The following is a 140,570-nucleotide window of genomic DNA, read 5'->3' on the forward strand; positions in this document are numbered from 1 at the left end:
ACAGCACTCTGTACACAGCGGGGGATTTACTTTTCCAACAATATTTTCATTCAAGTATACTATACATGCAGAGGCACTCAGGTCCTAAGCCTATGTATGGCTTGATGCGTTTCCACACACTGAGCACGGCAAGGTACCAGCAACCTAATCAAGAAGGAGCAGGGCCAGCTTCCCAAAACTCACGGTGGGAGCCTTCTAAGTGCCTGTTGCTTGACTCTCAAGCAAGGAGAGGGAGGAGGAGAGGGGCCCAGAGAGGAGCGAGTCTGGGGCTTTCAGACCTCTGCTTATCGCCCCTGTGGGGTCTGGGCCTCCCCAGTTTGGCCTGAGGAGCTTTACTGCTCTTTGGACCCCGGCCCTCTCCCTGGGGCCTCTGCCAGCAAGTTGTCATTGTCTCTCCCCTCCAGTGCCCCATCGGCCAGGCCCTTGCAGGGCTTTCTTCTTGGGCAGCAGGCCCACGGCTTACTCTTGCCTGCCCACCTCAGCTGCCAGAAGCTGCCTAGGGTTCTGTGTAAATCAGCCACTGGGCAAGTTTGCTTTTCTTCCTCACTCCTGGAGGGGGGTGCGGAGGACTGCTGTGAGAAGGCATGGCTTCAGGAGGGGACATCTCCCAGCCCCCTGGCCGGGCCAATCATACCTGCAGAATAGGAACAAAGCAGGGAGAAAATGAAGCCCACCCCAATGTCTTGGGTCTGTGAACACCAAGGGCATGTGTGGGCAGAGACCTGCACCCCGAGAACCCCTCTCTTGGGGCACAGCTGGTGTGACTGAGTGGGACAGTTATCAACCCCTGGTGTGGCTGGGCCAGTCTGTGTGACTGGCCACGGTCAGGGCACGGTTTCCTCCAGCTGTGGAGATGGCATGGAGGCCACATGACACCGTGTGTCTGTCACAGGGCTCCGTGTGACTGGCAGTGCGGGGGGCACGGAGGGTAGATGCCTGAGCTGTTGCACGTGTGGGGCTGCGTGTGTGGGGCTGTGAGAAAGAGTGCTGGCCGTGTGTATGCTGGACAGCCCGCGAGGATGGCAGACGTCCGTGGGTTAGCGGACAGTGTGACAGACTCACAGCTCTGGCTGTGTTTGCTCCCTGCCATCGGGAGATTACCAGTTACTGGGGGGATATCCAGTATTGCTGGGGAGGGGTCAGTGTGAAGAGGGAGAAGGGACCAGGGGCTTCTGGATGGGCTGTGCCTTACCCCTAGGGTCTGGCCCCTCCTCTTGGCCCCCAGCTCTGAGCGTCAGGCACCCTGCCTACTGCCTGCAGAGATGGGCGAGGTGGAGCCCCGGCTGGGGCCCAGATGCTGAGGTGGCAGGCCCAGGAGGAGGGCTGGGGCGGAGACATGCCGGAGCGGCAGCCGGGAGCCCAGGGCACCCTGCCCTGTGCTGAGTTGGCAGCTGGCTCTGGGAGCATGTGGGGCCCCACCCGAGCAGGCTGAGGCAGGCCGGGCGGGGTCTCTCCCTGGCCAGGGACAGGAGAGAGAGCTAATGGGGCAAGCCCGGGCCTTGTTTTGCCAAGAGAGAAGGAGGAGGGACAGTGGTCTCTGCTGGGGGAGCTCTTTTTGTGATGGGGGTGGTGTGTGTGCACACACCCGTGCTCCTACTGTTGTGTGTCTGACTGGCGTGTGTCTTTGTAGTTTCCTCTTGGTGGAGGCACGTATCCATGGGTCTGCATGAGGGCCGCAGTGGTGGTAGTGGTGGTGGTGGTGGTGGTGGTGGTGGTGTGTGTGTGTGTGTGTGTGTGTGTGTCTGGCACCCGGGCACGTTTGTGGAAGTGTGTGCCCACACGACTGCCGTGTGTGCGCCCTTGTTGTGAAGGCCTGCCTGGCTTCTGTGTGTCGTGTTTGTGGAACATCGGTGTGAACTTTCTCTGAGGCCTGTGTGTGTGTGCACATGTGTTTCTTTGTGTACATGATTCATTCAGGTTCTAGGTGCAGAGGGCAGAGGGGTCGTGGTGGGCAGTGGCCTGTTGGGGGTGGGGGGGAATGGGTACGGGGGTGGAGGGCACCTGGCTTCCTGGCTTGGGGTCTGGCCAGGCCCTGGAACCAATTCATTTCCACGACAAATCTACATGCCCTTCCTGTTCCCCTATCACCCCCTTTGTGGGGGTCTGGAACAATGTGTATGCGCGATGACCTACAAACTATTTACCGCTGTGTGTAACCATGCCATTCCCCTAAACACCATGTGTGCAGCACATGAAATATGCAGGTATAGGGTGACATGGACTCCTGTGCGTCTATGTGCCCAACCCCCACCAGGCATTAGGTATGTGCATTTGTGTGTGTGTGGTTTCATGATCACTGTGCGAGTGTGTGTGTGTGTGTGTGTGTGTGTGTGTCCCACAAAGTTTATAGATCTAGCTGACAGTGTCCCTCTCAGCCCTCTCCCTGCTGGGGATCTGGCATGTACATTCTGTTACCTCCAAAGCCCGTATGTCCTGACACTCAGCATCTCTCTGTTCCCCTCCCGGGTCCCCACCCTACTCCTTCCCACAGCCACCAAGAATCCTCCCCTGGGACAGGAAATCCTGCATAAAGTTGAGAATTGGGCCTTTCTGTGGAGTCAGTGGTTTTCCCCAAGGTTGCTGTGGTACCAAGTGGCCAAGAGGAGGCTTCCACCAGCTAGGGGTTGTGGCGGGGGTTGGGAGGGCAGCTCCGGCCAGGGGCAAAAGCATAGGTTTTGAAGCTAGACAGACCTGCAGTCAAATTCAGATTCTGACAAGCTACACATGTGTAACCTACATGCTTCGGTGTCTCCTCTGCTGATTTTTGGAGTTGCTAGGAGAAGGAATGGAAGAGATGAACATAAAGCTTCTGGCATAGGGCTTGGCACCCAGGGGTCTTCTGACATGGGTCCTTTTCTGCTCAAGGGATGGCTTTAAGATCACTGTGAGCTGCTGCATCTAAGGCTCAGGGCTTGGATGGGTGCTTTGCGCCTGATGCGCAGGGGAGCATCTGGTTTCTGACCTTCGGCGGCTCTGCAGTGTGGACATGGGCAGAGTCCGGACTCTGGTCCACACACAGGCGTGGGCCTCCCTGAGCTCAGGCCTAGAATCCCTTCGAGAAAGAGGCGTGGGTGTGGTGTCCAGGACGTGTTTGGAGGGCATGGAGTGGGGTGGGCAGTGCAGAGATGATCTTGAAATGGTGGTCGCGGAAGGACACCCTAAATGAACCAACGTGCAGACTCCAAAAGATAACCAAAGTGCCATCAGCTGGACGCGCAAAAATCCAGAAGAGGGAGGAAAAGAGACACTTCCAGAAGGACAGGCAGGGCTTCCCACTTCAGAGGGACAGAAGTCCCCACCACCCCAAGGACAGACACTCAAATCCCCCGAAAAAAAGGGACACCTGACCGTACCCCCTAGAGAGCCCCCTGCCTCCTGCCCGCGCCTCTCCCTCCCGCCCTGCTCTCCCTGCTGAGTCAGGCCGTCCCAGCTTAGCGGGGCGGGTCTTGGCTGGAAGCAACTGGGCATTCGTCCAACTCCAGGGTGGTGGTGGGGGGAGGGTGAGTCACCGACAGGGGCACAGCCTGGAGTCGCCCTGGGCCCACGGGCCGCCGCCGTGGGAGCGCTGGGGCCCAGCCAATCGGCGGCTGCCACCTGGCCTGTCGCTCTGGCCCCGCCCCCGCCACGGACCGTGGGCTTCCCAGTTCCCAGGGCCCTTTGCCGCTGAAGGGACCCTTGACCCGGTGGCACCCAGCCTGATCCCGTGGTCTGTGCTTCCGGAGGGAGGCTGTGGGAGACAGATATCCGCACTGGGCTTTCAGGGAAGAGAGCTCCCAGCCAGAGTCAGCTCCTCCCAGGGGCCCCCTTGCTGTCCCATTGACTGGTTAGGGGCAGGGGTGGCCTCCCAGGTGACAGGGGGGACTGCCCCCTTCTTGCTGTCCTCTGAGTCCTTCCCAGGTTGTCTCTGCAGGGCACTCAGCCTCTGTGGGAAGGGGACAGACTGCGCTGGTTTCCCAAGCTAAGGGCGTGGGCAGGCCACCCACTGTCTGTCCTCTAACAGTCTCTGTGGCCAAAGTTCCTGGTCCTCCGGCCGGCACACCGAACATTGTTGCCAAGGCTCTGGTGACACCAGCTACTGAGCCTGGCGGGGCCAGGGTCTGGCCCTTGACATTGACACTGGTGCAGAGATACAGAGACTCATCTGAGCAGGTAAAAGACCGTGCAGATGCATGGACCCATACAGGCAGGCCGGCCAGTGTCTTATCCAGATTTTCACATATATATGAGAACACACACACACACCCACACACACACACAAACCCACACACACACACACAAACCCACACACATGTCAGTGTGAGAGGCAAGTGTCCCAGCTTGATCGCTTACTAGTTACCTGACTCTGGGTGGGTTATCAAATCTGTTTCCCTCTCTGTAAGACAGAGATAGCTAGGATAACTTCCTTAAGGGTTGTTGGGAGAATTAAAGGCAATAACAGCTGGAAAGCGCCTGGTACACTGTAATAATTCGTAAATGGCAGCTGTGATGATCACCCAGACCCACGTGGATGTAGCCACACAAACACACTCACGGACTCCTATCATGGCACTTGGACACACCAAAACTCAGACGGCCGTATACGTGAAGGGACCGGGTGTGTTTGCACATAGATACACAGACACAAGCAGCACCCCCAAGGAAAATAGCCACCCCCACAATAACCATACAAGCAGGTTTTACTGCTCTGGGTGTGATGGGAACAGCAAGCCCAGCTGGGTGGGGGGGGCGGAGGCCTCCGCGTCGGGCGGTGCCCGCTGTGCTCCCGCTCCCACTCAGCCCCAGGGAGAGGACGCTTTCATTCTTCCAACACGCCCCTCTTTGTCCCCCTATAGCAGTCACCCCATCCCTTCTCCATTGTTGTCTGCCATCAAACCCCACCTTTTCCTCACAGCCTGAGTCCCGGGGTGGGGCCCCCAAGGATTTGGGCTCTTTGTGGTTGGTGGCCAGGCACAATGGTCTGGCTTTCTGCGGGAGGGCTTGGGAGTCATCCTGGGGGATGCTGTCCCCACCACTTCTCTGGGCTGGTGGATTCTGGAGGGTTGGGGTGGTGAGGATTTGGTTGCTGAGCCCTGAAAGGAGCCAGTGGGAATACCCCTGTGGGCTCAGATCCCCCTGGGCATCTGGACAGGATTCAGACAGCTTCTCTCTACTTTTTATTTTATTTTTATTGTGGTAAAAACTCTCACCATGAGATCTACCTTGTTCAATTTTATATGTCCCATATAGTTTTGCTAACTACAGGCCGAATGGTGTGCAGCAGCTCTCTAGAACTTTCTCTCTGGCACAATGGAGCCACCCTCTGTTTTGTCTTGTGCCCCCCATCCCCAGCTCTTGTCTGACCCCCCAGCCCTTCCCAGGGATGGGGACATTGGAAAATGGGTCTTTAGTCTCAGGGAAAGCTAGAAGGACTCCCTGTCCCTCAGCTTGGGAGTGAGAGTCCTTTCCTGTCGGGCCATGGCCACACCAGCCCGGTATCCCCTTAGCGCTTTGCCATTTGCCTTAAAGTCCTCTCTCCTCATTCACACATTAGGATACTGGATAATTCCAGTACCATAGGCTGTCAGAGCTGGAAGGAACCCCTAGAGTTACATGAAGTCAGAACCAGAGATGGAGAGTCTCATGTCTGAGTTGACAGTGATTCTGTAAGAAGTAGCAGTGGGAGCGAACTCGGGGCTCTTGCCTCCTCATCCAGAAGAGAGCCCCGTTTCTCAATGCTCTCATCTCCCCTGCCCCTCGTGTCCATTTTCACAAGGAACAGGTCTGAGCCCCTCCCGTGGCCCTCTGGTCCTAGGAGCTGGACTAGAGCAACCAGAGGACGCAGGCCCTGTGCTCTGGAGCTCCAGCCTGCTGCGGGAGGAGGGAGTCCCTGATCTAGGGAGCAGAGGCCCGAGCCACAGACGGGGCCTGAACGCACATGTCTCACGGCCTCTGGGAGGTTTATCAAGCAGTTGCCTGGAGGAGGGTTTTGAGGGAGAGGAAGGACATGGACACGTCCAGGGGGGTGGTCTCCAGACCGTGAGGCTGGAGGTCTTGAGGGAAGATGGATGAGGCTTGTTCTGTCCACTTCAAGGACTAAATGTACTGCTTCCACCCTGGGGTACTAGATTTGGGGCGTTAGCTATGAGTGACCAGGTAACTCTTTGCTTCCAATGTTTGGCACTACTAAAATGGCCAAAGACAAGCCTGTGTGTCTCGCCCAGGCCTGGACCTGGGTGTAATGCCCTACAGTGTAAACTTCTGGCCACTTTCAGGGATGGGTTTCCCTGGGGGAGCTGGGCGCCAAGAGATGACGGCTCCCCCAATGCCCTGCCAACCTCCACTCTCCTGCTCCAGAAAAAGCCAAGCCAAACTCCTCAGAGGCCAGAGAGTCCTGGAGTGTGGCCCTACCCTGCTGATGGGTCCTGAGAGGACTGTGAAAGCCTCCCAAACACCCAGGTGTTCAACAGACCCCTTCCTTTCCGGCTCTCAGGTTTCCTGCCCCCTTCTGCCCCCAGGGCCTCCATGAGCCAGAAGGGTGGGGCTCTCAGTTGGCAAGACCCTATTTTGCTGGCTGGGAGTTTTTCAGGGTGCTAATTAAAAGGAGCCACCCAGAGAGAATGACTTCACTTGTTCGCACACACACCCTTCTGCCCTGCCCTCTCTTCTGCCCCCATTCACACGCCCAGTCAAGGCAGGGGTGGTGGGCAGGGGGAGCCCCGCGGCAAAAGCCTGGGTTGTGAGCAGAGGTGGATATCAACAAGCAAAGTGCAGGCTCAGAGCATTTTTGACATTTTTTTGGAGAGTCAAATGTTGCAGTCACTGCATTTCTCCAAGGTTCCCCTCCCTGCTGAACTGAAAGGGCAGAGCTGACCTGGACGGGGAGTGATCTAGGTGTCTCCCAGAGGCCCCGAAATACCCCCGCTCCGGGGTGGGGAACCCTTCCCTGGCTCGACCCTAATCCAGCCAGCAGGGGGTGGGGGTTCCCTGGTGGCTTCCTCCCCCTGGCTGAGGCCTCTGCCCCTGCCCGGGAGACCTTGGCGGCTCTGTCTTTGGTACAAGCTGCGTGAGGTTCTCCCACTTTGTCACAAGTCTCTATGTTCCCCAAATCCTTCCATTCTGTAGCCGGGTTCCCGATCCCTTCTGTTGCCCTGGCCGCGGGATGGGGGTGTAGTGCAGAGGTGGGCACTGGTGCCGACCCAGTGGTGTCTGGGGCAGGGGGGACCTGTGTTGCCGACAGCGGCAGAGCTCCCAAATATTTCTGCTTTGGTGCTTGCCACAGCCCCCGTTGAGCCCTTGGTCTCGGTTCATCGGGGGCGGGTTTGTTTCCAGACTCTCTGAGGGTCTGATAGGGGACGACCCTCAGATTCTTTGAGGCTGCGGAGCAGCAGGACGCGGGGGAGGCAGAGAAGCTGGGCGGCTGCGCCCCACGTGGAGCGGGGAGGGGTGGGGCGGAGCGGGGCGCCCACTGTCCTCCTCCCCCTCTATTCTGGGAACGCCCTGCAGGGGTCGCCCTAAGCCAGGCTTCATGTCGGAGGTCCGCGAACCGGCCTGCTGGGGAGGCGGGGTCCTAGCTCAGCCCCCTGTCGCCAACTCGGGCTCCCATCACCCTCTAGAGTCCTACAGCCCTCGGGAGTCTAGAAATGGCCAGAGGAAGGGCCAGAGGCAACGTGGGGCCCAGAGGCTCTGAAGCGACAGGAGTGACAAGTGTCGATGGCTAGACAAAGTGCATGCAAATGACATGCAAATAAACCTGATTAGCCCGCCCTGGCCTGAACCAGAGGGAGTTTGGGCCCAGGTCCCTCTTCTCTACCCCGGGGGTGTGGAGAGAAGGTGCCGGCTGGCTTTCCACCCGTCTATGGGTGTTAGGGTCCCCTCTTTGCTGCTTGCACTCACTGTTCCAGGCACGCAGGTGCTAAGTCCTTTAGCTAGTGCACTTAATCTCTACAATAACCTTGGGGCAGGGACCATCAGCCTCCTTTACACACGGTCCCTATGGGGTAGGAATATTGGTGTCCAGTTTCTCCATTTTTTCCTCACAAATCACCAGCAACCAAACCGGGTTCTCCTGGGAGATCCCCTGAGAAAGGGGGCTCCGGCTCTCAGTTGGCTGCACAAACCACAAAGGCTTCTGGGAGAGTACTCCACTGTCCCACTGCTCTTTGACCCTGATCTTTCCCCAGTGTGGTTGGTGCAGCACTAGTCCTTTACCCTGGTAGGACCAGGCTTTCCAGGAAACTGTCAAAGGGGTTTTTGATAGACTTTTCCTACTTTCCTCTCGCAAAAGGCCTTCGTGAGGCCTGGGGAGCTTGGGGTAGCACTGGTCGCTTTCCTGGAGTAGAGTCCCAGAGAGAGGGTTGAGGGGACCTGGCGCTCTGCCTCCCTGTGTTTCCCACAAGCATTCGCAACCCCCCCTCCCCCACCTTGGTGGGGCCTGGAGAAGCTGGGAGGGGCCTGGGGTGAGGCCAGGTGAGGTGTGCTTAACCCCTCTCTCCCCACACCAAGTGCTCTGCCCCAGCCTTGCCTCAAAAAAGAACCTGTGCCAGGCTCCTTTGGCATCCCTAATCCCCATTCCTGCCCCCCACACACCCTGCCTTGCTGTCCCTCCAACTCCCAGTTCCTCTATGGCCCCCGTGGATCTCCTCTCTCTGCAATCTTTGCCAGGCAGCCCCTCCTCCTCACTGCCCCTCTGGGCACTTTGGCTGATTACTCTGGAGCCCCACGGAGTTTCTCTTCCCCACAAGCCCAGGGGCTCAGGGGCTCCTCCCTGTTCCTGGGAATGAGGCAGCTAGAGGAATGAAGACCTGGCACATTCCAGAGTCTGAAGATGCTCAGTGGCTCAGCGCTTGGGCTCCCTGCGGTCTGAGACCCCTGGCCCAGCAGGGCTCAAGAGGCAGAGAGCCCAGGCCTCCCTGGGTGTAGTGATGGTGCAGGGAGACAGGTACTTTGGGGGCTCAGCACTGGGCCCCAGTTTTTACCATCTCAGTTCCTGCTCTCTGCCACCCAACAGACAGCCATGCACTTGCCCTCCCGAGTCAGGTGTCACAGAGGCCAGAGTCCCCCTTCCCATCCCTTCTTTCCTTCACTCAAGTCTCTCCCCCTTGCTTCTTGAGTTCCGGCCATGCTCCCATCCTCCAGAAGTCTTTACCAACAGCTCCAGCCCACGATTCTCCCTAGCTCTTTCGTCTAGTCTGAGCATGTTTCTGTCTTTCTTTGGAAGAGGAAAAACAGAGGTGCCCATTCTGGCTAAGAACAGGCAGGGAGATGTAGGCATAGACCTAAGAAAGGGTCCAGACTTTACAGACAGACCTGGGTTCAAACCCTGACTCTGTCACCACTGGTTGTGTGATCTAGGACAAGTTATTTAACCTGACCGAGCCTCAGTTTCCCCCTCTATAAAATGGGGTTAATTAGAGGTACTCTATGTAAATCATCTGACATGTAGTGCTCTTGGATTAAGTGGTGATTATTGTTAATACACATAATGCTATTAACAACCGAGACGACTTCCTGGAAGAGAGGTCTTCTCTGGAACCCCTAAATGAAAGTTAGAACCCTTCTTGACACTCAGCCTCTGCATCCAAGTGGCCCTTCTTTCTGATATATCCTCCCCACCCAGCCCTCTATCATGGTTTTGCCTTATTAGGAGACGCATGGTGGGGTGGGGTGCCTGCCTCCTGGGTGGGGGTTGGTTGTGGGATCTGAAGTTGGTCCTCCCTCTCTGGCCCCCAGTTCCGCTCTGGCAGGGAGTTACTGGCTGCCCCTGGGTGAGGCCTGCCTGGACGGGTAAGCAAAGTGCTCTCACAGCATGGAGAGGGGCTGAAGCTTTCCCAGCCAATGGCTGGGAGCTAACCCAGGTTCCCTTAGAGGGGCTTGGGAAAGCAGGGGGAGCAGGGAGAGGGTAAGGACGAGTTGTGGGTCCTGTGCCACCAAGAGCCTCCCTACCCCCCTACCGCCAGGAGCATTCTCCGGGCAGGGGTTGGGGCACAGGGTGGGGACAGCTGGCATGGTTTCCTTCCTGAGTTTCGATCAGTGGGGCGGGTTTAAGGCTGGGCTCTGTTGAGCTAGCAGCTTTTCTCTAGGAAACTCAAAAGCTCTTGAAGAGAGAAAAAACATCCAGGTTCTCCCATCAGGTCAGGGGCACCGTCGCCTCAGCCTGGGGAACTTCTGTCTCGGGTAGCCCCCTCCCCGAGAGACAAGTGCCAGGGTGGGGCTGGGGGAGCGAGGACATTCACACACCACCTTCCTGTACACGCGTACTCTTAACGCATTCACAACATATACCCAGTACACATGCACACCTGGTCCCCCTGCTGGCCCCTTACACACTGATGTGCATGAGTGTCTTCTATGAGCTCCCCATCCTCACTCGCCTATATGAACTACGCTTCCATGGCCCCTACACTTGACTTGTGCACACGCATCCACACTCTGCACATCTGATGTCCGCACATTCTCACTCATGACCCCACATTCAGCTGGAAGCTTCCCACGATACACTCCCCACAGGTACCCACGTGCGTGTCCGTACTCTCTCTGTCTCCTGCCCCACTCACTCAGATGACAGGGTAGGAGTAGTCCCAGGAGAGCTGGTCTTTAGTAGGCCCGGCCTGGCTGCTGAGTAGGGACCGAGAAGTTAGTAAGAATAAGAGCCAATAGCCACTACCCTGTGTTAAGTGCTGTTCTGGGCACTATGTGTATCATCTTGCTGGAAATACACAGCAACCCTATGAAATAGGAATTATTATTCCCTTATTATAGTTGTGAACATGGAGGCTCAGAGAGGTTAGGTCACTTGCCTGAGGCCACAGAGCTTGTCTGTAGTGGAGACAGAATCTGGGAACTCAGGCAGTCTGACTCATGCTTTTAACCACCACCTATAGGTCCTCTCTCCTCTTTTCTCAGTCTCACTCTTGTGCTTTGCCCCAGGCACCCTGGGACCCCAAGAGCTAGCTTCCAGGGAATCCATGTACAGTGGATTTTCCCCGCTTGGCCTAGGGCCAGCTGGGACTTCACAACATCCAGAAAAAGGCCCAGGAATCACTGGTGGTTTACGTTCCCATTTGGGGGCCTGTTTGGGGGCTCTCGCCTTATAACCCCAACAGGTAGCAGGGAAGTGGTGGTAGGAGAGGAACTTCAGGGAGGTCCTGCTCACCCCATACTCCTGTTTCAGGAATTCCCAAAGGGCTGGTTCTGGCCTAGCTCCCAAGTCCTGTTCCAGTTGCAAGCCCTGGCTGCCTGCAGGGGGAGTCAAGAGCAGGAGAAGCTGGGCTCCTGCTCCTTCTCCTGCTTCTGCTCCTGCTAGCAAGGTAATGCCAAAAATGGGTCTGTGCCCTGGAAATCCCTGGAAAGGTATCTGGAACCAGGACTGGATTAGACTGCCCTGTCCAGTGACCTGCTGGCTGGCCCCCGTGGGAGTCAGTGGGTGCATGTGTGTTCATGTACGCATGTATATGTTTTCAGATATGTCCTCCGGGAAAGAAAGAAATCAGACGGTGGACTTGGTGAAATGCCCTGAGAATCCACGAAGAGAATATGCCGAACCATTTATAACATACCCCTTCCCTTTTAAAAAAGATCTTATTTATTTATTTGACACTGAGAGAAACTGAAAGAGGGAACACAGGCAAGGGGAGTGGGAGAGGGAGAAGCAGACTTCCTGCTGAGCAGGGAGCCCGATGTGGGGCTTGATCCCAGGGCCCTGGGGTCATGCTTGAGCCGAAGGCAGAGCCTTAATGACTGAGCCACCCAGGCACCCCTGAACCATTTACAATAATCCGATCTATACTTACTGACACTGCCAGGGCAAGACAGGGTATATAAATCCATATATGTAATCTGATCCCACTTCAGGGAGATACATATCTATATCCATAAGGAGCACCTATGCTGAAGTAGCATCTGGCACTTTGAAACACGACTATACACATATACAGTCATATAAAATCATAAAACGCAAACTCTGTAAAGGCATGGATTTTTATGTTTCATTGGCTACTTTATTCCTAGTGCTTGAATGCTACCTGGCCCAGTAAACATGGGTTGAATGGATCATGAAAGATATTTACAGGTGGAGAAGTCTGGAAGGTTTTGCACCAACTTGTTGATAGTGACAGCTTTGAAGTTGTAGTTTTTGGAAGAGGTTTATTGTTCCTAATTTTATTTTATTATCTGTGGTTCTAAATTTTTCAACAATGTATTTGTTTTCTTTGTATAAAGAAAAGGAAGTGCCACGAGCCTTAGAATCTTCTTCCTCTGCATCTTTAAGTCATTAGCCTAGACTTTAAGAAGCCAGATGGCAGGTGGGATCTGCGTTTTCTTTCCCCTCCGCTTCCCCACCCAACATCTTCCTGCTGGTCTTCTGCTCTCCCTGCCCCCTCCCTGCCCACGAGCTTCTGCTGGCACAGCTCCTGGCTCTTATGCCACCTCTTATGTCATTGTATCTGACGCACCCAGCCCAGTGCTTGGTGATGAGAAGAGCCCAGTACATGTTATGGACGCATGATAGCCTTCATGAACTTGGTGGGATGGCAGAATGGCTAGGTGGACGGGGGCTTAGAGTCCTCTTCCATGGGTCTCTATCCTAGCCTCATAGCTCCCTATGATGCAGGATGACATGAGTCCTGGCTTAGTGGGGTCTAGTCCTATTTTTGCTGTGTGCCCTGGATAGGTTGCTTTCCTTCCCTGGGCCTGTCTCTTGCGCTGTTAGATAAGGCTGCTGAACAAGATGACCTCTTGGGTCTCTCTGCTTGGACATTCTTCGTCAACTGGCAGGGGTCGTGTGGGGTCTTTTTGCCGTCGGGTCACTCTCTGGTTGTGCATTATTGTAGCCTTGACTAAAGTCTATGGTCTCCAGGGGCAGCCGCACAGTCTGACCTGGTCTGTGCAGCTCACGGAAGAGCCACCATCAGGTCTCCTGTCCTGTCTGCACTCAGCGTGCTGCTGTCTGCTCTCCCAAGCTCCACCAACCGCATTCTTCCTGGACCCAAGCAGGGGTTCCTGTCCTTGTCATTGTCATGACTCAGTGGTTCCACAGAGGAGGGGCCATGGTTCTTCCCTTTCGGGAGCCACAGCCCAGAGCATGCATCAGTGGGTTTAAGGATTAGATTAGGTATTAGGAAAATTTCCTAACCCTTAGGATAGACTGGGAGAACTCCTTACCCTCAGCTTTCCCCCTTCAAACCTGCTTTCATTCTCTCTCTCTCTCCCCGAAGAGTTTCCCAGAGGAAAGCTCTATTTTCCCATCCCCCAGTCTTGACAGCTAACACTGTTGCTGGTTCTGGTCTTGTTTCTTGGGTTTGTATGTGTTCAAGAGTGGGGCCACTTCTTCTATTGGAGGGTTCCTTCCTTCCTTCCTTCCTTCCTTCCTTTCTTTCCTTCTTTCTCTTTCTTTCTAAAAGATTTTATTTATTTGACAGACAGAGATCACAAGCAGGCAGAGAGGGAAGCAGAGAGAGAGAGAGAGAGAGAGAGAGAAAGAGAAAGGGAAGCAGGCTCTCCACTGAGCAGAGAGCCTGACACAGGGCTCCATCCCAGAACCCAGGAATCATGACCTGAACCAAAGGCAGAGGCTTTAACCCACTAAGCCACCCAGGTGCCCCTATTGGAGGGTTTCTTAAACTTTTTTGGACACTGATTCCTACGAAGAAATTCATTTCTTTTTTTTTTTTTTTAAGATTTGATTTTTAAGTAAACTCTATACCCAGTGTGGGGCTCGAACTTACAACCCCAAGATTAAGAGTCGATTCTTCCATCAACTGAGCCATCTGGGTGCCCAAGAAATTCATTGTCTATCACAGTTCTGTACACACTTACACAAGCACATACATATGGAATAGAATTTTGTGGTGCAGGGGTAGGCCGTCTTACTCCCGGGGATACACGCTGATAATGCTGGTTGAAACTCATTCAGCTGGGCGCTTGAGTGACTCAGTCAGTTAAGCGCCTGCCTTCTGCTCAGGTCATGATCCTGGGGTCCTGGGATTGAGCCCAGCACCTTCCTGCTCTGCAGGAAGTCTGCTTCTCCCTCTCCCTTTGCTCCTCCTCCAGCTTGTGTGCTCTCTTACTTGCTCACTCAGTCTCTCAAATAAATAAATAAAATATTAGGGGCACCTGGGTGGCTCAGTGGGTTAAATAAAGCCTCTGCCTTCGGCTCAGGTCATGATCCCAGGGTCCTGGGATCAAGCCCCGCATCCGGCTCTCTGCTCAGCAGGGAGCCTGCTTCCTCCTCTCTCTCTGCTTGCCTCTCTGCCTACCTGTGATCTCTGTCTGTCAAATAAATAAATAAAATCTTAAAAAAAATAAATAAAATATTAAAAAAAAAAAAAGAAAACCATTCAGCTGATTTCACAACTTGCTGCTGGGCTGTAACAGAACAGACAGAAGTCCCTCGGGAATGGGAGCAGAAGGGTCAACCCCCGCACCCCCAGGTTACTGGCCCCAGGCCCCGGGCACAGCTCTTCAGATGGCCCTAGAAGGGATGCTTGTCAGAGGAGATGAAGGTCAGGGAGCTCATCCAGGTGACCCCCCCCCACCTCACCTCCCAGTCCGGCAGCTCCTGTGGGGACTTACTTTCCCAGCGTTGTGGGAATCCTGGGAACTTTCCCCTAGAAATTGCCCCATGGGCCTTCCACCCTCTGGGGTGTTGGGAAGCTGTCCTTAGCAACGCATTTCCCAAATATTTGCCACATCAGGAGCTGTTGTTAGCAACGGGGGCACACAACTGGCTGAACCTGATTGGGTCAGAGTGGCTACACTGCGTGCTGGGCCCTGGCTGAACAAGTCTGGACTTTTAGCTCCGGATTTCTGGTCTGAACACTTCCCTCTTCCCTTAGCCAGCCCCACTGCCTTCTCCCAGGCACCACTGGTTTGCTCCCAGAACTGTGCTCCCGGCTGCCACAGGCAGGGAGGGTCTCTTTCCCCAGAAAGGCCTCCACTGTCTTCACCTCCAGCTGGTGGCGGCATGCCAGTGTCTGCCGGGACAGACTGGGAGGGGCGTGGGTGGGTGGCACACGGTGTCCACCTTGTCCCCGCTCCGCAGTCACTGGCCATGCCCTGGCCACTTGCAACCAGCTGTGGCCGAAGTATTTATACCCCAGAAAATGGCCAGTGGTACAGAGCTGTGTTCTAGCAACCTGCAGAGTGTGCATGGTCCCACAGCTGGGCATAACTGCCCGCCCCTGAGCCCAGTGAGTCCCTTCCTGGCTTCTGGTGCTCTGCCAAGTAAGGAAACATGCACCACGCATACTGCTCCAAGGAGTCTCAAGGGTGCGGCGGTGCCCCCTGGGCAGACCCCTTTCTCAGCCTGACTTGGGCTCTCACTGTCTTTGAGATCCCGGGTGTTTGCTTCCGTTTCTGTGCCTGTAGCAAGAGAGACAGTAATACCCGCTTCTCAGATGGGTATGAGTAGATGAAGGATCAACCGGACCTTGGAGACAGACATTTAAATTTGGAACTCCTAGGCAAAGCTTTGTAAATCTCTGCTCTCTAAGGCCTCTATGTGGGAATGGCTCTCCCTGTGGGTTTTGGGGGCTCATTACCTGTGGAGGCAGTGGCAGGGCCCACCCTTTCTTGTTGCAATGAGCCCGTTCACCCCATCTCTGGCTGGGTGCCACCTTCCTCTGCTGCCAGTGCAGGGAGAACAGGGCTACCTGTCCCAGCCCAGTGGGCAGGAAGGTGCTGGGGCAGGGAACACTGGCATGTGTTCTGTGTGGCCTGGGGCTCCACGAGGGGCCACTTTCATCTCCTCCTCCTTCTTTCCTGCCCCACAGGCTAAAAGAGATGTAGTTATAGAAATTGGCCACATTGGAAAGATGCTGCTCCCTCCTTGTCCTCACTGGCTTTGGGACAGCTTCAGGCCTTCCTGCTTGGATGCAGGAAGCAGCCCCGGGTTGACCCGTGTTTCTGAGATGATGCTGTGTAGGCCCTTAGCACGTGGATGAACGTTTAACATTCTAACAGCCATGTCTTACTTGAATATGAATTAGAAAAATTAGAACTAGCACACCAAGGCCATGATTTCAAGGACATTACTGCCTAGGGGCAGGATAAGAATAAAGTAAATTGATTTTAGAAAATTATCATTGGGACACCTGGGTAGCTCCGTTGGTTAAGCGTCCAACTCTTGATTTCACCTTGGGTCATGACCACAGGGTCGTGAGATCCAGGCCCGGATCTGGCTCCGTGCTCAGCGCCGAGGCTGCTAGTAACTCTCCCTTTACTCCTCCCCCTCTTCTCTCTCTAATAAATAAATAACATCCTTAAAAAAAATAAAGTAATCTATTAAGCACATGATGATATCCACGGGTATTCCTCCATGATGGTGAGGGTCGAATGGATGAATGACTGGTGTTTGGGATGTTCTGGGTTAGAATTTGGCACATATTTCTCAGCTGTGAAGGCCTAACTGAGGGAAAGTTCTGTGATTAGAGCAGGGATGGTCCGTGGTTGGGGTGGGGATGCAGGCTGAAGACAGGTGAGGGACACTTTTGTGTCCGGTTCCCCTCAAACAACGGGACAGTAACCAAGCCCTTCATTGCCCTATAAAAACCAGGAAAATGGAACAAGTGTGGGCAGCACAGCCTCACCCTGATCCCAGGAGATGACTTTCCTTTTTTCTGAGCATGCCAAGAATAAGAACACCTGCTCCTGCTTCTAGAAGGTCCTCAGGCTCCCATGGTACCCTGTACGTGGCACCTTCAACACTTTCATTGCACTTACTGTTTTTTGCATAGGTTTCCCCCTAGACTACAAGTTCCACCAAGACAGGGATTTTTATTGTCCTTTGTGTACCCTGGGCTAGCATGGTACCCTCTCTAGCACCTGGTAGTGCCTCGTTGGTGTTGATAAGGATGCAGTTCGAGAAAAGAGTTTCACTTTTGGATCTGCTGTATGACCTTGGGCAAGTTGCTTTACCTATCTGGGTTTTAGGTAGTTATGTTGTCCTTCAACACTGATATTTCCAGGTTTCTGAAAGGAGCACTGTGTGGTGATGAAGGGCAGACTGCAGTGCCCAGTGACGCAGTGACATGTGTTCGATTTCCTGCTCTGTAGCATACTAGCTGCATGACCTGAAGGAAATTCTTTGTTCTCCCAGCACCTCGGTTCCCTTTTCTTTTCTTTTAAATTATATATTTATGTATTTATTTATTTTAGAGAGAGAGAGAGAGGGAGAGAACATGAGAGAGGTCAGTGGGAGAAGAAGACTCCCTGTAGAGCAGGGAGCCTGGTATGGGATTCGATCCTGGGACTCTGGGATCATGACCTGAGCTGAAGGCAGCCGCCCCACCAACTGAGCCACCCAGGTGCCCTCGGTTCCCTTTTCTATAAATTGGTGATACTAATAATACCCATTTCACAGAGTTGTTAGAATTACATGCTTAATACATGTAAAATTCTTAGAATGGGGCTGACATGTAGGCCATTTATTTGTTCTTATTTCTTTGTTGTTGGATAAAATAATTCACTGGCAGTATTATCTTAATAGTTTTATAGGTCAGACAGAGACTATCTGGGATAGTCTCTGAGATATTTGGTACATGAGATATTTGGTACATTTCTGAGGTTCTTGCGGAAAGACAGGAACATGGGGTGAGGGTACAATGGATGCAGGGGAGTGGGAGATACAGGCTTCCACTTATGGAATCCTCCACTTACGGAGTTCCACTTACGGAATGGATGAGGTCTGGGAATGAAAGGCATAGCATAGGGAATGTGGTCAATGGTAAGGTCATAGTGTTGTTGGGTGACAGATGGGAGCTACACCGGCCAGTGAGCACAGCACAGTGTATAGACTTGTCCAATCACTATGTGTGCCCTTGAAACTCATGTAACATTGTGTGTCAATTCTGTTTCAGTGAAGGAATTGGATGCTGAATTAAAAAAAACAAAAAAGAGGCTCCTGGGTGGGTCATTCATTACGCGTCTGCCTTTGGCTCAGGTCATGGTCCCAGGGTCCTGGGATGGAGCCCCGCATCAGGCTGTCTGCTCAGCAGGGAGTCTGCTTCTCTTTCCCCCACTCCCCCTGCTCATGCTCTCTCTCACCCTAATAAATAAATCAATAAAATTTTAAAAAAATGGGGTCTGAAAAAGTACAACTGTGTAGATTTCCAAAGAGCTGAGCATAGGCTCCACAGGACCTAGGCTGGGAGGATGTAAATCTGTAGAGGAAGGGTCTTCTGGGGGTGGGCCACAGGAGTCTGTCCTGTCTCCTCCAAGACCACAGCAGTGGGTCAATGTTCCTCCAAAAGAGGAATCCCCCACTATACGGCAACATGCAAACTTGTGAACCGGGGCAGTCCCTTTCAGGCTGCCCCCCGCTTCTGTATTCCTGTATTTTGTATTCTGTATGTGTAGCCTCCCTGGGACTCTATATTCCTTCAGAGTGGGGATGGGCCCTTATCCATCGTGTATGTCCTGTATCGCTTAGCTCAGCGCTCAGCCCACAGGAGGAGTTCAATACACACACACATATACACGTGTGCGTGCACACACACACACACTCACACACATCCATATTTTTCTAATGCATGCATGCTTCCCACCTGGAGAAGGTGGATGGAGATTTGCTAACACTTCAGAGAATAGAGTTTAGAGTCAGAAGGACCTCCAGAGACTGAAAGATGGAAGGAAACCAACAAGATGAAACTGACTGGGGATTCATGCACTCAAAAGATACTTATTGCTCACGTCCTGCCTGCCAGGCACAGATCTAAGCGCAGAGGATACACAAGGGAGCAAGGGGACCCCATGTCTGCCCTCATGGGGCTCACATTCTCCTGCAGGAAGACTGATGAGTGAAATGAGGGAGTGAAATACACGCTGTTTTAGGCAGGGCAGGCCCTAAGCTGAGAGAAAGAGATGAAAAGTGTTGGAGGAGGGATGACCCCAGGGTTGCAATTTTGGTTTTAGCCCTGTGGGTAACTGGGGAGGAGCATTCCTGGAAGAGGGAACAGCACGTGCAAAGGCTCCGAGGTGGGAGTGTTCCTGGCACGTTCGAGAATAAATTAGGGGGTAAGCCCTATACTTTCCTCTCCTTGTTGTAATTGCAGTGAAATACTTGTCTAATGTCCTGTTCCGTGTCTCTTTCTCCACAGGACTCTGAGTTCTCTTGGTGCAGCAGCTGGGCTTGCCCTAGGCTAAATTCTTGGTTCTCAGCGCAGGTCCCGGCACATAGTGGGTGTCTGATCACATTTTGGTGAAAAAATAATGAATAAATGTGAGTAAATGGCATTTGGGTCGAAAAAGAGACTGTGCAGGGACACCTGGGTGGCTCGGTGGGTTAGTCCTCTGCCTTCGGCTCAGGTCATGATCTCGGGGTCCTGGGATGGAGCCCCGCGTTGGGCTCTCTGCTCAGTTGGGCTCTCTCTTTCCCCTGTCTTTCTGCCTGCCTCTCTGCCTGCTTGTGGTCTCTCTGTCTGTCGAGCAAATAAATAAAATCTTCAACAACAACAACAAAAATAGACTGCACAGACAGGACAGGCTTGATGGAAAGAGGTTGGGGAATCATAGCTGCTGGTGGGGGGAGGGAGGATTTAGGGTGAGGCAGGACGGGAAGGAGTGAGGCAGGGAGGGAACGGGCTGCAGGGGAGCCATAAGAAGCCATGCCAGCCCAGCGCTTTCCCCAAGGTGGGCGCAGGTGGCCAGGGCCTGCCGAGAATGATGTGTGGCTGAGGATGGTTAACCGGGAGCCCTGAACATAGCCCGTCAGAGCCTTCCCACTGCCAGTTTTCACGTGAAGTCCTGATTCCAGCCATCGGCACTTTGGCCACTGCATGAGTGGAGATGGTTTTTTTGTGCACCTCTGTGTACCGGACAAGTCAGTCCATCAGCGGGGGTCTAGCATTCAAATCCCCAAACTGTTTCAGCCTTCTCTCCATCACTGCGTGATTATTTATTTATGAATCATTCATTTCTTTTTAATTAAATTAGTCAATTTATTAATTTATGTACTTATTTACTTAAAAGACCACAGAATCATCATATTTATTTGTTTGAAATGTCATAGAATCGTTTTCTTCCTTCCTTCCTTCCTTCTTTCCTTTCTTTCTTTCTTCCAGTAAGCTCTCTGCCCAGCATGGGGCTCAAACTCTCTCGACCCCGAGATCAAGATTCTCACGCCCTACTGACTGAGCCAGCCAGGAGCCCCTGACTTATTTATTTATTTATTTTTAATACAAGGAAACATGTTATAGCAGCATTTGAGAACCTGGTACTTTAAGAAGTTCCCTGGGTCTGACTGTCGTGGGTAAGAATTCATTTCTGAAAACAAGTATCTATTGATGTTTGGTGTGTGTCAGACCCTGAGCTGGAGACTGTAGTGGACAAGTTATAAACAAGGGCTTAGCTGGTGGGTCTGTGGGGCAGGGGTTGGATCTGGGTTGTGGTCCTGGCTCCAGCCTGATCTGCTGGGTGGGTGGCCTCGAGCAAGTCACTCAGATTACAGGCTCAGAGGTCACCTGGTGCAATGCTTAGGTTACCCAGGGGTGCACAGTTTCAATACACTGCCTAACCCCCTATGGGGGCTCAAAGTCCTTAAGTGCAAAATGGGGCATTGGACAGATGACCTTGGAGCTTGCTCCAACTTTAATATTCTGCAACACTACAGAGATGAGGAAGTTCCAGGTAGGTGGGTTTGGTGCCATCCCACCTGTGATCTCTGTTCTCCACCCTTAATACTGGGGGGAGGAGCAATGGAGTCCAGTCCCCAGAAATGTTTCTCAAACAGACGCATGGAAGGAAGGAAGGTTACCTGGGCTTCCTTGATGCTACGAAGTGATCCCCAGGGGCATGGTTTGGTGGTGGGCCCTCAGTGGGATCCAACCCATTTCCCAGATTTTCTTTCTAGACACTGGGGCCACTCCAGGCTGCTTCTGTCTCCTTGGTGCACTCCGGTCTCCTGTTTGGATCTTTTCTTTCTTCTTCCTCACCTGGCCCCTCAGTCCCTTGATCTCTTCTATTCTTCTGGTGGAAGGCCTGACCTCTTCTTCCTCTTGAGGCCATCTGTCATTTAGCTTTGTTCAGGGGTGTGCCATGTGGGGCTGGAAGAAGGAGGAAGGGGCTTCTAATCCTCCGGAGGGAGGGGAGGCTTGCTCACCGTTGTCTGGCCTGTGGGAGCATTGTTAGGACCAACTTCCTCATAGCATGTCTCTTGAGTGTTCATGACGTTGAGTCCCTGTTTATTCTTGCTTTGTGTTGCGTTAGTAAAGGCCCAGTCTCCTGGTTCTAAGAACTAGGTTGGGAGGCAGGGAGAAATAACCCTCCCACCATGTGAAGAAGGAATTTTAGGAATTTCTAAAAAGCAGAGCTACCCCACCCTGCTTGCTAGTAGTGGGAGAGTTTCAGTGGTGGCAGCTGCACGCCTCTCCCTGAGGGTCCTGTACTGGGTGGGGGGCTCATGGACTACCAGGGGGCAGAGACAGAATCTATCCCAGGGGACATCCCAAAGTTCCTGTGTCTGCTCCCAGAACCTCAAGGCAGTTTTTGGTACTTTGATTTGTAACCGAACATAGGCAGTGCATGACCCGAGAGGAAGGGCCTGGCACTGCATGTCTGGGGAAGGAGCAGGGACACGGGCTGGGCTTGGAAACATGCCACTTGCCCAGATCCTGGATGGAGATGCCTGGTTGGAGTGGGGTGGTGCCTGGTGGATGATTGCTGGGTTGAGCAAGAGAAGGGACTTGGACACCCTGTTTTTTGGTTTCATTTCCAAATCCCAGAGTGTCTTTTAACCAACGACGACAATAACACCTTTATTAACCTTGTGGCTTCACCTAAGCTGCCCAGCGCCTTCCTTCTCTGGTTACCGTAGGTAGATTCTTTCTTGAGAAGTTTCACACTCCTCTGTCCAGCATGGAAAGCATGGATGGAAAGGGCCCTCACGTGCTCCCCTGAACCCCCTCTCTTCTTCCCCATCCCCCCATCTCCTTCTCTGGGAAGCCTTCCTTGACTTACTCTCAGTGGTGGTTCAGGGCCATCCCTCCCTACCCCCAGCACCTGGAGTCCAGGTCTCTGGCTGCTTCCTCCTCTTTGGGACATGCCCAGATCTCCTGCTGGCCTGCGAGCTCTGAGGGCAAGGTCTGGGCTTCCTCTCCCTCGGGCTCCACACGTGTTGGGCCCCTGTCCTCCAGGCGTGTCAGAATAGGTCAGCCGGAGCCAGTGACAGACACAGTCAGGCCTAGAGCATCTTGCTCCCCAAGGCCCAGCCCAAGCACGGGAGGGGATAAAAGTCTCGTGCTGAGGCCTTGGGGCAGGAACTCACAAACCTGGATTATCCTCCGTCTGTCTGTAGCTGTGTGACCTTCCGTCTCTACCATGTCTCGCTCAACATGCCAGGCCCGGAGGGGCTTCGGTGCTCGCTCTGCCTGTTCTGCACCTCCAGGGGGCCGTGGCAGCCGGAGCAGCTTCAGCAGCAGAAGCCTCATTTCCTTTGGGGGGTGTAGAGGATCCTCTCGTGGGAGGGCTTGGGGATCAGGGAGAGGACCAGGGGTATGGTTTGGGGAGGGCCGTGGTGCGCCCGGGCTTTCCTTGTGCCCTCCGGGGGGCATCCGGGAAGTGACCATTGACAGAAGTTTGCTGACCCCACTGAAGATGGAGATTGACCCCCAGTTCCAGGTGGTGAGGACTCAGGAGACCCAAGAGATCAGAACCCTCAACAACCAGTTTGCTTCCTTCATTGACAAGGTGAGGGTCCACTCAGGTAAGCCCCTCTCCTTGCCTGCCTCAGAAGAACCATTCTCGATGGATTTGGGAATGGGGAGGTCTGCTCTGCTACCACTTTTTTAGTGCTTCTGCAGCAAAGAAGTCCTTCCTGGTCTAACTGCAGGCTCTCTGATTATGCGGAGCCCCTGCTCTTCTATGGTTGGGGCTCAGGAACAGAGAACAGTCGTTCAGTAGTGAACCCTCCCCCGTTAGCCAATCCCCATTATTTTGATGTGTTCAGAGTCTCCTGGGAGGGCACAAGGCTGCCTCTGCTCAGGCTGGATTGGGAGGGAGAGGAAAGGTAGACTGAGGGTCTGTGAGGTTTTCCTTGCCAGATCCTGTGGCCAGGGAGTCCCCCAGGAGCCTCAGGGAGCCTCGTGCTTGGGTCTCAGGTGCGCTTCCTGGAGCAGCAGAACAAGGTCCTGGAGACCAAGTGGGAGCTGCTGCAGCGGCTGGGCGTGAGTGACAGCCCCCCGGACCTGGAGTCTTTCTTTGAGGGCTACCTGGCCCGGCTCCGGTGGCAACTGGAACAGCTCCAGAGGGAGCGAAGGGCTGTGGACGCCGAGCTGAAGTCCTGCCAGGACCAGGAGGAGGAGTATAAGGCCAAGTAGGCAAACCCTGGGGTCTGGGAGGGCTTGGATCCGCAGTTGGAGGGCTTCCCCCATGCTGAGCTCCCAGAGACACAGGACGGTCCTCCCTTCTGCATCCCATTCCCTCTGATTCTCAGGGCTCCCCCAACGCCTCACCATGGTAGGTAAGGAGGCCCCCCAGTTCCTGATGCCCGGATCTGGAGAGCCTCAGTGCCAACAGACCCAGCTCTGAGGGCCATGATTTGGGTCAGGCCTGGGAGGGGCTTCTTTAAACAATGCCTCCCTGGGTTTTTCCTCAATAAATTCCTGTTGAGCAGGCTGTGGGCTGAGGTGACTCAGATGTTCTCTGGTCCTGGTGGTGGAAGGGAATCCATTTAGTGGGACCATCCCCTAGTGTCTGGCATGATTCACAGCAGGGCTGTGTTTCCGGGTTCCCCACCTAGGTCACCTGGTGGTGTGGAGGGAGCCCTGGACCAACAGGAGGCTTGGGTTTGGCGACTGTGAGCCAAGGGTAGCTGGGCGGCCTTTTGTCTTTGCCAACCTCAGTTTCCCATCTGTAAGATGGCATGGGAGGTGGAGCGTGTCATGGAAAGAGGCCAGGAGACTTGGTTTTAGATCTGCTTGGGTGACCTAATTATTGATGACTTGGGCAAACCATGAATCTCTCTGACAAAAGCCAAAATGCCTGCTTTACTTGATGATTGTGAGCAGAGAGTGTGAAAATGTGTTGGAATGTGCCTGATAGACGTGATGGCAAGTGGCCTCATGTGGCTAAGTGAGCCTGAGATGAAGGAGTGGAGATGGATGTAGCCAGGACGTGGCAATGACTTCCTGATGGGAAGGGCAGAGGGTTGGGCTGGTTATGTGTCCTGCTTGGGAGCGTCTAGGGGCAAGGGGTGCTCTTTCAGGGAGACTGTGCTCAGAGGAGGGCCATGGGCTCTGATCTCGCCGCCTCAGGCAGCATCCTTCTGTACTTATTTGACAGGTATGAGGAAGAGTCCCGCAAGCATGCCACGGCTGAGAATGACTTTGTGGTCCTAAAAAAGGTGAGGGTAGGAGTTAGCTGCTTCACTGGGACCCTGAGCCCCCACCATGCACAAAGCCCAGTCCTGGGCTGGGACTGGAGATCCTAAGGCAGGTCAGGATCCTAATGCAGCACACGATCTCACATCGCCTCCAGAGGGCCCCCAGGGAAATGGGACACCTAAGTAGACACAGGGGCCCCAGAATAAGATCTGATGGAAGGACCACAGGATGAGCTCTGGGAGTCACTATGGGAGAAGCTGGGGAGGGAGTGGAAGATGCAGAACTGGTTGAGAGTAATCAGGGAAGGCTTCCTGAAGGCGGTGTGTGTCAGTGTCAGGCAAAAGGGAGAGCAGGGTGAGGGGGGCTGGAGGAGGAATGAATGGGTCTCTGGGGACAGCCGTGGGTGAGCACTGGGCAGTGTGCAAACAGAACTCCTGAGCCAGAGTGGGAGCCACAAACAGGAGGTGGGAGGACACGGTTTTTGTCTTCCTGTCCCCAGGATGTGGATGGAGTTTTCCTGAGCAAGATGGAGCTGGAAGGCAAGCTGGCATCTCTTCGAGAGTACCTCTGCTTCTTGAGGCAACTCAATGAAGAAGTGAGGATCTACCAAGGGTTGGCAGGAGTGGGGGTGGGGCAGGGCAAGCAGGCTTCCTGGCTATAGTGGAGTGGCCAGGAGGCGACACCTGGTTAGGGTGACTTAATTCCAGTCGTTCTGTCATTTGACAAACAAATACTGAGAATGTACCATGTGCATTGGTAGGTATTGGAGATACACTAGTGAATAACCAGACAAAAATCATGATGCTTGCTTTCTGTTGGGAGAGGGACGGTCAATTATAGACCTAGTAAAGGAGTAAATTTTATAATATGTCAGAAGGTGATCAATGCTATGGAAAACAGGGACAGGAGGCTTAGGAATGTGGGGGGAGGTAGGGCAGGTGGTAATTTCAAATAGGGTGGTCAGAGTGGCCTTTATTTAGAAGATAAAGCTTGAGTAAAAATTGGAAGGAAGTGAGGAAGTTAATCAGGCAGGTAGAACCAGAGATTCCGGGCAGAGGGAGGGGCCCCCAATGGTGAGTTGGTGGTGAGTTCGTATCCTTGTGGAAGCAAGGAGGCCATGGGGCTCAGAGTAGAAGGAGGAGAGGGAGGGGCGGTGACAAGCAGTCAGAGGAATGATGGGGACCGGGTGATTTCCAGCTTGCAGGACATTTACTTTTTTTTTTTTTTTTTTAAAGATTTTATTTATTTATTGACAGAGAGAAATCACAAGTAGATGGAGAGGCAGGCAGAGAGAGAGAGAGAGAGGGAAGCAGGCTCCTTGCTGAGCAGAGAGCCCGATGCGGGACTCGATCCCAGGACCCTGAGATCATGACCTGAGCCGAAGGCAGCGGCTTAACCCACTGAGCCACCCAGGCGCCCAGGACATTTACTTTTAATGTCCAAACTGCAATGGCATTAGACACCACCTCCTATAACCCTCATTTTCATATGAGGAGACAATAGGGGACAGGACATGTCCAAACACCCAGTGGGATGAGGGCTGCCCCCTGATGGAGTTCATGGGCAGGAAGTCAGGCACCCTGCCCTACTGCCTGGGGCTTCGGGGGAAAGGGAGTGGAGGTAGGTGGACACTGAGTCAGTCTTTCTTGCAGGAACTGGGCCAGCTCCAGACCCAGGCCAGTGACATGTCTGTGGTGCTGTCCATGGACAACAACCGAGGCTTGGACTTCAGTGACATCATTGCGGAGGTCCGCGCCCGGTACGAGGAGATTGCCCAGAGCAGCAAAGCTGAGGTGGAGATGCTGTACCAGACCAAGGTGCCGGAGCTGGGTGGGAAGGATGGTGGGGGTAAGCACTGGGCAGGAAAAGGCTGGGTCTCCCTGCCCACATCCCAGATGTGGTTGTCCAACTTGGTCCCACAACCATCCCAATGGTTGTCCAACTCGGTCCTCTTGGGGGACCAGAGCTCCGGGGCTGGGTGGCATGGCCCACTTCCCATCTCTAGTAGGGGGACAGTGCAGGGAAACCGTGCGAGACCAGCCTGGACTGTTGCAAGCTCATCCCACTGTACCCCTGCTTCAGCATTTAACCTGCATTCTGAGTGAGGGCTTGGAGAGGCACAGAGCTGGGGACATGGTGTTTCTCATGGTCCTGGGGTCAGAGGTGAGGGTCCTCTTAACGCGTGGTGTCATCTCTGTCCCCATCAGTACCAGGAGCTTCAGGCATCTGCCCGGCTTCATGGGGACAGCATGAAGGAAACCAAAGTCCAGATCTCTCAGCTGCAGCAGGCGAGTCAGAGGCTGCAAAGTCAGATCGAGAACCTCAAGAAGCAGGTAAGGCTCCCGGAGCTCCCCAGGACACCTTGCTTTGGACTACTTTTGTGTCAGGGTCACTGCTGGCTTGATGTGTGGAGTTGGTAACTATCTGGAGCTTTGGATACTTCGGGTGGAGAGAGGCTCAAGCCCACTTTGGAGAAATTTGGCTTCCATCCTACGACTTCAAGCCTGTGTGCATTCTGCCTTGAACAACTCCAGGGGGCTCTGCTCACCTGTCTTCCATAGACAGACATACATCTTGCTTTTGGCTCCTTGGGGGAGAGGGTCGATCCATATTTTTGACTTATTTTCTTGTCTTTCCTTACTTTTACTCCTCCAGCTCAGAAGACACTCTAGGGTCAGGGGCTGACTTTCTGGGTCTCGTGTTGGGGAGGGTGAGAGCCAGGACAGGGTGCAGGTGAGACTGGTAGGGGGAGTGAGCGCTCCTTAGGCAGATCTTTGCACGGGTTGGAGGTGATGTTGTTGGGGCCTGTGTGGGCTAGGGTGGGGAGAGGAGGAAGGAGAATATGGCAAGAGCAGGGACGGGCTTCCTTGCTCATCCTGGAGCCCTCATGTCTAGATGTGAAGGACTGCAGACTTTTTAGCTTTCAAGTCTCTTTGCACTCACTTGCCCCAAACCCAAAAAATCGGTTTTGGGATCGGGCGGTTTCTTCAAGCATTTCAGCTTGACTCCCAGGGCGCATGCACATGGCCCGTCCGCTCCCAGGCAGGATCCTCCCAGGAAACTCTCGAAGCTCAGGTCATTCGAAGACCAGACTCAGTCTCCACCCATCCCCACCTGTTTTCCTTTGGAATGTGATGTAGGACCGAGATGAAGGTGACCCGGTCCCATTATTCAGTTGGCTGCCACAGTGTTTTTGCCCATAAATTTGCATTCCTTACTTTGGAATTCCCCGGGGTGTCTGTTAAAATGCAGATAGATTCCTGGGCCGTTGTCAGACTAAGGGACTCAATCTCTAAGGGTAGCCCAGAAACCTACTTTCTGAGCTCAGTTCACCCAGTTGGGAGCATGCAGTCTCAGCCCAGCTGCCTGTACTTAGGAGGGCTACCACGTCCCCATAGCTGGGAGCTGCCGCAAGGTAGCTTTCTTGCGAGAATCCCTCTTGGGAATGCAATACCCCCCTTACTCTTCCTTTTCCTGCACAAACATGATGGACTAGTCTCCTTTGTGCCAGGTCCTGGCAGAGCCCTGCAGGCTGGGAGCAGTGGACCTGCTGTTGGTTTAGGGACGCAGCTCTGCCCCTCACTACCTTTCTGAATCTCTGTTTCTTCATCTGGAGAAGAGAGCCAATATTCCACATCCACAGGGCGCTTATGTATAGAAGAGAACAGAATAATGAGACTAGAATGGGAATAGAATAATGAGAGCCCTTAGGGAATGCCTTATTTCCTGATCCTAAGGATCAGTCAGCTGGATGGCCAGGTAGATGGGGATGTTGCTCTTGCTCTCCTTCCGCGAGTTTTCTATCAGATCAGAGAGATAAGCGCAGAGAGGGTGTTTCTCAAACCCCATACTGAGGCATATGGTTCCATATGCTTTGATAATAGGACAAAGTTTTTGAAGTGAGGTTGTTCTAAAATGAACAAGGACCTTGGCAACCCTCAAGATGGTGCTTGTCGATAATGCTCCCTGCATTGGGGCTGGAAGAACATTAAGGGTCCAGGAAGAGAGAAAGTGCCTTAAGGAATGGGCTAAGGGATGGGTTTCTGGGGCTGCTGCAACACAGCACCACAGACTTGGAGGCTTGACACACCAGACCACGTGTTCTGGAGGCCAGACCTATGGAATCAGGTGTTGGCAGGTGTACGCCCTCTGAAGGAGTGGGGGTTGGGCGGGGGAAGCAGGGAAATCCTTCCTTGCCTTACCTAGCCTCTGGTAGCCTGAGAATCCTTGACATTCCTTGTTTTTTGGCTGCATCACTCCATCCCTGCCTCCATGGTCACATGACATCATCACTCTGTATCTGTCTCTGTGTTCTGTCATCTTTTCTAGGGACACTACTCATGGAATTTAAGGCTCATTCTATATACAGTATGATAGTCATCTTGAGATCTTACATCTGCGAAGACCCTATTTCCAAATAGGTTCACAGTCTGAAGTTCTAGGTGGACATGACATTTTTGGGGACACTACTCAACCCACTTCAGGAGTTAAGGAAACAGAAGAGGCAATGCTTTCCCTTAGAATGTGAGGAACTGGGGGAAGGGGGATGGCCGTGGATAATTTTGAGCTCAAAAGATTGTGGTCTACCCTGGGCTTTAAGCTCTAGCCACAGTAGGTTCCTTGGGAGGCTGTGCTGGACTTGGAGCCACCTTCTGTCTCATCTCTACTCCCCTTACAGAATGCCGACCTGCAGGCCACTATTGCCGATGCCGAGCAGCGTGGGGAGCTGGCCCTCAAGGATGCTCAGTCCAAACTGGACGAGCTGGAGGCCGCCCTGAGAGCAGCCAAGCAGGACCTGGCCCGGATGCTGCGCGACTACCAGGAGCTCATGAGTACGAAGCTGGCCCTGGACGTGGAGATCGCCACCTACCGCAGGCTGCTGGAGGTTGAGGAGAGCAGGTGGGGACCTGGGAACATGGGAGAAATGGGAGCAGAAGATGGACCACCACTGAAGTGCTCTCCTTGCTGAAGGGGATTCTGAGACTTCCTAGCATTCTGAGACACCGAGGGCAACCTATCCTGCTAGGAAGGCTTTAAACTTGGGACTGTGGATTTGATCTGCTGAGAGGCTCAAATACCTGGGGGCATACTCTTTGCAGCCTTTCTGAGCATTTCCTCTTCTTTCTCTGCCAGAATGTCTGGGAGGTGCACCAGCCAGGTCACTATCTGTGAGTATCAGGGTGCTTGGGGAGAGTGGTCCCCATGGGGAACCAAGGACCATGCTGTGACCATGGTACATTTCTTGGCAGCTGTGGGCGGAGGCAGCATCGTTGTGTCTGGAGGAGCGGGCAGTGGCCTGGGGGCCACTTGTGGACTTGCAGACGGGAAAGGCAGCTTTGGGTCCAGCTGCTCCAGCATCGTGACCGGAGGCTCCAATGTCATCCTGGGCTCTGGGCAGGGTCCTGTTTGCGGCTCCTGCTCTGTATCATGCTCTAGCTCTGGCTCTAGCTCCGGCGGCCACACCATCCTGAAGAAGACAGTGGAGTCAAGTCTGAAGACATCTGTCACTTACTAAGTGACCTTGCAGCCACTTGTTCCTTGTGCCTTCCTGAGCCCTCTCAGCACTGCTCCCACCTCCACCACCCACCTCCCTGCACAGCCAGCTCTGTGTCCACTGCCCACAGCCTGAGGCAGCCCACAGGGGACTCTGCAAAAGTCAATAAAACCATGTTTGCCTGCTGTTCTGAGTGTGTGCCCGGTCTGGTCTGCTCCGCATAGGGGTTTGCGTTTCATTTGCCTGCTGTCTGCCCCAGGCCCAGATCCACCACGCCCTATCTTCCAGCCAACCAGCCTCATCCTCTCCTCACCGCAGCTCTCAGGTGGAGCTGGGAAACCTCTGGTGGGCTTGGCCAGCCAAGTATTGTCCTTAGTGGGGGAGGGGAGAGGCCAGACATCCAGTGATCAGAGCCTGGGGGCCAGAACCAAGGGTCACCACCCTCATCCTCCTCACCTGCCCCTGGACCTTCATCTTTCTAGTTCTTCTGTGAAATGAAGCAGCACCCATTTCTCCCTGAGTGGGGGTGTCTTCCTTTCTCTCTCCTCTCTCCCATTGTTTCCCTCCCACAAATTTGATTGAGTGCAAAGCATTCTCGAGGCATGGTGCCAGGGCTGGGTTACGCTGGCAAGCAAGATCAACCCCATCCTGCCCTCCCAATGGGGTCAGTGTCTCTCTTTTTAAAAGAGTAAGCTCCACGCCCAGTATGGGGCTCAAACTCACAACCCTGAGCTCTGGTGGACTTGGAGGTAGGAAAGATGCCCCTGGGTTCAGTCTCTCCCATCCCTTCAGTCTGCGGGTTCTCTAGCATAATGCCTCCTACCCATGAGATCCAGATCCTCCTTTTGTAGTTCGTGGTTACCAGTGCCAGAGGCCAGCCTTCTGTGGCTCATTCAGACAGCCTGTGTTGGGGGATGGGGATGTCTCAGGGGTGGTTTCTTTGTGTCCTGTCCCTTCTTCCGGTCCCTTCCCAGTGGTGTGCTGGCTCCACCCACATCCGGGGTAGCAAGCTGGGTCTTGTCATGTCAGCCTCCCCTCCTCTCTGAGCTTTAACCTGGCCCCTCTCCTGGACAGGGGTGCCCCCAAGCAGGTTAATAAGTCATCACTGATGCTAAGCAATAGTTTTAAATGCAGGTTCCAAGGGCGTTTAGAGGGGAGGCTGGAGGGCAGAGATGAAGGTTCCCTGTGGCACTGTGCAGCTTCTCTGCCACTCCTTCTGACAATTCAGCTCTGCATCAGGCTTGCATCTCACCCAGCAAAAGAGAAGCAGTGTTGCTGCCCAGCCCACTCCTCCCCGAAGGCAATTTGTGGAATGTCTATTACTGTTTAGGAATAGCCAATGGGCATCTCACCCCTGATCACAATCAGGTCGTCAGAGGGCTTCTTCCAGGCCTCCACTCTGCTCCCTGGATGTCTTCCATTTCCTCCATCTCACTGATGTTTCAGTAGCTCTTCCAGCTTGTTCCCTGGTAAAATAACTGTACTCCAGGCTGAAGATAACCGCTCATTCCTGTTCCTCCTTCTTCTCACATGTGCACCAGATTTTTCTCCTCCTGGAAACCTTCCCTAATTCCCCAAGTCTGAATGTGCCAGGTCCTTTCTCTCCCTGGCACAGTCTGGCTACACCTGTTGTTGTCCTTGTCTGGTTCTGGTCTGGGATCCAGCTTTCCTATTAGTCTGGGACCAATGGGCAGGTTGGTCTCCTGCACCCAGGATGGGGATCAGTGGCTCAGCTGATGCAGGGGGGAAGTTTGATGAGCTCTTGGGGCTGGAATTCTGCCCACCCCTTACCTCTTGGCTCTCACCCCATCACTGGGCCTGTCTGAACATGAGGCTGGAAACTTCTTCCCTCTTCTGCAGGAAGCTCTTTGGAAGCCAGGAGCATGGGCATCAGGGCCAGTTGCTAGGTGGGTGAAGAGGGTCACTTTCTCCACCCCACCCCTACCCCAGCTACCCATCAGCTCCTGCACTTGTTCTTCCCGTCTTCTCCCTCCTATGTGGCTCAACTCCAAACTCCATGGTCTAGGCCACAGGAGTTTATGTCATCCCTCCCTCATGTCCACCCTGCAATCAGCTTTAAGTGGAGGTTAGCCTTTTTCTCAGACTCAAGGATCTCTCCACCAGAAGTATCTGAGAAGGAGACTTTTTAGCTTTCTGTAAGGGAGACATGAACTGGAAAGCCTATGGCCCAGGAACCAGGATTCCTGGGCTTGTATCCCAGCTCTGCCACTTACCAATAGTGTGACTTTGACCAAGCTATGTAACCCCTCCAGTGTTCTCATCTGTGAGGAGAGATAATAATGCTGACCTCACAGGGCTGTGTGGGCATGCTGCCATTCAGGATCCCAGCAAGAGACAAAATTCACCCAAGAAAGTTCACTTAGATGGGCTTTCATGCCAGGAGCTCCTATGGAGGTGTGGGCGTGGCTGAGGGAATGCAGAAAGGATGGAGGGGCCCTGAGGTCGGCAGAGCTGGAGGGGCCAAACTCGGTTTGTCCAGGGCTGAGCTGTTTTCCAGGACGTGGGCCTTCCCGTGGAAACAGGGAGAACCAGGATGAGGAGGTCACCTGTGTAGAGCTGAAAGACAAGATGAAGAAGTGAGTGACAGATGGAAGAAGCTGTAATCATGGAGGACCGCAGGGAGGAAGCCAGGGAGAAATGCCTGCCCTTCCTTCTACCCTCCCAGATCTCCTGTCGCTGCCCCCCCCCCCCGCCCCAGCCTTGGCAGACCAGTGAAGCCAGAAAGCAAGGGAGCAGCCTACAGGGGTCTAGGAGGAGGGTGACTGATCTGGGGTGGGAAGGAGGCAGACGGAGCTCAACCAGCGTGGACGTGAGATGCATTCCCGCACCGAACGTGTCGGCCCTGTCATGAGTGTTGAGTAAAGACTGACTGTAATAGTCATCACAGTTGGCTTAGGAAGTCCTACCCCTGTAGGAGGGTGCCCAAGGGCAGCAACTCTTGTCTTCACCCCTTATCTTTGCTATGACCCCGTATCCAGCCTGACCTCAGGTGGGTGCTGTTGGGGGCTCTGCAGTCACCATTAGTCGTCTTGCCTTGTCCCTCCCACACAGCCTGATATCCCCTCGGTGCTTGTGTCCTACCGTGGGGGGACTGGGGGTGGGGGGCTAGGCAGGTGAAATTCTCCAGACACAGAAGCCCTTGGTTGAAGCAGCAGTGGAGGGGAGGAAGCTGCTCCTCTTTAGCCACAGAAAGAAGGTCTGAACTTGGGTGTCCTGCCTGAAAGCAGAGAGGGCCCGAGGAGGCACTGTGTCTCCTCCCACCCCTGCTTTGTCTGGGCTGGGACCCCGGAGCCCCTGCCTGGCTGCGAGGGAGCCTGTTTCCAAGAAGGAACTCCCAGAGTGAGCCCTGGCAATCTGTGCCACTGTCTGTCACCAGCTTGCCCACAAAGCCTGGCAGAGAGTGCCAGGTCAACATGTGGGGCTGTGGAATGTGTGGAGCCGACTCTATTCCCACCTCCCTGGCCGCCCTGACTCAGAGGGCTGACATCACTCTCTTCCCCAGAAGTCCCACTCCCGACTGTCTCCCCTTCCCACACACCAGCAGGGAGCGATAAGGGAGGCTGAGAAAGCGATCACAGCCTCAGGGACAGGAGACAAAGGTCAGTGGGAAGTGACGCTTAGTCCCAGCTCTGTCCTGGGATCGCAGGCCAATATTTTTTGAAAGGACTTCCCCTTTCATAAAGGCAGAGGAGGCCCAGAGAGGTTGCGAACAGCCCAAGGACACACAGTTCTGTGGGGATACACCTCCCAGCCTGGCTTGCCCCAATACCTTGTATCCCAGCTCCCAGCAGAAGGGAGGATCTGCTCTTGGGCATTAAGGGACTAATTCTGTGAGTGCCCCTCACCCCATTCCTCATGGGCGTTAGGTTCGACTTCTGTAGCAACTGGGAGCCACTTACAGTCTCTCATAGTGGCCCTGGAAAAGAGTCCTGCAGCCTCTTCTATGCCCAGAGGGGGTTTGCTCTCCACCTGCCTTCCTCAGACCTTGGGAGTGGGCCACTGTCCTCTCCTTCAGGACCCTGGGGCCACAAGTGGCCAGAGTTCCCGCTTGGGCTCTGGCCGACGCGGAAGGAATGTGACAAGTGCTGTTGCTGCTCCTTCCCATGTGTGAGTCTTTCACCTCTCTGGGCCCATTCTCCAGTTTTCCAGCTGAAAGCTCGAGTGAGCAAGGAAGGCCAATCTCCAAAGTCATGACTGCAACACTCCCTCAGTCCTAACATCTGATTAACATCTGACATCTCCATGTCTTCCTTTGGGGCTGTGTGGGTCCCAGGAGCCTGAGGTCAGAGGTGGGGGCACAGAGGGGACTGTGTGAGGTGATTGAGGAGCTCCTGGCCCTTATGAACCAAGCACCAGGCTCCTTGGGGACTGGGAAGATGGGAATGTTGGGGTGCTCCCTGGGGCTCTTGGGGTCTTTGTTGAACACATTCTTCTTAGACCTATACTTATATCTAATCAGAATGGGATGTGTCCTCCACCCACCTCCTCCAGAGTGGCTGGGCCCTTCTAGGGGTGTCTACTGTGGGACAGAGGGCTTGTGGGGGGCGGTTCAGGTGACAGTCTAAGTGCTCTCTTTCTCTTCAGTCCCTCAGCAAAACGTGCTTCGCCCCATGCATCTCCCTGGCCTCGGGGCAAAGCCTGAGGTGCCCAGGCCTTTCCACTTCCTCCTCTAGTGGTCCAGCCCCATGGTTGGGCCGACACCCTCTTCCTGTCCTTATACTCACTTTGCTTGGCATGGGGTCTCTGCCCCGCAGACAATCTGGCAGTGGATGATGGAAGAACAGACTGCCCCCAGCCCATTCTGTCACCTGTGTCCCCCACCCTGGACCTGTCGGGCGGCGATGAGGCCGTGGGCTGGGAGGGTGGGACTGGAGCAGGCCTGGGCACCCTCTCCACAGCCCGTTGCCCAACCCTCCCTTCCCTTACCACCTGTACAGCCCTGGGCCCTGGGGCCTTGGCTTGCGACAGGGGCCTGGGCCAAATCCCATAGAACAGAGCCCCATTGACGGTGGCCATCGGGGCTGGGTGGGAGGAGACCAAGCCAGCCACTGGGTGGTGGGGGCGGCCGTGGGAGCCTGTATCATCCCGTTCCAAGACAGGAGAGCCCCAGGGGGGAGAAGGTGGCATCCTGCCCCACACAGTCTCGGCTCAGCCCCAGCTCCAGAGCACGGATGATAACTGGGAGCAGCCCCTCCCTGCTGCTGGGGGTAAGGGGACTCCCCTGGCCCATGGGGCCCCTCCCTCTGTTCCTCGGGCAATGGGGCAGGAGTGTCTCTGGAGCCCAGGAGCCAGCCCAACTGGGAAAAGATAAAAAGCCCATTGGTGGCACAGCATTCCCATACCGCGTTCCCTCTCCGCTCTCTCAGCCTGCGCTCCTGCCCCTCTGATGGTCATGAGGTCCTCTGTGTCTCGACAGACATACTCCACCAAAGGGGGCTTTAGCTCCAACTCTGCAAGTGGAGGAGGTGGGTCCCGGGGCCACACCAGCTTCAGCTCAGTGACGGTGTCCCGGAGCAGTAGCAGTGGCGGGGGGACCCGCTGTGGCCCCAGCAGGGCTGGCTTTGGCAGCCGAAGCCTCTATAACCTGGGGGGCAGCAAGAGCATCTCAGTCAGTGTGGCTGGAGGGGCCTCATCAGGGCGGGCCCTGGGAGGCTTCGGCTTTGGCAGTGGGGCCTATGTGGGCCTGGGGGCTGGGCGGCAGGCCTTCGGGCCAGCCTGTCCCCCTGGAGGGATTCAGGAGGTCACCGTCAACCAGAGCTTGCTGACCCCTCTCAATGTGGAGATTGACCCTGAGATCCAGCGGGTGCGCACCCAGGAGCGCGAGCAGATCAAGACGCTCAACAACAAGTTTGCCTCTTTCATCGATAAGGTGAGCCGGGGTGGAAGGAAGCAGGGAGGGGCCCTTGGAGGAGAAGCAGGGCCACTAGGAGAGGGGGTGCTGGGCGGAGGCTGCACACTGCTGAGGGGCGGTTGATGGGATGACTTTGAGCTCTCTGGCCTGGTGACATCCTTCTGGGCCTCCTTGTCCTTGCTCGGGACAAGGGCTGTTGCTGAGCCCGTCTTGACTGTGTTGTGCCTTTCCTACAGTCATCGTTGACATGATCACACAGCAGCCTGTCCCACAATTAAGGAGTAGACAGTCCTCAGGGCTCCTCCTAATAGGGTGGTCCTTAGTGCCTCTGGTCAGCTGGGGAAACCAGCTCAAATGTTCAACAAGTTATGCAAGGAGCCCATCTGCTCCTCCTCTCTCAGTGTTGGAGAAGGCCTGACAAAGATGTGATCAGGACACGATTGAGGTGTTGTTCTAGAGGAAGTTACCATTTTGCTTCTCTTATTCCTCCTTGCTGTTTCTGCTGTTCCCAGAAACTCAATCTGGGATGGACAGTGAAGAGGGTGGTCGCCGGGGCACCATGACCCAGGGTATAGTTTGATCTGTCCCAGACCGGGAACATCCTGACTCCTTCCTTCCCTGGCCTCCAGACCAAATAGGTGGCTCTTGTACCTTCTGTCTGGCATTTCCAGGTCCACTCTCCTGCCTTGTCAACCTCTAACACAAGTCTCTAGGCAAGGGGACCATAATGGAGAAAGTCCTGGTGGATAGCCATATGACTTCGGGGTCCCCAAAGAACATTTATGTCCTCTTTCTCTTGGGAAGCCCACAGTGCCCCATGAGGAATCAGAATAGTGATATTTGTCCATTTAAAAAAAGAGAAAACAGAAGTCTAGAGAGGACAAGTGATTTGTACAGGATCATAGAGGCACTTGGAGGCAGAGGTAGGCCTGGAGCTCAGGTTCTTGGGCCCTATGGTCCTTGGCATTAAGAGACCTTGTTGCTGTTTGTGGTGGGTGCACCTGCTTCATGGTTCCCAGGCCATGTGACTTTGGGCCTGGGGTGCTGTGGAGGTTGGACCTGGAGAAACCGGACTGCAGAAGGTGAAGCAAGCAGTTCCGCCCACCTCCTCACCTTCTCCCCTAGTGACTTTTGGTTCTCCTGTGGGACTGTCCCAGAGGTCAAACAAGAAAAACCTTTCTCTGGCTCTCAGCATCATGTTCTAGGAGCTGGGCATCTGTGAAGTTGACCCTGTCCCATGTCTTTTGCTGGGCAGAGAACCCACCAGGGGACCTCTGAAGTCCATGCCATGAGCCCCCTTTTAAGTCTTTAGAGGCAGGGCTGAGCAGCTATATTTAAAGTCAAATTTATAGAAAAGTTGTTAGAACAGTACAATAGATTTCTCTATATTTTTCACCCAGATTCACCAAATTTTAAAATTTAACTTAATCTAAAGCAATTTTAGTTCCAAACGCAGAGTATTGTATTAGTTTCAGGCATACACCATTGCGATCCCACACTTTCATACTTGCTCATTGCGAATGCTCCCCTTCAACCCCACTGCCCATGTCCCCCATCCGCCCTCCCACGTCCCTTCCGGTAACCAGTAGTGTGTTCTCTAGAGTTAAGAGTCTGTTTCTTGGTTTGTTTCTTTCTTTCTCCCTCTCTTTTTTCCTTTGTGTATTTGTATCATTGCTTAAATTTCACGTCCGAGCGAAATCATGTCGTATTTGTCCTTCTCTGACTGATTTCACTTTAGAATCATGAATTTTTACATTTTGTCACATTTGCTTTCTCTTTCCTTGGGTGTGTGTGTACACGCACATAAGTACACACTTGTATATATACATACATATATATACATACATTCTATATGCACCTGCATTTTTAACAGTTGATTTGGGTGCAGAATTAGGGTTCAAGAACATCGGTTTACCCAGGCCAAGGGGGAAAGGGAGACCCAGAGCGAAGTGATTTGACTGTTGCCAACTAGTAAAGGGCTGAGTTGGGGCTTTTACGGTTTATTAACTCTTTAGAGTCCTTGTCATTGGATTGGACAGTCTTTCCCAGTGAAGGCTGTTCCCTGAGGAGGAGGGGCTCCTTCCCACAGCAATGCTTGAGCTGTGCACCAGCCCTGTGAGGTCCTGGATGGGGATGGTGGTGACGATGGGCCCAGTCCTGGGTCCTGTCTGGGGCCAGTGGATAGTACCAGCCCATCAACCTTCTTGTCCTGGCTCAGGTCCGGTTCCTGGAACAGCAGAATAAGGTGCTGGAGACCAAGTGGGCCCTGCTGCAGGAGCAGGGCCAGAACTCAGGTGTCACCAGGAACAACCTGGAACCCCTCTTTGAGAACTACTTGGGCAACCTGCGGAGGCAGCTGGACAACCTCCAGAGCGATCGGGGGAGGCTGGACTCAGAGCTGAGGAATGTGCAGGATGTCCTTGAGGACTTCAAGAGCAAGTGAGGAGGACTGGACAGGCTGGGGCCATGGGGGTGAGGAAGGGACAGTGTGGGAAATCTCCCCAGAGAGGGCCACCATATTCCCACGTTCCTGGTTCCCACCTGGGGGAATGCACAGACAGAGCGTCTTCCCTTGGGTGCCTCCTGGAGAACTGTCCCACTTATTTGTGTATTATTCATAATTTTAAAAACTCCAAGGTAGGGAGAATATGAAAGGAACCTCTACGTTCTTATTACTCAGCTTTAATAATTATTAACTCATAGCCAGTCTTATTCCATCTATACACCTAGTTGATTTTTCTCCTCCCTTATTGTCTTGAAACAAATCCTAGCCATCGTGTGATTTCATTCACAGATATTTACTGGCTATATTCATAAGGCTCATCAGCATAGCTTGACTTAATCAAACATAAACATAATGCCATAACCACAACTCAAATTTTTAAAACAGTAATTCCTCAATATCCTCGACTATCCATTCATTTTGAATTTTCAACTGTCCCGTAAATGTCTTAAGTTTTAAAAATATGGTTGGTTTGATTCAAGATCCAAATAAAGGTCAGAGATTATGATGAGCGATATGTATATTTATAATTTTAAGGTATAATCTTTCATAACTTTCCCAATAACTTAATACTGGCAATCTCTAACCCTTAAAATCTCAGCAAAAGCAGTTGGAGAGAAGTGAGCTGTTTTAAATGACGTCCTGCCTGTCGAAAGTGAACACAAAGATAACCACTGTTGACACAGCTTTGCCTATTCCTATAAAGCCTCCCAGGGGCTCCGATCCAAAGAGATGGCTGCTCTTGATTGCCATATTATTGTGCAAAGTCTGGGCCCGTTCCCTCAAAGCGGGTGGGCAGGAATATTTAATGGCTGTACCCCAAGTTTCTTCACTGGTGGGCTGCATTACAGAACTTCTTCTCAAAGCTGTTCTTAGATAAATGTGGGACCCAAGGGGGCATAAAGCCAAGTGGGTTAAATGCTTTAGGAGGCAGAACTAGGCTGATTCTGACCTGAGTCTTCCTATGTTACAGGTACGAGGATGAAATCAACAAGCGCACTGCAGCGGAGAATGAGTTTGTGCTGCTCAAGAAGGTGAGCAGGTGGAGGGGAGTTGGGAAGGTGGTTCGAGGGCTTGTCAGGGTGCTGTGGTGACTCAGAGGGAGGCGAGAGCCCTGGGGACTGAGGTGTCTGCCCTGCTGTCTCTCTTGCCCCCAGGATGTGGATGCTGCATACATGAGCCGAATGGATCTGACTGGCAAGGTGGGCACCTTGACTGAGGAGCTCGACTTCCTGAATCATCTCTATGAAATGGTGAGACGGCCAATGGATGGGGACAATTATATATATGTATAGCCCTGGGGATCCCCCCTGGAGGTCTGACCTGAATTCACCAGTGCAACTTAAATGATGGAAAATAGAACCTGGACCTTTTATTAACACGAGCTTCCATGCTAAGTGGTAAGGATGTGCCAGACACCCGGCCAAGTTTTACATAATCCTTTCAAGGAAGCCACAATAGAGGTACTACTATTGTCTCCATTGTATAATCAGGGACAGGGAGGCTCAGGGTAGCTTGCCCATGGTCACAGAGCTAGGTGGAGGCAGTGCTGGAATTAAAACCTGGTTCTTGGACTTCAAAGTCTGACTTGCACTCCTGTGTTAGACCTTTTCCCTTCTAGAGCAGTTTGTAATGGAGCAAGGGCCAGAGGAGCAGGATGGCAGAGAAAGGACTGAGATTTTAGGTGGGCTCAGGAGTTGAGGTGTGGGTAGTAGGTAGATTGCAGGATCCAAGAGGGGTTCCAAGGAAACAAGGAGGTTTTGAAGACCAGGGTGAGAGGGCTGAAATTAACCTGAATTGATCCTAGCATCTTGGACTTGGACTCAGTAGGGGCCTCGTGGCCCACCTTCCCTCTGTGCTGGAGTCCTTTCTCCCTCATTGCTACTAGGAGTCATGTAGCCCGGGCTTGAATCCTCCCGGTGGCAGGGAGCTCACTGTTTTTCAGGGCAGGCATTTTCACTGTTGACCAAAAAAGAAAGCTGACTTCAATCATCTTCCCATGACTTCTGCTCTTGATTGGCCCTGAGTCTGCCCTTCAGGCAACAAAGCGAGTTGTCTTTTGTGTGGCTCATTGCCTTTCCCAGGGCAGCGTGTTAGAGGTCAGGGTGCTCTGGGGACTGACATCTGTGGCATATGAGGAAGTTGAGGAAACAGTGTTCTTAGACCAGACTTTGGGAAATGGTGGGGTAGGGAGGGAGCATACAGACTTGCATTCGCGCACATAATGTTGCATTAGTTTATGTGTCATCTTTAGAAGTCATTTCACAATATTTGCTCCTTAAACACCCCCCTCCCTGGACTTTTTCACATGAATGCTTTCAAGTGAGACATGTATCCATCTGCTTCCAACTTCCTGGATTTGGGCAGTTGAATTTTTGAAACCAAATGCAAGAGTTAACGAGTCCCATTTTCCCTGTGACATGTGATTATGGTTTCATCCCGTCATCTAGATAACTGTGGGCACTTTGAAACAAATTTCCCCCATGCATATGTTGGAGATACTCCATTGGGTAATTGGATATATTCATGATGTCCCAGCCTGGGGTTCTCTGCAGACCCGATAAACTTTCAGTTCAGTGTGAATGTTCATTTCAGTGTATGTGACCAGTGAGCACATTAAAGCCAACAGGGCCAAGAACCAAGTCCTAGTGCAAGAACTAGATGTTTGGTGGTATCTTTCTCTCAGGCTGACCTCACTCCACTCATCACTAATTTGTGGTTCAAGTGCCTCAGCTACTTGAAAATCTAGTTGATATCATCATCTGGCCCACATCTTTCTGTCTTGTGTTCAAGAATACTGTGGAAGTCTGTGCTGGTCCTTTATCATTTTAGTAATACAACCATAGGAGAAAATGAAATCCGTTTGTCTTGGCCTTTCCTTAGGGAAGTCTTCCTGGCTCTATGCCTCTTACTTACATTTTGTGATTCTAGAGGTTTGTAGGAGGTTGTTGTTAGGTTTTACCTGAAGAAGTCTAATGACTGCATCATTTGCCTGTTTCCCATCTAGTCATTAAACTAGAAAGGGCAAGATGCAGGAGAAAATGGAAAGCCAAGACAGACACAGAAAGTATAAGAGGCCTTGGCCTTGTTGGGCTTCTCAAGGGTCCAGGCCAAAGGAGCATATCCTAGGGGGCCATGGGATTGCCACGGGGATGGAAACTCCTGGAGATCCATAAGAAATATAGACAGTAGGGAAGATTCCAGAGCTCCAGAAGCAGCAAATGTCTTCATTTTCAAGGGAATGATATTTAGGCTTACCTGTGCCCAGAGCTCCAGAAGCAGCAAATGTCTTTATTTTCAAGGGAATGATATTTAGGCTTACCTGTGCCTCTTTGGGGTTGAGAATGAAGGTGAGAGCAGCCGTTCCCTTGTTGCCTCCTGCATGAATCAACTGTGATGGCCAATAAAGCACTCACTAATTGATTTCATGCTCTGGTTTTGGTCAAGCCAGATCTCGGGGAAATCTGGAGGGCCACTCACCAACCCCTGGCATGTCTTACAGGGCAGAAAAGCAGCCTTGTGCCCTCCCTCTGGCCTGGATGATTCCTGTGGGATTTAGCCCCTGCTCCAGTATCAATGCTTTGGCCTCTCTGGCTCTTTCCTTCCTTGCCCAGAGGCTCTCCACGTGCTCTTCCTCTCAGGGTCGCTGGTGTCTGAGGAGACGCATATCTTTAATCTACGGAACTCTTCCTTCTCCTTCTCCACTTGTATCAGCTCTGTTTCTTTGGAAAACCTAACGCTTTTATCATCTTAGTCTATCACTCTTGGTGGGATTTGGTAGATCTCCTTGTCTTAAAAATTCCAAGTTGATGTTCCTCAGGACGACACTCTGGCTCAGGGGTGCACAGGGACCCTGAGCGGGGCAGGGTGAAAGGGTGATGCTACAAGATGATGAAGTCAGGGTTATCACCGCTGTGGCAAGATGATGTGATCTATAGCAAATAAGCCTCATGGACGTCTTGACCTACCTTCACAGAAGTGTGGGCACATAATGCATTTTACTGAGCACCCACCATAGGCCACAAACGGATCTGAATCCTTACATCAACCCCAAGAGGAAGATCACCACAGGCTCTTTATAGAAGAGGGGGCGGAGGCATCAGGAAGTTCCACCCCGGTCACAGAGCTAGTGAATGGCAGGCTGGGGACTTGAACTTCGCTTTGCCTGTCTCCAGAGCTCATGTCTTTTCACTCAACGGCAAACATTTCATGAGTTGGATGTTCGCCCCTTCCTCCCCACCCATTCCACCTCTCAAATGATAATGCAGCTTAGTAATCTAAATCTGTGTCAGTATGGATGGCTGTTCTGGATTTGGTCGTTCTCTTTCTCGGCTTCTATCTCTCTCTTAGTCATGCCACCTCAGGTTCTGGTGTCAGACTCCCAAGGTTTAAGACTGGGCTCCCCGCTTATTAGTGTGTGATTTGGGGCAGGTCACGTCAGTCTTTGTGCTATTGGAAAAGGGCTTGTAACAAGTTGGTGTCTGTTAAGTGCTTAACACAGCGCCTGCTCACAGGAAATGCTCGGTCAGTGCGCTCTAATATTCCAGCTTTATCGGTTATAATTCCACTGGCGGCAGGAAAGCTGGGGGCATGACCAGAGCATACAAGGTGTTGATTCTCAAACAGAAGATTCTCTCCCCTTTGGGAGCCACTGAGGTTTGGGCAGTTGGTCGACAGCTTAGGACAGGAAGGACCGTGGGAGAGATGGAGGCAGAGCTCAGTTGGGAGCCCATTCAAATGAACTAGTGATAGAGCTGAACTCAAAGCCAGAGCACAGAACTGCTGAAACTAAACCTGCTGCTCATGGCATCTTTAAATGCCTGTTTATATGTCAAAATCAATAGTCCTAGAAACCCAGGGAGGGTCTAAGAACATCACCATGGTCTATAAATGTCAGTATAGTCTAGAGGAAACCATCTGGGAATTTGTTGCTCAACTGATTGGTTCCAGTCTGGGCCCCAGCACTGGACTGGATGACCTTGGATCTGATGACCTTGGATGTGTCACTTCTCTTTCCCAAGCCTCTTTCCTAACCAAGGAAAGTGTCAGGACTGCTGTGAATGGTGGCGCAGGGGGTTAGCTGGCTGATTGGAGAGAGGGGTTTGAATCAGGCCTATGTTCAGTTCCTTGGATCCTACTGTCTGCCCCCCTCAGAGGGGAGACTTTTCCCAAGTTGACAAAAGTGGCCTGGCCTGCCTCCCAGGGCATTCTGAGGATGACAGGGGCTGGCACCAGGTTTGGGTGCAGTAGGTACACATTCTTTCCCCTTCTGTAATCTCTTGGAAACCTGTAAATCCACAACAAGGAATGATATTTATAAAAATGAGAGCCCATTTCCCAGCTGGAGAGAATTAGGTCTTTCCTTCTAGGCTGGAGCCTGGGGTAGAGCACAAGCCTCCTCTTGCCACCTGGGGCCCCGTCCTTCATCCCTCGGTTGTCTCCTGGGGGCCTGGATGAGGGGCACTGGTGGCAGCTATCTCTTTTTCTGTAGGAGCTGAGCCAAGTACAGACCCACGTGTCTGACACCAATGTCATCCTTTCTATGGACAACAATCGCAGACTTGACCTGGACAGCATCATTGCTGAGGTCAAGGCCCAGTATGAGCTGATTGCCCAGAGGAGCAGGGCTGAGGCTGAGGCTTGGTACCAGACCAAGGTGAGGAGAACAGCTGGTCCGGTGTGTGGGCTGGGACAGATACAGAACTTCTGACACTGTGAGAAGCCTGGGGCTAGACATGCCAGCTGATGTGGTAGGAACAGGGGTGGGGCTCTAGCAGTGAGGGTGGGCCTGGGGCAACTAGTTATCCAGGAGGGCCTGGAACTGACAGGTCACTGCCACTTTTTTGGTCTCCAGTATGAAGAGCTGCAGGTGACAGCTGGGAAGCATGGGGACAGCCTGCGGGACACTAAGAATGAGATTGCTGAGCTCACTCGCACTGTCCAGAGGCTGCAGGGCGAGGTGGATGCGGTTAAGAAGCAGGTGAGTCTTTGGTGAGGAGCCTGGGGGTCAGGTATGGGTTGGCAGAGGTGAGGACCTTCTCTATTGTCATGCTGAGGGGTGAGAACTTCTCTTTTTCTGAGGGATGGGACACGCTCAAATGAGCTGGACTGTTAAAATCAACACAGTCCTTTTATAGGGTAAGAAACTAAGGCCTGGAGGAGGATAGGAACTTGTTCAAGGTCACATAGTATTTTAGTGGTGGAGCAGGTGAGAAGATCTCCTTCAGGGAGCCTGATCCCATCTCTAGGCGATCAGAGCAAGAGGCTGACAGTTCAAGTATCCAGGTCATAGGTGCTGATTCCTTCTAGGATATGGCTAAAAGCTTGGGCTTTCCCCCAGATCGGAGTGAAGCATTTAGTTAATGGTAAGGTTATATTATTTATTCTATCTCTTTTGAGGCACTGGGCTGAGTTGCAGCCGGAGGGACTAAGATTAGACTTCAATAAGGACTTTCTCAGTAGTGCTACATGACCCTGCTTGGGTAATAGTATCTATTCTCTGAGAAGAATATTTCTGCTTTCCTTTTTTCTCAGTAAGTTGGGGTCCGGGGGGGATGGGTGGGGGAATGGTGGTATCTGGTTTGAGGGCAGAGAGATGGATGTGATGACCCTGGAGGATGTTCCCAACACCTCTCATCCGTTGGGCAGTGCCAGCAGCTGCAGGCTGCCATCGCAGAAGCAGAGCAGCGTGGGGATATGGCATTGAAGGATGCTCAGAAGAAGCTTGGGGACCTGGACATGGCCCTGCACCAGGCCAAGGAGGACCTGGCCCGGCTGCTGCGTGACTACCAGGCTCTCATGAATGTCAAACTGGCCTTGGACGTGGAGATCGCCACCTACCGCAAGCTGTTGGAGAGCGAGGAGAGCAGGTGGGGGCCCCTGCCTGCCCTGATTTGAGGGCATTATAGCTCTGCCCTGTGGGAGAGCCTGTGTCATCATTGGCTCTGTGCTAGGGGTAGGGAGAGAAGGGAGGAACCAGGAAGCTGGGCTCCTAACTCATCACCCACAGCAGACTTTCCACTTGGGTTCACTGCCTCTGCTGCACATCTCTTCAGTTGGCAGGACAATCAGTAATTCTTACAGTGGTCAGCAGCCCTACAGAAGTGAGGTTTCTTCTTCCAACACCAGATTCCACCACCTCTGAAACTTTGAAAAAAAATTTAATCATCTCTGTCCTTGGGAAGATGTGAGATGTACAGAAAGTCATTTGAGCCAGAAACCGGGAAGCTTTGTTTTGGCATGAGCTTTGTTTGCTGTCTGTGATGTGCATGCAGAAGAAGGCAGGACAGGGGAGGCTGGTGTCACTTGGCCTGTTGTGGCTCTGCTTTCTCTGTGGCACCTGCTGGAAGGGCCACAAGGCCCAGCACAGCCACATGCACCTATTTCTCATGTCTCCTGATCTTGTCTTGTGGACCCTGGCTCGAGAGTTGACTCACTGAGTTGACCTACCGTGAAGGCAGAGAGTGGGAAAGGGGAAGGAGGGAGAGGGTTTTCACCTGGGCTCTGGGGACCACTGACCCTTCTCCTGCTATTTCGGTTTCTGCAGGATGTCTGGAGAATGTCCCAGTGCCGTCAGCATTTGTGAGTATTTTGCTGCCTTCCCTGGCCTCAGGCTCAGCCCCGGTCCTCTGCTCAGTCTGCTCAATCTGTCCTTGGCCAGAAGCACATTGCCCTCCTCCTGAGCCCCTGGAGACAGGGGGCTTATTCTTTGGGGGTTCCCAAAGAATAAGTTTACTGTCCACCTTCTCCATCAGTTTCCCAGGGCTCCACTGCCTGCTTGTTCCCATCCCTCATTGGTTTCTGCAAGTCCCCCTCCCCCTTTCAGTGTGGCTTCCCTGCCTTACCCAGACCCTTTGTCTTACAGCGGTGACTGGCAACTCCACCACGGTGTGCGGAGGCGGTGCGGCCAGCTTTGGGGGTGGCATGTCCCTGGGTGGGGGTGGGGGTGCTAGCAAGGGCGGATTCAGCACTGTCAAGGGAGGGGCCGTCTCTGGGGGCACCTCCATCCTGCGGAAGACCACCACGGTCAAGACATCAAGCCGGAGGTATTAGCTTTTCAGACTTGCAAGCTGGGGCCCCTGCAGTTTCCTCCTTGCTGTACTCACCCCACCCCACCTACCTCCATAGGAACGGGAACAGCCCCAGGACCACAGGTCCGGTGTATCTGCATGCCAGACTCTTTGCATGCGATCTGCATTTTGGGAAGGTGCAAATCTACCCACGTTTTCTCCTTGCTTCTGCAATGTGATGGGAGGGGAGATTAAGGCCACCACCCTGAGCAATGTATTTGAGTGATCTGGAGGTGAACTTTTGATCACTGAGAGGAGGTTGGATTTCCCTCAGTTCCTCTGTTCTTCTGCTCTGTGTTCAGGGCAGGCTTGCGGAGGAAGGAGGGAAGTTGTGAGTGGTCCCTGAAGGCCTTTCAACCTCCCCAGTCTCCCACCAGACCCAACCCCTCTCTGAATCTATCCACGCCTGGCTCTCCTGTCTGTGCCTGTGATGTATCTCAATAAATGATGCATCTCAACTGCAGCTAGCTGTCTGGGGCTCCAGTTTGTCCTGCCCGGGGAATGAAACTGTCAACCACACACTCGCTATGCTCCATGCTACTCACCATGCTAGAAGCACACCAACTGATAACCATCAGCACTGTAGGCCTTGGCTCTTACTCTCTTCTTTGCGGAGTTCATGAGAGAAGTCTTGAAGCAATATATAAGTTGTTCAGGCAGGACCTGGTCACTGAGCAGCTGCCTATTATAGCCCATCTCCTGATGCTACTGAGTCCCCCATCCTCTGCTAACTCTGTGGGGTAGGCAGTTCATTTGTTCAATGGAGAGATCTTGGGCTTCAGAACTGGCCAGACTTGGGTTTAAATCCTAGTTTTGCCACTTACTGTGTGACCTTGGGCAAGTCACTTAACCTCTCTGAGTCCCAGTTTCCTTCTTTGTAAAAGCAAGGTGTGATGAGAACATGTGTAAAGCCCCTGGCTAACAACGGCCTTAATAGGAAACAGTGCCCTTTGCTTCCCTTCCCTCTGGCTCCTGATTTTCCACCTAACTCATCACTGAGCAGTCTGATGGCTTCTCTCTCAGCCCTCATATCTGGTCATCAATAAGAATCCACATTTTCCCAACAATAGCAGAATACATATTTTTCACAAGCACACACTGAATGTTTTCTATGGTAGATCATTTGTTAGGCCACAAAACAAGTCTTAGCAAATCCAGAAAGATTGAAATCATACCAAATCTTTTCTCTGGTCTCACTAGTATGAAGTCAGAGCTTAATAACAGGAGGAAATTGGGAAATTCATGAACACATGGAAATTAAACAGCACTTCCCTCAACAATCAATGGATCAAAAAAGAAATTAAAAGAGACATATCTTGAGACAAACAGAAATGGAAAAATAAAAAATGAACCTTATGGGAAGCCATGCAAGCAGTTCTCAGAGGGAATTTTATAGTTATGAACACTTAGAGAAAGAAAAAAGAAAGACCTCAAATAAACCACTTAATTTGACATTTTAAGGAACTAGAAGAAGAATAACAAACCAAGCTCAAATTTAGCAGAAGGAAGGAAATGATAAAGATTTGAGTGGAATTAAATGAAATAAGGAATAACAAAGATTAACCAAACTAAGAGTTGCTTTTTTGAAGAGAAAAACAAAATAGACCAACCCTTAATTAGACTCACAAAGGAAAAGAAGGAGAAGACCCAAATTAACGAAATTATAAATGAAAAAGGAGGTGCAATCACTGGTAACATAGAAATGCAAAGAAAGGATTATAAAATGCTCTTCTGAACATCTATGTGACAACCATCCAGGCATCCCACAAGAAATGGATATACTCCTAGAAACATACAACCTACTCAGACTGAATAAGAAAGAAATAGAAAATCTGAGCAGACCAATTACTGGTCAGGAGATTGAATCAGTCATCAAAAATTTCCTACAAAGAGATGTCCAGGACCAGATGGTTTCCCTTGTGAATTTTACTGAACATTTAAAAAAGAAAGAATGCAATCTTTCTCAAACTCTTCTAAAAAACAGAAGAGGAAGGGTCACTCCCGAACTCATTTTACCAGGCCAGCATACCCTGATAAAAAACCAGACAAGGACATTAAAAGAAAAGGAAAGTAGAGGCCATGTCCCTGATCAATATAGATGCAAAAATCCTGGAGAAAATACTAACAACAAGTTTTTGCTAGACATGTCTCAAAAGCAATACAAACAAAATAAAAAATGAACTATTGGGACTTCATCAAGATAAAAAGCTTTTGCACAAAGGAAACAATGGACCAAACTAAAAGGCAAGCTACAGAATGAACACATAGAGATGTTTTATTTATACCCAGTGCTCCATGCAATACATGCCCTCTTTAATACCCATGTTTTATTAGATAAATATGTTTTATTAGATAAAGAGCTAGTATCCAAAATCTATGAAGAATGTATCAAACCCCACACTCAGAAAACAAAGAATCCAGTCAAGATATGGGCAGAAGACATGAATAGACATTTCTCCAGATAAGACATACACATGAAAGAATGTTCAACATCACTTGGCATCAGGGAAATACAAATCAAAACGACAGTGAGATACCACCTCACATCAGTCAGAATGGCTAAAATTAATGAGTCAGGAAACGAAAGATGTTGGTGAGGATGTGGGGAAAGGGGAACCCTCCTACGTTGTTGGTGGGAATGCAAGCTGGTGCAGTCACTCTGGAAAACAGTATGGAGGTTCCTCAAAATTTAAAAATAGAGACCCAGCAACTCCATTGCTAGGTATTTATTCCAAGGATACAAACAATGATTCAAAGGGACACATGCACCCCAATATTTATAGCAGCAGTTTCCACAATAGCCAAAATATGGAATGAGCCAGATGTTCATTGACAGACAAAAGGATAAAGAAGATGTGGTATACATATACAGTGGAATATTACTCAGCCATCAGAAAGGATGAATACCCAATATTTGGATCAACATGGATGGAACTGGAGGAGATTACGCCAAGTGAAATAAGTCAAGCAGAGAAATTCAAGTATCATATGGTTTCACTTATTTGTGGAGCATAACAAATAACATGGAGGACATAAGGAGATGGAGAGGAGAAGGGAGTTGAGGGAAATTGGAAGGGGAGGTGAACTATGAGAGACTATGGACTCTGAAAAACAATCTGAGGGTTTTGAAGGGGCGGGGGGTGTGTAAGTTTGGGGGAGCCAGGTGGCGGGTATTGAGGGCACGTATTGCATGGAACACTGGGTGTGGTGCAAAAACAATGAATTCTGTTATGCTGAAAAGAAAAAAAAAAACAACAAATGATGTATTGTAAGGTGACTAACATAACGTAACAAAAAATTATAAAAAATAAAATAAGAAAACAGTGGAAAAAAATGAAATCTTGCCATTTGCAACGACATGGATGGAGCTAGAGGGTATGATGCTAAGTGAATTAAGTAAGAGAAAAACAAATACCATATGATTTCACTCATATGTAGAATTTAAGTAACAAAACAGATGAACATAGGGGAAGGGAAGGAAAAATAAAATAAGATGAAAGTTGAGAGGGAGGTAAACCATAAGAGATGGCAAACTCTAGGAAACAAACTGAGGGTTGCAGAAGAGAGGTGGGTGAGAGGAAGGGATAATTGGTGGGAGGGGCATTAAGGAGTGCACTCGATGTAATGACCACTGGGTGTAATATGCTACTGATGAATCATTAAATTCTACCTCTGAAATGAATAAAAAAATAAATAAATTAAAAATAAAAGCAAAAACAAAAGGAAAATACTAGCAAGTTGAATTCAGCAGCACATTAAAAAGACCATACATTGTAGTCAAGTGGGATTCATCCCTGGCATACGAGTTTGGTTCAACATATGGAAATCAATAAATGTTATATATCACATTAATATGACAAAACATAAAAATCATATGATCATCTCAATAAATTCAGAAAAAGCTTTTGAAAAAACTCAACACCATTCATGATAAAAACTATCAACAAGCATGCCCACAGCTAACATCAAACTCAGTGGTGAAAGGTTAAAAATTTTCCTCTAAGATGGGATCAAGACAAGGGTGCCTACTCTTAATCAACTGAGCCACCCAGGTGTCCCAAGGGTGCCTACTCTTATGGCTCCTTATCTAACCAAGTACTAGAAGTCCTCACCTGAGAAATCAGGCAAAAAAAAAAAAAAAAATTGAAGCCATCAGAATTGGAAAAGGAAGAAGTAAGATTGTCTCTCTTTGCAGATGATATGACTTTATATATAGAAAATCTTAAAGACACCACCAAATAACCATTAGATCTAATCAATGAATTCAGTGAAATTGTGGGATATAAAGTCAAAATACAAAAATCAGTAGTGTTCCTATACACTCACAATGAATTATCTGAAAGAAAAATTATGCAAATGGTCTCATTAGCATCAAAGCCAACAAAATACTGAGAAATAAATTTAACCAAGGAAAAGAAAGACCTGTACACTGGAAACTATAAGACATGGATGAAAGAAATTGGAGAAGATATAAATACATGGAAAGATATCTGTGTGCATGGATTGGAAAAATTAATATTGTTAAACTGGCCATACTACCTAAAACCATCTGTAGATTCAATGCAATCCCTATCAAGATTCCAATAGCCTTTTTTTTTACAGGAGTAGAAAAAGCAATAGAAAAGATTCCATGGAACCACAAAAGAATAGCCAAAGCAATTCTGAGGAAGAAGAACAAAGCTGAAGCCACCAAACTTCCAGATTTCAAACTATATTATAAGGCTATATTAATCAAAATGGCTTGGTACCAGCATGAAAAAGGACCCAGAGACCAATAGAACAGATTTAAGAGTCCAGAAATAAATTCGTTCATGCATATAGTTCATGACTATGCATATAGTCAAGTAATCTTTGACCAAGGAGCCAAGAATACTAAGTGGCGGGGGGTGGGAGTTTGGGGGAACCAGTTGGTGGGATTTAGGGAGGGCATGTATTGCATGGAGCACTGGGTGTGGTGCAAAAACAATGAATACTGTTACGTTGAAAAGAAATTTAAAAAAAAATACTCAGTGGAGAAAAGACAATCTCATCAACAAATGGTGCTGGGACAATTGGACATTCAGACATAAAAGAAGAAAACTATCTTATACTGCTCACAAAAATTAACTCTTTAATGGATGAAAGACTTAAATGTAAGACCTGAAACCATAAAACCCTTGGAAGAAAACATAGGGAAGAAGTTTCTTGACATGGGTCTTGGAAATGATCTTCTTTTTGGATATGACTCCTAAAGCATAAACAACAAAATAAAAAATAACTGGGACTATATGAAACTAAAAACCTTCCACAGGCCAAAAAAATAAACAGCAAAATGAAAAGTCCACCATGGATTGGGTGTTAATTATTCCTATTTTGATAGTCACTTTGCAAGAGACCCATACGCCAAGTCATTCTGCTATATACCTTAAACTTCTACAGTGTTGCGTGTCCGTTATATCTAAATAAAAACTGGAAAAAATGGGGTGCTTGGGTGGCTCAGTCGTTAAGCATCTGCCTTCGGCTCAGGTCAGGATCCCAGCCTCCTGGGATTGAGCCCTGTTATCAGGCTCCCTGCTCAGTGGGAAGCCTGCTTCTCTCTTTCCAGCTCCCTCTGCTTGTATTCCCTCTCTTGCGATCTCTCTCTGTCATAAATAAATAAAATCTTAAAAAAAAAAAAAACTGGAAAAAGGGGCGCCTGGGTGGCTCAGTGGGTTAAGCCGCTGCCTTCGGCTCAGGTCATGATCTCAGAGTCCTGGGATGGAGTCCCACATCGGGCTCTCTGCTCAGCAGGGAGCCTGCTTCATCCTCTCTCTGCCTGCCTCTCTGCCTACTTGTGATCTCTCTCTGTCAAATAAATAAATAAAATCTTTAAAAAAAAACTGGAAAAAAATCCACATTTTAATTGGACTCGTGGCTTATAAATATATTACACTGCTCATGACCTCAAGCAGTCTCAGAATTCAATAAGGGGGATGCATGTGATAGCCCATTTTACAGGTGAAGCAATTAAGGCTCACAGAAGTTAACTCTTAGACCAGTAGCCATATAGCTGCTTAGTGAAGTCGAGGGTTGCTGATTTCAAGCCCTATGCTCTTCCCTCTTAAGGCTGCCTCTGTCCCAACCATGCATCCCTTTCTCTCCAAATCTTCTGGTCCTTCCTCTATCATGTCTCTCTGAGTCCTCCCTTTTCCTCCTCATCTCCACAACCCCCTACTCTGAGCCTGGACCCCACACCTTATTCTATATCCAACTAGTCTATGCCCTCCACACCCTGAAACCCTGGTGCCAAATCAGTGTACCTGAGTTGAGGCTATCACTGCACCCACCCCTTCCCGGGCAACCTTAGAACTCCTGTTGGAATGAACCTTTCTTGATATTCCTTGTATTCTGAGCATGGTCACCCCATCTTCCTTGGAAGAGCCCAGACATGCCCCATGAACACTTCCTCCAGGGTTACCGGAAGGCCAGCAGAGGGATTTTGAGCCAAACCCTAAACCACAGCTTAGGAACAAAGTCTTAGCACATAGCAAAACCAGCTCCACCTTACTGACCTGAGTGGTCTAGTTTAGGAGACAGTCATACTCAAGAGTGATGCTTCTGTTCTAGGAGATGGAGTATAGATGAACCTCCCCACCCCTGCCATGTCCGACACCTTCTAGGAATGACAGCTAATGTCCACAGAGTGCTTGCTGTGGGCTGGCCCTGCTGTCAACCCTCTGACTGACTCTTCACAACAGCCTCTGATAAAAGCAATTCTTGCAGATGAGGCCATTGAGGAACAGAGTGGCTAAGTAACTCATCCAAGGTCACACCGCCAGCAAGTAGCAGAGCTGGACGTGCAACCTAATCAATCTGATTCCAGAGTCCAAGTTCATAACAACTGGGTATGCTGGTTTATAGAAAAAGAAACAGAGAAGCAGGGGGGTACTGGAGCTGGAAGTGATTTTGTATTCAATCTAGTCCATACTTTTCATTTTATAAGTGAGAAAGCAGGCTGGGAGCTGGGGGGAGCTTTTCCTGGTAGAGTAAAACAAGCAAATGGTTTCACTGAAATTACATTTAGAGCTTAAAACCCAATTGGAGACATTTGCATTATCATGCAATAAAATTCAGATTAAATCCCTTGTCAGGAAGGCCCACTGACAACGACATGTTCTTTAGTAATACTCATTGAAGACTGGGACTGGTCTGGACACAGGGGCTCCCACAAGGAGTTCCTGGAGCCTGAGGACCCCAGGGGCTGTTCAGGAATGCAGGCAGTGGGTGAGAAGCTCACAGGACCCTGGTCTGCACCAGTTGGAGCATGACTCCTTTTATCTGTTTTACAAATAGGGCTATGCATGTCTTTGATAACAAGAATGTTTTGTGGTCAAAATGTGCCAAGTAACCCCTGGTTGCTCATGCCCAGGGTGGGAAAGGGAGGACCCTGTGCACAGAACCCTCCCCCAGCCCACTGTTCTCCCTGGTCCCTTCCCGAAATGCTGACTGGCACTTTTCTACAGAGTCTCTGATCCCCAAGTTGGCTCTGACTCCCAAAAGAATGACTCAGACCCCATGGGGCAGCTGAGGCCCGGTGACAACGACAGAACGGTCAAGGGCACAGACGGGCCACGGAAGGAGCGGGCGCTTTCTGACAGCACACAGCAGGTTTGGGCTGAGTAAAAGACCGCGGGATCCCTGTAATCCCAGACTGAAAGTGAGGGCTTGTCTCCCTCACCCAGAAAGCCCAGAGCAAACACTCCCTCCTGCCCCTGCTCCACGCCCCTGTCAGCTGCTCATCCTCTTTGATAAGATCAGGAACAGCTGGTTGCCAGATGAGGAAGGGTCACGGAGGACAGTAGTGGAAGCTGTGGGGGTGGAATGAGACTGGCTTTTGGCCCTTGTGGTCTGCTAGTGTCGCCTCATCCAGTCTCCTGACTCCAGACCAGGCGGGCAGCAGGCATTTCTCCCTTTTCTCTCATGATTGCTTCTCTCACTTGAGGGCAAAATCGCTCTTGCAGACTGAACATATGTCTGCCCTCAGTTTTTCAGGCTGCTGCTGGATGGTTGTGTGAACTTCTGAAAATTCTGACTTAATAAAGCCACAGAATATGGCTCTGGTCTAGAACTTTCTTCCTGTTTGGTTTGGATTTATTGTAGAATTTGTAAGTTAAGTTAATTTTGATTTGGTTAATTGAAGGACTTAGAATTGCCCCTTGGGATGATTTCCTACCTTACTGGATACTTGCAAAGACAGGGTCACCTACACCAAGCAACCAATCATGTGACAAAAGCAAGGACAGAAGGAACAGAGACAGTTCTGCAGAATACGCAGTGGGCTGGTCAAGACCCTGTTGCTGTTCTGGTGGATCATAAGCTACGGGTCTGTAGAAGTTGCCATATGGTTTGTTGTTGTTGTTGTTTTTTCTGAAGTTACTGTGTGGGGAAGAGTTGCTAATGTAAAGCATTATAGTGTAGCCGTTAAGGTCACAAGCTTTGCAGTTAGACAGAGAGGTCTGGCTTTCCACGGTCACCACGTCCTAGCTGTGTGAGCTCAGGCAAGTTACAAAACCTCTCTGAGCCTCAGTGTCTGCAGCTCTAAACTGAGCATAGCAACACTTCTTTTGTAGGAATGTTGTGAGGAATGGAACTGTTCTAAGAACAGCATCCAGTGTCCAACACATAATGGCAGCTGTAAATGAGAGTCCCTTCTATCTAAAAAGCACTATGGCCTTTTCCTTATTTTTTATCTGAGCATGGTATGTGCCGCGATTTAGCTTTAGCTTCATGAGAAGTACCTCAGTTGAGAAATACCCATAGGCACAAAATTAGATTGATTATATATTATATATTATCCCCACTCGCCATCCCTTCCACCCCTTCCCCCTTCCTTCCTTCCTTCCTTCCTTCCCTCCTTCTTTCCTTCCTTGATTTCTTTTTTTTTTTAAAGACTTTATTTATTTATTTGCCAGAGAGCGAGAGAGCAAGAGAGCGAGCACAGGCAGGTCGAGTGGCAGCAGAGGCAGAGGGAGAAGCAGGCTCCCCGCTGAGCAAGGAGCCCGATGTGGGACTCGATCCCAGGACGCTGGGATTATGACCTGAGCCAAAGGCAGCTGCTTAACCAACTGAGCCACCCAGGCACCCCCCCATCTTTTTTTTTTTTTTTTTTTTAAGATTTAAAATTTATTTGGCAGAGAGACGGTGAGAGAGGGAACACAAGCAGGGGGAGTGGGAGAAGGAGAAACAGGACTCCTGCCGAGCAGGGAGCCTGATGCGGGGCTGGATTCCAGGATCCTGGGATCATGACCCAAGCCAAAGGCAGACTCTTAACTTACTGAGCCACCCAGGCACGCCCCCCTGTTGCTTTCTGTTTTAGGCTCCTGGCCTCTCTGCCATGACTCCTCCACCCACCCTCCATCCATTGAGAGGTCTCCTGCACATCAGAGGGTTGAGCTGAGCAGAGGCTGAGGTGGGAGGTGCGGAGGGAGGGGTGCAGACCAGAGGTAGAGGCAGGAGGGGGGCAGAGGGAGGGGGTAAGGGTTGTGGTGGGGAGAGGAGGGGGGCTCCCAGCTGGCCCAGTCTTCCCTGCAGCCCTGTCCCCAAGAACTAGATCCACTAGATCCACTCCCTCTTTGCACCCCATGGGCCCTGCCCTTTCTCTTTGCAGGGAGGCTGGTCTTTTCTGCCGTGGCCAGCTTTTAGTCAGTCAGGGTCAGCTCGGACCTGTGGGAATTACCCAGGCCCCGATCACTGCTCTTCCTCAGATTTGGAATCTTATCAGGGGGGATGACAATCTTATCAGGGCTTGAGAAGAGAGGCAGGGAAACAGATTTGTCTAATTTCTCATCCTAAGTGGTAATGGCAAAGTCTGGGCAGATAAGAATGAATGTCCACTGACCTACTGTGTGCCAGGCACTGTGGGGTCCCTTTATAGATGAGAGGATGGGTTGAATGAGTTCATCTAATTAGTGGCAACGGATGGGATTTGAAGAATTTAAGTTAGAACTTAACACTAGGATTTTGCATTTAAAAACATTGCTCTGAGAAGGAGCTCATGAGTTTCCCTATTCTGCCAAAGGGGTCCTCTACGCCAAAAGAGTTACAGACTCCTGCCCTGAATGTTGGGACCATTATAGGAAAACAGAACATGCTCTGTCCTGGTGGAGTCTAGCAAACAACTGGGCAGAAATGGAGCAGTGGGCACACCCAATAGGAACCTAGACAGGAGAACACTACACTAGAATCTACACTAGAATCCTACAAACAGACCCAAATGGGGGCTGGAGAAGGAAAGGGAGTCTTGAGAGCCTGAGGCAGAGTTGACTCTCCTCTGCCCCCAGCTCCATGGCAGGTACATAGTAGGTCCTCAACAATTGTGTCAAGTTGGGGTGAGGCTTGATCTAGGTTTGGAAGGCTCTAAGGCTGGAATATGGATTTCTTCTCTTGTAGGTGCGTGTGGGGTCGAGTGCAGATGGAGGGATTATAATGTTGGTAATAAATACAGGTTCAGCTTCTGACAGTTCACAGTGATGACCATCTCGTATCTTGAGAGGAGGTGAAGGTAAATATTTGTTTTGTCTCCAATTTCTGGGTGAAGCAACTGAGCCCCAGACGATGACCTGCTCCAGGTTTGCAGAGTGGGTAAGAGTGGGCTGTGCCCTTGAATCCAGGCCCTTGGTTTCTAAACTCTGCGGAGTGAGAGAAAGGGCAATGGGCTGGGCCATCTTATAGGGAGCTGGGGGGCCGTGGGGAGGCTGTCGAAATGGAAGTGCAGTGAGTGGCAGGCCCGAAGGGCAGGGCCTGGGCAGGGGCATGTGATTCACGAGGCCCTGGGGCACTGGTTCAAGCTCTCCCAGAGGGGAGTGTGTTGGGCTCCTGTAAACGGTGCCCTCCGAATGACATCTGTAGGTGTGTTTGTGACATACTCAGCAGGATACGAGAAGGATGGGCCTGTGCCAAAGGCCAAGCCCAGAGATGTTTCAGATTTTTCCCTTTATGCCCCTGCAACCAAGCCCTGCTGCTCTAGCACATATAAGAGACCCAGGCTAGGGCTGCAGCATTCACAGGCCTGGCCCCTCACATTTCTGACAACTCCAAGCTCGCTCTCTCCAGCCATGATCGCCAGACAACAGTGTGTCCGAGGCAGGTCCCGGGGCTTTAGCTGTGGCTCAGCCGTTGTCGGTGGGGGCAAGAGGGCTGCATTCAGCTCATTCTCCGTGTCTGGGGGCACTGGCCGCTGCTCCTCTGGTGGCTTTGGCAGCAGGAGCCTCTACAACCTTGGGGGGAGAAAAAGCATCGCCATCAGCATGGCTGGGTCCCGACAAGGTGCTGGTTTTGGGTCTGCTGGAGGTTTCGGCCCTGGCAGCTTTGGAGCTGGTTTTGGTGCTGGCAACTTTGGTAGTGGATTTGGGGGTTCCTTCAGTGGACGGGGTGGTCCTGCCTTCCCTGCCTGCCCTGCTGGTGGGATTCAGGAGGTCACCATCAACCAGAGCCTGCTGACCCCACTCCACGTGGAGATCGACCCCGAGATCCAGAAGGTCCGGACTGAGGAGCGGGAGCAGATCAAGACGCTCAACAACAAGTTTGCCTCATTCATCGACAAGGTGAGCTGTCCCCTTGGCCAGACAAGGTGGTAGAAACCAGGGCTTCTGAATCCTGGCATCTCAGAACTGAGCCTGTTGCAGCATTAAAAACCACTGAACTCAGGGCCTCTGTGTTCCAGCTGTTAAAGGGGAATTCTTCCTCTTTTGTGCTTGGCTGGTGAGACCAATGCACAGGCTGCTCAGACCAGTGCAATGTTTGGAGTCTTCCTAGATGCGCTGTGGGATACTGGGCAGATCGGTCAACTTTTCTGAATCCAGGCATCCCACCTTTTTCTCAGATTTTGGTTTCAGAAATGACATGGTTAATAATTTAATAATTAACTAAAATGAATTATAGTTAACATAATTCTTGGCACTTCTGTTGTTGGAGCTGAAGAAAGCCAGGCTGGTTTCCCAAATGAAAAGGGGATCGATGCCAATGACAGACTCTGGGTTCCAAGGTCAGCTGATGATGACCTTGGAGGGTCATCTCCTTCATCCTCCTGACCCTGGGAAAAATTGCTCATTTCCTGGATCTGTTTGAAGAGAAGAGGGATGTCTCCTTTTCTTTTTGTAATCCAACTTCTTTTTCTGTGCAGGGTCTAGAGATTCAAGTTCTTTAAGCTCAATTGCTGCCAAGTATGATGGATTATAGCAAGCAGATCAGCCCAGATTGCTGAGTCAGCCAGAGGTTAATGACTGAGGGAATGAGTATAGCCACTCAGTCAAGGTTGTCCTGGCTCTCTGTACATCCGTTTTAGTCTTCTTAGATGAATGGGGCAAGACTGATCCATCTCAAAGTAGACTGAGTGGCAGTGTTTGCTCTTCTTACTCGTTGAATAAGTCATCAGTAGCTTACAGAGGCTTTACGGTGACTCCAGAACATACAGATACAAAAGTAAGACCCAGGGTTTTGTGCTTCCTTGTCTCATCTTCCCTCATCTCACCTTTTGGGTTCAGACTGTGTTCAGTCACCCTAACCTGCTTTTCTTTCAGCTCTGAAGCACATAGTGGGAATATCATGCCAAGCTGCTACCCTGGTTTATCTGGTTAGATGTCTTTGTCGAGAGAGGGAGAGTTCCAGGAAGTCCCCTTGCAGGGTAAGCCTGGCTGAAACTCAGAATGTGTCTAGGCCTTGATCTTAACTATTCAGACTCCATTGTACACAGGTTTAAAGAGACACACTAGGTCCATTTATTTAAAAATTTGTCAGTGAATTCATCATTCCTTTGCCTTAGGTCAGGATCACTTTAAATGCAAGAGTCCCAGACTGTGGTTGTATCTCCTACTTTTGTTTATTTTATTCTTCCTAAAAGTTCAATGTTCTCTTTGGCACCTTCACCCCCAGGGCCTCTGGATCCCTGGGGTCAAGAAGTTGTACTTGCTGCATAGTCAGGCTCTGTGGCTCTGGCTGTGTTCTGTTCTCCACAATGCATGTGGCCCATTTGCTGCCATGAAGCAGGGCCACCTGCTTTGCTGCCTGAAGCAGGGTCCCAGTAGATGGTACCTGGAGTGGCAACACGGTGGCCCTACTTGCATGGCTCTCGAGTCACCTGGCTGGCCTTGGGCAGTCCTCCTGCCAAAGCTTCAGGCCCTCATCTGCTGGTTGGTGACTTTTTAAAATACAGGTGCGGTTCTTAGAGCAACAGAATAAAGTCTTGGAGACCAAGTGGAACCTCCTCCAGCAGCAGACGACCACTACATCCAGCAAAAACCTTGAGCCTCTCTTTGAGGCCTACATCAGTGCCCTGAGGAAGCAGTTGGATACCTTGGTCAATGACAAAGGACGCTTGCAGTCTGAGCTGAAGACCACGCAGGACAGCGTGGAGGACTTTAAGACCAAGTATGTGCAGAGGAAAGAAGGATGCTGCCTGAAAGAGTCCGCCCAGCCATGCCCCAGAATCTTGGGCTCCTGTCTAGTCATTTAGAATTCCAGCTGAAGAGATCCCAAAAGGGTCAGGAAGGTTCTCTAGTTTGTTCTCCTGCATCTATATGGGCCCTTTTTAATGGGGTGAGGTCTCTTAACTCTGAGTTGCCTCAAACAGAAAATGAGTGATATGTTCAGGGAGTTGGCCTTGCCATATACAAGCAAGATAAAAAACCATACAGATGAGCAGAGGTGTAGCATAGTCAGAAGAATACAGGTTATAGAGACAGATGGACCTTGTTTGAATACTGAGTCCTCTAGTTACTAGTTATGTGCTCTTAGGTAACTTGCTTAACCTCTCTGAGCCTTGTTTTTCTTCATCTCTAAAATGGTGATAATAATGTTAGCTTTTGAGAATTAATTGAAATTAAATGAGATTGAGAAATCAGATAGTATGGCACTGGATATAATGAGCATTTAGCACATAGTAGTTCTTAATATGCTCCTAGTATGACAGAGCTGAGATAATCCCAGCAGCCTCTCTCTATTCATTCTCACAACAAAGAAAGAGAACTGGTGTTGGCAACATTCCTGATAATTGAATCCACCAAATGGACAGCCCTTCTACAGAAATAAAACCAACCAGATTGTGGTTGTTTGTCCTCCTCCCACCTTGTATCTGGGAAACAGTCTTTATTAAGCTTGATTTTCACATCTTTGAATAAACTCGGGTTTAGACTGGTATCTCACACATGTAACTTGTAAATGTAGGTTGAATGGATATTTGTATGAAAATGGGAAAATGTAGACAATTACCTGGATATTTCCAAAGAGTTAGATGTTTGAAACCCAGCAGCAGAGGTCCAGGAAACATCAGCTCATTGTGGGGTTTCTGTCTTCTCCTTCCCACCTCTACTCCCAGGTATGAAGATGAGATCAACAAGCGTGCAGCTGCTGAGAATGACTTTGTGGTCCTCAAGAAGGTAAGACATGAAGGAGGGGCCAAAGAGGCTGTGAGGGTGCTTTTTCCCTTGGGAGTGCTCTTTGGCTTGAATCATGTGTCTGGTCCATCTTGGCCTCTCCTTTATCCCACTTGGTACTATCCAGATCTATGTGGTCAAAGGAGGGGGTAACCGAACCAGACCATAAGGAAGTGAAGTTGGGAAAAATGCCCATTTGGATCATTAACTTCCATTTCTGCAGTTGGATTTAGGGCAGAGGACATCAAATGATTAGTCCCTTGCCACTTTTCCTGGTGCTAAGATGTCTTTCCTAAATGCTGCTGAGAACACCTTTGTGTGTCACTTAACATCCCCTTGCCCCTATTGGAATTTCTGTACCTTGTCTCTTCCCTGCCTCCTCTGCAGGATGTGGATGCCGCCTATATGAGCAAGGTGGAGTTGGAGGCCAAGGTGGATGCTCTGAATGATGAGATCAACTTCTTGAGGGTCCTCTTCGCTGCGGTGAGGACTCCATCCCCCTGCATTTGAAGAAGGGAATCCCAAATCTGTGAGGCTGCGGTGGAAAGTCACAGTTCTTTGAAAGGATTCCAGCCCCCTTACTTGCTGAGGGTGCTCTCAGCAAGCTCAGAGATAGAGTTGAAGTGAGAGACTCAGCCAGGATGTTTTTGAAACCAGATGTTGTCTTAGAAGGGGTCATTAGATCTCAAGATTGCACGGGATAGAATTTCTTGCTGTCTAGTATTTCCCTGGTAATATGAATTCATTCCCTTCCCTTCTATTCAATGTACTGAACATCTGCTGACGTGGGGTGGCTTATGGATCCCAGAGAGCCAGTGAAGACTAGAAGCATTACTTTTCTGTCTTGAAATGTCATCAATCACTTGATTTCTACATAGAAACTTACCATTCTTCCACCTCCCTACACACTGGGATGCCAGCCATCTCTGCTTCCCTTTGAGCCTGTGGCATGGCCATTCCATGACCACAGTAGATTTCTGGTGTCAGAGATTAGGGAAGACTCCTCTGGGGGCCTGACATATGATATTTTCCCTGCAGGAGCTGTCCCAGATGCAGACTCATGTCTCAGACACATCTGTGGTCCTGTCCATGGACAACAACCGGGACCTGGACCTGGACAGCATCATTGCTGAGGTCCGTGCCCAGTATGAAGAGATTGCCCAGAAGAGCAAGGCTGAGGCTGAAGCCCTGTACCAGACCAAGGTCGGTGTCAGGAATCTCTCCCTGGGGCTTCTGAGGCTCTGCTTTTGATTTCTGTGAACAGGTGATCGAAGCTCAAGCCCAAAAGTCAGAGATGAACTAATCACCCAGGAATCTCTGATCCTCATCTGATTTGAGATTATATTACATTTTGTATTATCCTTGCCACCATTATTGTGCCTATTCTTGCTGAGTTCATTTGAGAACAGACCCTACCCAAACACCCTTGACTCCTTATTCCTGTGTTTTCCTGGATATTAGGTCCAGCAGCTCCAGATCTCGGTTGACCAACATGGTGACAATCTGAAGAATACCAAGAGTGAGATCTCAGAGCTTAACAGGTTGATCCAGAGGCTGAGGGCTGAGATTGAGAATGTTAAGAAACAGGTAAGTGTCACCATTCTCTGGTCATGGTATGATGCCAGAGGCCTAAGATGAGTGTCTCCATAGTAGACAAGAAGATCAGGCCTCAGGCCAGAAGATCCTGAGCTTGCATGAAGGGGCTTTGTGACTCATTATATAAGCCAAACCCAGGTCTTTTCAGCAATACCCTACTTAACCTGACATGACACCCTGATAAATAAGGTTTCTTGACTCTTCATTGTTTTTTTTGCTCATCTCCACCTGATCAGTCTGGTGGAGACATTGGTGGGCCTGGCTGGAGTCAATGAAATGCCTAAGAGTAGAGTAGGTGGGGAGAAGGACAAACAGAATCCTGGTATCCTAACCCAAGAAAAGCTGGCACAGGACAGAAGACAGGTGGAGAGGCCTTGACAGCAGGATGCTGATGACTGCCCCTTCATTGCCATTGTCTACAGTGCCAGACTCTGCAAGCTTCTGTGGCTGATGCTGAGCAACGTGGGGAGCTGGCCCTCAAAGATGCCTACAGCAAGTGCACAGAACTGGAGACCGCCCTGCAGAAGGCCAAGGAGGAGCTGGCCCGGATGTTGCGCGAGTACCAGGAGCTCCTGAGTGTGAAGCTGGCTCTGGATGTGGAGATTGCTACCTACCGCAAGCTGCTGGAGGGCGAGGAGTGCAGGTGGGATAGGGAAGGCAGGCCAGGAATGTGAGGGAGGGAGAGACCTCAGTACCAGGAGTTTGTACCTCTGCTGGACCACCTGCTTCATTACCGCATGGGTGCATGACAAGGCAGGGCAGTAGACAACAGGTTCACTTAGTACTTTAATCTGACTGCATAAGGATGGGATAGGTGCTTGAGACCTGTTTACTGAACTAAGCATGGTGCCGGGTTCTACTGACTCACTGATCTTTCTCTCCTTCATAGAATGTCTGGAGAACGCCAGAGTGCCATGAGCATCTGTAAGTACCTTCTGCCCCTGCTATGGCTGTTTGTTCACCCTGGTTTGGGTGGAGACCCCTGATTGACAGTATTGTTGGAATAAGCATATCCTCTGCCTCTCTCTTACAGCTGTGGTTAGTGGTGGCGCTAGCACCGGGGGCATCGGCGGAGGATTAGGAAGCTGTTCTGGATTTGGCCTGGGCAGTGGTTTTGGCTCTGGCTCCGGAAGTGGCTTTGGGTTTGGTGGTGGTGTTTGTGGCAGTTCTGGCAGCAAGATCATCTCTACCACCACTATGACCAAGAGATCCCACCGATAGAGGAGATGAGGTCCCTGCAGTCCCTGAGCCCAGCTGGGCCCAGCCCTGGTGTCTCTGTGCTTCCTTCACCCTCACCTCCACCCTCCCTCTTTGGGGCTCATCTTACCAGTGTCACCTCAGTGTGGGCTCTGCCCTCTTGTAGTTTGGTAGTTTCTTCTCGATTTGGGCCTGGTGATCCACCTGGAATGGGAAGGGTCTGACTCTTTACCTCCCATGGTCAGAGGAGAACACAATCAGGAGTTTCATCTCCAGAATCATCAAGGTCATGTATGCCCCCTCCCAACCACAGGATCCCGGATATCCCTCTACATCAGGACCAAACTCCTCTGTCACTTGGCAGCAACTGGCCCTGCAAGGTCAGGACAGGAACCCCTCAGTGTCCCATCCACCCCTTCTCCTTCCCTCTATCCATTTTTGGGTGAATCTTTAATAAAATGCTTTTATCATTCATTCTGAGCCATTGTCCTTGTTCCCTGGAGAGAAGTTTCTAGAATTCAGGTGGGAGTAGAGGAGGCTGGGGCCTGAAGTATCTGTCTGCACAGATCAAGGTCATCAACTAATTTGAGGGAGTAATGCAGTGTGTGGAGCCTGAAACCTGCCTATAGAAGAGGGTCACAGACTCAAAACAACCAACAATGACATAAAGATTATAGGCGATCAGAACAGGACCATCTCAGTGCTGAGCCTACAGTGAGGGAAGGAATTGAGGAGAGCCAGTTAGGGGGTCTCCACTGAATATGGAGTGGGGGTTAGGGAGCTGGTGGAGAGTTTATACTTAGCATCTAGCGAGGCCTCCCTATTTTCATGAGACTATGTGTGGAGGACTCAATCCTACTGGACCAGCAAGGCTTTCAAGAACTTGTTTCAAGAATCAACAAGGTCCCGATTGCTGGATGGAGGGCTGGAAGCATGTCATCCTCACAGAGATTTCATGCTATGTTCACTTTCCCATCTCAGGTGGTTATGTCTGGGGTTATGTCTATATTGCTGTCCCTGAGTGGTAGGGGTGTGGGAGAGAGGAGGCAGGTTTGCTAGAGTGATAAGAAGCTGCCAGGTGAAGCTGCCTGATTGGGACCAGCTCTGGAGATTATGATTGAAGAAATGAAGAATGGGGTGAGGATAGTCAGAGGTGAGGATCTGTGTCCGTTGTGGATACCTTGTTTCCATACTGGACCAGTTCCAAGATACCTGGAGGAACATAATTTTCCTGTACAGCTCCTCTTGTGGTCTGACCTAAATCCTTCCTACTGCAGATGCAGAATACACTCATTTCCCTGGCCACCCAATTGGTGCTTCCTACCCTGGACTGCCAGGCAATTTATTCAGATTCCAATCCCTCTAGCACAGTGCCTCTTGGGCCTTTATTCTGTGCAGACTGAAGGACACACAGTTTGCCCAAGGCCAGTCCCTGCCCATATGTCCTTCACACAGACCTGGAGGCAGGCTCAGGGCAGCAGGGGCAGAGCAACAAAGGGTTAATCTCAGGGGTTTATGCTTCCTGGGCTGGAAGGCTGGTCCTTCAGAAGCCCTGCCCTAATCTCCCTATTGTCTTGTCCTGGTGTCAGAGAAGGAAGTCTTTGACTTTTTCCCACCACAACAGCCCCTCCCCCGGAAAATGCTGAATTGGCTCTTTTCTGAGTTTCTTGAGTGGGGAGGAGGAGTCAAGGGTTGGTGCCAGTGGAGAGACTTCTGAAGTTTACCTACCAGGAAGGTGCAGGTTGTAGTGGGCCACACTGAGAAGCTGGGGACAGGTTAATGAATTTCTCATGCCCTCTGAGCAAGCCAAGTGTGGAAGTAGTCAGCTCCAGTGGGGTTGAATATAATGCTTTACATAGGAAACTCAGATCGAGTGGGTGTGTATCTTAGAATAAATGTTTTTGTAGGCAAGCGGCTACATGGGTATGTTTGTGTTTTATTTCTATAAAGAAGACTCCTGGTTTACATAAAGACAGAAAACATTCTTGTTGGTCTCTATTACCAAAACAGTCCAGGGGAGTGGATCCTGGCCATGATCCATAGGTTTGGAACTGCCTGGCTATAAAAAAGGGATTATCTGAAGGGGAAAATCCACTCTTGAGATAATAAACATGGCTCTTCTCTTAGATCCTTTGAATTGGATCCTGCCAGTTCTTCGTGTTCAAGGGAACTTTGGAGACACAGATTGCATTACCTGCCCCTTGGTAGGCCCCATAGGCTCAATCCCCTCCAAAATGCTTTACCTTGAGGCCTACTAAAATCACTTCTCACATTGTAATGGCCCAAATGTGGGTTGGCAGATCTTTAACTCAGTTTATTTGAGTCATCTGGTCTGACCCTCACTCTCCAAGCTCTTGACTTCTAGCCTTGGCTACAACCTCACAGGTGGTTTGGCTCAGGCTCCTGGCTCCCAAGCAATAGCCTCATTTGCTTAGGTCCTTTTCCCTTTACCAAGACCTTCTGCTCTGGGTCCAGCCTTCTGGCTTTGGAAAATTCTTGCCAACACTTCTGAAGTCTCTCTCCTTTGTCAGCAGTGATACTGAAGGATACAGCAAAGAGGGGTTTATTTAATGTTGCCCCATTGCAGGATTTTGATTTGGCCTACTGTTGGGACCCAGGCTTTGGATTCTAACACCAGAGGACCTCAGAATAAGGCAGATCAACTACTATATCTTGGGTGCTGGTCAAGGTTTAGTGAAATAGCTATTTAGGGAAATAACTAAGGGAGTTTTGTCCCGTCTTATTCCCCCCTAGGACAAGGTAATGGTGGGCATCTTGGGACAAAAGGAAGGAACAGGGGCAGTGGCTGGGTGGCTCAGTGGGTTAAGCCTCTGCCTTTGGCTCAGGTCATGATCTCAGGGTCCTAGGATCCGCTCAGCAGGGAGCCTGCTTCCCCCTCCGCCTCTGCTTGCCTCTTTGCCTATCTACGCTCTCTGTCAAATAAATAAATAAATAAAACATTAAAAAAAAATGGAAGGAACAGGCTGAGGGAAGAGGCCATTTTATTTTATTTTTTAAAAGATTATTTATTTATTTATTTGACAGACAGAGATAACAAGTAGGCAGAGAGGCAGGCAGAGAGAGGAAGGGAAGCAGGCTCTCTGCTGAGCAGAGAGCCCGATGCGAGGCTTGATCCCAGGGTCCTGGGATCATGACCTGAGCTGGAGGCAGAGACTTTAACCCACTGAGCCACCCAGATGCCCCATAGGAAGAGGCCATTTTAGTATCTGCTCCATTTGTTTGCTCTGTTGAAGGTAGAGACTGACTAGTTACCTCTGAATCCCATGAGGAGAAGACTGGGAGTGTAGGGCTTTGGCCATGAAGGGTCTTGGTGGGAGCCCCAGGACTCAGTCTCCTTGTTGCCCATGGTTTCTTGCGTTGACTTGGGGGTCAATGTAAAATTGTTCTGCATCTGTAGGTTTTTTACTTGAAGTGTTGTGGATTTGGTCTTCAAAAAAAAATTTTTTTTTTAAATTTCTTTTCAGTGTAACAGAATTCATTGTTTATGCACCACACCCACGGCTCCATGCAATATGTGCCCTCCATAATACCCACCACCTGGCTCCCCCAACCTCCCACCCCCCGCCCCTTAAAAACCCTCAGATTGTTTTTCAGAGTCCATAGTCTCTCATAGTTCACCTCCAATTTCCCTCAACTCCCTTCTCCTCTCCATCTCCCTATGTCCTTCATATTATTTGTTATGCCCCACAAATAAGTGAAACCATATGATACTTGACTCTTTCTGTTTGACTTATTTCACTCAGCATAATCTCTTCCAGTCCCGTCCATGTTGCTACAAAAGTTGGGTATTCATCCTTTCTGATGGAGGCATAATACTCCATAGTGTGTATGAACCACATCTTCCTTATCCATTCGTCCGTTGAAGGGCATCTTGGTTCTTTCCACAGTTTGACGACCGTGGCCATTGCTGCTATAAACATTGGGGGACAGATGGCCCTTCTTTTCACTACATCTGTATCTTTGGGGTAAATACTCAGTAGTGCAATTGCAAGGTCATAGGGAAGCTCTATTTTTAATTTCTTAAGGAATCTCCACACTGTTCTCCAAAGTGGCTGCACCAACTTGCATTCCCACCAACAGTGGAAGAGGGTTCCCCTTTCTCCACATCCTCTCCAACACAAGTTGTTTCCTGTCTTGCTAATTTTGGCCATTCTAACTGGTGTAAGGTGGTATCTCAATGTGGTTTTAATTTGAATCTCCCTGAGGGCTAGTGATGATGAACATTTTTTCATGTGCCTGATAACCATTTGTATGTCTTCATTGGAGAAGTATCTGTTCATGTCTTCTGCCCATTTTTAAAAATTAAATTTATTTATTTTCAGCATAACAGTATTCATTATTTTTTCACCACACCCAGTGCTCCATGCAATCCGTGCCCTCTATAATACCCACCACCTGGTACCTCAACCTCCCCCCCCCCCCACCACTTCAAACCCCTCAGATTGTTTTTCAGAGTCCATAGTCTCTCATAGTTCACCTCCCCTTCCAATTTCTCCCAACTCCCGTCTCCTCTCTAACTCCCCATGTCCTCCAGGCTATTTGTTATGCTCCACAAATAAGTGAAACCATATGATAATTGACTCTCTCTGCTTGACTTATTTCACTCAGCATAATCTCTTCCAGTCCAGTCCATGTTGCTACAAAAGTTGGGTATTCATCCTTTCTGATGGGGGCATAATATTCCATAGTGTATATGAACCACATTTTCCTCATCCATTCGTCTGTTGAAGGGCATCTTGGTTCTTTCCACAGTTTGACGACCGTGGCCATTGCTGCTATAAACATTGGGGGACAGATGGCCCTTCTTTTCACTACATCTGTATCTTTGGGGTAAATACTCAGTAGTGCAATTGCAAGGTCATAGGGAAGCTCTATTTTTAATTTCTTAAGGAATCTCCACACTGTTCTCCAAAGTGGCTGCACCAACTTGCATTCCCACCAACAGTGTGAAAGGGTTCCCCTTTCTCCACATCCTCTCCAACACACGTTGTTTCCTGTCTTGTTAATTTTGGCCATTCTAACTGGTGTAAGGTGGTATCTCAATGTGGTTTTAATTTGAATCTCCCTGAGGGCTAGTGATGATGAACATTTTTTCATGTGCCTGATAACCATTTGTATGTCTTCACTGGAGAAGTATCTGTTCATGTCTTCTGCCCATTTTTTGACATGATTATCTGTTTTGTGTGTGTTGAGTTTGAGAAGTTCTTTATAGATCCTGGATATCAGCCTTTTGTCTGTACTGTCATTTGCAAATATCTTCTCCCATTCCGTGGGTTGCCCCTTTGTTTTGTTGACTCTTTCCTTTGCTATGCAGAAGAAGCTTTTGATCTTGATGAAGTCCCAAAAGTTCATTTTCATTTTTGTTTCCTTTGCCTTTGGAGACATATCTTGAAAGAAGTTGCTGTGGCTGATATCGAAGAGGTTACTGCCTATGTTCTCGTCTAGGATTCTGATGGATTCCTGCCTCACGTTGAGGTCTTTTATCCATTTTGAGTTTATCTTTGTGTATGGTGTAAGAGAATGGTCAAGTTTCATTCTTCTACATATAGCCGTCCAATTTTCCCAGCACCATTTATTGAAGAGACTGTCTTTTTTCCACCGTATATTTTTTCCTGCTTTGTCAAAGACTATTTTGGTCCTCAAAAATTTAAAGGAGAAGTTAAATGAGCTAGGGAGAGTTTTTTGGCAGAAAGGATTTGGATTGCCGTTTACCATTCACCTATCCATCATTCACTGCCTATCAGTCTACCATCTATTTATCCATCCATCTATCTCTCCGTCCATCCACCCATTCATTAGCCTTTGAATTCTGTAAGGCAAGGACCATGATTTATTCATTTTGATATTTCAAGGTCAGTGTGCTTGTCACATAGTAGATGTGTTGGTTTAATGAATGAACAAATGTCCTAGGCAATGTTCTAATAAGAATTAGAGTATTCTTCTATAGAGTTTTCAACTGGGATAATAATGACTAGATAAAAACAAGAATATATGTAACTTGGCAACCCAATAGACATGTTCTTGGGAATTACAAACAAGGGCTATGGGAGTCGAGAAAAGGGTGAAATTACTTTCAGTCTTGGGTGAGGGTGTTGGCAATCACAGGAGGCTTCATGGAGGAGGTGGCATTTAAGTTGGATGTGGAAGGACAGGTAGGCCTGGGTATTAGAGATGGGCAGAGGGCAGGATTCTAATCTCCTTTAAGAGGAAATCTTTTTTCTTTTTTTTTCCCCAGGAAGTCCTGAGCAGCTCTACCTTATTGGTTCACCCTATTCCTTTGATTCCCTTGGGCTTCCTCAGGCCTCATTCTGATCATACTCCCTTCCCTGTGTGGTGTCCTGAGGGGCTGGAGCATTGCACTCATTAGACTGGGCACTTGTCTGCCTGCAAATCAGCTGTCTAAGATCTTCAGCTTGACAAGCATTACAGGGGGACCATCACTTTTAAGGAGGATATAGTTTATTATGTGTGTGTGTGTGTATGTGTGTGTGTGTGTGTGTGTGTGTGTGTGTGCTCGCGAGCCTATGGGGACTGTCAGGGAGGCAGACACATTAGACACAGATTTTCCATACTTTTAGGAGATTATTAAGAGCAACAGTAGGAGTCATGCAGGTAAAAGGGGTATGGACCTGGAGCTGGGGTGAGAGGCACAGGGTAGAAGGGTGCTCTAGGTAGCAAGAATATCAGCACAAGAGAAGGGAAGTGTGGCACAGCTAAGTATGCCAAACAGCTTAGCATCCTTATAATTCCACTCTTAAGGACAAGAGTGGTGGGAGTGGGAGCTGGGGAGTTGGGTTGAGGCCAGGCTGTGGAGGACCATGGCTTGACCCATTGTCCAGTTTTTTGGGGCTTGGGGTTTGTGCTCTAAGACTAGACAAGCTCAGACTGAGGCATGTCTGAGAGAACAAGCTCTGGATGAGAGGAAGAGGGAACTCTGGGCCACCTGCTTTCAGGGTGTGGCCTTTAGGTTCAGGTTGTGTTTTGGACTCACGTCGGGAGCTTCAAACAGCTGTAATGCTAAGCCTTGTTACTGCTCTGCCTCCTTTCCTGCTCTTCTCTACTATGAGGTATTGTTCCAGGACCTAAGAGGCTTGTCATCACTCCATTGTCTCCTGGCAAAAGCGTTTTCCTCCTACTGATATCCATTCCTTCAGTATTTGCTGTGTACCTTCCATATGCTGGGGGCTGTCAACACTGAATCTGAACTTAAGTAGTATTCCATGGTCACCTTATTTCCCACTGTGATCACATCCTCTGCTTTATGTCCAACTGATTCCCTTGAAGTCTGCAGCAGAGACAGTGAGAGCCCTGCTTTTCAAATCATTGCGTGGAAAAAGAAATCTAAGTTTCTTGTTAACTTTTTCTTCCCTGGGTTAAATGATCACTTGACATTTCTCCCCTCCTTCCCTTTTAGCTTTTGTTTCAGGCAATTTATTTCATAACTTCATAAGTGGTTTTTGGAATCTCCTGCTGAGGACAAGATGTGGTTTCTGCTGTAGACAACCTGCAGTTTCAGGAGCACGCTGGACAAATATGACTCAGCACCCACACGGTGGAGAGCTCCTATTGTGCAGGAAGAAGCTTACAGATAAACGATTATTGAGGGAGAGCATCTCTCTCAGTTTTCTTATCTCATTTCTCTTCTCTGTAAGTGTACTGTTCCTTCAGTTCATTCTCACTGCAGGATGTGGAAGTGAATTATTTAAAACTGGGAGGCAAGTGCCTGTCCTAGAAGTTTAGGAAGAGGAAGCCGGTCTCAACACCTTCTCCCTTGGCCCCATAACTGAATCTCTACACAGCACTCAGACTCATCTTTCTAAAAGTCAGCTCATGTCTTGCCTTTGCTGAAACACTTCAGAGACTTCTCCTCTCAGAGTAAAAGCTGGCCTTACTCAGTGTCTCAAAGCCTCGTTGACTTGTCTCCCATCCCAGCTGCCTCAGACCTCACTGTGCTCTTCTTCCCTCACTCTGCTTCAGCTGTGCTAGACCCATACCGTTCCTCACATGGTCCTCACACTCCTGCCTCAGGGCCTTTGCATTTGTGGTTCCCTCTGCCAGGATGTTCTTTACTCACATGATTGCATGTAGATTCTTAGCTCAGGTCCCCTTAGACCACCCTCTGAGATAGCACCCCTGGTCATGTCTACTCCCCTCTCCTGCTGCATTTATTTGGTAGTTCCTTTCACAGCCTGAAAAATATATATTTATTTCTTTATTGTCTGTCTCCTACTGGCACAGGGACTCTAGAAGACTAGGGATGTCATCTTTTTTTTTTCCACTATTGCATTCCCAGTGCCTAGAACAGTGCTTGGTAAATAGTAAGTGCTCAATAAATATTCATTTCATGAATATAGAGAGTGTGGGAAGGCTGAGCAGGGCTGATGTTTTGCATCTGTGGAAGAAGGACATTAAGTCAAGAATATGATGGAGAGTTGGGCCTGGCTGGCTCAGTCCAGGATCTCAGGATCTTGGGATCAAGCCTTGGGTTGGGCTATGTGCTCACTGGGGAGTCTGCTTGAGGATTCTCTCTCTCCCTTTGCCCCTCCTCCTGCTTGTGCTTTCTCCCTCTCTCAAATAAATAAATAAAATATTAAAAAAAAAGAATTCAAACCCCTCAGATTATTTTTCAGAGTCCATCTGAGGGGTTTGAAGTGGCGGAGGGGGGTGGGAGGTTGGGGTACCAGGTGGTGGGTATTACAGAGGGCATGGATTACATGGAGCACTGGGTGTGGTGAAAAAATAATGAATACTATTATGCTGAAAATAAAAAAAAATATGCCAGGGAAATATAAACATAAAGAAAGAAAAAAAAAGATTGATGCAGAAAATGGGTGGTTGGGTCACACTGGAGCAATTAATTCACTTAATTAACCTGTGATTATTCTAGAGCAACAGAAGTACCCATGTTAGTGCTCATTCTCATGTGAGAACAGGAACACATCCCAGAGTGGCACAAAATGGCAAATACAAAATAATAGTGAACGTTTTCTGGGTATTCAGGATGTCTAGGTACCATCCTTAGTGTTTACCATGCATTATTTAATTCAATTCTCACAACAGCTAAGGAAGATTAATCTGCTATTGCTTTATCTTACAGATGAGGAAGCTAAGGCTTGGAGAGGTTTGGTAACTCGCCCAAGAATACAAGCAAATGAGAGGCAGAGCCAGGATTCAAGCCCAGGACTACCTGGCTTACCTGGGGGAAAGCCTGTAGCTTTCCCCCAGGCAGGATCCATGTGAACCAACAGATGAAGAAGGAGACAGAACCTATACTTGCATTGAAAGAAGCACAGCGTCCACATCACAGACAGTAAGGATCCTTCTAGCAGTTTTGTCACACATTACATCACCTCTGAGTATTATACCTTAATGAGGCACCGAGATTTTAAGAGTTTCATTCACAAAATAGAGTGAAGAGTGCTGGAAACTGTGAGAAGCAGCTGGGTATATTGAACCCAGTTGAGAACAGCTTCTGGAAATTCAACAGTATTTTCTTATGTCAGAATAGGTGTCCTACAGAAACCAGGGAGGTTTGTGAGTGTTGCTCTGGAAGGCCAGATGAAAGCAAAGTCATGTCAGTTCAGGTCACATCCATTAAAGGCCTGCCAGGACCAAATGCTGATGGACACAAAGGCAGGGAAGATGGCAGTGCCGGCACTCAGAGGGCACAGCCTGGCAGGGAACTTCACCTGGGAACAGCGAGATCTGTCTAAGGGACAGAGCTGTCCAACAGTGGAAGAGTTGGAAGGAGTTTGAGCCCTGAGGCTAAAGGTCTCAAGGGGCTGTTGTGTTAATTGCCAGGGTTCCAAGCATCCAAATGTGCACACATGTCTGTAGACTGAATAAATCGTATGTTTTTCATGCATGTGTATTACCATTTTGAAATGCATGTCAAACAGTAAGTCACTGTTTTACAGTGTATAAAATCAGTTTTTTTTTTTTTTTTTTTTTTTTCCTTCATTTTTTTTTTTTTTATTTTTTATAAACATATATTTTTATCCCCAGGGGTACAGGTCTGTGAATCACCAGGTTTACACACTTCACAGCACTCACCAAATCACATACCCTCCCCAATGTCCATAATCCCACCCCCTTCTCCCAAACCCCCTCCCCAAAAGCATTGTTGAGTTCACAGTAATTTTATTTAAAAGCATTGTTGAGTTCACAGTAAAAGTGTATGTTCTCCAATAATACTGAGAGTACAAATTTTTTTTTAAAGATTTTATTTATTTATTTGACAGACAGAGATCACAAATAGGCAGGGAGGCGGGCAGAGAGAGAGAGGAGGAAACAGGTTCCCTGCTGAGCAGAGAGCCCGATGCGTGACTCGATCGCAGGACCCTGGGATCATGACCTGAGCCGAAGGCAGAGGCCCTAACCCACTGAGCCACCTAGGTGCCCTGAAAGTACAAATTCTTTTTTTTTTTTTTTTAAAGATTTTATTTATTTATTTGACAGAGAGAGATTACAAGTAGGCAGAGAGAGAGAGAGGAGGAAGCAGGCTCCCTGCTGAGCAGAGAGCCTGATGCGGGACTCGATCCCAGGACCCTGAGATCATGACCTGAGCCAAAGGCAGCGGCTTAACCCACTGAGCCACCCAGGCACCCCCAAATTCTAATCTATATGAATGTCAATATAGGTTTTTGATGTGAAAAGGGGCCTTCAGATCTGGACAGGGGTGGGAGCCAAAGTGGCATCATGGTCAGGTGGGTGAGACCCTTGTAGACCCTGACTTCATTGATCCCACAAAGAGGTGGCCTCCTGCTGGAGCAGAGGGTACTGAAGCTAGATCCAAGAACTTCCTCAGTTTAGGGTGGTGCCTTGATGGCCTGGATATGCCAGAAGTTTGGATAAATAGCCTTCCATGGCGATCCTGAAGAGCAGGAGAGGCTTCGTGGAAAGACAGGGGACTGCCTCGAGGCAGAGCAGTACACTGGCCAGCCTCCTGGTTGCAGCGTCCTATGAGGCTGATTTTATACACTGTAAAACAGTGACTCACTCATTTATCTAGGGAGAAGAGCTTAGGATGCTTAATTAAGCTTCAAATAATCCAGATGTACAGGGTGAGTGTAAGTCAACTGTGTTTTTTCCAAATATTTATTGGGTCTTGCCAATCCAGAGGGCTGGGCAGGACCATCATGAATTTCAACCCAGGGTTGCTTCCTCCACTTCCATCACCTGTATCACTGAGGACTCTTCAGTCGAATCAATGTTCTAGTCCTGCTAATACATTTCTAGTTCCTGGTTGGCTTCCTGTTCCCTCATGGGCAATGCCTGCTCTGAAATTGTGGCAGCAGAACAAGAATAGATTAAGCCCTTCCTTCTACTCCTTCTGCTACTGTCTGGAAAGGTCCCAGCTCTAGAACTAGGTGAAAACAATGGTGGGTTGTGACTTTGCTTCTCAAAGATTCTTCTTCAAGCTAATTCCCCCCAGAGGAATAGCAAGTATGGCTTAGAATCAGTGGGCTCTGGCCATGGCTGGAATCTCCCCCAGTTCGGGGACAGTTGGGTACCTTGATTCACTGTGGGTTTATGAATCCTAGGGATTCATACCCTAGACTTCAGGGCCCACACCCAGCCACACAACAACCTCGTTCTGTCAGGCAGGCCCTCCATCCTATTCCACCCTCCAGTGCCTTTCTTCTCTAGCCAGGGCTACCTCATCCCTGTATTGGTCAGGGCTCATTCCTGCAAATATGAACATCCATTCTGTCAAATGTAAATGAAAAATAGTGCATTAAGGGACATCGTTGCCCCCGGCATCTCTGGGAGTTGGGTAGCCTAGAGTCATGCTCAGCCACACCTGGGGGCTGCTCTCCTGACAACGACGTGGCCATTGCTGTTGTGCCCATGATGTTTGGGGCAAGGTGACAACATCCCACCTCTGCCCATGGAGGCCCAGATGTGTCTGTCATTGCACTCTCTAGGAAGCCCAATTGCTTTGTCTGTCCATGGCTATCTCCTTACATCATCTATATCAGAGTCTGAGTCTCACAAGGGTCTACCTCATTGGAAGAATCTAGCCCAGAGGCCTGGCCTTCAGCTGTAAAGGAGTCTGGGAACATCTTTTCTGGATTTTGCCCTAGGAAGGTGGGAATCACAATGTGGGAAATAGCCAAAATGTAGGAATCGTGTTCACGATGTTGTGTAGCCACAAATGACAAAAGTCTGCCATGGTCATCACTTTCTGAATCCAACTATGCTCGTTTTCAACACTGAGACTTGGCTCATGACCACCCGGGTTGAAATGCTTTTCCTTGTCTCTAATCCTGCCCTTCTCAGAAGTTTTGGCCCACGTCTCTTCATGAAGCTTTCCTGTATGATTCCTTGTTTTTCCAACTGTCCACGCCCTCACAGCACCCACTACACAACAAACAGTTTTACAGTCTTGCTTGGTTTGGCTTGTCTAGACTGTGAACTCTTTGGAAACGATTCTAACACATGGCAACTGAGAGAGTCAAGGCTCAGAAAACACTCTTCATATTTGCTCACTGGTTTTTCTGTGGAAGGCTGACAGTTGAGGCCCCGCTTCCCCTCACCCTAAGTCATGGAGTTTGATACGGCTTCTATCTATCCAGCCCCAAGCTGTGCTCCCATTCCCTGGGGGGGGGGGAGGTTACGTGGATAAATGCAAATGGAATAATCATTTTATGGAATTGATTCTTTTGACAGGCAAGAAAGCTGACAAGAATAGTTAACAATGAGAGTGAACATGGCCTGAACTCAGGGGGTATGCTAGGTAACTTTCCAGGCATGACAATGACCTTATGAGAAACATATCATTAATAACTGAATCTTATAGACAAGGAAACTGAGGCCTCGAGAGGTTAAACCTTGCTCAGGGAGGTGCAGTGACAACACTGAGATTTAAAAACTGGGTCTGTGTACACCTGAACTACCATGATGTATGTCAGTTAGATTTCCATTAAAAAAATTTGAAAAAACTGGGTCCATTTGGCTCTAAAGTACTTGGTTTTTAATACTAAGAAAAATAAATATGGCCCAATTTTTGTGACACATTTTTTAAAAGATTTATTTATTTATTTTAGAGAAAAGGAAAGAGAGAGAGTGAGAGAGAAAGTGTGGGGTGGGGAGGGGCGGAGGGAGAAGGAGAGAGAGAATCTTAAGCAGACTCCATACTGAGTGCCGAGCCCGAAATTGGACTCCATCTCACGACCCTGAAGTCAGGACCTGAGATCAAGACCAGAGCTGAAATCAAGAGTCAGATGCTTAATGGATTGAGCCACCCAGGCGCCCCTGCGAAATATTTTTTGACACACTTGACAGATCCCACTCATCTAGCTCTGTTCCTGTGAGATTCAGAGGGGCCAAGGTGATTGCCATCTTCAATGGTTAATGATGCTGAAACCCAGAGGATCTAAACAGCTTTGGTCATGTTTAGTCATGGGGTGGGGCTGGCCCAGCTCTGGGTTTGGTTCATTCTTTAAAGTGTGGTTCTTCTGAGGGAGAAAAGTGAAGGAGGGTGGCTATTGGTGGCCACCGTCTCGGCCTTGGGCCAATTTCACATGTCATGAAGTCTGGGCCAGTGGCTGGGGAAGGTCAGAGTTTCAGTTTAGACTTGCTACGGAGGGGATCCCAGTACAAGGCAAGAGGCAGATTGTAGGATCTCAAATACCCAGTCAACTTCAAGCCGACTCTGGGACTTTATTTATTTATTTAAAATTTTATTTATTTATTTGAGAGCAAGTGAGCAAGTGAGCTGGAGAGAGAGAGAAAGAGAGAGAGAGAGAGAGAGAGAGAGCACATGAGGAGGGGCAGGCTGAGGGAGAGAGAGAAGCAGACTCCCCTCTGAGCAGGGAGCCCAGCTCGGGAGTTCCATCTCAGGACCCTGGGATCCTGACCCCAGCGGAAGGCAGACATTTAACCAACTGAGCCATCCAGGTGCCCCTGATTGATTCTTTTTAAATTAAAATATAATAGACAGACAAAATTACATTAGTTTCAGTGTGCAAGTAGTGATTCTAAAATTACGTACATTATAAAATGCTCACCAGGTGTCTGTCACAATGCAAAGTTACTACAATACCATTGACTATATTCCCTATGCAGTACTTAACATTCCTGAGATTTATTTATTTTTTAAATAAATATTTTATAAACTGAAAGTTTGTGTCTCTTAATCCCCTTCATCTATTTTGCCCATTCCCCACCCCTCTGATGGAGTGATTCTCAATTGGTTGGTTCCTGAACTGTGATTCCACAACATTTTTTCTACTGGAAAGGAGGAGGCATTCATTGTGCATGTATATCTGCACACCAGATTTGAGAGGTCTGGATTCCTCATGCTAAGATAATCTCAATTAGTTTAGGTTACCTCATGTCATGGGATTTGAACCTACTTTTGACCGGTTTTATTTGGTTGTAATTCAGTAAAGCCTTAATTTATTCATGAATTTATCAGTTGATTAATTGATTGATTCATTCAACCAAACAACTTTTATGAGCATCTATCATTGGCAAAGCACAGTGCTAAGAAGCAAGGGATCCAGTACGTTAAGAAGATCGTAAACTCCTGGAAAGCTTATGACTTCATTCTCAGGAAGGGGCCAAGATGATGGGTAGCCTGTGAATAACAAATGGCAGAGAAGGACAGAATGCGAGAACCAGGTCACAGAAGAAAATTTCATTTCCTCTGTGCTTGGGCCATTCCCAGCCCCACCCAGCCCTGATCAACCCCCTGTCCTTTCCTCCCTTCTCATTGAGCCAGCTTCTGCCGGCTCTGCACAAGCCACACCCTTAGCAGGGCCTAACGTGTGGCAGAGAGAACGAAAAAAGACCTGTCCTGGAGAGATAAGCGGCTAATTTGGCAGGAAGGCTTTCCTCTTGGACAAGCCAAGCCCAGTCCTAAGCCTCTGAAAAACACCAGGCTGGCAAGTTCTCAGGCTTTCAGAGTCAGACACGTATGGCTGTGCTATGGCACTGCTGGTCCGGCTTCCCGAGGCTGGGGGTGGGTCTGGATACTGAGGCTACAGACTCCTGGGAGCATAGTCCCTTCTGAGAATGGTCCCTGTGTGTCCTGTTCACCACAGAGAATCTGTACCTTGCACTGTGCCTAGCACGAGTTAGAAAATCAGTAATTACTTGGTGAACAGGTGGTAGAATTGATATTTGAATTTCCTGTCCTCTGGGACTTGGGCTGAAACCAGAGAAGTGGCAAAAATGTGGGAAGCAGGAAAGGAAGCTTTCGAGATGCGCCAAGATATGGAATAATGTACAGTTTCTCCGGGAAATTTCAAAGCAAGCAAGCAAACAAACAAACATTTCTCATGTTGAATTTTGCTGATGTCTCATCAAAGTGCATAGGTGCTAACTGCCCTTTTTCTTGGAAGACCGTCACAAACCCAAATGCCATTGCCTCCTGACCTGCACCATGGGATAGGAGGAAGATTTGTCATGGCTCTGAGCTCTGTTTCCAGAAAGGGAGGAAGAGAGGTCATCATTTCATTCCCAAACCCAGCACCGAGCTGGGCACCCAGTGGGCATTCGATGGCCATGTGTTGGCTGTGGAGTGAACTGAATCATCCCTTCTGTCGAGATCCTTGCACTGAGTCTGGGTGGGCTTCACTGTTTCCACTACCCAGACAACCAGAACCTCCTGAACCCACCTTCCAGTCCAGTTGTTCCACAGCGGAAGGCAGAGAGATGGCCGCTGAGCACCTGGCAGGGATGAGTGTGCCTCCTGGGTCTTGTCAGACAAAGCTAGGAGGTGGCCATGCCCAAGCATGGGGCACGCCAGGCGCCACCCCCTGCCAGGTAAGCCTGCCACCTTAGCATTTTTACCATTTCAGATTATTTTCAAGGTGTGTTTAGTAGCCTGGAACAAACTTATTGCCTTGGAGGCAAACCCCACCCATAACTGTTTGGGATTAATTATCTCTCCTTGGTTTGAGCCCAGCCACCTCCTTGAGGTATATAAAGGGATTTATTCTGCACAAGTCTTCAGTTCCCTTCCCTCTTCCTCTGACTCTCAGTGTCCTGCTTAACTCTTGTGCTCTTCCTTCATCAAGCCCTCTCACCATGAACAGACAAGTCTGCAAAACATCTGGTGGCGGCAGCCAGGGATTCTCGGGCCGCTCTGCCGTGGTCTCCGGCAGCAGCAGGATGAGCTGTGTGGCCCGCTCTGGGGGAACTGGCGGAGGGGCCTGTGGGTTCCGGGCCGGAGCAGGCGGCTTTGGCAGTCGAAGCCTCTACAGCCTGGGTGGCAACAAGAGCATCTCCATCAGTGTGGCTGGTGGCTCCCGGGCTGGTGGCTTTGGGGGAGGGCGTAGCAGCTGTGGCAGTGGCTTTGGGGGTGGCTATGGAGGTGGCTTTGGTGGTGGCTTTGGTGGTGGCAGAGGAATGGGAGGTGGCTTTGGAGGAGCTGGTGGCTTAGGAGGGGCTGGTGGCTTTGGAGGGGCTGGTGGCTTAGGAGGGCTTGGTGGCTTTGGAGGAGTTGGTGGCTTTGGAGGAGCTGGTGGCTTAGGAGGGGCAGGTGGTTTTGGTGGGCCTGGTGGCTTTGGTGGGCCTGGTGGCTTTGGTCCTGGTGGCTTCCCTGGAGGAATCCAGGAAGTGACCATAAACCAGAGCCTCCTGCAGCCCCTCAATGTGGAGATCGACCCCCAAATTGGGCAAGTAAAGACCCAGGAGCGGGAGCAGATCAAGACCCTCAACAACAAGTTTGCTTCCTTCATCGACAAGGTGATGAAGTTTGGACTGGGCCCCCATTTCTGGGCTGGGACTTTGAGTTTGACTTCTAGACGGTGTTTAGGATCAATATTGGATGAGCCAGGCTGTAGGGGGATGGTTAGGCAGAGCTCTACGGTCTGGGAAGACGTTCAAGGCTGATAAGTTTGCCTACATGGTCCCTTGTGTAGGGAAGACAATGGGCTCCTCTTTGGACCTGGACATCTGCAAGTCCTGCTTCTCTAGCTCCCTGCTCTAGTCTCCTGACTGTTGCCTTATTTAGGCCTAGGCTGCAGCACTGGCAACACACAGCAAGAGCCACGACTCCTGGCAGGGCAGCGTCTGACCCAGGACTGGGCATTTTTTGGACATGAGCTACCCTTTGAGGTTTTCTGGGAGGCCTGCTCCCTCCTTGCCCCTGTGCCAGACAAAGGAGGTGGATGCCCTAAAGAAGGGATTAAAGAGGCTTACCTGGAACCTTAGTCCCAACAGGTCTGCAGAGAAGCTGGGAGTGAGTCTGTATCCCTAAATTGACTTGGTCTGGAAGAGAGGGGTGCTTGGTACCCTCCAGATCAGGGTAGCTTACACTGATGGGATCCTTCCTGCCATGCTGATTATGGCATTCCAATCAGTATCAGTTCCCAGTGATTCACATCCCTTGAAGGGCTGAGTGTCAGCAGAGTTTTAGGTAGAAGCTGTGCTGCTGAGTTCAAGTACATTTCTGCAGAGCACACTGTTTGGGCTAGAGTCCTGAAGTCCCCTGGTGATGCAGAGCAGTCATCTTTAAAACTCTGCTTCCAGACAAGGGTTACTTCCAGTTGTCCCACGTGTTTCTCCTCCTTCTAGAACTTTCCAAACCATGCTGCATCTTTAGTGGCCCAAATCAAGCAGTCATCTGCCCATAGCCTCTCCAACTACAGTAGGGACCTAACTTCACATTCTTTCTAGGCCTTTGTGCTGGGGGATGGGAGATTCAGACACTTAGTCTTACCTGAACTACTGGTGGTTCAGAACTTCCCCCACACCGTGCCTCTGCCACTAGTGTTGCCTGATGCGGCTTCCTCCTGATGCAGGTGCGGTTCCTGGAGCAGCAGAACAAGGTCCTGGAGACCAAGTGGAACCTGCTCCAGCAGCAGGGCACAAATTCCATGACCGGCACCAATAACCTGGAGCCCCTCTTTGAGACTTACATCAGCAACCAGCGGAGCTACCTGGACAGCATCCTGGGGGAGAGGGGCCGCCTGGACTCAGAGTTGAGGAACATGCAGGACCTAGTGGAGGACTTCAAGAAGAAGTGAGTGACAGATGCATGAATGGGAAGTTGCCATGGGCAACCAGGTTTCGAGGCCCAGCTCTTCCAGCACTCTTTCTGTCCACCTTCTCCCCACCCCCCTAGACTGTCTTCCTCTCCTTACCTTTACAGAGGGCAGTTTGGTTCATTGGGCTCCCTGCTCACCCTCGTTCCCCAAGGACAAGGGAAGTTATGGCAAGTGGCATGAGTGTAGGCTTGAGGAAGCACTTCCTCATGGTCCGTGTTGGGGAAGATTCTGGTTCTAGGATCTGAAGAAATGCTGGGACAACTCATGATGTGCTGACCAACCGTCCCAGTTTCCCTGGCACAGAGAGGCTTCCCAGGATGTGGGACTTTCAGTGCTAGAACAAGGCCAGTGTGCTGGGGCAAACTGGAACGGCCGGTCCCCCTAACGAAGAGGGGGATGGTAAGGAGGATGTGTTCTTCTGAGAGGGGCTGCTGAGGGACAGGGATGGAGAGATGAACTTTCAGTTTCAGACGAAAGTGGTGTGTATGACTACCTCAAAACCCAAACTCAGCTATTTCTTTTTAATCCTTACAGGTATGAGGATGAAATCAATAAACGTACAGCTGCTGAGAATGAATTTGTGACCCTGAAGAAGGTAAGGGCTGTGTGTGAGGTTCCTGGGGCTTGTGGGCACAGGTTTCCAGCTGAGCTGGGAAATCTTCTTACTCCACTGCCATGGAGCTGCCAAATTCAGGCACTTAGAGCAAAAAAGAGAAGCCAGGTTCTTTGTAGTCTGGAAAGATCCCTGAAAGAGTTAGTTTGTTTGTTTTCCATTTTGAATCATCCCAGTGGGATTTGAGTTACTCCTTCACGTGCAGACCAGCCTCGGACAAGGACTGGTCAGTCACCAGCCTGTCCTGACTTTTTCCTGCTGCACGTGCAGTTTGTTGTTTATTCCTTGGGGGAATGAGGCCTTTATGCTTCTGTCTTTCCCAGGACGTGGACGCCGCCTACATGAACAAGGTGGAGCTTCAGGCCAAGGTGGATGCCTTAATGGATGAAATCAACTTCCTGACGAACCTCTATGATATGGTGAGGACGTTACCTCCTAAGAGGGGAGCAAAGGAAGGTGAGATAGTCTCAAGACTGGGGCACTTTGGTATCTAGAGCCCAGGAAGAGTTAGGGCCCCTTGTTGGGGTTCCACAGGGTAGATGACAGACTTGGGGTTCTCTGAGGAGCTGCGGGGCAGGGTGGGGTAGATGTACCTTCAGTGCTGAGTCAGAGAATGGGTCTGTTGTTTCCAGGCCTCTCTATGCTTGTTCCAGAGGCCCTGAGAAATTAACAGGCTCTGTGTTGGTAGGAGCTGTCCCAGATGCAGAGCCATGTCAGCGACACATCCGTGGTCCTATCCATGGACAACAACCGCTTCCTGGACCTGGACAGCATCATCGCCGAGGTCAAGGCCCAGTATGAGGAGATTGCCCAGAGGAGCAAGGCCGAGGCTGAGGCGCTGTATCAGACCAAGGTGGGAGCTAGACACCTCTGAGAGGTTTCAGGGAGGCCATGGCCCATGGGCCTGCTGGGTAGTGAGTCCCCTGCGGTCACTGGGTGGACTCCTCTTGGTTCTACTCTCTGGGGACATCTTTCTAATGGTTGTTCAGTTGCAGAAAGTGCCGGCCCTGGTGGAAATGGATTCCACTGTCCCCTGTCAGACCACATGGGACAGATTCTAGCTTGCTCAGGGACTGAAGGGTGGGAGAACGCTGACCATGGCAACCCAGATGGTTCTTTTCCCTGTGGCCTCCAAAGTGTCCCTGCTGAAGCATACTCAATGTCATTTGAACAAATGCTTTCTGAGCACCCCAAGGATGAGTGGGTGATGTTAGGGATGGAGAAACAAGTCAGTCAAAGCTACATCAACACCTCTTCGTGTCTTCTGTTCCCCAGCTGGGAGAGCTGCAGACCACGGCCGGCAGACATGGGGATGACCTGAAGAGCACCAAGAGTGAGATCATGGAGCTCAACAGGATGCTCCAGAGGCTGCGGGCTGAGATCGAGAATGTTAAGAAGCAGGTGGGATGGCAATGGATGGGACTGGCGGGGGCTGGGGTAAGGATCTCAGAAGCCCTAGTCTGGAATGGACTTCTGGGGTCATCCCCAGTTAGTTCAAAGACCAGGCCAGTCTAGAGGGCTGGTAATCGATAGGTAAAATATCTCGGTAGATGAAGACAAGATGTAGGTGTTGGGAAGTGCTGTTGCCTGGCTTGAAGATGCTTGCTATGGGATAAGCTATTGTAAGACTCAGAGAGTATGGGACCCTCCCAGGCTCATCTCTTCTCCTGCCTCTCCCTGCCCCAGAATGCCAACCTGCAGGCGGCCATCGCTGAGGCTGAGCAGCGCGGGGAGCTGGCCCTTAAGGACGCCAATGCCAAGCTCCAAGAGCTGCAGGCTGCCCTACAGCAGGCCAAGGATGACCTGGCCCGGCTGCTGAAGGAGTACCAGGAGCTGATGAACGTCAAGCTGGCCCTGGACGTGGAGATTGCCACCTACAGGAAGCTGCTGGAGGGGGAGGAGTGCAGGTGGGCTCTAATTCCATCTCCCCACCCTCCCTGACAGAAGGCACCTGCTGAGAGCCTGATAAATGACCAAGAAAATGAGAACAGAGGCCTGCTGTATAGAGAGAGGCCTCCGCCTTCCACAGGCTCTGCAGAGAAGCATTTGCTTTCACCAGCCCACTCTTTCCATAGATGGCCAAAGTTCAAGTGAAACCAGTGCGCACTGTTATGGTCCACGGAAGGGTCAGAAGCAGCACTGATCTGCTTGGCTTCTGAATTAGTTCTGGTTGCTGTTCAACACCTTCATCTATGAAATATTGCTGGAAATTTGCTTTGTGACAGAGCTCTCTGTCTCTTGCTTTCTCCTACAGAATGTCTGGAGAGTGCCAGAGCGCTGTCAGCATCTGTAAGTAGCCAAAGTAACTATGACAATGAGAACCGATTCTGAAATATCTATACTCACACAGGGCAGTAGCACCTTACTTAGAAAATATTTCTATGGGAGTTGGAGAGGTTTTCCATGGGTGGAAGGGGCAGCTTTTGTCATTGTTTTGGGTTCAGGGCACTATTAATTGATCTATACGGGACGGCGAATATCCAGCAGGGAGCCTGTTAATGGGCAGAGAAATTCTGGATCATCTCAAACGGTGTCATCAAGAATTGACCATAGGTAGAAGGAACCACTGGGAGAGTCATTAATGACTTAGCACTAGGGGGCGAGCACCTTATGTCATTAGACTGCATCATGGTGATCATCAGGAGCAAAGCTGCCTTGGTCTCCTGCCCATCATCCCGGGCCCGTTAGTTACGATACAGGGAGGTGGGCGCTGGGCGCTAATCACTGTTCTGTCCTCTCCCCTGCAGCCGTGGTCAGCAGTGGCGGCGCAACATCGGGCTCGGCAGGTGGATTAGGCGGCGGCTTCGGCGGCGGCTTCGGTGCGGGAGGGGGCGCGGGCAGTGGCTTCGGCCGGGCAAGTGGCAGTGGCTTCGGAGGCGGCAGCGGTTTCGGCGGCGGCAGCGGCGGCTTCGGCGGCGGCCGTGGGTTCAGCGGCGGCAGCGGCTTTGGAGGTGGCAGCAGCGGCTTCGGGGGCGGCAGCAGCTTCGGCTCCGGGGCTCGCTGCGGGGTGAGCAGCGGAGGCTTCAGCTCCGGCAGCAGCCGGGGCGGGAGCGTCAAGTTCTCGCAGTCCTCGCAGCGCTGCTCGAGATAAACGCTGCGCCTGGGTCCCGCAGCCTCCCCGGTGCCTCATGCCCCCAGCCGCACCTTCCCTCCGCCGTCAGCGCCACCCACCCCTCCACACCCATCCCAGCACCACCCCCTCCTAGCCGCTCTTTGGAGCTCGAAGACCCGGGCCTCTGGCTCTTCCCTCCGGACTCCTGGCAGAGCGCAGCCTCGAGAACTCCGGGTGCTTTCTCGGGCTCCCGTCTCTGCCTGGTTGTCCAGGAGTGGCCTGAGCCACCACCTTGTCCTGCCTTTGGGGTCCCCTCCCTGGGGGAAATGGTCACCAGTTCTGATGTATATAACACACGGGCCCCTCTGCCAACCATTCTGTCGCCAATAAAGTGCATTGTGTTTCACATCAAGCCTCTGCGTCTTCCCTGGCCACCTTTCTCCCCACTGGAGATTCCCCTCTTCCAGTGCTGTCTGTCTGCAGAACAGCTGGAATGCTGATTCTTTGCCTCTAAGGCAGTCACTCCCTCCTACCCACCGTATGGGATTGAAATGGGCAAGATTGGGTGGTTTCTATATTGTTGGAGCATGGTAGAGGCAGGGTCACACTCTGGGAGGTCCTGTTGACTCACAGTTTTTAGAGGGGAAGGTGGGACCTTGTAGACTTTCATCTCCCCCTTGCCTTCTCTCATGTGGGGGAACCTAAGAGGGCCTTCAGTTGTTGAAGAGCTTGGGGATGGAGGAGTTCTTTCCTTGGCGCTGGTCCCTACTCCAGCTGAGGAGCTGAAAGCTTTCCACCCCATCCAGGTACACCTGGGCAAGCATGAGCTGCTAGACCTCCAGGGCTGCAGGGATTTCCTGGAGCTACCTATCTCAAAGTCTGACCCCAAAACCCCACTCTGTTGAGGGAGCTCTGTGTCTTTTAAATCTTTCCTCCTTGGAGCACATATTAGAGGTTCTGAGAAGGTTTGTAGCAAAGACTACGTGTCAGCTGTCTTTAACCCAGCATTGCCCACAGAAGCCTTCTTTCTGGGTAAACAACTATTGACACTGGTGGGAAAATGTCCTACACCTGTCTGCATGCACACTGGGTCCTTTGCTTGTGTGCCAGCCATGGAAGCTTCCAGAACCAGGAAGCCCTGATTAAGTATCAGTTAGCCATGGCAGTGCTGTCTGGAAGTGCTGGCTGGCTAGAAGAAACTCAGGCTCAAGGAGTCCAAAAGCTTTATTTGCAAAGAAGGAGACCGAGGGTCAGAGAGGTCTGGTGGTTTGCTTAGGATCCTAGAGCCTCTGAAGGTCTGAGCTGGGAGTGCACCCAAGCATCCTACGCCTGGAGCTCCTGCCCCTGCCCCACACTGTCTTTGAGGCTATATTTGCTCCCCTCATGGCCAGCTGCCTGGGTACGCAGAGAACACGTAGGCAATGGAGTAGAAATGAAAAGCCAAGCTGGGCCAGGGATGCAATATTTCCATCTTAGGCCAAAGCTGAATTTCTTCCAGAGAAGGGAAATGATAATTAAACAGAGAAAACCAGCAACTGGGGCTTGAGATTCACATGGACATCCTATTTTCTCACTTAGCAGAGCAATCCAGGGCCAGGAAGGGTCAGGAAGACTCTTTGCAGGATGTGGGATTTGGTAGCTATTGCTTCATCTTTGCGCAGGAAGGTGTCTTTTCTGACTGGCACCCTTTCATGGACAAGGCTAATCAGATGAGACCGAGTACCTGCCCCACCTCAGAGCTCAGAGGGTTGGGTGCACGGGAACGTGCCAGGCCAGTGATGGGACAGCTGCTTCCCCTTACATGAAGTCTTTGTTAATGAATTCCTTTCTTCAACCAATATTCACTAAGTTAACTCTCAGGCACTGGGCTAAATGTTGGAGATACACTGGTGAGCAAAAATAAGATGTTGCGTTGCTCTTGTTCTAATAAGGGAGCACAACAACAAAGTAAACAAACAAACAAACAAAATAACTTCAAGCTCTGTGGTAAGTGTATGGGGAAGAGAACCTGGCGGCTGACCTGGAGAAATGGCAGGACTTGTGAACAGATTGGATGAAAGCATGTAGGAGAAGGAAGATGTGCCTGTGCTGCCTGGTTTTCCAGCAGGAGCAGCTGCATCACGGCTGATGCCGTCTGCAGAGGGGAGGGGAAGAGAGGGGCCGAAGGTAGGATGGATCTGAGGAGGCCCTTCAGGAGTTCAGCTCTAGATAAGTTTGAGCTGCTCACAAGATAGACATCTGGCCTACAGCTGGAGCAGTGAATGTGGCTTCAGAAGGGACACATATCAGGACTGGAGACTCCCATTTGGACATCATCCATATAAGGATGGTTAGGGTTGTTTCTAGAGCCATGGCAACTGCTGAGCTCTCCCAGGTGGGTGGAAGAGAAGAGGGCCCAGGCTGAGCTCCAGAATCCAGAGTCAAGGGGAAGAGAACAATCAGCCAGGCAGTAGAGGCTGGGCCAAGTTTTCCAGAATACCTACCCCTGAGAAGTCAAGGGGTTTCTAAATGGGCTCCAAGGGACGCCCAGATCAGGGCTAGCTTTTTTTGGGACACTGTCCACGTATCAAAGTTCACATTCAGCCAATGGCTTCTTTCCTTTGCTGTTCTCCCTGGACTCTAGCCACTGGCCCCTGTGCATCCTGTGGGGGTTTTCAGGACACCCCAACCATCTAAGTAGCCTTCAGGTGGCAGGGGGAATCCATGCAGCTTCTTAAAGGGGAGAGTAGCCAGGGATAGGCTGGCTCGGGAGGAATGGCACCATGGAGAGGGCCATTTCTTGGAGGTGTCATTGTCCCAAAGAAATGACCAAGCAGGGACGCCTGGGTGGCTTAGTTGGTTAAGCAGTTGCCTTCGGCTCAGGTCATGATCCCAGCGTCCTGGGATCGAGTCCCACATCAGGCTCCTTGCTCCGCGGGGAGCCTGCTTCTCCCTCTGACTCTGCCTTCCACTCTGCCTGTGCTCACTCTCACTCTCTCTCTGACAAATAAATAAGTAAAATCTTTAAAAAAAAAAAAAAAAAGAAAAGAAATGACCAAGCAGGTGAACTCAGTGCTAAGACCTGAGACTGAAGGAATTAACTCCATGTGTGGCTGGATATTCTCTACCTAGCCCTGATCATTTCTGATCCAGGCTGGAAACACTTCCAGGGAACTTTGACTGATTCTGAGGACTCCTCTTTTTTCTTCACTTCAGCTTTTACAGAATTTATTTGTGAAATTCTATGGTGATTTTTTCAGGTGCTCTTAAGTCTCTGGGCTTGGGTTTGCTTTCTTCCACTTGACTAGACTTTTAAAAAATCTTTTGAGCAAGGAGCCAATTGGTGCTGTGTTGTCCATTCTTTTCCTATCCTCTGAGGCACGTTTGTTTGGCCACAGGGGAACTCTCCATGACTGTTGAGTAATGCTGACTTGTATGCCTTAAACTGGAATTTGGGGCTCTCTCTGCTTTGGTTCACTCCTATTTTGTTTGCTCCTTGGGTGTGGAGTGGTACACCCTCCTGTGATGCCACGGGGACCCAACTTCAGTCCCTCACCCCATTCCCATCCCCATCCATTCCTCTCTGCCTACTCCCTCCCCACACCCCACCAAGGAAGAACACACCAAACAGTTCCTTCCTGTTCCAAGAGCTTGTTGACTCATTGGTTTACGCATTCCTGCAGGTCAAGGAAACCAAAATGGGTTTCTAGATTTTGGGTTATTTCATTCTTTCTCCTTCTGGGATGTAGGTTATGGGTCAGAACAAGTATCAACAGTGATGGTGATACAGTCACAAAAGGCTCAGTTAAGGGAACCAGGGGATTGTTTTCCCCCACAAGAATCTGCCTCTGGATAATCCAGACTGCTGATGATCAGGATTTGCATAGAAAGTTCTGGGTAATTTGTAGGAAGCTCTCTGTGTGACGGTTCTCTGTTTCGCCTAGAGCTGGGTGGGGCTTGTTGGGCAAACATCAGAAATCTCATCTCTTGGAATTTGGGCTGCCCCTTCTCTGTCTTCTCAGCACTTTGGCCCCTGTGCATTCTCCCTTTGCTTCCGAGGCCAGAAATGTAGACACCCTGCAACAATTTTGGAAAGACTGAGAAAAACTCACTTGAGTTCTGAAAGTACTTCTTCACATATTTATCTATATTTTTCACAAGCCCTTTTGGGATGCAAACTGTACAATGAACATCTCTGTTATGCCTAAAATCAGTCTAATCAGCCCTGATATTTCCAGCCCAGGCTGAAGGCTAGTTGGTTTTCCTAGGATACCACTGATAGGGGTATTGTGGGAGCAATCTGTTATCTTTAGAATCAGTGGTGACATCAACTTCTGGAGAAGAAGGGGGCAGGAGAGGATGGTTCTAGATGGCAGTAAAGCAGAAATTTTCATAGGGGGCAATCTCCCCTCCCCCTCCAGAGAGAACATTCGGCAATGTCTGGTTATATTTTTGGTTGTTGCAACAGAAGGAGTCCTATGGGCATTTAGAGTGTAAGCACCTACAACGTACAGGACCGACCCCTGATCAAGAATTTTCCAGCTCAAAGTGTCAGTAGGGCTGCTGTGGAGAAACTGGGAAAGCAGGTAAGAGGTCATCGCATTCACCCCTCTCTTTAGGAAAGGATCCTTGGTTATACTGATCTTGGTTATAGCTGAGCTGCATAGAGACAATTTTCCCTTTGAGGGAAGTAGATATTTTTAGGAGTTTGTTTTAAAACAGAAATGTCCCTCTACTCTGGACAAAGTCACAGGAAAGAAGCCAGTCAAGCAGTGTGGCCCTATGTGGGCATTTGCAAGACCTGTGCCAATGAACTGCAAAGTATTGTAGTTCTGGAATAAACCTGGCCGTTTTATGCCCTGTGCCTTTGACAGTCTTCCCCTTTGCTAGGAATACTCATTCCATCTTGATTTACTTGACTAGCTCTTACTATCATTGATGATCATTCAGGTTCTACCTCCTACAGGATTTGCTGGACCACCACATGGCCCTGAGGTCTGCCTGTGCTCCCACGGGACCTGTTAACCCCCTTTCCTCCCTTGCCCTTTTGTATTAAGATGACCAGTTTCATGTCTGTTCTTCATACTAGCATGGAAGGAACTCGAAGGGATGGATGTGTCTTCTTCGTCTTTGTGTGTCCCCATGCTCACAGTGTCTCTCACGTGACACTGTGAATTTTACTGAGCTAATGAGGTACTGGAAAAGGATAGGGTGGGCTCTTCAATGCAACGCTGTCCTGACATATTTCACAAAAACAACGCGATTAAACAACTCATTGTTGTTCTGTACTTACTGGCGCAAGTCGTACGCCAGGTAATTTGCACGTGTCATTTCATTTAATCCTTACCATAGGAGGCAGGTAGTTATTATCCTCATTTTCTAGATGAGGAACCTGGGGCTTAGAGAGGCAGAGTAACACGCCTGGTCTCAGCAATGGAAGTGGTAGATCTGAGCCTCTAATCCAAAGCCTACTCTTGCAACCACTGGAGTGAAGGGGGCTGGCTGACTTTGCCCTGTCTGGGATGCCCTCTCTTGTACTAGCTCCGGAGCATGGTGCTAACAGCTCTCTGGAGTCTCGAGGAGCCAGAAGCTCCAAACCTGGTTTGGTTCCAAACCAAACCTGAAGTTCCTAGGCGAGCAGGAGAGGTTTTTTTTCCGGCTTCCGAGGCCCCGTGAGGGGGGCAGGTCCACCTTCAACTCTAGAGAGTTCTGATCTCCAGTATAGAAGCCAGAGATCAACCAGGAAAAATAACCTTGATAATGATGGGTGTTTCTCTTTGATGCCAAAGAGGAATTCGCAAGGTTTCAAACTATTTTCATTCATGCAAGTGGATACTTCCAGGCATGTCTGTCCATCACTTTCTGTGGGTGGGTTCTTTAAATGTCCAAGTGGACATTTCACTTTTCAGTCTGGGTGGTGTGATTTGACTTGCTGCAGCCCACATGAATCCATGACAGGATCTGGATAGCCTAATTAAAACCCTATGTCTGGGACACCTGGGTGGCTCAGTCAGGTAAGCATTTGGCTCGGGTTATGATTCCAGGGTCCTGGGATGGAGTCCCACTTTGGGCTCCTGGCTCAGCAGGGAGCCGGGTTCTTCCTCTGCCTGCCCCTTCCCCTGTTTGTGCTCTCTCCCACTCTTTCTGACAAATAAATAAATAAAATCTTAAAAAAACAAAACAAAACCCTAGGTCAGTCAGCTAATTGATTTGGGGCAAGTTAATTGACCTCACTAAGCTCGTGTCCTTATCTATGAAATGAGAGTGAAAATTCTGACTTTGTGGCATTTTTATGACCATTAGAAATTATACTCATAAACAGCTTAATTTCATGCCTGGTGTATGGCAGGCACTCAGTCCACATTAGCAATTTTTATATCCTTTTTACAGATGTGTAAAAAGAGCAAAGATTAGAAAGAGGACATTCTTGTCACTAAAGCATAGCCCCCACAATTCTTGGAAGTATGCAGTAGCCCAATGAATATTTGTTGACTGATGGGCGACGGCATTACTGATGAGCCCCTGTAGTGGGAAACTGGCTTGACCAGGCATGGAAGACTGGCTTTTATGGAACTCGCCATGCTGACACTGTGATTCCTTGCAATTGGATACAAAAATCGTCAGACTTCAGTGCTTCATTGACCCTAAACTGGGCTACCCTTTAACATTCCTCCCTCTTTTAGCCTCTAGACTGGTATTTTCTAGGAAGGCTCTTACATCAACATCATCATCATCACAGGAGCTACCCTATGCTGACCACTTGCCCTGTGGAGGGGTTTCTAATGCTACTTCCTCTAGTCCTCACAGCAAACTAATGAGGTGGTTATGCTAACACAAATTTAGAAAACAGAAAACCGAGGGCAGAGAATAAAATGACTCACTGGAGGCATTGTTACTGGAAAACGGCAAGGCTGGGATTTGAGCACCTGCCTAACTCCAAGGTCTCCATGTTTTCCACCCCTCCACCCTGCAAAAAAAGAGAAAGAGAAGAGGTCATTTGAAGTCCAGAATATTCAGAATGCCAATGAAAAGGGACGAGGCCTTTCCCCCATGGTGCTTTCTGAGGGAAGGTCAAGGCAGCAAGACCATGGCTGGTGAGAGATCTGTGTAGACAGGGGAATTGGTCCTTGGGGACCTACTCCATTTTCCAGCATCCCAGAGCTCTTCTCCTAACTTCATCTACCTTCAGGCTTTAGTCTGCTCTCAGCTTCCTCTCTCATGCATGGAGCTTTCTCTTTGAGCATAAGACTGGTTTCTTTAACTTTATGCCTTAACCCCTTGGCTGCCCTATGTGCCCCTTCTCATCCATTCCAGATGCATAGCTGGACTAGTGCTTCTCTAAGTGTGTACTGATAAGGGTTAAAATAGAAAGGTTTTGTTGTTAAGTTTGTTTGGGAAACTCTAATATAGTAAAAGTAAATTATTTTTTTCTATGTGACTTCTTAGGGCTTTTAAATGTGCTTTATTAGAACCCTAAGGGAGGGACACCTGGGTGGCTCAGTTGATTAAGCAGCTGCCTTTGGCTCAGGTCATGATCCCAGGGTTCTGGGATCGAGTCCCACATCGGGCTCCTTGCTCAGCGGGGAGCCTGCTTCTCCCTCTGCCTCTGCCTGCCATTCTGTCTGCCTGTGCTTGCTCTCCCCCACCTCTCTGATAAATAAATAAAACCTTTAAAAAAAAAACCCTAAGGGAAAGCTATAGAAATTTCGCTTTCCAAACTTATTTGGCCAAAGAACTTTTTTTTTTAAAATCAAGGCTATCTTGGGGGATAGTATTTGGCCCCAAATAAGCCCTGGGAGAGAATCCAGTATGAGATAAAGATTTAGGGGTGAGTTGAAGAGCACTGTAATCGAGTCTGGAGAGAAGACCAGAATTAGACTGAATTATGATTGTTAATGTTACTAAGACTTAGTAACATAAGGATTTACCCATACTTAGATTTTTTTTTCTTTTTTAATCAAACTTTAGCTATAAAGGGAGCTAACCCTATGTGGTAATATATATTTTTTGTTCATTTGTTAAATAAAGTTATTTCAGTAGCGATATTTTAATTTAATTATATATTTTAAAGGTTTTTATTTTAATTTCATTTGGTTAATATGTACTGTAATATTAGATTCTAGTGTGCAATATAGTGATTCAAGATTTACATACAACACCACCCAGTGCTCATGACAACAAGTGTTCTCCTTCACCCCCATCACTTGTTTAAAAAACTGTGTATCTTACTGAAAGAAGATGTTACTTGAATGATGGTTCACACACTGTGTAGTGTCCAATATAAGTTTTTATTTTAACATGGTAGAAAGTAGAACACGATTTAGTCCAGGGGCAGTATACCCAGAATGACTGTTTATTTTTCTTTTTGGGGGGAAGACAATTTAATGATTATCTTGGAAATTTGATCTGTGAATCTGCATATACAAAGGTCACATAACGATCACCCCTTCATCTTCAGCTCCCAGGTAGAGAGGGATATCTGCATACTTTGACCTAGAGGTAGTGACTGCTGTCTCAGGATTCGTTCCTCTACTCCCAATTATATTATGGGCAACTAATTCTTAAGCATTCTCATTGCAGTTGAACACTAGAGAACAATCTGTCTAGAGGAAATAACTCTGCTTGGTGACAATTACCCCTAATTTATAGGTGAGGAAATAAGGATCCAGAGCACTCAGCCACTTGGCAACCTTGACATGGAAGGTTCTGCAAGGCAAGGGATTAGAAGAACTCAGATAGTTGGCAGCAGGCAGCACATTTAGACGCCACTGCTCTAAAAGATCCTGCAGTGAATAAGAGAAATATTGCCGAGGATGCTAACTAGTTATTTCCAGAAGCTTCAGTCAACTGCTGAGAAAACAATCTCAACTGGCTAAATAGGGTGATGCTTTGGCAGGCTCAGGAGATATGGATTAGGCAACCCAACCCAAACCTGTGTTTTTGTGACCTGCCCATTTCTCTCTCTATCCCTCTTCTCCAGCATATGCCAGGATGGAAGAGGTGAGCCATACTTAGGAGATTGCCACCCGCTGCCTCAGCACTAGAGCCAAGGGAGGGGAAGGGAATCAGAGTCACTGATGTCTGTTCTTGTTTGCTTTGGGCTCTCACCTGGGGATTCAGGAGAGCCTGTCTAAGCTTTCTTCTCAGGGAGGCATTTGATCTTCTGCTTTTAAGGGAGTTCCGGAGAATGTGAATAAAAACCTCACCAAGAAGGACTGACATTCAACTGAGGTTGAGTAAGTGTCTCAAAGAAGAACCCAACAGAGATCCCCTTCATGGATTTTCTATGGAAAGATAATGTTGATTTAAAAATCCAAATATTTGTTTCTGGGCCCCATTTAAATCTCCAAACAATCCCGCAAGTGAGGTAGAATCCTCATTTTACAAATAAGGAAAGAGAGACTCAAAGAAGTCAAGTACCTTGTCCAAGGTCACTAATGAGTGCAAGGTAGACAAGGGAATTGAACTAGGTCTTCTGAAGTTCATGATGAAAGGTCTTCTGTTAGACCACAATTACCTTACTCTTGTGTGGCATTTTATAATTTTCAAGGGACTTTCACTTATGTTATATCCTGTGAGGCTCCCTACAAACTACTGAGGTAGGAAAGGATTTGACAGATTAGAACACAGACTTAGTGAGTTAAATCACAACACAAGGTCATCGACACTAATCCCTCCTAGCAGAGGTCTTGCCCTCCACTATCCTGACTTGGTTTTCTTACTCTTTACCCTCAGTCAGCTTTCTTTTCTTACTATCCTTTGGTGGGTTGCTCAGGGGTACAAAGTTGTTTTTGAGAACGGCCAAGGTTAAACTTATTTCCTTTCCCTGTGTCCCCAAGTAGGGTACTAGCAATAGTTTAGTGTATAGCCTCTTATTTGGAGTAAAAAGCCATACTACACATTTTATATTTATATATATATATTATTTATTTATTATAATATATTATTTTATGTAAATAATATATATTTACATATTTATATTTATAGATTTATTTATATATATATTTGTATATTTATATATACTTGCAACAGCCCATGGAGTACTTGTTAATATAGTTGAGGAAAACAAAGCACATAAAAGTTAAGTAATTTCCATAGTTTGGGATTGGGAGGGAGACAAACCATAAGTGACTCTTAATCTCACAAAACAAACTGAGGGTTGCCGGGGGGAGGGGGTTTGGGAGAAGGGGGTGGGATTATGGACATTGGGGAGGGTATGTGATTTGGTGAGTGCTGTGAAGTGTGTAAACCTGTTGATTCACAGACCTGTACCCCTGGGGATAAAAATATATGTTTATCAAAAATAAAAAATAAAAAAAAAAAAAAAAAAAAAAAAAAAAAAAAAAAAACCCCCCCCCCCCCCAAAAAAAAAAAAAAAAAAAAAAAGTTAAGTAATTTGTCCAAGGTTAAAGAGCTGGTGAGTGGTGAAGCTGGGATTCTAACCAGGCAGACTGGCCCTAGACAAACCTGCAGAACAGAAAATTAAGAATTGGCTACAGAACAGTTAAAATTGCTTGACTTCAGGATCTTCAGACCTATCCGCTGCCCTAGAATGTTTTGTCTGAAAATCATCCCAGAAAGACAGTGTTCACTATTGATTTGATTGGAAATCTGGAGATATACCGGAGATACACCAAGCACTTATTTCTTGGGGAGTCTAGAATCACCTCCTCCTACTCTGTCATATTTTATAGAGTCCTGAATGTGAATAGAAACCTGAGAACATATTCTTGCCATGTGTGGTGTGGTTGGGTGTGGAGGGGGGTTGGCATGGGAATGGGGGATAATTGAGCTGTCAGAAGTTAGAGCAATAATGTACCAGCATACCTATTCTACCACCAAGGGTCCTCCATCCTTCCTTCTCCTAAATCCCTGGGCTCAGATTAAATACCCATAGTTAGCCAGTGCATCCCAAACTTCCTTGGTCATAAGGATTACCTGAAGGGTTTGTTAAAAAATGTAGGCACTCAAGCCCTTCCTCTGAAGATTTGTATTCCTTAAGACTGGGGTGAGACCTCAGTCTAGATATTTATATTCTTAGGCACTGGTTATGGGTCAGTTAACACAAGTCAATGCTTACCCTATGCAAGAAGTTGGTGATTCAAAATGAGTAGGACTCATTCCCTTTCCTTGATGAGCTCAGGAGCCTACAGACTGTACTGAAAATTAACATATAAGTTTATTTTAAGACATAGTGAGAAAAGTACAGGGTGTGGTGGGAAAACAAGGTGATGGAGGGGTTGGCAGATCTTAAGGCCATCAAATCTGACATAGCATGCACTCTTATCCTGAGATGAATGGGATCTTTCATTTTACTCCACCAGCCAACTGGAGGGTCCCCACATTGTGTCCTCTCTTTCTTTTGGATCCAGAAATCACCTCCTGTGGGTCAAGGATGGTGGTGGGTCAAGGATGGTGGTGGGTACAAGGATGGTGGCAAAAGGGTATGGATGGTAGGTCAAAGATGGAGACTCCTCCCTATACCTGTCCTTTTCCACTTTCCAAGCCTCATACTTGTTTGCTTCATATATGACCCCCACTTTTCCCAAGGTCAGACATTTTATTTTGTTTTATTTCCCATGAACAGCACTGCTCAGCTCAAATGGCAGGCTGGCTCGAATGGATGCCCTTGGCTGAGGTGGTGCCAGACTGGACCTCTGCTTTCCCATTCCCCCACCCCAAGCCCTCCTCTGGACATTTCTCTGCAGCGGTGGGCATAGATGATATGTCACTGGGCTATGGTACTCTGGCATTGCAGGGAGGGATCCAGCTCACATGGAAGAATTTGTCTGGTCCTCACCTCTGTGTCATGGAGTTCCATGGGTCGTAAGACCCTGGTGTCAAAACCCAATTTATTCTGCTGGATCAGGTGCTGTCTGAGTTCCCTAAGCCCCCTGAGGAAATCACAGGGAAGAAGAGAGGAGAGTTCCAGTCTTTTGTCAACTGTGGCAAGTTTGGGTGATTAAGCTAAAAAAGCAAAGTCATTTTGGTCCAGAGGATTAGTTTGGAGGTGTGTTGTAAGTCTACAAGTAACTTATTGCCTGGGAGGCAAACCAAACCCAAGATGACTCTCAGCTAATTGCTTGCCTTTCCTTGTGCCAAGCCTAGCTCTCTGGTATATAAAGGCCACCCTCCTCTTTGTCCCCATCCTCTGCCTTCACCCCTCTCAGCCCTTGCTAAGTGATTGCTAGCTGACCTCCAAGCTCTCTCACCATGAACAGACAAGTCTGCAAGACATCTGGTGGCAGCAGCCATGGATTCTCGGGCCGCTCTGCCGTGGTCTCCGGCAGCAGCAGGATGAGCTGTGTGGCCCGCTCTGGGGGAGCTGGCGGAGGAGCCTGTGGGTTCCGGGCCGGAGCAGGCGGCTTTGGCAGTCGCAGCCTCTACAGCCTGGGTGGCAACAAGAGCATCTCCATCAGTGTGGCTGGTGGCTCCCGGGCTGGTGGCTTTGGGGGAGGGCGTAGCAGCTGTGGCAGTGGCTTTGGAGGTGGCTTTGGAGGTGGCTTTGGAGGTGGCTATGGAGGTGGCTATGGTGGTGGTTTTGGTGGTGGTAGAGGAATGGGAGGTGGCTTTGGAGGGGCTGGTGGCTTAGGAGGGGCTGGTGGCTTTGGTGGAGCCGGTGGTTTTGGTGGGCCTGGTGGCTTTGGTGGGCTTGGTGGCTTTGGTGGGCCTGGTGGCTTTGGTTCTGGTGGCTTCCCTGGAGGAATCCAGGAAGTGACTGTCAACCAGAGCCTCCTGCAGCCCCTCAATGTGGAGATTGACCCCCAGATTGGACAAATAAAGACCCAGGAGCGGGAGCAGATCAAGACCCTCAACAACAAGTTTGCCTCCTTCATCGACAAGGTAAGGGCTGAGCTCAGAGGTGCCATGGAAGGTTTTGGCTTCCTAGGGTGTTGGTGTATGAAGACGCCAGGGGGATCTGCTAGGCTTATAGGCAGGGGTATTAGCTTCCTGTCCTGGTTTTGCCTTGGGCCCTTCAGGAGAGCAGGCATGCTCTTGCTCTTCAGGCCCTATTTTCCCCGCTGTGAAATAGGGAAAGGATTCTAGCTTCTGATTTTCTTCTAGGGATAGGACTAGGGAAAATGAAGTGAGGGTCCAAACTTGTTTGTTGTCATTTGAAGAACAGGGCATTAGTCACGAAATCATTATAGTTAACATTCAATTTCTCTTGAAAAGCAACTTCCTGATAATATAAACTAGCTGGTAATCAAACTTGTATTAGTAATAATCTTGGGACTGCCTCTCAGTGATGAGTGTTGGCAACTAATTTATCATCTGAATGGTCTTGCATTTTAACTGATATTAATTTGTGTTGTCTATGCTGGGGCAAGGAAGGGTGTGCTGGGTCTGGGGTAATAAGCCTGGGGTTTGAAGTTAAACCCAGATCAGCTATATGCTGAGTAACTGAAGGGGAAAAAAACTAGAGGAAATATGAAACAACTTAGGAAAATTTAGACCCTGTTGACTGTTTTCACTGCCTATAGGATGGCAAAATTTTCACTTAAAAACAATTATAAGTAACTTTATTTATGCCTATCTTCTGTACTTGTGTTCTGAAGGATCACCATAGACTAGGGCAGTGATGGCTGTGACTCTTACTTAGCTTGGTCACTTAGTAATCAGGTCAGTTTGGGCAACTTAAACTGTTTAAGATTCCATTTACTATGTACAAAGGGATAATAACACTTCCTTTTTAGGTGGTGGTGAGGATTAAATGAGATAGAATAAGTGAAAATGGTAGGTACAGAGTAAACAATACATTGTGTCTCTCCCTTGTCTAAATTCTCATTCTTCTCAGTTAAAAAAAAAAAAAAACTCCAGAGGCTACTGCAGATTGGAGAACTGGGTTCATTTCCACATCTCCACTCTTTGAAATGCATGGTCCCACTTGCCCAACTCAAGAGGCTAATTCCTTTTCTTTTTCACCTGATACAGGTGCGGTTCTTGGAACAGCAGAACAAGGTCCTGGAGACCAAATGGGAGCTGCTCCAGCAACAGACCACAGGCTCTGGCTCAGGACCCAACAACTTGGAGCCTTTCTTTGAATCCTACATCAGCTTCCTGCGCAGGCAGTTGGATTTGGCTCTGGGGGAGAGAGGGAACTTGGAAGGAGAGCTGAAGAACATGCAGGACCTTGTGGAAGACTTCAAAAAGAAGTAAGGGCCTCAACTGGGGAGTTACCCCTTATGGGGGATTAGCAGGGAGTTGTAGCCCCAGCTTGAGATTTTAACTGTTCCAGATTGTACCTTCAGTCAATACTCTTAGATGGACTTGCTGAGTGAGACATGACCAAGCGGAAGGGGATAAGAGGGTGGGGACTGAGACTTCAAGGTGGTTGATTATGACAGATTTTTCAGGCTTCAGGGACCCCTCCTGCACTAGTCTAGTTGGATAAGAGAATCTACCCAGAGAGAGTCTGCCCTTCACACTTACTGTACATAGGGATCACCTTGGAAGCTTGTCAGAAATGCACATTCCTGTGCTCTGGTTCCTAGACATTCTGAATCAGTAGGTGTGGGGCAGGTCCCAGGGGTCTGAGTGCCCCACAGCACCAGGAGTTCCTGGCAGATGCTCTAGGGCCACACTTTGTAAAGTACTCTTTCAATGTGCCCAATACCCTGTCTCTGGAGCTTCAATCAGCCCCCTTCTGCATGTTTGGGGCTGTAGTTGACACCATCTGAGGTCTGTAAGAGGTAAATTTGGCCTCTCAAGGTGGGGAGGGCGCTCCGGACATAACCAGGGTCAGGACCCACGGGGTGGGCACACCTGTTCTGAGGAGGCCCCATTCCGGTTTAACTGCACAAACCTGGCGGACACCCAGGCTCTGTGCTGAGCACTGGGAATCCAGTGGCAACTCAGATTGACATTGCTCAGACATCTCTTCTCCTGGAACCATTCCATTTTTCAATCTTCATGAGATCTAGACCCCTGGTGGGAGATTATTGTCATGAATAAGCAGGAATCTCATAACCTTGATGCATTCAGAAGACATGAATTTATTCTTAACCCAAATTCCATAAGAAGCAACTCTAATTAATGAAAAGAAGTGGAACAGAGGCAGAAAACCTGGTCTGAGCACATACCTCTCTGGGTCTCATATACACATCTTACGCTTTGTGATGTCTGCCAGAGCCAGGCAAGTAGTCAGGCTCCTTGAAGTCTTCTCCCACTCTGCCTACCCACACTTCAGCCTATCACCAGGACTTGGGGGGAGAGGGGTGAGACAGTGGCCTCAGCTCTGAGAGGCCTCTAAGCCAGACTGGCTACATAATTCTGGGGGTTCAGTGCAAAATGAAAATGCAGGGCCCTTGTTAAAGAAATTACTAAGAATTTCAAGATGGCCCTAGCAGAGCATTAGACTGAATGAATGTGAGGACCTTCTGAACCTAGGGCCCTGTATAACTGCACAGGTCACATGAAGCTTGTCTTGTCTCTGGGTGAGTGGATTCTGTGTGAGTACTTGGGATCCTCTCTCTCTCTCTCTCTTTTGCTTTGGGAATGTCACTGTCCAAATGTGTGCTTCTTTCTGTACCAGGTATGAAGATGAGATTAACAAGCGCAATGCGGCTGAGAATGAGTTTGTGGGGCTCAAGAAGGTAAGAGAGCTGGGAAGAAAATGATGAGGCTTTATTTCTGAGCACTAACCCATGGAGTCAGCTGCTCTGGAGCATAAGGACCCTATGCTGTGTGTGGGGTTTACATTTCTCCTTACATTTTTGGAAACAAAGGAACCTGCTCTAAATACATTACTGGTGAGGGAGACATCTTACAATGCTACTGTGATTAATGAATTGATTAGTAATGTGAACTAATGAAGGTTTTATGTGTAGCATTAATCAAGGTCTTCAGCCTACCAGAGCACCTTGGATGTTATTAATAATAACAATCATCCAGTAGATCATCATAAAGATGAGGTAGTGAGAAGAATATCCTCATTTCTATTCAGAAGGTTGGTTATATAGCACCCCAAACCCAAAGTCACAGTTAGATAAATGTGATTTTTCTACCCTTACTCCAGTGTCTTGCTAGTGGTGTATATCTTATTAAAGCATTGGGGTTTAACTGGTCAAGGCATATAAGGGAAGAAAACCACTTTGATCTTCTTTTAGAAGGGAAAGTGAGGAGTGGAAATTAGGAGAACAGGGGAAGGACAAGGAGGAGGGACAAAGGCTTAGGAAAGAGCTGTGGTGTTTGGGGTAGAGTGGGTCATCCTGCTGGGTTTCCAATTTCCTGCCTTCACACCCTGTAGGATGTGGATGCGGCGTACATGAACAAGGTGGAGCTGCAGGCCAAGGTGGACAGCCTGACAGATGAACTGAACTTCTTGAGGACCCTCTATGAGATGGTGATTTTTTGATTCCTTGGTTTGCCAAGGTCCAGAGCCTTCCTGTCTGCATTTTCCCAGACATGCTTCCTGAGTAGGACTTTAGGGGATAGTCAAGTGGCAGAACTTGCCTAAAACAAACAACAGGGCTCGGAACTCAGCTATGCTCCACCCAGAAAATGCTAACTTTGCTTTCCCAGACTGCATAGACCTGAACCATAGGGCCAAGATCCCTCTTTGTCTTTGTTTTCCCGCTGTTCTCAGTCTATTTTGCTCTATACTTTTCCTCTGGTCCTATACCAGTTATCATAGATAGCTCCTTCAGAGTACTCCTTCCTACTGTAGTCCCATGGAAACCCACACAGTTGGGCTTACTGCCTGATACTCTCAGGCTGACAACATGATTGTATTTGCACATTTGCCTTTCTCTTTAACTTTGTTGTCTGGGATCACTTAGGCTATAGCCAGGCCTGAAACGCAAGCTTAGTTTTCTAACTGTCCCATTCCTGGCCACTGTTGGGATATCTTTGCTGGCAAAAGATTCTTGGACTTCTTCATTCCCAGCATCTTCTGGGACCAAGGGGTGGTGAAAATGACCATCCATGTTCCCCATAGGAACTGTCTCAGATGCAGAGTCATGTCAGTGATACGTCCGTTGTCCTGTCCATGGACAACAACCGCTGCCTGGACCTGGACAGCATCATTGCCGAAGTCAAGGCCCAGTACGAGGACATTGCCCAAAGGAGCAAGGCAGAGGCTGAGGCACTGTACCAGACCAAGGTGGGAGCCTTCTCCTTGCCCTCATAGTCTAGGTTTAGGTCTTGCTGACCAAGAATGTTCTAACCCTGCAAAACTATGTTGATTGGTTTCCTCTCTGTCAGCTTGGGGAACTGCAGACCACCGCCGGAAGGCATGGGGATGACCTGAAGAACACTAAGAGTGAGATCATGGAACTCAACAGGGTGATCCAGAGGCTGCGGGCTGAGATTGAGAATGTTAAGAAGCAGGTGGGTCCGGACCTAATGGAGAGATCCTGGAGGTCCTCTGGGTCTTGAAGAGAAAGAGAAGCAACGATTATGCCTCTGCTACATGCTTTCTCTGTCCTTTCATATGTGTCATTTGTGGGGTAGCTGGGAGAGTCCATCCTCCCAGAGATTCTTTCTTGAATCTGAGCTTCTTGGAAAGTTCCCTAAGGAGAGATGGTTGCTCATTCTGGCTTTCCCAGTAAATCTTGCAACTGTAGGGATGGCTTTAAACACTTGGTTTCAGTAGGATCTGCCTTCAGTGAACTATTTATCATGCACTTCACATAACCTCATTGGCTAATTTGTATTACTGGACCAAAGTGATTAATTAGGCAAGGGAGTTTTTAACAGTCTTGCAAAAAACAAAAAGCCAAAAAACCAAAAAAACCACCCAGTTACTAGACCATTACTCCCTTTACCAGCAAATCAATGTTCCTCTGCTTGATGAGACATGAGTTAATTTCAGTGGGGTGTGGGACGGGGGTGTGGGACGGGGAAGAGAACTTTCAGGAAGGATCAGCTGTTTGTTTCTTGGTCACTATGCTAATTGGTCTCCTACCTCTTCCTGTCCTAGAATGCCAACCTGCAGGCGGCCATTGCTGAAGCTGAGCAGCGTGGGGAGATGGCCCTCAAGGATGCCAATGCCAAGCTCCAAGGCTTGCAGACTGCCCTACAGAAGGCCAAGGATGACCTGGCCCGGCTGCTGAAAGAATACCAGGAGTTGATGAATGTGAAGCTAGCACTGGATGTGGAAATTGCCACCTACAGGAAGCTGTTGGAGGGCGAGGAGTGCAGGTGAGGTGCTGTGGGGTCAGCATTCTCCTGAAAGGATTTTAGAGTGACCTTTTATAACAAAGAAAGAGAAAAAGATGATTGGAGAGGACAACCCAAACAAAGGGTAAGGAATCTCCTGAATGACGGAATTTAGAATTCAAGTGCCCCCATTTTTTTGTCAATCAAGATCATCCAGTTCTCCAGTTTACCGTGGCCAATGGTGTTGTATTACATAGCTCTGTTGATCTTCTTTATGAGTAAGGAGGAGTGCTTTGGGGTTATAACAAAAGTTACAGTGCTGTCCACTGAACTTCCTGAGATGACAGAAATGTTCTATGTGCTGTCTAATACAGTAGCTATTACTCATTTGAGTATTGAAATGTGGCTTGTGAAACTGAGGAATTGAGTTTTACACTTAATTTAATTTTAATAAAGTTGGCTAGCTTCAAGTGGCTAGCAGTTACCATATTGGACAGCACAGTACAGACAGTCCTGTAGCCCTCCACCCCTGAGACTGAATCCAAAGGGAAAGTGGCTGATGCACACACACTCTGGAAAAAATAGCACAGTATCAAGTAGCAGATAAGGGTTTAGTGAATGGATATCAAATGCCAAAGGACTGTCAAGGCTCGAGAGATCTTTCTGCTGAAAGCTGCTCTATGTATCCTGTCCTCAGACATCTTCCAATTTGATAGAAGAAGCAGAGCTCAGGTGTGAGAAGGAAACTTAAGGATTTTTTTTTATAAGTTTCTATGAAAAGGAGTGGGAGTGATGATGGTGCTATGTGTACTGGGAATTGCAGGATGAGGGTGAAGTGGTCAACAACAGTAGGTCCCACATTGGTAGGGTGTGCAGACATGCTCCACGTCTTCTCAGATATGTGGACATGCCTTCTCCATGAAAAAGAACAAGGCATAGAAAGATGGGTTGTGTGGGCGGGACATTTTCAAACTCATCATGTGTTGAGTGTCAGCCCCTCTCACATTTTACCCATCTGAACCACTAAAGGGCTAACCAACTGGGAGTTGGGTGTTGAGCAGTTGACCTGGAACAGATGCTCTGGAGACTAAGGGAAAGAGGATAGACAGATGGAGAAATAGAGGGTGGCTGGTGAAGCTCCTGAACACCTCAACTCCCCAGAAGCAGGCTCTTTTCTTGGGGATACTGGGTCATAGAGACATTTGGAATAGCCTTTCTTCCCCTGGGGCCTTGACCCCTCATAGGGCAAATGGGGGTGTGTGACTCCCAAGGTTATGAACCCTCAGCTTTGTGGCTAATGACTCATGGCAGAAATAATGCATGTTTCCTTCTTTTCCTTTTTAGGATGTCCGGAGAGTGTCAGAGTGCTGTGAGCATTTGTAAGTAGCCCTTCAAAACTTTCTCCCTGGGTTGCAAAAAGGGTGACCAGGAACTCCTTCACTGCCAGCCTACAGCAGGACATCTTGACCCCTGCAAGGAGGCCAGGCCACCAAAGAGTGCCAGAGTCTCAGGCTATGACCACACAATCCCCTGCGAGCATAAGCAGGGAAACTCTAAGGCCAAAGCTAAAATGCCTGTGGTCTTGGAGAGTTCCCAAGATTGGAGAACCAGAAATTTCTGTGGATGCTGCTGGCTCTTGTTCTTGGGGGACACCAGAGGGCCAGGCTCACTCTTATCATTTACCAGCTTAGCCCTCAGAGAAGTTGAGTATCTTTCTCAAATTTGCACAGCTAAGCAGGGTAGAGCTGTGATCCAGACCCGGGCCTTTGCCTGAACTGAGTACCTCTTCTCCACAGCAGTGGTCAGCAATGTCACCAGCACAAGCAGCAGCTCTGGTGGAAGCCGTGGAGGGTTCAGTGGCAGCAGCAGCGGTGGCTACAGAGGCAGCAGCAGCAGCAGCAGAGGCAACAGTGGTGGCTACGGAGGGGTCAGTGGCAGCAGTGGCAGCGGCTACGGGATCAGCAGTGGCAGCAGTGGGGGCTACCAGAGTGGCAGCAGTGGGGGCTACCAGAGTGGTAGCAGTGGGAGCAGGCTTAGTAGCGGAAGCAGCACCTCTGTGAGTCAGAGTGGAATTGGCTCCAGCTCTGGTGGCATCCACACCTCAGGAGGCAGCAGCTATAAGTCTGGCAGTGGAGGCAGCACTGGGATCCGCTTCTCCCAGACCACCAGCTCAAGTCAGCACTGCTCCAAGTGATCCTCTGGAGTTAAGTGTCTGTGCCCACTCGCAACCCTCTCAGCCTGCCCACAGCACTTCCCACTCTGCTTGGCATCAACAAATGCCAAACTCAACCTCGCTTTTCTTCAAGTTCCCTGGAGAAAGGGCTGAACTTCTTGGCTCCTCCATCCTCAGATCTCTCCTAAGCCAGGGAGGTCCAGCTGCTCATCTCAGATGACGATGCCCCTGACGATGGTAATGATACCTGAGCCCAAACTCCTGTGGGCCTTCCCAGCCTGGCCTGTTCCACCCTGGCCCATCTGCCTCTCTCACTGGGAGCTGATGGCCTGAAGCAGGCATATATCAGCCCCGCTGAGGAGGGGAGTGCTGGAGGGTGAATGGTTAAGTTCTCTGGACTGTTGGTTTGCAGGGTGCCCTCCCACATTTGGGCATCATGTCCTAACTTATCTCTGTCCCTTTAATTCCCCCAACTGTGGATCCTCTGGTGATGATCATGTTGCATTTTCTTTTCTCAATAAATTGCACTGTATTTCACATTCTGGTGTTTGGCTTTCATTCAAGGGGTCATAGAATAGACCGAGATCCAAGAGTGGAGAGAAATCAGGTGTGGATGGTGGTCTTCCAAAGTTCAGTGGTGGGTATAAAGGATACTCAGTAGTTTTGGCTTCTCCATGATCAGTTTAGCCAGGTTCTTGTGATAGGTCGGCCCAAGAGTATTTATGTTGCTTAAGTGGGGGCCCCCATTCCCAAGGAGGTCTTCCCATGCGTCCTCCCTGCCACTGAGCAGGCCTCTGGGATCCAGTTTTGGAAAAAATAGTTTTACAGTTCATCAAGGGAATAGATTCTACAGGGAGTGCAGCCCCTTTTCTTCAACTCTCATGCCAGCCAGACACAGCACATTCTCTTTTATTAATTAATTTATTTAATTTCTTTTCAGCGTAACAGAATTCATTGTTTATGCACCACACCCAGTGCTCCATGCAACATGTGCCCTCCATAATACCCACCACCTGGCTCCCCCAACCTTACAGCCCCCACCCCTTCAAAACCCTCAGATTGTTTTTCAGAGTCCATAGTCTCTCATGGTTCACCTCCCCTTCCAATTTCCCTCAACTCCCTTCTCCTCTCCATTTCCCCATGTCCTCCGTGTTATCTCTTCTGCTCCACAAATAAGTGAAACAATATGATAATTGACTCTCTCTGCTTGACTTATTTCACTCAGCATAACATGGACGGAACTGGAAGAGATTATGCTGAGTGCAACAAGCACAGCACTTTCTCTTGCTGAAAACACAGCTCTTGGAGTCTGGAGGGGTCAATACATAAACACCCTCTTTTCCCTGGCCAGGTTCTGAGCCAGTTAAAAAATAAAACAAAGGAATGAGCAAATGGAGACCCAATATTGCTTTTATTACCAACAAAGACGATACTGGTGAATACAGTTTATACCTCTGATGGAATGGGTTTCCTAATACAGGACCTCAGGATTAGGCCAGATTTCCCACCTGGGCAGACATAATATAGGGCCATTATTGCCTTCCCTGAAATATAACAGCCCTGGTCTCAAGACTTGGAGGAGACTAATTTTAAAGTTCCCACTTGAGAGTGTAATAAATCCTTGCTGATTTTTTTCAAGGCCTGCTGGCAGGAGGTAGCCCCTTCCCAATTTACTCGTGGCACAGTTCTGGGTACTGTGGGAGCAGGACAGGCCACCTGGTTTGTTGCTCTTACTGGTCTTTTGGAGACCTTACAAGAAGCATCACCAATTCCTAGGAAGACATCCCAGATACTCTGCTCCTTGCGTTGCCTAACTTCCTGTGTAGAGGCTGACGGCACTGCACTAACCCAGCTCTTATCAGACTGAAGAAGCAGGGTTCGGGGATGGTTGTGCAGACCCTTATCCATCATTCCATGTATGGAGAGTTTGTTCCTGAGTGTTGTCTTAGGGCTCTGCACAGCATGTGGGACATGCAGTGAACATTTCAGGGGTTAACTGAAAGAATGAGGAGAGTGATAAGAGCAGGACCTTCCTTCCCTCAGCCTGGAATAAGTCACACCCCAAGCAGGATGAAGCCGAAAGTTGACAGTGAGAGCCTGGCACCTTCTTATGAGTGCTTTTGAGGAGAGATGGTGGAGAGGGTAACAGAGGGAGGAGGTAGTGAGAGACTACGGGATGCTTGGAATTGAGAGATGGGGATGATCAGGTGTGTTGGAGAAGAAGCCTGGAGCAGCCTGGGAAGGAGAATCTGGGTGACACGCAGGAAGGGGAAGGTTATAGAGTAGATATCCAGACCAAAGCCCAGGAGAATCTAGGACTAGCATCATGTTTCATGTTCTTGACACAGGCTGGGACTAAGCCACATGCTAGTGGAACAGGGAAGCTTCCAAGATGAGGCCATCATGTCTGAGGCTAGGCTAGGGGCTGGAGAAAATTGATTATCCCTAAGTGTCTGGGAAGGTGGCAATCCTGAGCTTTTGGAGCCATGAAGAATCCCTGAAATTCATCTCCCATGTGAAGACACAGCTGCTTTTGAAGGCAGCCAGGGTACGTAGAGTAGGTATTCACTTTTATGGAATGGTCAGAGGGGTGACAGGAGTCTACCCAAATGGAAGCTTGAAATCCTACCAGTTGTGTCCTTAGGATTAAACAATCTGTCTCCTAGAGACAACTGTTTCTTTGTTCTCCATCCTTTAACTTTCCTCCTCCTCCTTTTTTTCCCCCCAAGATTTATTTATTTGAGAGAGAGACAGAGAGGAAGAGAGAGGTATGGGAGAGGAAGAGAGAGAATTTTGAATAAACTCTGCACTGAGCAGAGCCTAACACAGGGCTCAATCCCATAACCCTGAGATCTTGACCTGAGCTGAAATCAAGAGTCAGATGCTTAACCAACTGAGTCACCCAAGCACACCTGTCTTTTATTCTTTATCCTTAGTCTTTCCTTCTTCTAAAAATCTTCCTCTAGATTTTAAAAACAACACATACTTGTATGAAATACATAAAATTTAGGAAAGTAGAAAAGAGAAAGATGATCTATAATTCCACCTTTCTATGAGATTTTCCTATGTGTACACATGTGCCTGCACATACATGGAGATAGGTATGTGTAAATGCATCATCTTTTACAGAATAGGGTCTTAAAAATACATACTGTTTTACAACCTGATTTTTTACTTTGTTGTGGAATTTATCCATTTAGTCATTCAACAGCTAGACTGAATGCCTATCATTTTCCAGACATTGTGCCGGGATCAGGAATAGAATGGGGACCACAGGTAATCTCTGCTCTCAAGAGTTTACAGTATAGCTGGGAAGAAACTTACCAAATAATATTTCCTATAACAACGAATATAGATGGAGATCATTATTTTCTTTTTCAATGCAGATTCTTATTTTTTCTTAAGTAGGTTCCATGCCTGGGGTGCCTGGGTGGCTTAATTGGTTAAGTGTCTGCCTTCAGCTCAGGTCATGATCAGGGTTGTGAGAATGAGCTCCGCATCAGGCTCCCTGCCTGTTCAGCTGGGAGCCTGCTTCTCTCTCTCCAAAAATAAATAAATAAATCTTAAAAAAAAAAAAGTAGGCTCAATACTTAATCTGGAGATTAAAATCACAAGCCTGAGATCAAGAATTGAATGTTCTATTCACTGAACCAGCCAAGTATCCCTCGGATTCTTATTTTTACTTAAAAAGCCCCCACAGAAGTACACATTGGGAATTAAACATTTTTTCCTTCTTTCTAATGGTGTGACATACATGTTTTCTGGTCATTAATACTCTACATTTTATTAAACCCAAGCCAGATAGAGGATCATTAAAGCTCTTTGGTATCCTCCTCTATTCAGGCTGAGTTAGACCAGTGAACATCCCTTTGGCAGGGAGAAGAATAGAGTTGGAAGAGCAGAGCTTGAAGAATCACATTTTTACCAAATGCGTCTTAATCCCAACCCAAAACCTAACAAACTGATTTATACATAAAGAATTTTAAGCAAATCTGCCTAAATACTCAATGTGCCATAAGAAAAGGATAACTTTAGTCTATTTGCAGCATACAGTATATATTCCTTTGTGTCTAGTAAAATAGTAACTCCAATGAACAACGTATTTGCCTTCATAGAGCTGACAGCTAAAAATTATAGTCATTTAATACTTAGATCTTTAAGGGGGTAATCACAGAAATTCTAAGACTAAACCTACAGAATTAGTCTGAGCATTCATCTACAAAAATATTTTTTCAGGGGCACCTGGCTGGCTCAGTTGGTAGAGCATGCGACTCTTGACCTCAGGGTTGTAAGATCAAGTCCCACATTGGATGTGAAGCCTACTTTAAAAAAAAATGATAAAATTTCTCCCCTGCCCCAAAATGATTCTTATTAATAAAAAGATTTCTTTTGCAGCAGGGGGACTACATCAGGACTAGAAGAAGCCAGTGATAGAAGAACTGCAAACCCAAGACTGGAAGTTGATTTTTACATGTAGCTTTTGGGTAAAAGACATCCTTTTTTTAGTTTATTCCCACAGTCAAGACTAGTTCTAATTTTCCCGTAATGGTGGGCTGAAAATAGAGGCATTTCATTAATCTGAAGATAGGGGCAGCTATTTTTTAAATTAATTTTTAATTTTTTATTAACATATCACAGCACCGACTATAGCACATACTGGGGCAGCTATTTCAACACCATAAATAAACATTCCTAAATAGTCAAAAACTCCACATAGGTGGGACATTGGGTTTGACGGACTGAGACTCTAAACCAAGTGAAAGAACTGTGAGCACCAAAGAAGTTTTATGCAAAGCCTGTCTGTGGTATTTCGGACAGGGCGGGTATGTGATGGTGTTGTTCCACTTGTTGTCACCGGAACATGTATTGGGGCAGGGATCTTCCAGGTGGAATGCCTGACATAATCTTGTTCCAGAGCAGTCTGACTCTCCGAACCACCTGAGAGAGGTGTCTGCTTTGGCAGGAATACTAGGGGTTATTGAATAGAAGAAGGTGTTTCAGGAAAAGCAGAAGTTCTGGGAAATTCAGGTAATTATTGTTCTGACCAATCAATACCTAACAATAAACCTTGTAGAACAGAACCATTCTTTCTAGGGTGTATTCTCCAGTCATCCCAAGCAGAAACCTTTCCTGGCCTATTGGGCCCATGTTGTCCAGGAGGCCGCCGTTGGCTGCAGGCGGGAGCTAGTGCCAGGGATTTTCAGGAAGCTGCCACGGGAGATGATTTGCACAATAAAGTCACAACTAAATCACTACTCAATGCCAGTCTTTGGCCTTCTTTTTCTTCTCTGTAGTCCAGAAACATCTGTTTAAATGCCAGAACGTCTGTAGATGTGAGTGGCATGTTGTGGTCATGAAGCCACCTCATCTTTGTGGTGCTTTCCTGTTGCTATGGGAGCCGCCATGTTGAATCTGGGAACCCGCGTCAGCAGCTGTTCTTCAGTATACTTTTCTACCAAAGAGAGGTATTCGTCAAAATTGGTGCGTAGGCGTCTATACTCTTCTGTGTCTTCAAATTCCTGGTATTATTTGTCCATGAAACTTCTCAGCAGTACGTAGAACTCTCCATCCATGACAACGTCCTCCATAAATCCAACCTTAGCATCAAATTCGGCTTCAGAGACGGAAGAGATAGTGCGATACTCTCTTCTTCAGAGACTTCTGCAGCTCCCACCCGGTCCCGGCTAGTGGAGGACAGGCTTCCCTCTGAGCCCAGGAGCCCGCAAGTCCGTGCCTGCGCACTTGTGTGTGGGGGGGATGGGGTGTGTGGGGGGTGTGTGGGGGGGTGGATGCTAACAGGATTGCAGGGAAGTTGGGCCAAGTTCCAAGTGGGGAGGAGCCAACTCAAAATCTTGTCTGCAGTGGTAGATGAGATAAGGGAGTTGGGGAGGATGGTGCTAAAAGAGAAACAATCCTGCTTCATTTATTCCCCTTTAGCATTGGTCCTAAGACCACTCCAGCACATTTTCTGACCACTATTTCCATCTCAGAATCTGTTTCCTGGGAATCTGACTGGAGAAGGGCAGAAGAAACAGCCAGGTGGTTGCTTGACTGGGATTTGAATGAGGAGGGTGCCTCTCTTCAAGTAAAAGTCAGTTCCCCGAGGGAGAGTGGAGAAGATCCTAAGATCCTTGAAGCCCCTGGAAGTGAAGAACCAGGGGCAGTGGGCAGCCCATGGCTTATACCAAAGATGTCATTACAAAATTCTGCAGGGATTTCGAGGAAAGTGGGCTTGCCTGACTTGCTATCATCTTATTAGTTGTAAACCTTGCCTGGGATATTCAGAAAAGCTGAGCTGGGGCTGGGGGCAGGGGCCGATGTGCTAACTGGGTCAGTCTCCCCAGCCCACTTCCTAACTTGTCTGTCCATTCTGGACACCCCCTTCCTTCCCCTTAGCTGAGTTTCTGAGGACTCCACTGTGGTGTCCAAGGTCAATGAAGTCAAGACTCTTATTAACTGATCTCTGGCTGATGGAAATAAACTTCTAAGCATTTTCCCTGGCTCCAGGATGTTGGCGGCTAACCTCCTCCAATCTGTCCTTTACTGGTAACTGGGGAGAACAGTGGGCAAAAAGTGTGCATTAGAGCTCCTTTCTCATGCTACTGTTTAGACTAGTCTTTTGGTTGTTTCAAGCCAGGTTCTGACTTATTAAGGATGCAGTTATTCAGTCAAAGCCTATGTAGTCCACATTTGAAAACCCATAACTTTTTTTCATGTACCCTTTGCCCAGAGAAACTGGTAATTAAGATGCAGGGTCTTAGCTGTCCAACAATTATCCCTGGGACGAGGTGCTTCTAACAGTTGTTTTCAGCTTTGCATAATTATTGTTATTCAGTTAGAATTAAGTACAACTTCCTTTTTGAGAGAGAAAGAGAGAGATGAGGGTTAGAGGATGGGAAGGAATCCCAAGCAGGCTCCACACCTAGTGGGCCTTCATCTCATGACCCTGATATTATGACCTGAGCTGAAATCAAGAGTCAGATGCTCAACCACTTGAGCCACCCAGATGCCCCAAGTACACATTTTAACAGAGTTGAGTGGGTCTCTCCAATCTCCCCACCACACATGACTGATACATCTGAGTCTTCTGACTATAATCCCTGCTTCGCCCACCATATACCTACACACACAGAGACACACACACTCACACCCACATGCTTGCCTTTTTGAAATAGAGAAGCACTTGTTAAAAAACAAAACTCAGTTGAAGAAGTCCCAAAAGTTCATTTTTGCTTTTGTTTCCTTTGCTTTTGGAGACATATCTTGAAAGAACTTGCTGTGGCTGATATCCAAGAGGTTACTGCCTATGTTCTCCTCTAGGATTCTGATGGATTCCTGTCTCACGTTGAGGTTTTTATCCATTTTGAGTTTATCTTTGTGTACAGTGTAAGAGAATGGTCAAGTTTCATTCTTCTACATATAGCTGTCCAATTTTCCCAGCACCATTTATTGAAGAGACTGTCTTTTTTCCACTGTATATTTTTTTCTGTTTTGTCGAAGATTATTTGCCCATAGAGTTGAGGGTCCATATCTGGGCTCTCTACTCTGTTCCACTGGTCTATGTGTCTGTTTTTATGCCAGTACCATGCTGTCTTGGTGATCACAGATTTGTAGTAAAGCTTGAAATCAGGTAATGTGATGCCCCCAGTTTTATTTTTGTTTTTCAACATTTCCTTAGCGATTCGGGGTCTATTCTAATTCCATACAAATTTTAGGATTATTTGCTCCAGCTCTTTGAAAAATACCGGTGGAATTTTGATCGGAATGGCATTAAAAGTATAGATTGCTCTAGGCAGTAGAGACATTTTAACAATGTTTATTCTTCCGATCCAAGAGCATGGAATGGTCTTCCATCTTTTTGTGTCTTCTTCAATTTCTTTCATGAGTATTCTGTAGTTCCTTGAGTACAGATCCTTTACCTCTTTGGTTAGGTTTATTCCCAGGTATCTTATGGTTCTTGGTGCTATAGTCAATGGAATCGATTCTCTAATTTCCCTTTCTATATTTTCATTATTAGTGTATAAGAAAGCCATTGAATTCTGTACATTGACTTTGTATCCTGCCACGTTACTGAATTGCTGTATGAGGTCTAGTAGTTTGGGGGTGGAATCTTTTGGGTTTTCCATATAAAGAATCATGTCATCTGCGAAGAGAAGGAGGTTGACTTCTTCATTGTCAATTTGGATACCTTTTATTTCTCTTTGTCGTCTGATTGCTATTGCTAGGACTTCTAATACTATGTTGAACAAGAGTGGTGAGAGTGGGCATCCTTGTCGTGTTCCTGATCGCAACGGGAAGGCTGCAAGCTTTTTCCCATTGAGGATGATATTTGCTGTGGGTCTTTTATAGATAGATTTTATGAAGTTCAGGAATGTTGCTTCTATCCTTATAGTTTGAAGCATTTTAATCAGGAACGGATGCTGGCTTTTGTCAAATGCTTTTTCTGCATCAGTTGAGAGGACAATATGGTTCTTCTCTCTAGCCCTCTCTTCTCTTATTAATTTGTTCTATCACATTGATTGATTTGCAAATGTTGAACCATCCTTGTATCCCAGGAATGGATCCCACCTGGTCATGGTGGATAATTTTTTTAATGTGCTGTTGGATCCTGTTTGCTAGGATCTTGTTGAGAATCTTAACATCCATATTCATCAGTGATATTGGCCTGAAATTCTTCTTTTTGGTAGGGTCTTTGCCTGGTTTGGGGATCAGGGTAATGCTGGCTTCATAGAAAGAGAATGGGAGTTTTCCTTCTGCTTCAATTTTTTGAAACAGCTTCAGGAGAATAGGTGTTATTTCTTCTTTGAAAGTTTGGTAGAATTCCCCAGGGAATCCATCAGGTCCTGGGCTCTTGTTTTTTGGGAGGTTTTTGATCACTGCTTCAATCTCGTTACTAGATATTGGTCTATTCAGGTTGTCAATTTCTTAGTTGAGTAAATGTGAAGATCTAATTAGCTTTATTAAATGATTCAAGAATTGGGCAGTATTCCCTCTATCAAGTATAGGGGGAACTAAATGAACTAAATGAAAGGATTTTAAAGGCAGAGAGAGGGCATAAGAAAAAAAAATAGAGAGAAAGGAATTTATTAGCAAGGAACGCATTTTCTAGGCAAGGTGACCTAGGAATGGAAGAGGGGGTGGTCTGTCAGTAAATTTCCTAGTATTGACCAGGAAATTCTGCATTGACTGGCTAAAGGTTATACTCCTGGGAAGGGGCATTTAAAAATTGCAGTTAGTTTAGGTACTAAGTCTTGGTTTGCTGTCTTGTCCTAAATGATACTATTTTGGGGCCTGTAGTTTTCTTTTTAACACAATAAACAGCAATAGGCCATCCCTTCCTCCACCCCACACCCCTGCAAACACACAGACACACCCCAATGAGGACTCTGGTGAGAGACAGTTATGTTTGGTTGATATTCAAGAGAAGATTATCTGTCATTGTACATAGGATGACACAATTAGCTAAGAGTTAATGTGTACTGAGTGCTTATTATGCCCCAGGACCTGTTCTAAAATAATCCTTACAACCACACTATGAGGTAGATCATATTGTTATCTTTATCTTTTTAATGGAAACTAAGGCACAGCATGTTAAGCAACTTATGAAAGTCATATAACTAGGAGCTGGAACTCAGGCAGTTTTACTACAACATGGCTTGACTGACCCAAAGACTAGTGAGATACAAGGGAAATGAAGGTTTTCTAGTAGAGGATATTTTCTGAAACAAGACTCATCATGTCCAGATCTGGTGCTCCAAGGTCTCCTTGGCCTGTCTAGTTTTTTTGTGAATTAGAAATAGGTGTCCTCTCTGTGCAGATATAACTCCTCAGTCTTGGCAGAGGACAGCACTTTATGTAAAGTAAAAGATGCCTTCACTTGGGATGGACACAGCTCATGCCACAGCACACAGGTTGGTGACCAGAGTATGGGCTAGATTTTGGTCCCTTTTCACACTCATCATCTGTAACTCTTGTACGGGACATAATCTACACAAATGTACATGACAGCTCTGGTAGTTTATGTCTGAGCTCTGAGATCTGGGGATCAGGGGAAATATCTCTAATTCTTTGTTGATTCTTTGGTCTCTAGCCTCTGCAGCTGGACTGCCTCTACAGCTTTTCATCCAGGGTTGGCACTGTCTTTCTAGAACAAGAGAGTAATAATACCACCACTTCTTTTAACCTTCTCTTCAGTGGCCCGGGGTTTCACAGAGTCTTAGGGTTTTAGACTCACTTGAGCCTGAAAAGATGGGTATGTGCTCTCTACAGCAAGGAATGCTTTGCCCATATTCCTGACAAATTGGGTCTATCCATGGTTTACCTACCACATCCAAAAGAAATTTGCCAGATTACATGAGAATTAAGAATGGGAATATCTATGGACTCTGAAAAACAATCTGAGGGTTTTGAATTCAATGGATTTCTTATACACTAACAATGAAAATATAGAAAGGGAAATTAGAGAATTGATTCCATTTATTATAGCATCAAGAACCATAAGATACCTGGGAATAAACCTAACCAAAGAGGTAAAGGATCTATACTCAAGGAACTACAGAACACTCATGAAAGAAATTGTAGAAGACATAAAAAGATGGAAGAGCATTCCATGCTCATGGATCAGAAGAATAAACATTGTTAAAATGTCTATACTGCCTAGAGCCTTCTATACTTTCAATGCCATCTTGACCAAAATTCCACCGGTATTTTTCAAAGAGCTGGAGCAAATAATCCTAAAATTTGTATGGAACCAGAAGAGACCTCACGTTGCTAAGGAAATGTTGAAAAAACAAACAAGCAAACAAACCAAAACTGGGGGCATCATGTTGTCTGATTTCAAGCTTTACTACAAAGTTGTGATCACCAAGATAGCATGGTACTGGGCACAAAAATGACACATAGACCAGTGGAACAGAGTAGAGAGCCCAGATATGGACCCTCAACTCTATGGGCAAATAATCTTTGACAAAACAGGAAAAAAAATACAGTGGAAAAAAGACAGTCTCTTCAATAAATGGTGCTGGGAAAATTGGACAGCTATGTGTAGAAGAATGAAACTCGACCATTCTCTTACACCATACACAAAAATAAACTCGAAATGGATAAAATACCTCAATTTGAGACAGGTATCTATCAAAATCCTAGAGGAGAACATAGGCAGTAGCCTCTTTGACATCAGCCACAGCAAGTTCTTTCAAGATATGTCTCCAAAGGCAAAGGAAACAAAAGTGAACCTTAGGACTTCATTAAGATCAAAAGCTTCTGCACAGCAAAGGAGACAGTCAATAAAACAAAGAGGCAACCCACGGAATGGGAGAAGATAATTGCAAATGACACTACAGACCAAAGGCTGATATCCAAGATCTATAAGGAACTCCTCAAACACAGCACACACAAAGCAGATAATCATGTCAAAAAATGGGCAGAAGACATGAACAGACACTTCTCCAAAGAAGACATACGAATGGCTGACAGACACATGAAAAAGTATTCCTCATCATTAGCAATCAGGGAGATTCAAATCAAAACCACATTGAGATACCACCTTACACTAGTTAGAATGGCCAGAATTAACAAGACAGTAAACAACAAGTGTTGGAGAAGATGTGGAGAAAGGGGAACACTCTTACACTGTTGGTTGGAATGCAAGTTGGAAAACAGTGTGTAGGTTCCTTAAGAAATTAAAAATAGAGCTACCCTATGACCCTGCAATTGCACTACTGGGTATTTACCCCAAAGATACAGATGTAGTAAAAAGAAAGGCCATCTGTATCCCAGTGTTCATAGCAGCAATGGCCACAGTCGCCAAACTGTGGAAAGAACCAAGATGCCCTTCAATGGACAAATGGATAAAGAAGATATGGTCCATACATACAATAGAGTATTATGCCTCCATCAGAAAGGATGAATACCCAACTTTTGTATCAACATGGATGGGACTGGAAGAGATTATGCTGAGTGAAATAAGTCAAGTAGAGAGCTTCAATTATCATATGGTTTCCTTACTTGTGGAGCACAAGGAATAACACGGAGGGCATTAGGAAATGGGGAGGAGAAGGGATTTGGGGGAAATCAGAGGGGAAGACAAGCCATGAGAGACTATGGACTCTGAAAAACTAACTGAGGGTTTTGGAGGGGAGGGGAATGGGGGGTTGGGTGAGCCTGGTGGTGGATATTATGGAGGGCATGTATTGCATGAAGCACTGGGTATGGTGCATAAACAATGAATTTTGGAACGCTGAAAAAAATAAAAAAAAGTATTTGTTGAATGAATAATACTTAGATTGGGAAGAACAGGAAAAGAGGCCAGGAGAGGGCTAACAGACAGGGAGGAAATGAAGGGATGGAGACAATGGGAGTATTTATAAGAATAAAGATCAGGTGTGGTGGGAGGTGGGTGAAAATAAGCTGAAGGATGAAAGATTGTGGCCAGAGAGTGGGGATTTGATATTTAAGCTTCCAAGAGGGAACCGTTCTTTGTGATGATCAAGGGCATGGCCCTGAGTGTGTGGCTGAGGTAGAGGAGGAAGATGAGTGTAACTGAGAAGATCAAGGAATCCCCAGGCCAGGATGTGGGGTGGGTCATGCTCTCAGAGGTGGACCTCTCCAAGGATGATGGTGAGGGAAAGTGTGGGAGCATCATGGGATCCTAGAGCCCCCAGGGTGGAAGAAAACTCAGAGGTGGTTTGGCCCAACTTCCCACCAAACAATAGCAAGAAATTGGCTTGGAGGGAGTGGTAAGGCCTTAATAATAAATTGAGGCACAAAGGAGGAAGGAAGGAACAAGGGGCAGAGGTGGAAGGGTGTTACAGGTAAAGAGGTCATTCTTCTAGAATAGGAAGCCTAGTCATTTTCTGAGTAGGAGAGTGACATGTTAAAAGTGGTATTTGCATAAGATCATGTTGGCAGCGATGTAGGAGTGGATGGGAGAGCAAGGAGAGACTAGAGGCTCTGGGTGGGTCTTTGGAGGAGAAGTGAACCACATCCAATTCCATGACCCACCACAGTTTGCCAGGTTGCCATGACCAGCATAATTTCTTCCCACGCAATAGGTCAGGCTGGCACATGCCCCTGCATCTCTGTATATAACATGCTCCCCTCTGTTGCTTTCAGTAGCTTCTGATGATCTTGCTTCAAATAAAGCTATAATGTTTTCTGCACAGACTGGTTCTTGCAAGTCTCTTCATCCTAACATGGGATACTGTCTGTCTACTTCAAATTGGCTTCCTCGGGGAAGTCTTCCATGGCTAACATACCACCACAGTTCCCAATTCCATCCCCTCTTGTAACTGCAGTATACATGTGGCTCCATCTGTGCATGTCTTGTGTTCTGAGTAAGAGTGTCAGACTGCCTCTTAGATATATAGAGGACATCTTTTCCTTCCTCTGAACTCCTTATTCAGTTCCTCTGAACTCCTTATTCTATGATATAATAGATGCTCAATAAATGCGGGATAGACCTACTTTTGTTTAAACTTTAGCTCTCATGCTGTCTTATAAGCCTTGCAGTGAATATGCTTCCCACACATCTTCAAGAACTGACTTGCCATCCCATGAGCTATTCCCATGGTGCTGTCTGTAGAGGCAAGGCATGGTGTTAGGTTCATGCAGATGCCAAGGTGTGAACAAATGTGTGTTCCAAGCCCAGTGTAAGCTCCTGCCAGAGGCAGGAAGAACTCTATAAACTGTAGTACACTTGGGCTTGTCTGCCTCCCTCCATCCGCTCCCTCTCTTTCTTTATCCCCTCCCTTCCTTCCCTCCCTCTTTCCCTTTCTTTCTTCCTTCCTTCTACCACATGTAACTAGAAGCTACTCAAGTCCCTCACACAGGGTCAGATGGCAGTGGACTTCTGTCTGACACCCAATCATTAATTCCTTTCCTTCTAGAGGAGATGCTACAGCAGCCAGGAGTGCTCCAGCACTTCTAACTGCTCTGTAGGGAAGGCCTTCCCCATCCCCTCACTGTATTGTGTCCTTTTCCTTAGCCCGTGTTCACCAGAAACCACCAGATTCTGATCTCTTCTTGTAGCTAGGATGGCTATTGCTATTACCACAAGTGTGGAGTTCTTAATGGAATCATCCGTCTTTTGTTTATTTTGAGGACAATGGAGCCTCTCTCCCTAGCCCCCCAAGGGGGTCAGACTTTCACCACAAGCATCCAAGGTGGGATGTGCGGGCGTTTATGAGGGGTAATAGAATGTAGGAGTTTAAGGGAGGTTCAAGGCCTTCTGATCAGTTGGGTCCTTTCACCCACCTGTGGGCTACCTGGTTGCATTTCCTGTACACTTAAAATGAGCCTGATACACAGGTGGCATTTTTAGCAGAGAGGGAAGCCATCCACACAAATAGCAGCTAATTTAACAATTTGTGTCTTAAAACCCTATCCTGAGTTCACAGTTACAGGGCTTTGTCCTGAGCTTGGGGTGAGAGATGGATTGGATGGGTGAGTGTCTTAAGGGACAAGGCTTTCTTGTCTAGTGTGATGATAGAGGTAGGACACACATAGGGACCCACATAGAGGGGCAGTACCAGAAGTAGGAAAAAGTGGGAAGCCATTCATTCTACAAAACCTGTGAGCCCACGAAGGACTAGGCACTGTGCTGGGCGATGGGGGTACTGTTGGACCAGACAGATAAGACCCAGCACTCATGGTGCCTATTGTCAAAGGGACAGGGCTACAACCTTCATGCAGGGAAGAGAAAGGAAGGGAATGCAGACATCAGGAACCACAAGAGCCTGAAAGGGGGAGGCTTCCTGGAAGGGGGATGGAGGAGGCATATTTGAAAGAGGAAGAGACCTGGTGTGGGAGTGAAATAGGGAATGTGGGTCCATCTGGGCAGCAAGTTGAACAGGAGCAATAACACCATGCAGCGAGCCAGGGGAGACAGAAAGGGACATTAGAATTCTCTTGGTCACCCCAATGGTGAACAGTGCTAAGGCTCAGATGAATGTCTCTAGTATCTAGTCCACTCACTTAGGCCTCTGGGTCAGTCTGGAACATTCTCGCTTGACACCTGCTCCTCTGTGACTGGGACACCAGAGGAGCTGCTTGTGTCACAGAGACAGGGACAAACTAACGGAGGCTTTCTGGTGAGTTCCATGGATACACACTGTGAGATATGGAGGTGCTACAGGTAGGAGGGAGATAACTCTCCACTCTGTCTCTCCTAAACACAGGAATCTGTGTGTGTGCCTCATTCATTCTGGGAGGCAGACAGCTTAGCGACACGAGAGGACGCCCAGGGTTTTGGGGGAATGAAAAAGCCACAGAGTCACCTAATTGAACCTGCTGCCTCCTGAGAAGCTGGTACCTGGGGCCCTGGGACTGGGCCATGCCTGGCAGGAACCAACCTCATTCATCAAGGGAGGGCCCTGGTTTGGTAGTACACAAATTCAGCGCAAGGCTAATTACAGGAAAGACTTGAAATGAAGACTCTGGGATTACAGTGAAGGAAATTGGTGTGGGGATTAGTTGTAGCCAGTGAATGAAATCCTGGAAATGAACCAGTTCACTGGAGCCTATAAAAGGGGCCACCTGTTTCCCTGCATCAGAAGGTGCCTTTTCCTCAGAGGCTTCTGACCCAGGACATCTTCCTGTGCCCAGAGAAAATGATGAGCCAGCAGTCCAGCAGGCTGTCCCAGGCCACCAAGGGCTCTAGGGGCTGCTCTGCTGTTGTGGTGTTTGGCCAGAGCTGTATCAGCCCCACTAAGTCGCAGTCAGCTTCATGCTCTGGAGGAGGCAGGAACTCTACAGCCTGTGTCATGGTACTGGGTACCTTTGGCAGCCGGAGCCTGTACCATCTTGCGGGGAGCAAGAAGGTCTTGCTCAGTGTGGCCAGAGGTGCTGTCCAGACTGGGAGCTCAGCAGGGGTTGCACAGGTGCCTTTGGAGGGAGTCTATGTGGGGCTGGAGGAAGGGGCATGAGAGGTAGCTCTGGAAGAGGCTCCTTTAGCAATGGAGGAAGACCTGGTGGTTTGGGAAGCATTCCTGGAGGAGCTTTGGGCCTTGGGGGCTCAGGGAGCTTTCCCCTCAATATCCAGGAAGTGACCATCAACCAGAGCCTCCTTCAGCCCCAGAACATGGGGATTGACCTCAGATCAGGGAGATGAAGACCCAAGAGAAGCAGCAGATCAAGACTCTCAATGACAAGTTTGTCTCTTTCATCGACAAGTTGAGGGCTCATGGTAGGGAGGGGGGCCTGGAAACATGAGGCATAGGTTGGGGCCGTGGGTCTGCCCATGAACCAGAGGCTGTGTAGGCCATGACCTCTGCTTCCTGGTTGACCACAGGTACGGTTCCTGGAGTAGGAGAACGAGGTGCTGGAGACCAAGTGGTGCCTCCTGCAGGAGCAATTGACCATCTCCAGGGCCAGTGCCAATGACCTGCAGCCTTTCTTTGAGTCTCATACCAGCTGCTTCCAGGCCTACCTGGATAGGCTGCTGAGTGAGTGGGGTCAGCTGGATGGGGAACTGAGCACAATGCAAACACTTGTGGAGGAGTAGAAGAGGAAGTGAGTGATGGAGGTGCTGGTGGGTAGGAACTCTGGCTAAGGCAAGGAGGACAATTCGAGAATCAAGTTTCAAATGATTTTATGGTCATTGGTTAGACACAGTGGCAGAGGACAAAATAGGGTCTCCACAAATGCTTGAATAACTGAATTATACTGTCTAGCACTCACCCCTTTGGGCTCAGGAATACCAACTTTGTTAGAGCTGAATACTTAAAGCTTCCTAACAGGCATGTAGTACACCCCAAAGGCCAATGCCAGCCAATCCTGATATGGTGGAGAATATAGATAGATAGTAGGTTGTCCTAGCAGCCTGCTCCTCCTATTCTCCAAACTGGTTTCTACTTCCCTCCACACCAGTCACTCTTCTTTGCCTCTCCATCTCTGGCACAGATAAGAGCTGTGCCACTTTTGGTTTAGGTCAGACACTGTGCTTGACATTCTTTGTGGCTTAATTCACTCTTCTCAACAAACTGAAAAAGAAGTATATTATTCCAGTTTTGCCGGTGAGGGAGCCAAGACCAAGGTGATGGCAGAGTCAAGTATCTAGAGATACTTTATATCTCTGTTTCTCCGCATCCCCAACCTAGAACCTCAGGGGATCCCTTCTCATGCCTAACTTCAGTCCCTGATGCTGCAGCTTGTAATATTGTACTCTGGCATCACAGGGGATAACTCTGAACAGAGATGCTGAGAGGAGTCCCCATGAGTTTTCCATGATATTTACTTTATTTTCCTAAACAGGATGTTGGGGAGTGTCAAGAGTCCAGTGTGCATCCGTGAGTATCTGATGCATTCCATTTCTAGTGTTTGACATGATTTCTCAAGAGCTTCAGCTCTTCAGAAAAATTGCTTTTTCTATAGCCTCACTGCCAGAGTAAAAGAAAGGGAGGGGCAAAGGGAGATCCATATTTGGGTAGGACTTATCAAATGTCCTGTGCAGTGTATGTCCTGGATTTGCCTTCAGATAAAGAACTCCCACCTATGGATGGATGGATATATATATTTAGATTTTCCTCTTTTTGGATTTTCTCTGCCACTCATTCCTTAGATAGGAATGCATGCAATGGACATTTAGACAGACAGGTGGCATTGAACAACCCATTCTCTTTGCAGTGTGGTCAACCACACAGCTGGCAACAAGAGCATTAGTGCTGGGGGCAGCAGTTGCAGCAGCAGCAATGACATCTGGGGCAACAGAAGTGACCAGGGCATCCAAGGGGACTGTGCATTCACCAGTATGAGGAAGGGCATCCAGTCCAGAAGCACAAGCGCCTCCATGGATCAGAGTTCCAGACTGGGCAGCTCCTCCTCCTCCTCAGCTAGGATTATGCAGAACACTGCCAGCAGTGACCAGCGTTCCTGCATCAAATACTGAGACTGGGCCCTGATGCATGACTGTAGACATTTCCCCTACCTTTAGCCACACCTCTCGACAATCGCTCCTCTCTCCCCAGGGCTGGTGATACTATACTCTCATATGTTTGGAGGCTCAAAGCCAAGAAGGGGCCCAGTAGACATCTTCAGTTTAGGAGTTTGTCCCTGAGCCCATCACCCATCCCATTACCACCTATTGTCCACTTGTATATAAACTCTGCTTTGCCTCCTCTCTGCTCTCTGTTAATTTTTCTTCATTAAACTTCAAAAGATGATGATGGATTTGACTCTATGGGTTTCTCAAAATAATAGGGACCCATGATATTTGCTGAATCAGAGGGCAATACACTGAAAATGTGGCCTGCAGGAAGTTATGTTAGCACTGTGCATGGAGTGAGTGAGAGTTGAGAAGAGGATGAGGGTGCTGAGGGAGTCTTTGGGGGTAAGCCAACTGGGTCAGACTTCACAATTAGCCCAGCTGCCATGCAGTTCACTTCACTTTTTCTGGATCTATCTCAGGGCAGGCCACACCCTGGAGCTGGAACACTTCTCATACTCACAACAGTAATCCTTGCCAAGAATTCCAAATGGCTCAGTGGCAGCCAACTGACTAACTGCAGTGCCAAGTCTGGGTCACCTCAGTGGGCGGCTTTTCTTTATCACCTCCCTTGGGGTCTTTGGTGGGAGAACATGGCCAAAAGCTGTCCCTGTGTCCTCATTCCTTATGATTCAATGGTAGCTGCCCCCTTTCCCGGTAAGACTCTGCAGCATTCTGACTCCCTCTTCCTCCCCCCACCTGAGATCTCAAAGCTCTGGAAAATCAATAAATGAAACCAAGTTTTACTTAGTAAGTTCCACCTGTTCAGACATTGTTCTGAGAATTTCACACATAAATAGTTTAATCCTCACAATGATCCTATGAGGTAGGCATGATTATCCTCACTTTATAGATAAGAAAAATGAGCACAGAGACATAAAGATGATTCCATGCCAGAGGTTGCAGTTAGCAAGTGGTACAGCCAGGGTTTGAACCTGAGTGGTTGGAGCCTAGAGTCCTAGAGTCCATGTTTGTAACTTGCATTTATACTAATGTCATATGTGTGATTTTGTTTTTTCTTCGTGTGTGTGTGTGTGTGTGTGTGTGTGTGAGAGAGAGAGAGAGAGAGAGAGAGATAGATAGATAGATAGATTTTTGGGGTAGAATATCTTTGGTCTTCAAAGGCAGAGGCTTAGTTTATTCAGATTCCTGCTCTGTCCTTGGTTCTGAAATCTGGTCCAGATACCTAGGGACTCTTCTATTTCAGGAGGCTGACACTTGCCTCAGTCCCTCCAAACTTGACTTCTCAGTCCCACCTTTAGTTCTGACTATTTGCATGTGCTCACAGATTACCTGCTTAAGATCAGGTAAACAATGAATATCGGAACACTGAAAAAATTAAATTAAATTTAAAAAAGAATACAAGCTTCTTGATAAGTTGGGCCAGGGGTTTATCTATTTTATTAATTCTTTCAAAGAACCAGCTCCTAGTTTCGTTGATTTGTTCTATTGTTTTTTTGGTTTCTATTTCATTGATTTCTGCTCTGATCTTTATGATTTCTCTTCTCCTGCTGGGCTTAGGGTTTCTTTCTTGTTCTTTCTCCAGCTCCTTTAGGTGTAGGGTTAGGTTGTGTACCTGAGACCTTTCTTGTTTCTTGAGAAAGGCTTGTACTGCTATATATTTTCCTCTCAGGACTGCCTTTGTTGTGTCCCACAGATTTTGAACCGTTGTATTTTCATTATCATTTGTTTCCATGATTTTTTTCAATTCTTCTTTAATTTCCCGGTTGACCCATTCATTCTTTAGAAGGATGCTGTTTAGTCTCCATGTATTTGGGTTCTTTCCAAACTTCCTTTTGTGGTTGAGTTCTAGCTTTAGAGCATTGTGGTCTGAAAATATGCAGGGAATGATCCCAATCTTTTGATACCGGTTGAGTCCTGATTTAGGACCAAGGATGTGATCTATTCTGGAGAATGTTCCATGTGCACTAGAGAAGAATGTGTATTCTGTTGCTTGGGGAATATATCTGTGATGTCCATCTGGTCCAGTGTGTCGTTTAAGGCCTTTATTTCCTTGCTGATCTTTTGCTTGGATGATCTGTCCATTTCAGTGAGGGGAGTGTTAAAGTCCCCTACTATTATTGTATTATTGTTGATGTGTTTCTTTGATTTTGTTATTAATTGGTTTATATAGTTGGCTGCTCCCACGTTGGGGGCATAGATATTTAAAATTGTTAAATCTTCTTGTTGGACAGACCCTTTGAGTATGATATAGTGTCCTTCCTCATCTCTTATTATAGTCTTTGGCTTAAAATCTAATTGATCTGATATAAGGATTGCCACTTCTGCTTTCTTCTGATGTCCATTAGCATGGTAAATTCTTTTCCACCCCCTCACTTTAAATCTGGAGGTGTCTTTGGGCTTAAAATGAGTTTCTTGGAGGCAACATATAGATGGATTTTGTTTTTTTATCCATTCTGATACCCTGTGTCTTTTGACAGGGGCATTTAGCCCATTAACATTCAGGGTAACTATTGAAAGATATGAATTTAGTGCCATTGTATTGCCTGTAAGGTGACTGTTACTGTATATGGTCTCTGTTCCTTTCTGATCTACCACTTGTAGGCTCTCTCTTTGCTTAGAGGACCCCTTTCAAGATTTCCTGTAGAGCTGGTTTGGTGTTTGCAAATTCTTTCAGTTTTTGTTTGTCCTGGAAGCTTTTAATCTCTCCTTCTATTTTCAATGATAGCCTAGCTGGATATAGTATTCTTGGCTGCATGTTTTTCTCGTTTAGTGCTCTGAAAATATCATGCCAGCTCTTTCTGGCCTGCCAGGTCTCTGTGGATAAGTCAGCTGCCAATCTAATATTTTTACCATTGTATGTTACAGACTTCTTTTCCCGGGCTGCTTTCAGGTTTTTCACAGCAAAGGAAACAGTTAACAAAATCAAAAGACAACTGACAGAATGGGAGAAGATATTTGCAAACGACATATCAGATAAAGGACTAGTGTCCAGAATCTATAAAGAACTTAGCAAACTCAACACCCAGAGAACAAATAATCCAATCAAGAAATGGGCAGAGGACATGAGCAGACATTTTTGCAAAGAAGACATCCAGATGGCCAACAGACACATGAAAAAGTGCTCCATATCACTCGGCATCAGGGAAATACAAATCAAAACCACAATGCGATATCACCTCACACCAGTCAGAATGGCTAAAATCAATAAGTCAGGAAATGACAGATGCTGGCGAGGATGCGGAGAAAGGGGAACCCTCCTACGCTGTTGGTGGGAATGCAAGCTGGTGCAGCCACTCTGGAAAACAGCATGGAGGTTCCTCAAAATGTTGAAAATAGAACTGCCCTATGACCCAGCAATTGCACTATTGGGTATTTACCCTAAAGATACAAACGTAGTGATCCAAAGGGGCACGTGCACCCGAATGTTTATAGCAGCAATGTCCACAATAGCCAAACTATGGAAAGAACCTAGATGTCCATCAACAGATGAATGGATAAAGAAAATGTGGTATATATACACAATGGAATACTATGCAGCCATCAAAAGAAATGAAATCTTGCCATTTGTGACAACATGGATGGAACTAGAGCGTATCATGCTTAGCGAAATAAGTCAAGCAGAGAAAGACAACTATCATATAATCTCCCTGATATGAGGAAGTGGTGATGCAACATGGGGGCTTAAGTGGGTACGAGAAGAATCAATGAAACAAGATGGGATTGGGAGGGAGACAAACGATAAGTGACTCTTAATCTCACAAAACAAACTGAGGGTTGCTGGGGGGAGGGGGTTTGGGAGAAGGGGGTGGGGTTATGGACATTGGGGAGGGTATGTGCTTGGGTGAGTGCTGTGAAGTGTGTAAACCTGGTGATTCACAGACCTGTACCCCTGGGGATAAAAATATATGTTTATAAAAAATAAACAATTAATTTAAAAAAAAGTAAAAAAAAAAAGAATACAAGCTTCAATAAAGCAGAGGGTAGAATAATAAAATAAAATAAAATATAGGGGAAAAAATCAAGTAAACATTTGTTTCAAAGCTCAACTTTAAAAAAGATCCAGACCTTGTCCATTTTGTTTTGTTGCCTTTAAAACCAAGAGCAACAAAAAAGTCTCAAAGCATTTATGGATAACAAAACTTCCATAATTTAGCATGTTTACCTTTTTGTCTCAGCTTCTGGGGAATATTTTTCATTAGATTATTAGAATATTTGCTTCCTTTTTAAAAACATGGATTATTTATATTATTATTTTTAGAGAGAGAGTGGGGGGGGAAGGTTGGAGGGAAGGGATAGAGGGAGAGGGAGATAGAGAGAATCTCAAGGAGACTAAATGCTCAGTGCCAAGCTCAGCCCAGGGCTTGATCCCACGACCCTGAGATCATGACCTGAGCTGAAATTAAGAGTTAAACACTTAACTGACTGAGCCATCCAGATGTCCCTGTATTATTATTATTTTTTAAATGTAACCCTCTTATTATTGGGACAAGAGGAATATAAAAATAAAGGAAATTGAGAAAATAGTCTTCTCTTGATTAGAACTAGGCTCATGATGAGCAATTTGGAAATGGGCACTCACGGAGGAAGAGAGTGATTTAAAATATTAGCTGTCAGTATTGTAGTAATAAAAATAATATCTCCATAATACCCACCACCAGGCTCACCCAACCTCCCTCCCCCCCACCTCCAAAACCCTCAGTTTGTTTTTCAGAGTCCACAGTCTTTCATGGTTTGTCTCCCGCTCTGATTTCCCCCAAGTCCGTGCTCCTCTCCATCTCCCTATGTCCTCTGTGTTATTCCTTATGCTCCACAAATAAGTGAAACTATATGATAATTGACTCTCTCTGCTTGACTTATTTCACTCAGCATAATCTCTACCAGTTCCATCCAAGTTCATACAAAAGTTGGGTATTCATCCTTTCTGATGAAGGCATTATACTTCATAGCATATACCTTTTTTTTTTTTTTTTTAGATTTTATTTATTTATTTGACAGAGACAGTGAGAGAGGTAACACAAACAGGGGGAATAGGAGAGGGAGAAGCAGGCCTCCCCACCAAGCAGGAAGCCCAATGTAGGGCTCGATCCCAGGACTCTGGAATCGTGACCCAAGCTGAAGGCAGACACCTAATGATGGAGCCACCCAGGTGCCCTCTTATATTCATATTCGTTCATGTGTGCAAATTTTGATTAACAACTAGGTTATAAGCTCTTTAAAGAGAGGGACTATGTCATATATTGTTTGTATGTTATGTAATACTGGACAGGAAGTGTTTACTTGTTGACTGATGGACTGCTTAAATAATATAATGCATGCCAGAGCTCAGCACAGCTCTCAGAACAAGATAAGTACTCAATAAATTGGAGATATTACCATTATTACTTCAAGCGTTACCACTATTAATTAATTTATGAAGATTCAGACTCTCAAGAAATGACTTTGGAGGCCCTGAAAAGGATTCCCCACTTAGACATTGAAGTCTTCTCTAAAACACCATTCCACAATCAGCAGCCCACCTTTCTGTGGAAGGTAATACCTCTCTTTCACAGAGGATGCTCAGGTGAGTCCTACCTTATAAATTCTACTCATTGGTCCAAGTTTTTTCCCTCTGTGGCCATAGGGGACAACCCTAAGTCCTCTTATGCATGGCAGTCTACAAATATTTGAGGATGGTTTTTCTCTTCATTGGATTCCTTCTCCAGGTGGAATATTTCCATTTCCTACTCTGCTTTGGGATGCTGTACCATAGACATCCCATCCTCTGGATGCCTAAAACCCAACCCAGACTTCCAAGAGTGGCCTGACTAGCCCAGGAAAAGAGTGGGCATGGGGCTTCCTATTGTATATCCTTCAACCCTGTAGGTGAGTTTGGCATCTCCTTCCTGCTGCTGACTCATCCTGAGCTGGTGCCATTTTATACAAGCCATTAGGAATTTGTGTTTCCCCATGCTGAACCATACTGCTGCTTTGCTTGAATACACCTGTAGGATTTTATTTTACATTAATCTCTGTTAAATCTTCCTTGTTAGATTTGGCTCACGCTCTAAACCGCCAAATTATTTCTGGATTGTGATCACGCCATCCAACTTCTTATTACTCTGACCATGTTCGGGCCAGTTGTTAATGTGAGTTATATGTACAACTGTCCTTGCTTGAGTGTACTGGAAAGAAAAACTACTATAAAGGAAAAATGACTTATTTATAACAGAAGAGGAAGTTGTTCTATTTAATTTTAAGTAGCTTTTTAAAAACCTCTTTATTATAGAAAATTTCAAATAAATATAAAAATAAAGAGACTAGTACAATGAATGCTTGCTTCTGTATCCATCACCCAGGTTGACAATTAATTCATTATCCTGTTTCATTTCTATTCTCCCCACTCCCTTAAACCCTCCAGATTATGCTGAAGCAAGTCCCAAACAGCATACTATTTTATTCATATATATAATGTTTAAGTTCCTCTGAAGGATAAGGACTCTTTAAATAAGATAACCATATTAACATTATCACCCTTAACAAGATAAACATTAATTCTTTAATATGATTTAAAAAATCCAGTCCAGTGTGTCATCTCTATTCAAATAAAAATTAAAAAAAAAATCTGGTTGAGGTTCACAGTTCCTGTAATGTCTTGTGAATGTTTTCATTAAAATCACTTGTTTGACATGATATGCTCTAGTTCCATCCACGTTGTCGCAAATGGCAAGATTTCATTTCTTTTGATGGCTGCATAGTATTCCATTGTGTATATATACCACATCTTCTTCATGCATTGCAATTGGTTCAGACCCCCCTTTTTATTCCTTGTAATTTAACTCTTGAAGAAACTTGGCCATTTGTTTTGTGGATTTAGTGTCCTACTAAGTTAGTGGCCCCCCACCTCCACCCCTTTGCTGTGCTATTGTTTAACATGTTCCTTTTTCCGTTGTCTCTATTTTTAATGATCATATATTGGGTGTACTATTCTATAAATTTTAATACAGTTACTTATGTATAGATTTGTGAAGCCACCACCACAACAAGAGGGGAGAGAACAGTTTTATCACCCCCCCCAATTCCTTCATGTTACTTTTGTATAGTGACACACTCCCTCCACCTCTAACCAGGGGCAACTACTGATTTGTCCTCCATCACAATAGTTCAGTCTTTCTGAGAATCTCATACCATCAAATCACACAGTGGGTAACCTTTTGATATTGACTTCTTTCCCTCAGCATAACGCCTTTGAGATTTATCCAATTTGTTGTAGCAACAGTTTGCTTCTTTTTATTGCCACGAGTACTGCATCGAATTGATGTACTATGGTTTGTTTTCTCCTCTCGAAGGACACTTGAGTTGTCACCAATTTTTGTGATTATTAATGGAGATGCTATAAGCATTCATGTACATGTTTTCATGTGAATGTAAGCTTTTATTTCTCTAGAGTAAATACCCAGCAGTGGGATTTTTGGTCATATGTTGTATCTTTAATTTTATAAAAAAATTGCTAAATTGTTTTTAAGAGTGGTTGTGCCATTTTGCATTGTATGAGAATTGCAGTTAAATTGCATCCACCAGAGCAAGTTGTCAGTATTTTTAAACTTTAGCTGTTCTAAGACATATGTAGTGGTGTGGCTCTTTGCTTTGAAGAATTTATTGATTCTTTGCTTTTGAAAGGTGAGATCCTCTTCCTCCCTTTCTCCCCATGGAAATCTGGAGAGGGTGAGACAAACAGGCCTTTGTTATGCTGCATGCAAAATTAGAGGGATTTTGAATTTTCATGGGAGATCCAGGAAAGAAGACCAGAACAGACCATGGAAAGAAGAGGAGGGTGAGGAGGTTTCAGCTCAGGTCATGATCTCAGGATCATGATCTCAGGGTCAGGAGATCAAGCCCCATGTTGAGCTCCCCACTCAGTATGGAGTCTGCTTGGGATTCTCTCCCTTTCACTCCTCTTTTGCCCCTTCCCCTACTTGCTCTCCCATCCTCTCAAATAAATAAGTAAACAAGTAAATAAATAAATAAATAAATAAATAAAATCTTTAAACAAAAAAGAGATTCTAGCTGAGGGCTAAGCAACATAGTGGCGTTGGGAAGCGGTTCAGCCCATTGTCTGAGAACCAAATTCTGCAATTCTGGGACTATATCTTTTTGTGGGGGGAGCATCTTTAACATGCTTTCATGGCCTGTGCCATGGTAAGGAGCCAGGGAAGGGACATGAGAGGTAGCTCTGGAGGAGGCTCCTTTATTAACAGAGGAAGTTTTGGAGAAGGTGGAGCATGGTCCCTGGTTCCCACAGAGCCCTCTGTCTGGAGACCAGATCTGCCTTGGCAGCTGTAGCAGCAGCAGCAGCAGTAGAGCTGGGCCTTAGGCATGGTGGCGGGGGTGCAAGGCCTAGACTGAGTGAGGGACTCCAGAGAAAGAAGCCTGGATATTCGGTGAGCGAACCATGGAAAGAGCACTGGAGGGGAACCCTACGAATTGCTAGATGATCATTGAGGTTTACCTGTCCTCACTGTGTAACTTGAACAGGTTCCATCTCCTCTTTGATCCTCGTGGTCCTTATCTTTACAAAGATACCTTTGGAGGTCTCTAATCTTTGAGGTTTCTTAAGTAACATCTCAAGTAGGAGGGGGCTCTATGTTCTCGTAATTTTTTTTTCTTTTCCTTTAAACAGCAGGATGTCTGGGGTGTGTCATCACTCTGTGCATCTGTAAGTATCTTACATATTTTTTTCCCTGGAGGTTGGGTTAAATATTGCTACTGAGATTGCATAACTACTTCCCTTAGGATAAAGCAGAATGATTCAACCTTTCACAAAGGGAAGGTCTCTATATAACAAAGGCATTACTGAGTTTTCCACATTCCGACCTCTTGGAGCTGGAGGAAAAGAAGAAGGCATCTGCTGTTATTCCTTATGTCTGGCTCTGCCACAGCTGAGCTCACCACCTGCTGTGGCCACCTACCCTCTAATACTCCTGTGTGCCCCCTCACTCCCCACCCCTCAGTCCCGAGCACCTCTGCCTTCTCCATCCATCCATGTAACCAGCACCTAGAGCAGGAAACAAACATTCCCATTGCCCCAGATGTCCCCACTCTGGTCTCTCTTCCAGCTATGTCTCCCACCCCCCCCCCTGAAAGGGCTAATCTGATTTCTAACAGCATAGGTTAGGGTTAAATATTTTCATATTTCATGAACATTTTTCAGTAGCATCATACAGTTTGTGTCTGGGCTCTTTTGTTTAACACAATATAGCAAAATTCTTCCAAAACCAACTCTGTGGTTGCAGATCATTTGTTCTCATTAGTATGCTGCTATGTTCAGGGTGCATGGGAGGCTAAGTTGTTAAGTGGCTCCCTGCTCGGTGGGAAGCCTGCTTCTCCCTCTCCCACTTCCCTCTGCTTGTCTTCCCTCTCTCGTTGTCTCTCTCTCTGTCAAATAAATAAATAAAATAAAAAAAAAGTATGCTGCTGTGTGGCTAAACCCAGTTATTTACATACTCTACTACTGTTGGACACGGTGTCTGAGTTAGATTTTCAGCTATTATGGACAAACCTGCAATGAGTATTCTAGTACATGTCTTGTGGTTAATACATGAACGCACTCAATGGTTTGTGTACATCTAACAGTAGAATTGTTGTGTCCATAGTGTATGGTATGTTCAGCTACAGCAGATACTCTTAACACTTAATATTTCCTTTCTTTGGTAGTTTAGCCTTTTTGGAGGGGATACTATATATATCTTTGTGATTTTTAAAAATTTGCACGTCCTCTAGTAGTTAAGGATGTTGAGCTCCTTTTGTACATACACTGGCCATTTTGGGTATCCTCTTTCACGCACATCTTCAACCCATTTTTCTATTTTTCTTGTGAATTTACAAGTGTTCTTAATATGTTCTGGATGAGTCTTTTGTTAGATATATGAATATTTTCACCCACTCTGTGGGTTGCCTTTTCACTCTTTAATGGAGCTTTTTTGATCAACAGAATTACTTAATTTTATAAATTCATCATATTTTTCTTTAGTGTGGTGCTTTTTGTGTCCTATACTCTGCTCTATACTCTAAGGTCATGAAGACACTCTCTGGGGTCTTCCAAAGGCTTACTGTTTCACTTTTCATGTTCAGATCTGCTGTTGATTCTTATGTATTTTTTCCCCCACACATACATCAAATTGGAGATTCTATAACATTTAATTATTAAAAGAGAGATATGTCCATCTCTCTTAAGATGTACTTACCATCTTGGTGGTAAGTACACAGGTGTTTGCTATATTGTTTTCTGTATGATTGAAACACTTTACAATTAAAAATAAAATGAAAAAATATTTAAGCATTGATATTTCCCTGGGTTCCCTCTTTGATCTACAGTTCTTTTCATGTTACATGATCTTCCTGGGTGAGTTTGCCTACTTCCCTTCTAGTCATCTATTTATTTTAATTTCATCAAGCACCGATTCTGTCCATGTACCATGCAGTTGCCGGCCACAGAGAGGAATATAACATGGCTATCCTTTTAAGGGACTTACAGTTTGGTATATATGGTGACAGAGAATTGCAGTAAAGTTCCTTGGAATAGCTATTGCAAAGGACACCTCAGAGCTCATGTTCTCTTCAACATGAGTGTTCAATTTTCCTTCCTCCTCTTCTTGTTCCCTTTTTAAAATCAACTTAATTGGGGCACCTGGGTGGTTCAGTGGGTTAAAGCCTATGCCTTTGGCTCAGGTCATGATCCTGGGGTTCAGGGATTGAGCCCCCCATTGGGCTCTCTGCTCAGCAGGGAGCCTGCTTCCCCACCTCTCTCCCTCTCTCTCTCTGCCTGCCTCTCCACCTCCCTGTGATCTCTGTCAAATAAATAAATAAAATCCTTAAAAAATTATTTTAATGAATTATTTTATTATAATTATATATAAAATTAAAATTTTATTTAATACATTATTTTATTACCTTTTTAAAGATTTTATTTATTTATTTGTCAGACAGAGATCACAAGTAGGCAGAGAGGCAGGCAGAGAGAGAGAGAGAGAGAAGCAGGCTCCCTGCTGAGCAGAGAGCCCAGTGCGGGACTTGATCCCAGGACCCTGAGATCATGACCTGAGCTGAAGGCAGCGGCTTAACCCACTGAGCCACCCAGGCGCCCTAAAAAAAAATTAAAATCAACTTCATTGAGGGATGATTTGCATATGATAACAATGCAGCCATTTTCAGAATACATTTCAATGAGTTTTAACAAAAGTATATCCCCATGTAAGTACAACCACAATTATAATACAGGACATCTTCCAAAATTTTCTCCCATGCTCCTTTGTTGTCAATCACCTGCCAATCCTCAGGTGCAGGCTGAGGCTTGCTTCCTGTCACTATGGGTTAGTTGGCCTCTTCTAGAATTTCATGTAAATGAAATCATACAGAATGCATTCTTTCTGTGTGTGGCTTCTTTCCATCATTGTGATGTTTTTGAGGTCCATCAGATACATGTATGCTCCAGGTCTTGGTGTGCCTTTACTTGCCTTTTCTCAGCGATGGGTTTCAAAGCTCCCTGCCTCCTTTCCAGCACTCTGGTGGTATCTCTCACTCTTCAGCATATTCACCTGCATATAAAGGCTGGCTGCTCTACCCAGCCTCTTAGACTAATCAGCAATCTCTATCTAGTCTGAAAACAGGGCAGGTGACTCTCTTATTGCTTCCCCAGCTTTTCATAAAGACGTGGGACTTTTCCTCCTTTAATACAGTGGTTTATGTTATAGGAATTAGTACTTTAGAATTAAAGTAAACTGTAGCTCTAAAAGAACACCAGCACTTGGGCCAGCATTCTCTAAGATTCTGATTCAGAAGGTCAGGAACAAGGCTTGAGGACCTGGATTCTGAAAAGCTGCCCAGAAGTCCTGATGTGCAGTCAGCACTGAGGGCCACTGTCTACAGAGTGAAGTCTCGATTCTGCAGCATGGCACAGAGAGACCATCATAATCAGTTTCAAACTACACCTTCTGCTCTTTCTGCACGACCTGTCTTCCTCTTCCATGTTCCTTACTCCCTGCAAGCATGTGTGATCTCTCACCAATACTCCCCCTCAGCTGTATGTGAAATGTTTTCCTCTCTAGTAGGGATGTCTTCTCTTATTGTCCATCCACTTGGCCCACTCCTACTCATGCCTCAATAACGCATTCAAAATTACTTCTATGAAGTATGAAAGGGCTTCCATAGTCTTTCTTCTCCCTATGCCCATAGTAGCTGTCAAAAACACTGACCCTGTTATGATATAAGGAGTTGTTTATATGACTGACCCATCCTTCAATACAACTGTGAAATTCTCCAGACCATGGGCCCTGTCTTGTACAGCATCATGTTCCCATTGGGTAGCCTGGTGCCTCACACAAGTAGGTGCTTAACAAACAATTGCTGAGTGAATGAATGGACATTTGGAGAGAAGAGTGAAGGGATGGTGGTCCTTGATGTATCCCTTGGAGGGCATTAAGTCCTGGGGGAAACAAGGGCTGGATACTCCTGCCTGGGTTCTCTGAGCATTGTGCCTGACTCTCATTCTCAGCTTTGGTTTCCAAGCCTCTTGGGAGAAAGCAGAGTTAGAGGGTAGGTTGGGATGGTATTTGGCTTCTGACTGCATCAGTCTTCAAACCTAGTTCATGCTTAATGCTCTTGTCATTTTCATTTGGGGTTGCTGGTTGTTTGAGTCTGTGAGTGTGAGTCACAAAGGGTGTGTGTCTGTGTGTGGCATGTTTGCCCATATGTCTGTCAGTTTAGATAAATGAGAGGATTTTAAAAAGTTGAAGATATTCTATAAATGTCAGACACTATTAAGTGCACATATGCTTACTGTGTACTTATATGCACAGATGCACTTATATGCACATACACTTATATGCACAGATGCTTATAAGGCTGTGGCTTGGCATTTTTTGGAAACAAGATCTTCTCAAGTTGCGCAAGGCTGGCTGGCCACTGAGGGTATACGGACAGTTCCAGCTATGGGACCTGCCCTCCAAGGACTTCCCCACTGGGCGAGGGAAGGAAAGGCATTCTCATTTGACTTTGGGTCTGGTAGGGATGACTGTGTACCAGGAGCTGTTAGACAGGAGAGCTCAAGGGGCCAGGCTAATCATACAAGACATTGCTGTGGGGCTGGGCTGCTTGCTCTTTCCTAAATTATGGGTCAGTTTGGGTGTAAAGAAAAGGGGAAGGGGGCTTTAAGAGAGAGGACCCTTCATGGTCCCTAGGACAGACGAGGAACCAGTCAAAAGAGGTCAACACAGTGCCCAGCACAGAAAGGCGCTCAGGAAGGGTTGGCTGGGGAGCAGATGAGGGGGAAGGCAGAAGAGCCTCACACTAGAGCTTCACTTAGAGGCTGGGCTACTGGTTGTGAGTCAGGGCAGCCCAGGCTCTGGCCTGTGGCTCACGGGCTTGCAAAATTGGGACTGTGACCCTGACTAGGAAAAAGTGAGATGGAACAGCACAGACTGTCCCCTCTGCTGGGGAACTTGCAAAATGGCCTTGCTAGGGACCATGTTTAGACAAGAGTAGGGTCCGGTTTGTGTCTTTTGTCCCTGTTCAGGACTCTGTTTTCTTTTGCCGTTTCCCAAACTTCATCCAATCTGAGTCAACTGTTCAAAGTCAGAGCTAAACTCTGGGTGGGGACACAGAGCTCCCCATGGGGCACCCACATAGAGAGCCTTTTCCGGAGGCCTGAGCCCTGCATGGCTATTCCCTAAACACAGGCTCCAGACTGGGGCAGAACTGGATTGGAGGCCACATCCTGTCTGTGGGCCCTTGGACAAGTGATTTAACTTCTGAGTTCCAGTTTTCCTCTTCTGTGAAATGGAGCTTTGTGCCCTTCCCTACAGGGTTGTGGGGAGGGCGGAAGGGAAGAGGTCCGTGAATGTCAGTTGCTGAGTCCACCACTTGGCCAGCACGCCATGGCTTGCCTTCCTGCCAATATTACCAACCTCAGTTAACACAGTACATCTGTCCTCCCATTTATAAAGCCCTTTATTGCTCGGTCCTCGTTCCCAACTCCTAGCCGCTCTGCTCCACAGACAGAGGAGGGGATGTTCACCTCCATTCTGACTGGCTAAATGGAGGCCTGGAAGGACCCGGAGCAGAGGAGAAGGGCTTCCTGTTTCTGTCCAGGCTGCTTTTTTAAAAAAGATTTTATTTATTTACTTGAGAGAGACAGAGATAGTGAGAGGTATTATGAGTGGGGAGGAGAGGGAGAAGTAGACTCCCTGCTGAGCAGAGAGCCTGACGGGGGGCTCCATCCCGGGACCCTAAGATCAGGATCTGAGCCAAAGGCAAACGCTTAACTGACTGGGCCACCCAGGTGCCCCCAGGCTGCTTTCCATGGCTCTGATGGCCTCCTGGGGTGGCAGGGTCTGGGTACATTGAGGAGGCCACCCACCCATCAGGGGCCCTGTCCCTCAAGGCTGCAGCTGCCGAGGGCTAGATGCAGTGAGGCTGGCCCCTTAGTGAGACTTGGCTCAGAGCTCACCTGGGTATGGGACAAGAGTTCTTTACGGAGTCGTGTTCTCTCCGATCGAAGACCATAGGACACCAGAGCTCAGGCCCTCACCCCCTGACCCAGTGCCCCCCATCCTGACACAGCCCTGCATGCTTCTCCCTCCTCAACTCCTTCTCAGCCCCACCCATCCCATGCTGTCCCTGGCCCATGTTGCCTGCCATCTGCTGTGCAGTATGTTGCTAAGCGGGTCCTTAACCCTGAGTGCCTGCATCTCACTGCCCTGTTTCCCCAGAGAAGCTGGGCTCCCGGCAGTCAGGAGCAGTTTCTCCTCCACCTCCCTAATTCCCCCAGGGAGGGCTCGGGTTCCCCAGAGCAGAGGGGGCCTCCGTCATGGTACCAGCCCAGGAGGCATAGCCATGACCATGGAGAGGAAAGGCTGCAGGGCCCCATGTCTCTCTGGAAGCCCCTGTGCCCTCCCCTTTGGAAAGGCTCATCTGGACTAATTCTGTTAGCAGCATACTCTGTTCCTCTCTTAAGAGGCAGCTAAGAAGAACACGGGGTTTTATAGTCTGCAGGTGCAGGGGATTAGCAGTGGGCTTTGCCAGGAAGGAAGGATTTGGGATGGGCCCTCATTAGAGCCTCAAACGTCCACTCCAATTTCTTTGGAATTTGTTATTGATGTTTAAAATGCAAACTGACTTCTCAGCATATTCAAACTGGGTCAGTTCATTGGCAACAGTCAAAGGGCGGAAACCACTGAATTGTTCTGCAGTGTTTCCCTGCAGAATAGTGTGGATTGGCAAAAAAGGTAAGCGGGGCAGGAAGACAGTGTGCGACATTTCCTCGTTTTGCTCCCTAGGTCTCTTTTGAGGAAGACCATGGACCACATTGAAAAAGCACCCTTTGGATTTTGGAGTCAGGACAAGACTCACATACCTGTGAAGAGAGTGGCTTTAGGCATTGCAATAAAGTCCCCTTCCCCCAACCCCTGGCCACCAACCCACCCTCCATCCACTTTCCCCAGGCTGACTCTGTCCTCAGTCAGCATCACAGATGTCAGCAGGCTGAGGAGGCAGAGGCAACGAGGCTAGGACACTTGGGGTCCCTTTCTCCCACATCCATACTTTCTTTGAACCCCGGGCTTCGAGAGGTCTAATGTGAGCCCTCTGCTCAAGTCTGAAGGCCTGGGTTAAGAGGAGGAAGCTGGGTATAAGGAGAAAGCTCAGGTGTGGCTGACTCACACCTGTGTTGTGAACTCTCAGTCTGTGCTCCTATTCAGGAGCGACATGGTTGCCATGTCTTGGTTTCTCAGATTAGCGAGATGCTTTGAGCAAGAATCAGGGTCTTGGAGGGGTGGGGCAAACACCTGTGTTTTGAAGGGGGCAAGGAGGGTATTTCCCATCTGTGACATAAAGGGAAAGAGAGCACAGGACAGGGCACTGTGATGATAGCGTGTGTGGTTTTGGGAGTATGTATATCAGTATGCGTGCGTTAGTGGGAATGCACACTGTTCATGTTGTGTTCTGCTTCTCTCTCTGTAGGTAGAAAGTCTGGCAGTCTGAGGACTCAGAATTCTGAGGAAGGGAGAGCTGGATCAGGCAAAACCTCCACTTGCCCAAACTTTCTTAGCCCTTCTTCCTTGAGAGTCTTTGTGACTTTTCGTGTTTGAAGGGTTTTGGAGCTGCTCTAAGATTTGGTGGGTCACTGGTTTAAAACGGTCATCTCGGGGCGCCTGGGTGGCTCAGTGGTTTGGGCTGCTGCCTTCGGCTCGGGTCATGATCTCAGGGTCCTGGGATCGAGCCCCGCATCGGGCTCTCTGCTCCGCAGGAAGCCTGCTTCCCTCTCTCTCTCTCTCTCTGCCTGCCTCTCTGCCTACTTGTGATCTCTGTCTGTCAAATAAATAAATAAAATCTTAAAAAAAAAACCAAAACGGTCATCTCCCCAGTGAGCTTGTAAGGGAGCAGTTTTCTTGCACTCCTGGTGCCAAGTGTAGGAGCCCAGTGGCCAGAAGTGGAGTGGGTGAATGGGGGGAAAGGCTGAGATAGATGAGAGAGGGTTCTGGGAGGAGCGTGTGTCTGAGCATGGAGGCCAGATGTGATGGGAGAGGGGAGGCTCATTGTAAAGGTGGATGTTCTCTGCGGAGACTCATTTTCCAGAGAGTGCCTTGGGTTTTGCTGCCAGGAGCAGAGTCATCAAGACTGGTCTTTGCTGTTGAAAGGAAGTAGGAGACAAGTGTTATAAAAGGGACCTACCTTCACACCGCACACAATTTACAGAGAGCTTTTCTCATACATGATCCTCTCAACAACCTGAGGAATAGAAAGTATTTGTCTTCTCCTTTTTAAAAAAATAACTTTAATGGTAATAATAAAAGGGAAATTGGCAGATTCAATGGGGTTTCTGTAAAATTTCTAGATTTTAGGCAGTGTGTACTAGGAAAAGAATTAGAGATGAGGACAAGTGTGCTACAGTCCACTGGGAGATACTGACGTAGTGTTTCGAAGATATCTGAAACTTTTATCTCTTGTATGGAAGAAAGAGCAATGTAGAGAATTTTAGGACAAAAAATCTACTCCTTGATCATGATGTGTTGAATGTAACCAGCCCTGTAGTGTACATCACCATGATAAATAGATACTTCAGAAAACTTGTGATGGAAAAGAGCCTTCACTTGCTTTACTGAGTCAAGTTCAGAGGCTACTGCCCAGCTGCAGAAAAGAGGTGAATTTTTAGCTTCCATTCTTCTTAAAATTTCCTGGGGAGAACCCCAACCTTTCTAGATTGGGAAGGTGGTGTCTTTCAGGTGAGCCAAAGAGGAAAGGCCTTG

The 140,570-nt window shown here is 48.1% G+C and overlaps 5 protein-coding genes across 5 annotated transcripts; all 5 read left to right on the top strand.

Annotated features, from left to right (window-relative positions):
- The first annotated feature begins 21,155 nt into the window (after positions 1 to 21,155).
- On the top strand, positions 21,156 to 29,974 carry KRT78 (keratin 78). The gene is made up of 9 exons (XM_004774673.3): positions 21,156 to 22,656; positions 23,067 to 23,281; positions 24,250 to 24,310; positions 24,790 to 24,885; positions 25,943 to 26,107; positions 26,498 to 26,623; positions 28,969 to 29,189; positions 29,424 to 29,458; positions 29,540 to 29,974. Exons 1-9 carry the CDS (start codon positions 22,288 to 22,290, stop codon positions 29,803 to 29,805), a joined length of 1,554 nt encoding a protein of 517 aa, XP_004774730.1. The 5' UTR covers positions 21,156 to 22,287; the 3' UTR covers positions 29,806 to 29,974.
- A 5,041-nt stretch (positions 29,975 to 35,015) lies between these two features.
- Positions 35,016 to 46,691, top strand: KRT79 (keratin 79). The gene is made up of 9 exons (XM_004774674.3): positions 35,016 to 35,674; positions 37,875 to 38,095; positions 39,133 to 39,193; positions 39,317 to 39,412; positions 43,651 to 43,815; positions 44,014 to 44,139; positions 44,808 to 45,028; positions 45,706 to 45,740; positions 46,024 to 46,691. The coding sequence occupies exons 1-9, from the start codon at positions 35,192 to 35,194 to the stop codon at positions 46,209 to 46,211; spliced, it is 1,596 nt and encodes a 531-aa protein (XP_004774731.1). The 5' UTR covers positions 35,016 to 35,191; the 3' UTR covers positions 46,212 to 46,691.
- Positions 46,692 to 57,224: 10,533 nt separating this feature from the next.
- On the top strand, positions 57,225 to 63,882 carry KRT4 (keratin 4). The gene is made up of 9 exons (XM_004774675.3): positions 57,225 to 57,789; positions 59,397 to 59,611; positions 60,558 to 60,618; positions 61,003 to 61,098; positions 61,654 to 61,818; positions 62,077 to 62,202; positions 62,634 to 62,854; positions 63,101 to 63,135; positions 63,245 to 63,882. The coding sequence occupies exons 1-9, from the start codon at positions 57,301 to 57,303 to the stop codon at positions 63,430 to 63,432; spliced, it is 1,596 nt and encodes a 531-aa protein (XP_004774732.1). The 5' UTR covers positions 57,225 to 57,300; the 3' UTR covers positions 63,433 to 63,882.
- Positions 63,883 to 79,410: 15,528 nt separating this feature from the next.
- On the top strand, positions 79,411 to 85,484 carry KRT3 (keratin 3). Its single transcript, XM_045073070.1, has 9 exons — positions 79,411 to 80,127; positions 81,186 to 81,406; positions 81,966 to 82,026; positions 82,368 to 82,463; positions 82,733 to 82,897; positions 83,320 to 83,445; positions 83,731 to 83,951; positions 84,299 to 84,333; positions 84,792 to 85,484. Exons 1-9 carry the CDS (start codon positions 79,468 to 79,470, stop codon positions 85,133 to 85,135), a joined length of 1,929 nt encoding a protein of 642 aa, XP_044929005.1. The 5' UTR covers positions 79,411 to 79,467; the 3' UTR covers positions 85,136 to 85,484.
- An 11,804-nt stretch (positions 85,485 to 97,288) lies between these two features.
- LOC101694109 (keratin, type II cytoskeletal 2 oral) lies at positions 97,289 to 105,371 on the top strand. Its single transcript, XM_045073072.1, has 9 exons — positions 97,289 to 97,918; positions 99,011 to 99,231; positions 100,611 to 100,671; positions 101,325 to 101,420; positions 102,033 to 102,179; positions 102,281 to 102,406; positions 102,999 to 103,219; positions 104,522 to 104,556; positions 104,974 to 105,371. The coding sequence occupies exons 1-9, from the start codon at positions 97,289 to 97,291 to the stop codon at positions 105,369 to 105,371; spliced, it is 1,935 nt and encodes a 644-aa protein (XP_044929007.1).
- Positions 105,372 to 140,570: the final 35,199 nt, after the last annotated feature.

This window comes from Mustela putorius, unplaced genomic scaffold (genome assembly GCF_011764305.1).
Source record: "Mustela putorius furo isolate JIRA1106 unplaced genomic scaffold, ASM1176430v1.1 tig00537227_pilon_pilon_pilon, whole genome shotgun sequence".
Classification (NCBI taxonomy): domain Eukaryota; kingdom Metazoa; phylum Chordata; class Mammalia; order Carnivora; family Mustelidae; genus Mustela; species Mustela putorius.

Excerpts from the sequence above, each read along its gene's own strand:
- KRT78 (XM_004774673.3), top strand. The coding sequence starts at position 22,288 with ATGTCTCGCTCAACATGCCAGGCCCGGAGGGGCTTCGGTGCTCGCTCT. Across the intron at positions 24,886-25,942 it reads TGAGGCAACTCAATGAAGAA|GAACTGGGCCAGCTCCAGAC; the intron begins GTGAGGATCTAC and ends TCTTTCTTGCAG. Across the intron at positions 29,190-29,423 it reads CTGGAGGTTGAGGAGAGCAG|AATGTCTGGGAGGTGCACCA; the intron begins GTGGGGACCTGG and ends TTTCTCTGCCAG.
- KRT79 (XM_004774674.3), top strand. The coding sequence starts at position 35,192 with ATGGTCATGAGGTCCTCTGTGTCTCGACAGACATACTCCACCAAAGGG. Across the intron at positions 39,194-39,316 it reads AGTTTGTGCTGCTCAAGAAG|GATGTGGATGCTGCATACAT; the intron begins GTGAGCAGGTGG and ends TCTTGCCCCCAG. Across the intron at positions 45,741-46,023 it reads TCCCAGTGCCGTCAGCATTT|CGGTGACTGGCAACTCCACC; the intron begins GTGAGTATTTTG and ends TTTGTCTTACAG.
- KRT4 (XM_004774675.3), top strand. The coding sequence starts at position 57,301 with ATGATCGCCAGACAACAGTGTGTCCGAGGCAGGTCCCGGGGCTTTAGC. Across the intron at positions 59,612-60,557 it reads GTGGAGGACTTTAAGACCAA|GTATGAAGATGAGATCAACA; the intron begins GTATGTGCAGAG and ends CTCTACTCCCAG. Across the intron at positions 61,099-61,653 it reads TGAGGGTCCTCTTCGCTGCG|GAGCTGTCCCAGATGCAGAC; the intron begins GTGAGGACTCCA and ends TTTTCCCTGCAG.
- KRT3 (XM_045073070.1), top strand. The coding sequence starts at position 79,468 with ATGAACAGACAAGTCTGCAAAACATCTGGTGGCGGCAGCCAGGGATTC. Across the intron at positions 82,464-82,732 it reads TGACGAACCTCTATGATATG|GAGCTGTCCCAGATGCAGAG; the intron begins GTGAGGACGTTA and ends CTGTGTTGGTAG. Across the intron at positions 82,898-83,319 it reads AGGCGCTGTATCAGACCAAG|CTGGGAGAGCTGCAGACCAC; the intron begins GTGGGAGCTAGA and ends TCTGTTCCCCAG.
- LOC101694109 (XM_045073072.1), top strand. The coding sequence starts at position 97,289 with ATGAACAGACAAGTCTGCAAGACATCTGGTGGCAGCAGCCATGGATTC. Across the intron at positions 97,919-99,010 it reads TTGCCTCCTTCATCGACAAG|GTGCGGTTCTTGGAACAGCA; the intron begins GTAAGGGCTGAG and ends CACCTGATACAG. Across the intron at positions 104,557-104,973 it reads TCAGAGTGCTGTGAGCATTT|CAGTGGTCAGCAATGTCACC; the intron begins GTAAGTAGCCCT and ends TCTTCTCCACAG.